Source organism: Pelmatolapia mariae, linkage group LG7, assembly GCF_036321145.2.
Source record: "Pelmatolapia mariae isolate MD_Pm_ZW linkage group LG7, Pm_UMD_F_2, whole genome shotgun sequence".
Taxonomy (NCBI): Eukaryota; Metazoa; Chordata; class Actinopteri; order Cichliformes; family Cichlidae; genus Pelmatolapia; species Pelmatolapia mariae.
The window spans coordinates 50,526,234-50,667,779 of record NC_086233.1 but is presented as its reverse complement, the minus strand read 5'-3'; the positions used below and the strand labels follow the sequence as shown (position 1 = coordinate 50,667,779).

At 39.5% G+C, this 141,546-nt stretch overlaps 7 protein-coding genes across 7 annotated transcripts in view; all 7 read right to left on the bottom strand.

Moving 5' to 3' along the window:
• LOC134631819 (mucin-2-like) overlaps window positions 1-8,618 on the bottom strand; it is a 30,289-nt gene extending 21,671 nt beyond the window's left edge. The window contains exons 1-24 of the mRNA XM_065471499.1: window positions 8,540-8,618; window positions 7,948-8,209; window positions 7,728-7,842; window positions 7,211-7,295; window positions 7,017-7,129; window positions 6,719-6,932; window positions 6,497-6,622; window positions 6,009-6,126; window positions 5,792-5,930; window positions 5,557-5,661; window positions 5,398-5,467; window positions 5,065-5,202; window positions 4,817-4,981; window positions 4,647-4,741; window positions 4,415-4,541; window positions 4,072-4,330; window positions 2,656-2,705; window positions 2,463-2,563; window positions 2,208-2,359; window positions 1,863-2,001; window positions 1,682-1,786; window positions 1,069-1,248; window positions 618-857; window positions 138-294 (exon numbers count right to left, since the gene is read on the bottom strand). Of these exons, the coding sequence (XP_065327571.1) occupies window positions 138-294; window positions 618-857; window positions 1,069-1,248; window positions 1,682-1,786; window positions 1,863-2,001; window positions 2,208-2,359; window positions 2,463-2,563; window positions 2,656-2,705; window positions 4,072-4,330; window positions 4,415-4,541; window positions 4,647-4,741; window positions 4,817-4,981; window positions 5,065-5,202; window positions 5,398-5,467; window positions 5,557-5,661; window positions 5,792-5,930; window positions 6,009-6,126; window positions 6,497-6,622; window positions 6,719-6,932; window positions 7,017-7,129; window positions 7,211-7,295; window positions 7,728-7,842; window positions 7,948-8,209; window positions 8,540-8,618 (3,334 nt within the window). The remainder of the gene's footprint in view (window positions 1-137; window positions 295-617; window positions 858-1,068; window positions 1,249-1,681; window positions 1,787-1,862; window positions 2,002-2,207; window positions 2,360-2,462; window positions 2,564-2,655; window positions 2,706-4,071; window positions 4,331-4,414; window positions 4,542-4,646; window positions 4,742-4,816; window positions 4,982-5,064; window positions 5,203-5,397; window positions 5,468-5,556; window positions 5,662-5,791; window positions 5,931-6,008; window positions 6,127-6,496; window positions 6,623-6,718; window positions 6,933-7,016; window positions 7,130-7,210; window positions 7,296-7,727; window positions 7,843-7,947; window positions 8,210-8,539) is intronic.
• A 2,341-nt stretch (window positions 8,619-10,959) lies between these two features.
• LOC135933339 (mucin-2-like) lies at window positions 10,960-28,058 on the bottom strand (the record flags this gene model as incomplete). The annotated part of the gene is made up of 18 exons (XM_065471498.1): window positions 10,960-11,170; window positions 11,268-11,391; window positions 11,471-11,510; window positions 11,635-11,763; window positions 11,851-11,949; window positions 12,050-12,160; window positions 12,254-12,294; window positions 12,387-12,491; window positions 12,590-12,767; window positions 12,889-12,920; window positions 13,122-13,222; window positions 23,334-23,403; window positions 23,568-23,752; window positions 23,844-24,042; window positions 24,131-24,314; window positions 24,522-24,769; window positions 24,857-25,016; window positions 26,640-28,058. Coding segments are annotated over 18 exons (3,636 nt in total), but the record flags the coding sequence as incomplete, so codon positions are not given.
• A 5,731-nt stretch (window positions 28,059-33,789) lies between these two features.
• Window positions 33,790-48,711, bottom strand: LOC134631818 (mucin-2-like). Its single transcript, XM_065471497.1, has 27 exons — window positions 48,636-48,711; window positions 48,103-48,355; window positions 47,872-47,986; window positions 47,153-47,244; window positions 46,948-47,083; window positions 46,618-46,831; window positions 45,510-45,635; window positions 45,298-45,415; window positions 45,061-45,211; window positions 44,846-44,959; window positions 44,698-44,770; window positions 44,480-44,617; window positions 44,041-44,205; window positions 43,816-43,910; window positions 43,611-43,737; window positions 43,248-43,503; window positions 43,061-43,113; window positions 42,878-42,978; window positions 42,557-42,708; window positions 42,315-42,453; window positions 41,982-42,033; window positions 41,239-41,384; window positions 40,903-41,136; window positions 40,648-40,804; window positions 35,061-35,189; window positions 34,788-34,846; window positions 33,790-34,281 (listed from the first exon to the last, which is right to left on the bottom strand). The coding sequence occupies exons 1-27, from the start codon at window positions 48,709-48,711 to the stop codon at window positions 33,790-33,792; spliced, it is 3,963 nt and encodes a 1,320-aa protein (XP_065327569.1).
• A 3,881-nt stretch (window positions 48,712-52,592) lies between these two features.
• On the bottom strand, window positions 52,593-59,321 carry LOC134631315 (intestinal mucin-like protein). Its single transcript, XM_063479525.1, has 16 exons — window positions 59,156-59,321; window positions 58,823-59,070; window positions 58,452-58,635; window positions 58,167-58,365; window positions 57,895-58,079; window positions 57,664-57,733; window positions 57,155-57,255; window positions 56,939-56,970; window positions 56,627-56,804; window positions 56,428-56,532; window positions 53,715-53,755; window positions 53,475-53,621; window positions 53,264-53,392; window positions 53,102-53,141; window positions 52,901-53,024; window positions 52,593-52,803 (listed from the first exon to the last, which is right to left on the bottom strand). Exons 1-16 carry the CDS (start codon window positions 59,295-59,297, stop codon window positions 52,593-52,595), a joined length of 2,136 nt encoding a protein of 711 aa, XP_063335595.1. The 5' UTR covers window positions 59,298-59,321.
• Window positions 59,322-59,667: 346 nt separating this feature from the next.
• LOC134631817 (mucin-2) lies at window positions 59,668-67,373 on the bottom strand. Its single transcript, XM_065471496.1, has 12 exons — window positions 67,343-67,373; window positions 67,064-67,164; window positions 66,736-66,887; window positions 66,476-66,614; window positions 66,080-66,190; window positions 65,769-65,951; window positions 65,025-65,261; window positions 64,779-64,935; window positions 63,531-63,662; window positions 61,710-63,364; window positions 59,994-61,448; window positions 59,668-59,763 (listed from the first exon to the last, which is right to left on the bottom strand). The coding sequence occupies exons 1-12, from the start codon at window positions 67,371-67,373 to the stop codon at window positions 59,668-59,670; spliced, it is 4,449 nt and encodes a 1,482-aa protein (XP_065327568.1).
• Window positions 67,374-67,419: 46 nt separating this feature from the next.
• On the bottom strand, window positions 67,420-72,986 carry LOC134631815 (mucin-2). Its single transcript, XM_065471495.1, has 16 exons — window positions 72,929-72,986; window positions 71,540-71,789; window positions 71,293-71,404; window positions 70,975-71,065; window positions 70,760-70,893; window positions 70,430-70,643; window positions 69,713-69,838; window positions 69,500-69,614; window positions 69,261-69,411; window positions 69,046-69,159; window positions 68,897-68,969; window positions 68,678-68,815; window positions 68,224-68,388; window positions 67,990-68,084; window positions 67,787-67,913; window positions 67,420-67,679 (listed from the first exon to the last, which is right to left on the bottom strand). Exons 1-16 carry the CDS (start codon window positions 72,984-72,986, stop codon window positions 67,420-67,422), a joined length of 2,223 nt encoding a protein of 740 aa, XP_065327567.1.
• A 10,764-nt stretch (window positions 72,987-83,750) lies between these two features.
• LOC134631814 (mucin-2-like) lies at window positions 83,751-119,697 on the bottom strand. The gene is made up of 44 exons (XM_063480369.1): window positions 119,622-119,697; window positions 119,225-119,480; window positions 117,224-117,338; window positions 116,857-116,947; window positions 116,637-116,770; window positions 116,324-116,540; window positions 115,981-116,106; window positions 115,775-115,889; window positions 115,539-115,689; window positions 115,305-115,418; window positions 115,155-115,224; window positions 114,913-115,050; window positions 113,910-114,074; window positions 110,751-110,845; window positions 110,541-110,667; window positions 110,178-110,433; window positions 109,991-110,043; window positions 109,787-109,890; window positions 109,455-109,606; window positions 109,194-109,332; window positions 108,608-108,718; window positions 108,320-108,499; window positions 107,811-108,050; window positions 107,568-107,724; window positions 104,493-104,621; window positions 97,131-104,394; window positions 93,542-96,947; window positions 93,246-93,420; window positions 92,919-93,166; window positions 92,620-92,803; window positions 92,315-92,525; window positions 92,036-92,211; window positions 91,851-91,920; window positions 91,596-91,696; window positions 91,097-91,128; window positions 90,155-90,332; window positions 89,963-90,067; window positions 85,454-85,494; window positions 85,238-85,360; window positions 85,011-85,109; window positions 84,752-84,880; window positions 84,617-84,656; window positions 84,062-84,185; window positions 83,751-83,958 (listed from the first exon to the last, which is right to left on the bottom strand). The coding sequence occupies exons 1-44, from the start codon at window positions 119,695-119,697 to the stop codon at window positions 83,751-83,753; spliced, it is 16,425 nt and encodes a 5,474-aa protein (XP_063336439.1).
• Between the last annotated feature and the right edge of the window lie 21,849 nt (window positions 119,698-141,546).

The following is a 141,546-nucleotide window of genomic DNA, read 5'->3' as shown; positions in this document are numbered from 1 at the left end:
AGTAATAAATCATAAATAATAATGAACTTGATTTTATATTAAACTTGATTTGTAAACTCAGCTTATGCTGACAGTTATTATTATACTCTACATTTTTTAAATGTATCTCGTCACAGAAAAAGAAAAAAAGTGCTCACGGCAGATGGTGGGAGTTCTCCATTTCACGCACACTTCTGCCTCATTACAGGCTGCAGCATAAGCTGCTACAGCTGAACAGAAACACTCACAATCTCCTCCCGAATTACAGGCACACGTGTCTCTCACACAGGCATCAAAATATTGTTGGGGATCCACCTTTTTGAAATAAGTAATAGTAAATGTTAGTAAAGACTGACTATAGTCCATGATAGTCTAAACCAGGGGTAGGCAACTCCAGGCCTCGAGTGTCGGTGTCCTGTAGGTTTTAGATCTCACCCTGGGTCAACAAACCTGAATCAAATGATTAGTTCATTACCAGGCCTCTGGAGAACTTCAAGACATGTTGAGGAGGTCATTTAGCCATTTAAATCAGCTGTGTTGGATCAAGGACACATGTAAAACCTGCAGGACACCGGCCCTCGAGGCCTGGAATTGCCTACCCCTGGCCTAAACGTTTACTTACGTTCATAAACACTTACCTTTGAATGGCAGGCAGCAAATACTGTACTTTTGATAATGCTGCAGTGTTTCACTGCCCATGCCTGCCTGTGTGAGTACAGTGTACATGCATCTTTTGGAGTTTGTGCACTTGGGCAACTAGGTGACACTTGCCAGCTGTTTCCGAAAATAAGGGGATCAACCACAACTTCTTTATTTTTGGTAGTGAAATCATTCTTGATATTCCCATCAAAATTTCCACACAGACCACAGACTTTTCCCTAAGAAAAGAATACGTTGATTTGTAATGGAAAATGGAAACTGCATTATATAGAAACAGACATATATATATATATATATATATATATGTATATGTATATATATGTATATGTATATGTACATATATATATATATATATATATATATATATATATATGTGTATGTGTGTGTGTGTGTGTGTGTGTGTGTGTGTGTGTGTGTGTGCTCTCAGACCTTGAATGTAGATCTGAGTTTGACCATGAGGGTTGTCCTCTTATTCCAAATGACAATAAGGCCATTCTTTGCTTCAATGACAAGATATAAACCCACAGTGTGGACTTGATAGGGTATTTCTTCCCCATTGGTTTGTTTGATAACTTTGATATGTTCATCTGAGAGACGAATTTCACTGTTCTATAAAAAATAAAACATGCTTATTAGGAATTGTTAAAAAACAACAATTTGAGCATTTAGGAACATTAATACATATGGAATTGCAACAAAAGCAGACCATATCTCATAATATATACTTTCTAGTTACACACTGTATCTCAATGTACACATGTACCAAAACTTCACTGAGAAATTATGCAACTACAGTACACAGCAAAAGATGAATATTTAATTATTTGGCATGCATAATTTTCCAAAAGCAAAGTAAAACAGGGCTCATATTGAAACACACAGTCCAACGCACTATATTCATGACAATACTGTGTACCCTGTTTCTTTAAAAAAGAAAAAGAAAAGCCATTTTAATTATAATAATTATGAGGCAATAGATAATTATTAATCAATTAATTCTTTTTACATTTTGTAAATGCAATTTGCTCTTATATTTACATACCCCTAAAAGAAGCTTGATGTCAAAGGAGCAGACGCTTTCAGCATTTTCGCAGGGGATGCTCTCAGTCAGTACCTGAAAGGTGCCATTCTCACCTCCACAGTGATCCTGCAAGTTTCTCATGTCAGTATCACAGGACTGATTTAAACAGGTCATAAAGATTAAACTTAACTGTGGACTATACCTGGGTGAAGATGTAGCTACAGCCCCCACTAAAGGCAAATCTTGATTCATCAAAAGTGATATAATTTCCTGCTCCATATATGGTACAGGTTCCACCACAGTCTTGATCTGTACATTCCCATATGCTGCTTTTGCATGTGCTAAGATTTGAAAAAGGAAGTTAAATCTTGTTAAATAACTATCACTAATTCCCAAAAGGTCACAACAAAATGTTTCAGTGATGTGAAAAAACATACTTGGGGACACCTGCAGTTTGAGTATTATGTGTTTTTAAAATGTACTCTTTATTTAAACAGAATGGATTGATAAATGGATAAATCATGAGAAATTGTAAAAAAAACCTCACCATTTATTGCAGTCCACATTAACAGATTCTCCATGTTTATAGTATTCTCCATTATATGGGCAGGGGCAGTCTTCCTGCTTTACACAGCCTCCATTATTATCTGACAGCAGTCCATCAGGACATACACATCCTGAGATACACTGTGTGCTGATCTGTGCAAGATAACAGAAATACATTTCATCAATATGTTTAATAACTGATTTTGCTGATGTAATGTCCATGTATGGCAGTTATGAATCAGCTTCTCAGTCTTACACATTGTTTGTTCACTGTCTGGCAGCTTTTTTGGCACTCAGATCCCTTTTCTCCCGGCTTTGCATTTGAGCAGTTGAGGAAAACCATTGGGCTTGTGCATGCTGAGAACAATGACAGTGTGTTTAAATGGACACCACTGTATACTTGTATTTACTAATACTTTGATTTGACGAACAGAGTAATTTATTCCTACTTTCAATCATTTGTTTTCCTGAACAACTTAATTGTCCACCATGGCAGGAGCTGAAACATAAATGAAGATAGGCAAGACAAAGAAAAGAGATGTATTGTATCAGTTCAATGAAATGACAAGCTATCAATTTCAGTTGCGTATATTCAGGGTAAACGTTCCTGCGACAACTTCATCTGGTGATACTTGGAAATGTCACAAGCTGAACCGCATCAGTGAAGCAAGAAAGTTCTTTGATATAATGAAACTTGAATTTGCCAGAATTTTAACTTCTTTGCACATTTGCAAAGGCCCAGACATTTACACTTGCTGAATGATGAGTGACTTGTTTTGTAACAGGGTTAAAAAACAAAAAAGCCACACACCCCTGCCCTACCCCCACCTAAAAATAGCTATCATTTAAAACTTCCAAAGTGAACACTGTTTCCTTTCATCTCAAACAGTGTTCTTTCCTAACCCTTCTGGTCTGTTTGTATTCATTTTTTGCATTACTGCCATCTTTTGGTCGCAGTTGGCTAGCATGCTTGTTTTGAATCACATTGGATTGTGTGGCTTGTCTCCATTTTCCGAGTGTCTTGGACATGCCATGTGGCATATGTTTGTCATCCTGAGTGGCCAGAAGCTTTTGTTTGGTTGTTTTGTTTTTATATACTATGATTCATTACTGTAGATTAAATAGAGTATGAAACGTCCAAAATGTGTTCAACCTTAAACATCTATAGGAGTAATGTTACTCCAGTCAACATGGATGGGACATATTTTGCAGAATAACTACTTGTATTTTGATACTTTATGTATAATAATTTGCCAATAATACAGTTTTATTTTGCATCTCACACTAATATTAATAACTGTCAGGAATATTTTAAATCATGCTCAAATGCTTGTTTGTTTTTAGGACCCCTAAGACTAGCTACTGTACAACAAAAACTTTGCTTCACCCCATCAAAACCAACATGTTTGCATTGCTATGCCTCAATGTCAACTTGAAATGATGTTAGATCCACTTGGATACATTGGTTACTAGTAGCTGGTTTCAGAGTATCAAATCTCTTGCCCCATGAAAAATGGACATGGTGAAAAAAATTGCCAGACTAAAGATAGAAATGTAACAAGCTGATAGTTTTTGTCACATATATTCTCCACAATTTCAATAAACTTTAAGCAGACTTTTGTAGGGCAAAGTACAATCAACAAATCACATACTCTTTTACAAGTATAAAGCCACCATAAAAAATTCCTGGTAAGCACAAGTGCAGTACTTTACAGCATACTACATTACTGGTGTTGTCTCTTCCCTTCTTCTTATCTACTTTATGTTAACCATCACCCATCCTCAAACTACAAAATAAATACAAATATAACTAGTAATATAACTTAAAAAATTTATTAAAATACAGAATATACTGAAAAACGTACCAAATCTGTCCATTACTGAGTGTAGTAACCTGCCCAGGATGTACCACTGTGTCTCCAGCGTAACAGGAACATTGTGAGGGCAACACACACTCACTCTTCTCATTTAGATAAGTTCCTTCAGCACAGCCACAACCATCAAGTGCAGTAAAATCAACCCCACATGTTAAATCTGACTGACTAAGAGAGCGACAGGTGCGACCACAGCTTGTCATTTGGTAGTCATACACAAAAGTAGGTGGACAGTCATTTGTGTATTTCTCTGTTGGAAGAAAAAAGGGACCACTTACAGTTTAAACGGAGACAAATTTAATTCATTGTAGTAGATGATTTGGTTTAAACTTACGACATGTATTGTTCCTCCATCCAGTCAATAATACGCCTTCAATAGCACATGCATGAACATAGGCAGATAAAGCAGCACACAAGCAATCCTCGCTTTTTTCACAGGCACAGGTGTCATAAATACAATTCTGCAAAGAGAAACAGCAAAAAGCTTAATCATCAGTTAAAGCTAATAAATAATTAAAATAAAAATATATACACATGATTACAAAAATGAAGAAATCCCCGCTTACAAGTTTATACGCTTCTGGGCGTATCACAGGATGGCACAGTGAAAAAACACCTTTTGAGTCTGACAGCTGGGAGCACCAGTATTTGGCATATTTCTCTACAGAAAGAAACAGGTTTATTTAAAAAGTGATAAGACATCAACAAAAAATAGAGCTTGATGTCTGTGACCTACCCTTTTCTGTACTCAAACTGCAGGGGTCCCCAAGTATATTTGTCACATCAGGGCAATTTGGCTTGGTTTTCCATGTGTTGGCAAATGTCCAAGCTGTTTTTTCAATTATACCGTTGGTTGTTTTGAAGTCCTGGGATCCATCGTTATCAAAATCTCCACAAAGACCTGGATAAAGATGATCATGGTCTAATATAACAACAATCTTTACACTAAACTTCATTCCAAAACCAGTCAAAATCCAAACCCACCGATGAGATTTCCTTTATTAGATACACTGGCTTTGATGTGGACCTGCATAACAGGTGTGAGCTGAATCTCAACATCAAGCCCGTAGGTGGTTTGGAGTACAAGAAAGAATGTAGATGGGTGGAAAATTGTGATATCATCTGTGAAGGAAATAGATATTATATATATATATATATATATATATATATAAATATACACACACACACACACACACACACACACACACACACACACACACACACACACACACACACAGAGATATATATTTCACATTAAACGATGAGACTCATTTAAATGTTGGGATTTCATTCCCTAAAAGACAAACAAATGCTCACCCAAAAAGAGAGGAAGCTGAGAGAGCAGTGTGTTGTAAAAGACCTGCCCACTGGCTTCAACTTTAACCATCTATAGGGGAAATTATATTACTATATCAGAAAAGCCATCTGAACCATTGGAAAACAAATAAACTGGATTAACATATACAAATATTTTACCACATGATTTGACAGTAGTAGTGTGATTGAAGCCAGGCAAGTTGATTTGTCAGATTTTTCACATTTAACCAAGTCGCCTTGAAGACTGAAAGTCCCATTGATTTCCTAAAATAAAAAAGTCAAAAATGCACTTAATTACACATGTAGTTTACATGTATTATATTACTTTGTTTGGGAATAATAACAAAAAGAAACAAAAAACCCCAAAACAAAAGTATTTGCTGTTTCACCTCACCTTCGTCAGAACATAAGAACATTCTCCGTGGAACATATATGTTTTATCGTCATAGGTGGTGATGTGAGAGCCACCCAGGATGGAACAAACACCAGGACAGTCTTTAAAATTACAGATCCACTCACCATTTATGCAGGTGCTGTTAAACAGAGGTCCGTCAGTTCATCTTCATAAACCAGTGTGAATATAGACATGAAGTTATAAATGATGCAGTTACCAGTTCTTGCATGGCCCGGAGTAGGATTGCCCTGGTTGGTATATTTCTCCATTATGCAGGCAGCTGCAGTTGTCAACAGTGACACACCCAGTATGTGTGACATCATCCAAGACCGTCCCTTTGGAAACAGATAGTTTTATGATAATACACAAAATCACCATTAGGTCTGATGGGTATGTCATCGGCACATTTTTAGCCCCCGAATGTTCCTATTTTTGAACATAGACGTCCTCACTTTCCCAATGGGCTAAAAAGACCTAAGAAGAATTTTTCTTAGATTTCACTGTGGTAAATGTTGCAACCCAGGATGGCAACATTTGATCAAATATTATCCAATTATCTTCACAAATACACTAAAGAGTGTCAAAGGGAAAAATAACACATTTAAAGAATAAAAGTGATAACCTAAGAATTATAATAGTGAATACATACTAGCCCCAATTTAAAAGAAAGAAAGAATATTATCCACTAGAAGCTACAAAACTTACCAAATGGACAGAAACATCCATCAACGCAGTGTTCACTACACACTTGGTTGGTGCCCTGGTTTTTGCAAGTGTCCATGCAGGGATTACCACATTCCTTATACTCCAGGTTGAAGGGGCATGATTTTCCTTTTAAGCACACAAAAGTTAGAATTAAAATTAATAAACAAGTAATTGTGATGTTAGTACAGTGAAAACAACAAATCCCCTTGTTTATGTTCTTACCACAGAAATTTGGGTTCTTCCACTGCCCTGGTGTCCCGCCTGCATGAGCACACTGACGGGAGTACTCTGACATGGTCGCACACACACAAGACGTATCATTGCTGTCACAGGAGCACAGATCTTCCTTACAGGCATTAATGAAGGACTCGGTGTCAATCAGGCCTTGACAACTGTCAAATGCACTTTCAGTCTGCAGTTTCTGGCAGAGGTCTTCCTGTTGGTCAAAGATTATTATGCATTTAATATTATGCATTTAAATATATGTAAGACACTTCAAAGCAAATATATTTTAACATACCGGAACTTCACATGACTCTTTGGCTTGAGAGGACGTGGTCTCACAATTGTCATACAGACCACTGATTTTCCACTTGTACCCATATTCGTCAATACTGTAAGAAGCCCCTGTATCTAATGGGAAATTATGTTTTAGCAAGTGTGAACACGGAATTGGATTGTAGTCTTTTTCAAGCTTTAGGATTTAGTTCTTACCTGAATTTGTGAACTCATTATTCAGTTCATTGAAGTCACCACACAGACCACACGTTTGATTTCTGAATTTTGCATCCAGTTCAACCTTAAAACCATTTCAAAAATTAGATATGAATTGCAGAAAATGCAGAAATGAAATCTACAATTACTATTTGAATAATACAGGGCAGTGAAGAATACGCTGGTAAAGCTGTTTTTTACCTGTGCTAAAGGTAATATTAATTAAAAAAAACTGACCATTTCTGTTGCAATACACGACACACACACACACACACACACACACACACACGTGCACACACACACACACAGTGTGTTTAAATCATGTAGCACACTTTGGTAGTTATTTGTTTACAGTAATATACAGTTTATTTACTAAAATCTGCAGTATATGAGATTTATTTGTATCAAGCACAAAATCCACATAGCTTTCTTTAGTAATTATAATCAGCATAATTTATTTATTATAGATTACTTCAGAAACATTAGTGACGTCAAACACAGTAGGTAAAAAGCATACCCAGAGGGAGTCTTCTTGATTCCACATTAAGACCAATCCCAGCTTTGCCTGAACTTTAACATAGGATGCAATGCTTTCTACTGAAATGCCACCGCGACTGAAGGGTATTTCAGCACTATATGGAATAAAAAAAATCATCATAGTTAGATTAAATATTAGCCGTCCATTAAAACAGTGCATCAGCTGTCAATGAAAAATCACATTTGTAAGACAGACTCACAGTTCATTGTTGATTTTGATGAATCCATTAGCTAATTCCACAACTTCACCATCCAGTTTCATTGTGACTTTCTTGATGGTGGTAACCTCATCTGACTCCTGTCGCTGGAGCTCAATGTTGAAACTGTTGTAATCTGCCTTACACTGGGATGCAAAGATGTAGCTGCAAGTGGATGGAAGCCTGAACAAATCCCCATCAAATGTCTTAAAGTGGTAGTTTCCCCATGTGCTGCAGAACTGGTTGTTGTGAGATGGGCTCACTACTATTTTGAAAGAAAATAAGTCATTACACTAGTGTAATGGTTAATCATTTATTTATTCATTGCGTTATTTTGTCTCTGAATTTTTTTTTACCTGTAATTACTGGCATTTTTCCAGTGTTTTGAACCGTGACTTAAAAAGAAGAAAAAGAAAATAACATTTATAACACCTACATATCGTCATTATGTCAGAAGACAAATATGACTTGTACTTGAGTTCTGTTCATCTTAATGTAACACAAAACAGAAGAAAAAAAAAAGCAGAAATAATTAAAGTTTCATCTTCACACAGTCATGTATCCCACTCTCATTGTGTTACAATAGTCTACATACCAATGGTGGCTGCTGATAGGCCAAGGCAAAGGCTGAGCCATGGTATCACCCATTCTAGCTGCATGCTGACTGACCTCATGGCTTTGAGCAATCCCTGTCCAGAGAGAGGGAAAGGTGCACCAACTGATACCTCGCTGAAAGGGCCGTGTAATATAGTTCATTTGATATTTGCAGTTTAGGAGGAGCAGAAGATGCATCCTGGGTGTTGACCTTTTTGTCTACATTAAAATCACACCCGTGAAGTGTCTTATAACAACATTTCATCTTCATCTGTTTGAGTCATGATATATTTTGTCACTACCTCTCTCATGCTCTATACCGCAGTTTTAATGGTTATCTTGGATAAACATCAACATTATGAAGAAAAATATTTTAAAATGAACTGCCATACAGTTTGTTTGTTTTTATTTATTTTAATTATGGAACACTTTCAGGTCAGATTTTCATGAGAACAACACATTGTCAAACAAGGATTGCATGCTTTTTTCACGTCATTGTCAGAAAGACCAGCCCAGAGAATTTGAACTGTGGGTTGGCCTCCGTATCTTTCACTGACATAAGTAAATTTGCTGATGTAAAATACATCTATGAATCACTGAATCATACTTTGAGTAAACATTTGTCAAAGACGTGTAGATATGAAAGGGTTTACACACTAAGACTGTCTGCTTTGTCTTACCAGGTAACTTTATTCACATTTAAGTTAAGATTTAACCACATGATAGGATGTATATGTAATCAGCATAAGTAGCTTTGGATTAACATACAGCAAAAGCTCAAAAAGTGAGATGATGAGACTGATGTAATTCTGAGGCTTTGCCAATATTTTTACATTGCCAAATATCATCAGTTATCATGATAACGGCACTATATTCTGTCTAGGTTGCTCAACAAGTGTAAGATTTGGTTTAATGTCTCGCAGCCCCAAGAGGATAGAGCCTACTAACTTTAGTTCCATTTTAACTTCCCCAGATGTAACTATAACAATTTAATGGTACTGTTTTAAAACAGTCTTATTAGGACTCAACTTTGTGCAAGTAATTAAATTTTAGCTTGCTGACACATTAAACTAAGATAGTGAACTTCAAATAATCTGGATTATACCTTTGAAACAAGATGGAGTTAACATAACCACTATGCACTAGCATGTAAGTTGTGCTCTTTGTGTATGCCCATGTCAGTTAGGCATTTACAGCGCTTCTGTGAAGCAGAAAAATAAACCTCACATAGAAACTTCAGAAATAGTTATAGTTTTAAATTAGTCAGTTAGTTTTTTACATGTTGTTTTGAGTGTAATAAAAATGTTGAGATAGAACCTTTGGTATAGAAAAAAGCAATTGCTTTTAATAGTTATAAATATAAAGATAAAACCTAATTAATACAGAAAATACAATTACCTAGCAGTGTGTGTATATAAAATAGAATCTTCTCGATAGATGCAATGTTTCTAGTAAAGATATCTAAACAATGATACTAGCACTTCTGTCTTAACAGGCAAACGAAGGAACCTCGATGATGAAAACATGGGGGACTGAAAAGTGCAGCCAAAGTGGAAGTGCCCTTAAGTCCACATTCTATTTAATGGCCACTAAGGGGGCAATAACTGTGGCTGAAAAATGATTGTAGGTTTTATAAACATTTATTGGAAAATGGCTCTCAGCCCTGACTCCTATAAAAACATTCCTAATGTGTTTATTGGTTTGGTCACGTATTTTGGGTCATATTGAATATTGTGGGTAAATTATAGTAATATTTAAGGTATCAAAAAGTATCATAAGTGGAAACATGACAAAAAATCTTTACAGGACAAAATGGCAACAATGGTAAATGAAATTCATTGATACCTCGGTGGCTGGATTACCATCACATCAAAAAGTTAAGGTTATTCAAATATTCTCTTAATTTTGTTACACAGTCGTTTGCATGTGTATTGTGTGTGTGTGTATATATATATAATATATATGTGTGTGTGTGTGTGTGTGTGTGTATATATAATTACCAAATTTTACAATACACATGGAGCCTTTCAAAAATGTATCATTTTTCTCTACCAAATTTACGTTTTTTTGTTTTTTCTTTCTTTTGTAATACAAAGCAATACACTTCTCCATGTTGAAAAAAATTACAGAGTAATTTGTTCTCTTTGCAGTAGCATATTTAAAGGAAAAACTGGGAGATAGATAAATAAAGGACTGTTTTATCATTAAACTTAGCAAGAAACAATTCCAATTTCTGTCATACATGGTTAAGTGGCATATACAAGACATTGAAAACAATGACACATGAACTGAGTTGCATCCTTTTTATTGAATCAATGTTCATAAATGCTCTCCTTATATTGGCATTTATTTTGTAGACATTTAATGATTGCTTTAATAATATGGGAGGAAACATGTGTTCCTCATACACAGACTGGCTTATCACAGCAGTGTGAAGCTTCGCTTCCTGCGAATATGTTGTCCAGCAGCTGCGGTGCACTCTGTGTTGGTACAACCACACTCCTCCACATACATGTACGTGTAGGGAACCGTGTCTCTATTTGGGCAGACCAGGTCTACAGTGCGATTGCTGAAGCGTGTCTCCTTACAGCAGGAGCAAGAATGCTGCATAGCTGCTGCTTCTTTAGAGTACCTGAATACAGAAGAGGATGGGTTTAATCAATACTGAAACTATATAACAGTATTTTTTAAAACGTTTCAGAGGAAATTCTTTTTAAGATTATCCTTACATGGTATAAGTGTTGCAGGATCCTTCACAATACGGCATATCTACCTCCTGGGCAGACGTACAGTTGTTGTGTGTAATATTGGTTTTCATGGACATGAACTTGCATGCCTTCTCCTTCTCCGCACCTTTTCAAAAAAGATGCACAGTTAGCCTATTTTAATTTAAGTATCTTAAACCCAAAACAAACTCAAATGTTATACTCACAAATTTTACAACAGCCGTTTGCTGCAGTTTGAATTGTGCCCTAAGAAGGAAAATATACAACAATGGCTAAATATACAAGAAAATATACAGCAACAAAAGTTGTTCAACTTCTGTTCACTCAGATGAATGCAAACAAGATGAATAATGAGAAAATTGATACTTACAGGTTGACAGCTGCTCTCATTGAATACTGGGCAGACTTTGTGTGAAGTGCTTGTTGTTAAGATCTCACCATTCTTAACACAGGTATACTCATCACACCTATTCTCAGTTGGTGACCAGGTTTCTCCTTGCTGAAGATAATTGAGACAGATATACACACACACATATTTTTTTTAAACATAAATAAACATTAGCATGTGGCTTTGCAGCCAACTTACAGACAAGAGTTGCTTGGCTCCGTTAATATTGACAACACAGTGTGTCTGCACACACTTCCCACAGCACTCATCTGAATCAGCTTTTACATATTCATATCCCTGAAAGACAAAGAGAGGGGGCACATTTTGGTTGCCAAGTGCAATATAACAAAGCTACATCTACACTACACTGATATTGTTTAAACTGGGTGTTTCTTACCATGTCACAAGTTTTGTTACATTTCTGATCCTTACAGCTTATTACAGTAGAATTTTGTTCAGCCTCACAGGTACACTCCTGACATACAGACCCAGGAACTGAAGAACCAGGCTAGCAGATAAACAGAAAATAGTCATACAGAATTATGTGCAATAGAAATCCTTAAAGGTAAAAAAGGTGACCAATCATTTGCTTCTTATTTACCTGGTATTCAGTCTCATTGCGAACACAAACCTTTTTAGGTTCTAGGAAAAAGTAAAAAATGACCAAAGATAAATGAAAGTGCTAATGTTGTCATTAGGTTATGCATCAATTTAAACTGCAGTCTTTAGTTTACCACATCTAAGTTCTGGACAGCATTTTCCCTTAGGAATACTGACAACTGGCTTTTTTCCAATTGAACAGGTCACATCTATGTCTGGGCAACCGCCAGGTTTACACTCTGTGGAGATGATTTATTCAGAGTCAAGAATTAACATCAGCCAACAGTAATCTAAACACATTAAACACACATGTTTGCCTTGATGCTACAAGTCTTACGGCAAACAGGGGTAGAACAGCAGGGATCTGATGGATCAGTTTGGTTGATGAGGACAAATCCATCATCAGAGCATTCTGCTATGTTTGGTTTTGGGCACTCCTTAGGCTTGCAAGTCACAGTCTTTGTGGATTCTTCACAGGTGCACTTCTGGCATTTGAGCTCAAATCTTTCATTGAACTGAAAGTCATATAGAAAGTAATATATAATACTGTGGTTTCATTTAATATTTCACATTTGTCTCTTGCAACTAAATAAACTTTAGGATTTTAACTGAACATGAAATTAAGACTTTGCTCACCTCACGCGAATTACCCTCAGGATCAAGACATCCTGTTGAAACAAAATTATTTAATCTTAATTGTAATTAATTCCAAACATAATCATTCATTCACTGCATGCAGTAAAGCGATTTCTTATATTACAAGTCACTTAGAATTTCCTCCACACGTATAGATCCACACATATAGATTACAAACATCACAATGTGTATTCACTGAAATGATACGACTTGGGCAACTATACCAAACTTACCACATGTTTTCACACATATGTGGGACTGTCTGCTGAAACGTTTCATTCCATCAGGACAAAAGCAGCCCTCAGTAGTGAAGTTCAGGTTGGGTTCATAAGAACTAAAATATTTAGACAGTTAGAAAAAGCATTAGTTCTTTTAACTATAATGGAATTTCAAGGCAAATATCATAAACTGTTTCCCATTGCTGGGAGGACCAAAAAAAGCACATGGCAGGGCTCCAGTTTGATCTATAGTTGCATCAGAAGAAATGTGATCAGCAATCACGCTGATAAATTTGGCAACTCTTAACACTGGAATTTCACCAGCAAAACAAAGAGGTTTTTAATCATTCGCGCCCAGGAGAAATATTTGCCATCAAATGGTAAATTTCAGATGAAACCAACAATGTGACACGCATGATTATTTTATTTTACAGGGAAAAGGGAAAACCTCTTAAAAATAGAATAAATGACTTATACTGTGACCAAGTTGTACTGGAAGTGAACATGTGCAAGTGACATCTGCATGTTTGATACTTATGTGTTTCAACATCCAGAGTTTATTTCTTACATTTGTTCTTGTTGGTCATTAGCTGATATTTTACATTTCTGTGTAATGCCTTTAAAGTTGTCGTGTCCTTAATGATAGTTAACTAGTCTGACAGCAGTTTAGGATACCCTATTGGGTGTTTTTCTCTCTGCATTTGTTTTTCATTGCAAGCGTAAAGTATTTACTAAAATAGTTATACACTAAATTGCTGTAGTTTAAGACAACATTGTTTGTGAAACCTCACTGTCACAGGAACTATGGATTTTGCACACCTTTGAAAATCTATACTGTAAATACAATATAGAGGCATGAGCAGTTTTACTGGTTGATTTGAGCCCCACATAATAAAGATCCGTCTTTTTGTTCATTATCCTCCAGTCATGTTGTAATACAAATATGTTTACATCTGCTTCTTACATTTAAGTAACTTCATTGTGTGTAACATCAGATTATTTAAAATGGCATCACAGTGTTATGTCACATTTTGAGCAACGCTGCTCTTAATCAGAGGTTATCTGATTAAGAGCCTGTGGTTTCTTAGTTAGTTTAGGTAACATAAATAGTCAAAAAGACCTGATGACTCAGTGAAAAAAAAATGTCATGGTGAAGAGCGTGCCACAAGACAAAAAGCAATCAGTGATAGCAGTAACCTAAAAGCGCTGCATCATTCAAACATGTAACTGTGTCAATCACACTATGAGACGACTAAATCCAACCTGGAAGGCTGTTACCAATCTAATGCAGCCTATATATTTAAACAACTGGGTCTTTAACAAATGTATAAAACACATAAATAAAAACTGAGATTTGACTGGTGCAAATTTACTAATCACGCCAGTCTTTGTAGTTGACTTATGAGGAAATAACTTGTTAGGTGGCTGCTAGGAAGTGCGATGATATATGATGATGACATATCATGAATAATGAATGCCTTAATTTAATATCTATAAATGAAATTTTACTTTTTGTCCCTTCCACAATTTCCTGCTTACTGTGTCAAATGCTTAACTGCTCCTCAACCTCCTTTAGTAATGACAATACTTGTAATAAATGTAGCTAGTGTGGAGGCAGATTTCTTTTCTTATAGATTAATCACATATTTAATCATATCACATTAGTTATAGTAATATCACTTTCTCACTTTACTATTGTAAGAGCACGCCTGTCACTAGTTTGCATGCATGTGGAATGTTAACACAGTGAGGCCATTGTAATGGGAGACGTTAAACAGATAGTGAGACTCCTTCTGCTTATCAGGGATGTAAATCCTTAGGTGACAGCCGAGCAGGAAAAAAAAGTCATAATTCTCTCGGTGAGGGAGAAGATATAGCCCCCCCCCCCCCCCCCCCCCCCCCCGTGAGAGGGGGCAACATGTAAGAGTTTGTGGAATGTTCTTTGTCTGTGTCTCTGTATATAAGATGTAAGGGCCACAATTCAGAGATGATCCTGGTGTTTCACTGGGATGCTCTCTCCACATTGCAATGTGTTTATTAAACCTACTTTAAATCAAACTCACTGGGTGTGTTGCAGGTTATTGTTAAATTTTCCACAACAGTAGACAGGCCCCTGAAAGTAGTTTAACCACTATTAGCTCTCCTGCAACAGATTGTCCAGAGCAGCCGAAAAAACAGGCCAACCCATTTACGTTTCAAATCGTTTTACCTCACTTGGAAACAAACCTTTTGACAAAGAGAAGATAGCGATACCTTGAAACCATAGTCTATTGTTATCCAGGGGCCAAACTGAAAAAAATGCCGAAACAGGTGACTAAGGATAAACATTGATTTTGTTTTTGTTTATGATAATTCACAGCAACATTCATGTTTACATTTACAATTATGGATCATTATGGATCATTGCAGATGTATTTCTGAAAGAGTTGTAAAGCATATAGCAGGTAATTCCTTCACTTCTTCAGTGCCATGTGCCAACCCAGTGCAAAGCAGCTACCTAAATTCTACTCTCACAGAGGCCAATTATCTTGTTAGCACTGTTACATCTTCACTGTATATGATAACTTCGGGAGAAAAAGCTCAATTTTTCAGTGCATTGATCAGAATCTGTTCTTTTGTGTATAATTTGTAGAGTAATGAAAAATGTAGCTTGGTTATGAATGCTTGCGTTTACTGATGGATATTAGTAAGAAATACAGAATACATTATCGGTCTGTGAACTTGGAAAGAAAGTGACACAACCTTTTTAAGTTTCTTGAAGATGTTGCAACTCTCATCCCAGAAGCTTCTTCAATTCTATAGTGTTGCTCACAGGCAACAAACATTATTTCACTGTCCATTACATTTTTTATTTATTTATTTTGTGACACAAAACACCTTATTGTTCAGTTACTTTAGGAGTAGACGTTTTTACCTTTGCATGTGATGCAGATTTGGCTTAGCAATAGCTAAGCCAAATCTGCCTTACCATCACAGCCTTAGCTATTGCTAAGGCTAATGTCATTTTTATATGTTTAAAATAAGTTGTTAATATGTTGAAAAAGTATGTTTGAAAAACTATGGCTATATGCAACAGTATCTCAAGAAGCGTTTTTAGCTGTTTAAAGGCAGATTCTGATTTAATGTATTTACTAAAACAGCTTTTTTGGTTCATCGCCTTAGGGCACCATTACACAGTATGCATTATTATGCGTTATGCGATGGCAAATTTTGTTTATAAATTTGTTTATAAATTCTGATTCTTGGGACTGCATGTTTTAGGTTTTTAGGTGTTTCCCACCTACAAAACACCTGATTTAAATGATCACCCTGTTATTAGACAGTTGCAGCACATAATACCCAGTTGGTCATTTGAATTAGGTGTGTTGGAGCAGGGATTGGGATCAATAAAATGAACATGCACAAACTTCCAGGAAATGAGCACAAGAAAAATTTATGGGAGGAAACAATTTGATTGGGGTCATAAGGTCACTCCTCCAGTAAACTGGATGAGACTGGCAGCGAGTACAAGAGGATCCCAGAATTGGATCTGAGGAACTGTTAGGAGAACAGGTGTCAGTTAAGGGCTATACATATGTGATGTGTATGAGTAAGCAATAGTGTGTGCATGTAAATGATAGAGTGTATACACGTGTGTGTGTGTGTGTGTGTGTGTGTGTGGGGGGGGGGTGCAAGGTATAAGGATGTACCATGCTCCACCATGCTCCTCATTTCCCTCGTCATTACAGTCATCCCTCAGTTCGATAGCCGCTCTTCACCGAGCCAAACTGCTCAGTGGGGCCACCTTGTGTTGTACCTCGTTCCTCTCCTTCAGGGAACAGAAGTTATAGACATAACTATTCGTTCCCTTTCAGTCGATTCACTCGGTACAACACATAAGTATGGGACATATATACACGCCCCGCAGAGCAGCCACTGAACCGGAATCGGACCACCACATCCTTAGTGAGTGGTAGACCCAGCAGAAAGGACAGCATGAGCCACCGAAGGGGCTGTAACGTCCAACTGATAAAACCGCACAAAAGTGTGCGGTGATGCCCAACTAGCTGCCGCACAAATATCAGCTACAGGCACCCCTTTAAAAAGAGCCCATGAGGTTGCCATCCCCCTGGTGGAATGAGCTCTCACCCCGTGGGGCAAAGCAAGACCTCTGGTGCCGTATGCCAGTGAGATAGCTTCTATAATCCAGTGGGACAGCCTCTGTTTGGACAGAGCTCTACCTCTATTTGGATTAGCGAAGCAGACAAACAGCTGGTCACATAAATGCACATTCTGAGTGCACTCAATGTAGGTGCGTAGCACACGCACTGGACAAAGAGAATGCATCCTCCTCTGCTCCTCAGATGCAAAAGGAGGGGAGCAAAAGCTCAGCAACTCAAACTCCATTGAGCTATAAGATGCAGGCATGATCTTGGGAAAATAGGCAGCATTTGGACGCAATACGACCTTGTGGCCATCAGGAGAGAACTGTGTGCAGGAGGGATGCACAGACAGCGCATGAAGGTCACCCACTCGCTTTGCCGAAGCCAAAGCAAGAAGTAATGCAGTCTTATATGAAAGAAATTTCATATCCACAGACTCAATGGGTTAAAATGGGGGGCTACAAGGGCCTCCAGCACCAAAGACAAGTCCCAAGCAGGGACACCGGACTTAAGCACGGGCCTCAGCTGGCGAACTCCTTTCAGAAAACGTATGGCGAGGGGATGTGCACCTAGTGTCACCCCGTCAAAGCCAATATGACAAGCAGATATAGCTGCTAAATAAACCTTAATTGTCGAAAATGAAAGGCCCTTATCCAGCAGCTCCTGCAGGAATGTCAAAACATCCACAATAGAGCACTGAAATGGGAGAGTGTGGCGGTCCTGGCACCATTGCTCGAAGGCTCGCCATTTGTAAGCGTACAAGCCTCTAGTAGATGAGGCCCTAGCGCTCTGAATTGTTGCTATCACACTAGGTGGCAAACCCTTAGCAATCAAGTTTAACCTCTCAGCAGGTAAGCATGAAGGCGCCACAGATCTGGGCGCGGATGAAACACTTCTCCTCCCGCCTGAGAGAGGAGATCCCTGCAGAGAGGAAGCTGCCAAGGACTCGCTGCTAGCAGGCTGATTATCTCTGCATACCACGACCTTGTGGGCCACCAAGGGGCCACTAGAATCAGAGAGAGGGAATGCCGACGCACTCTCTCTAGAACTGGAGATATCATTTCCACTGGGGGAAATGCATACAGGAGCACGTCTGGCCATTGGTGATCTAGCGCGTCCAAGCCCAAGGGTGCATCGTGGTCGATTATGGAGAAGAACAGGGGGCAGTGAGTATTTACCCTGGAAGCAAAAAGATCTATTTGCGCCTTGCCAAATAGATCCCAAATCTGAGCCACTATTAAAGGGACATGGGTGGCTCTTAGAGACAGAAAATGAACACTGCACCATAACAGCAGAGAGCCCTGATGCAGCAGCCTGGGCTCCCTCCAAGGACGGAGAGCTAGCATGCAAGACGTGGTTACCGGCAGCCTCCTCCGGAGGTGACGCGATGCACACAAACGGTGAGCGAGAGTCCAGCGTTGAAACGCTCTCATTTTTAACAGTCCAAGTGGCACTACGGCGATCATAGATGCCATCATGCCCAACAAGCTTAATATCGTCTGGAAACGCAGTCTGCGTCCCAGCTGAAACTGAGCGAGGCAGCGATGAAACGCGGCCACTCTGTGCTCTGACAAACGTGCGCGGCTGGAAAGCGAGCATATTTCCAAACCGAGAAAAGTAATCTGCTGACTCGGGATTAGCGAGCTCTTTTGAAAGTTCACAGAGAACCCCAGTGTCTGAATGTGTGACAGAACCAGCGACAGCTGTGTCTCCGCCTGCTCTCTGGAGCAAGCTACGAGAGCCCAGTCGTCTAGGTAGGCTAAGATGCGGATGCCTCTCTCTCTGAGGGGCGCTAGCACTGCCTCGGCACATTTCGTAAAGGTGCGAGGAGCGAGCGACAGCCCGAACGGCAGCACTAGGTATTCGTAGGCTACGCCCTCGAATGCAAAACTGAGAAACTGCCTGTGTTTCGGGTGTATAGCCACATGAAAATAAGCATCTGTTAGATCGACTGTTGCAAACCAATCTCCCGGGCCGACTGCATTCAAGAGCTGTCTGAGTGTTAGCATCTTGAACCTGTACGTTCGTAGATACATGTTCAAGACTCGCAGGTCGAGGATGGGACGAAGCCCTCCCCCTTTTTTCGGAACAACAAAATAACGGCTGTACCAACCTTTGTCTGTCTCCGAAGCGGGGACCACTCGTATTGCTCTTTTCTGCAATAGCGCCTTTATTTCCTCTCTGAGTATCATGGCCGCCTCGGTGTTGACAGTCGTGTTTACGACTCTTTGGAAACGAGGCGGCTTGACCCGGAACTGCAACCGGTAACCCATGGCAACGGTTCGCAGCACCCACGGAGAGGGGGCGCAAGCGCCACTGAAGGAAGTGAGCAGCCAGCCGGCTGACCTGCAGCACCGTCGGCGGGGCGTTGTCGCCCCCCAGTGTGTCTGCAGGGGACTGCATCACCTGTCTGACCTGGCTCATTCTGCCTGCAGGCTGAGCATTTGTGATTGTTTGAGAATAAACAACACTCTTTATTGATTGTAACATGGAAACATGTACATTCATACATTTTGTTGGAGGCACCTTTTCTGGGGCACAACAATGAAAAACAGCGGGAACACTTGATGTGGTCACCTGAACATTTAACACACCTGAACAGGGAGTTACCTGAGGCATTTTGTGTGCAGGGGTTTTGTGCTTGGGAGACAGTGTTAGGAAAGTGCAGCGCCTTCTGTCGCTGACAACCTGAACAGAACTGAAGCGGCACCTCTTGGGTGGCAACAGAGGGGTAAAAGCAGCGTCTCCCTGCTGCTGGACCCCTTCTCCACTCGAAACCACAGCTAGGAGGGCTGAGGCTTCTTCCTCCTGGGCGTCGGGTCCCGCCGGGGGCCCGAGGGTGGGCCTTTGCTCCAGGCCGACTGGCGTGGAGCTCGGGCCGGAGGATGTGCTCTCACTGGCGGCACACCCACTTCAGCAGTGGGCGCCAGTCTCTTGCCAGTCGGCAGAGGAGCGGCGGGCCTGTGAGAGCCAGCTGCGGGCTTGGGCTTGGGCTGACGTCTGGGGATGATGTCGCGCAGAGCTTCCGTCTGCTTCTTCCTCAGATCGAATCTAGCCTGAATGGCTTCAAGTGAATGTCCGAATAACCCAGCCGCAGACACTGGTGCGTCCAGATATACAGCTCTGTCCCTATCCGGGACGTCAGAGAGGGTCAGCCACAGGTGCCTCTGTGCCACTACTGTCGAAGCCATCCCTCTGCCCAGGGAGAGCGCTGCACAGCGAGACGCACGGAGGATGTAATCTGTGGCGACTCTGACCTCGTTAAGAAGAGGTGCCAGCGGGCTGTCATCAGGAACCAGCGATCCGAGCTCCGCCAGGCACATTGCCTGGTACGTCTGGAGCATGGTGACGGAGCTCATGGCGCGAGCAGTGCCGGCCTGAGCCCGATAAATCTTCTCTAGCTGCGAAGCAGAGAATCTGCAGTGCTTGGACGGCAGAGTTGCGAGGCCGCCGACACCATGGTTATGGGACGGGGCCAGATAAGCAGCCAGAGACAGCTCCATAGGGGGTGGGTTAGCTAAGCCAGCCCCCTCGGCGCCGTCCAATTCCATGTACTGTCCATAGCCGGGCACAGTGACGCGGGTAGACAGAGGTTTGTCCCATGATGCTGTTAGCTCGCAGACAAAGTCTGGGAACATGGGAAGGCAGTTTTTGGCCGTTGCGGGCTCCAGTGGGAGGAAAAAACCCGCGAACCGCGACGGCTTCTGAGCTGGCGGAGGAGAGGGCCAGTCCACCTGCAGCTTCTCAGCTGCACGGCGAAACAGGGAGAAAAGAGAGGTGTCATCGTGGCCGACCGGCGCAGCAGCGGCGGCACATTGGCCCGACAATGAGCTCTCCTGCTGTCCAGGCCGATGTCCAGCACGTCATCATCTTCCTGGGGAGCGCTGGCGGGCTTCAACCCAGGCTGAAGCCCGTCAGCGCTCCTGCATGGTTCCGGCTCATCGTCGGCTAACCCGTCAACATATTCCATGTGGTCAGCCCAGCTAATTGCGGGGACATCGACCGGAAAATCCTCGTCTTCGGACTCGGACGAAGCCGGGGCTCCAGACTCGGAAAGGAGAGGGTCATGCCGTGCGACAGCCGAGCGTCCCAGCACTTTTTCCACAAACGTCACCCGTCTGTCCAGGGTCGAGCGCCGGAGCTGGCGACAAAACGCACAGGCTTCGGGCTCCGTCAACGCTCTCCTAGCGTGGACGATCCCCAGGCAGACAGGGCAGGCATCGTGCTGGTCGCTGTCGTGCAAAGAGAAACCGCATCCCTGAGGACAGGGGCGAACAGAAGATTTCTGCTTTGCTCGCTTCGGTTTGGAGTCCATTCCAAAACGCGAAGCAAAACGCTGCACGGGAAAACTTGAAATTAGCGCTCCGCATGCAGCCTACACACCAACTGCGCGGTGGAGGCTAACACCAACAGGGGCAGTTAAGCTAAGTTCAAGTCGGCAGACAACGGAGCTAACTAGCAGCAGCTAGTTAGCCCAACTCAGCAGAGGTGTTCTCAGCGAGGTGAAGAGCGTAAGAACTGAGGGATGACTGTAATGACAGCGGCTATATGTGCAGGCGGGGCCGTGCGCATGTCATCACACGGCATCTGCCTTAAAGGCGTGAATAAAGGTTTCTTCAGCCAGGACACGCGAGGGCGTGATATCCCATACTTATGTGTTGTACCGAGTGAAAGGGAACTTTTACAGCAAAATAAAGCTGCCTCTTTTCGTTATCTGTGTTTGAGTCCTGCATTTGGGTCCTCACCCTGCCTGCCACAGCATTCACCTTGACAAATTCAGACATACAAAGACACATAAAATAGCACATGCATCCATCTGTGCATCATCTATGGTATTGCACATAACCCTGTGTTGCGGCTCACCTCTTGAGCCACAACCACCCTTAAGTACTTCATGTAATCCCTGGTTGCTCCAATCTCTATGCCTAATTATCCTTAATCAAAATATTTAACTGAAGTTACTCATGGTGTGTTTATCAGAGTGTGTGTGAATGTTAGAAAATAAAACAATTAGATGCAGAAAAGGAATGTGTGTTTGAATGAGTCATAATAATATAATTATTATCTGACAGTTGATAATAATTATTTTATCTGAGTTGAGCACTAAATCTGTTTAAAAAGTCAGAATTCTGACAGAAACTCTAAGTAAGGCCCAGGTTGATGATGGTTTGAATCAGTAAGGAAGGAAACTGTAAGGAAACTTGGAGACACTTTTGACCAGGACATGTTCTTCAGTGCGCATATTAAAACAAATGTGTAGAACTGCTTTATTGTCCTTGAACCCTTCTTTAGATATGCTGAAATATGAACAGTCTGCTGTTGGCTTCGCATTATATCACGAGTGTCTCTTGTTCACTGAACTCTTTTAACTCTCTATGTGTTTATATACCACTCTGAATTTAATCATAGTTTTTATTAATCTCTGACTCTCGTCCACAGCATGTCTTTTGTCCTTTCTCCCTCTCTTCACCCCCTAGCCCAAGGGTAGGGAACGTTAGTCCTCGAGAGCCGGTGTCCTGCAGGTTTTAGATCTCACTCTGGGTCACCACACCTGAATCAAATGATTAGGTCATTACCAGGTCTCTGAAGAACTTCAAGACATGTTGAGGAGCTAATTTGGCTATTTAAATCAGCTGTGTTGGATCAAGGACACATCTAAAACCTGCAGGACACTGGCTTTCAAGGCCTGGAGTTCCCTACCCCTGCCCTAGCCGAATGACACAAATGTTGTTTTGCCTTAATCCAGCAAAAGTACAAAGGTTTCCTCTGTATAATTTTAGGGTCGTTACCTTAAAATCTAAAGTGCCCTGAGGCAAATATTTTTTTTAGATTTGGTGCTATGTAAATTGAATTGACTATGACCCTACGACCCTATGGCAACAGTAATAATGTGCTTAATTAAACTTTATAAGAAATAATTTAGTAGTTTCCAAAGTCTCAAAAGTTTTATTTATTTTTAAAGCATTTCCTCTAATAAACACATTCATGAGTCACTCTGAAATTAGTTTAAATTTTCAAGATTAAAGATATTTTTCTAATTTATTACATGATACTTTACACACAAGCCTTTTCCATTACAACTTACTTGTCTTCACAGGTTGGCTGATCTGGAGGACCACAAGGCTGATAAACTTGGTTTGATGGGCAGTCAATGGCTGTTTGTGAAATACAAAAATAAATATATATTTTTTAAATATACATCCTGTTAAACCATTTTGTTTGATAACATGTACTGTAGCCTGTTTTATCTGCTAAATACTATAGGATAACAAAAAAACAACCCAATGAAATTACAATTAAATATTGCAAGCGTTCTTACCACACCACTTTTCCGTTTTAGTGTGGTTCCTCCAGTAAATGCAAACTCCAGCTCGAGCACAGGCTGCTGCATAAGTTTGCAAACTTGTGCACAGCACTTCTGTTTTGTTAGCATTGCTGCTATCAAAAATGCAACCCTTGTAGAAATTCTTTGGCGAGATAATAGGATGGCACTCTGCAAAGAGACTGTAAAAAAGAAAAGAAAAAAGCATAGTATTGTATTTTAAATGCAAACAGAATGGAGATAATCTGCCAGAATAGATTGGATAATTTCTACCTGCTATTAAGCAGCTCACAAATGTCTGTTTTGTATAGAGGTGGTGGTACTGGTGCACTTGTAGGTTTGGTAGGCGGTACAGTGCAATTGCCTTGGCCAATATCTTTTGGAGTCCAGTAGTCAGCCATTGCTTCACAACTTTCAGCAAGCTGACCTCCAGGCAACATACAGTCATCAGCCTGGTTATTGTTACATGTTCCTGACAGTAATCATAATACAATTAATACAGAGGTTTACCTAAAACCAAGGGTTAAGCAATGTGGCTACTCGAGAGAGAGAGATCTTACCACAATGACCTATGGTATTATTGCCAAAGTTTTTATATGGAAGATTAACACTGAAGCCAGTTCCTCCAAATGTAATGACCACTTCTAGTGAAGGGATCTCCAAAATCAAGTCAAATCCTAAATCCATGATTGTAACACCATATTGTGAATAGGGTAGTTTCAGACGTACTCCATTTTTCAGTGCCTATATCAAAAAAAGTGCCATGATAAAAAAAACAAAAAACGTGTATATTCAAAATTAGAAATTAGGGTTTCTATTTGTTGTTCTCTTATCTTTGAATGACTTTAGGCAAATAAAAAATACTGTATAAATACTCTATACAAACACTGTATAACTGCAAGTGCAAGAAAAAACAAAACAACAATAGAGAATCAGTGGTCCTTGGTTTACCTCCAAATTTGCTTTTCCAGCAAGATTGTGATTTCTCAAATTGAATACTTGCGATCCATTTAAAATAATTATAGATCGAAGACGGGAAACATCTTCAGTGAAATCAAAAAAAACATTATCGATGTAAATACTTAAGTTATGCCTTGGTTTAATTTCTTGCATTAAAACATAACTACAGTTTCCTTGATAGTTGTAATAGAAGCCATCAAATGTAATGTAATGATGATCGCCCCATCCTTCACATTCACCTGGGAAAAAAAGGGCAAAATTTTAAAATGTAAAATTCATTATAAAAACTTATGTCATTAAAAAAACAAACAGAAAAAACAACTCACAATCACAAGCGTAATTTTGACAGCACTGGGACTCAAGAACTGGTTTCTTTCCATTGCTGCAAGTTATGTTTTGAATGGGTGGACAAGTATAAGGAACAATTTCATATGTGTTGTTGCCAAGGGACGTGACCATAGAACAGTTGCAAAAAGGAATAATAATCTGGAACAAATTGGGGGGAAAAAGTATATTAAGTATTTTGAAAAAAACGTGTTTGTAAAACAAAACAAAAAGTATAAGGCTTTAAAAATCATAACTGGGGTTCAGTGATACCTGTGGTGATGTTGGAATCGTTGGTCCAGTTTTAATTGAAGATTGAGGTGTAGTTGTTTTAGTAAAACCTGTTGTTGTAGTCGGTGTTCCAGTTGTAGTTGTAGAATGAGGTGTTGTTGTAGTCGGTGTTCCAGTGGTAGTTGTAGAATGAGGTGTCGTTGTTTTAGTAAAACCTGTTGTTGTAGTCGGTGTTCCAGTGGTAGTTGTAGAATGAGGTGTTGTTGTAGTTGGTGTTCCAGTTGTAGTTGTAGAATGAGTTGGTGTTGTAGTCGGTGTTCCAGTTGTAGTTGTAGAATGAGGTGTTGTTGTAGTCGGTGTTCCAGTTGTAGTTGTAGAATGAGTTGTTGTTGTAGTTGGTGTTCCAGTTGTAGTTGTAGAATGAGGTGTTGTTGTAGTCGGTGTTCCAGTTGTAGTTGTAGAATGAGGTGTTGTTGTAGTTGGTGTTCCAGTTGTAGTTGTAGAATGAGTTGTTGTTGTTGTTGGTGTTCCAGTTGTGGTTGTAGAATGAGGTGTCGTTGTTTTAGTAAAACCTGTTGTTGTAGTTGGTGTTCCAGTTGTAGTTGTAGAATGAGGTGTTGTTGTAGTTGGTGTTCCAGTTGTAGTTGTAGAATGAGGTGTTGTTGTAGTCGGTGTTCCAGTGGTAGTTGTAGAATGAGGTGTTGTTGTTTTAGTAAAACCTGTTGTTGTAGTCGGTGTTCCAGTGGTAGTTGTAGAATGAGGTGTTGTTGTAGTTGGTGTTCCAGTTGTAGTTGTAGAATGAGGTGTTGTTGTAGTCGGTGTTCCAGTTGTAGTTGTAGAATGAGGTGTTGTTGTAGTCGGTGTTCCAGTTGTAGTTGTAGAATGAGGTGTTGTTGTAGTCGGTGTTCCAGTTGTAGTTGTAGAATGAGTTGTTGTTGTTGTTGGTGTTCCAGTTGTGGTTGTAGAATGAGGTGTCGTTGTTTTAGTAAAACCTGTTGTTGTAGTTGGTGTTCCAGTTGTAGTTGTAGAATGAGGTGTTGTTGTAGTTGGTGTTCCAGTTGTAGTTGTAGAATGAGGTGTTGTTGTAGTCGGTGTTCCAGTTGTAGTTGTAGAATGAGGTGTTGTTGTAGTTGGTGTTCCAGTTGTAGTTGTAGAATGAGGTGTTGTTGTAGTTGGTGTTCCAGTTGTAGTTGTAGAATGAGTTGGTGATGTTGTTGGTGTTCCAGTTGTAGTTGTAGAATGAGGTGTTGTTGTAGTCGGTGTTCCAGTGGTAGTTGTAGAATGAGTTGGTGTTGTAGTTGGTGTTCCAGTTGTAGTTGTAGAATGAGGTGTTGTTGTAGTCGGTGTTCCAGTTGTAGTTGTAGAATGAGGTGTTGTTGTAGTAGGTGTTCCAGTGGTAGTTGTAGAATGAGGTGTTGTTGTAGTCGGTGTTCCAGTGGTAGTTGTAGAATGAGGTGTTGTTGTTTTAGTAAAACCTGTTGTTGTAGTCGGTGTTCCAGTGGTAGTTGTAGAATGAGGTGTTGTTGTAGTTGGTGTTCCAGTTGTAGTTGTAGAATGAGGTGTTGTTGTAGTAGGTGTTACAGTGGTAGTTGTAGAATGAGGTGTTGTTGTAGTCGGTGTTCCAGTTGTAGTTGTAGAATGAGGTGTCGTTGTTTTAGTAAAACCTGTTGTTGTAGTCGGTGTTCCAGTGGTAGTTGTAGAATGAGGTGTTGTTGTAGTTGGTGTTCCAGTTGTAGTTGTAGAATGAGGTGTCGTTGTTTTAGTAAAACCTGTTGTTGTAGTTGGTGTTCCAGTTGTAGTTGTAGAATGAGGTGTTGTTGTAGTTGGTGTTCCAGTTGTAGTTGTAGAATGAGGTGTTGTTGTAGTCGGTGTTCCAGTTGTAGTTGTAGAATGAGGTGTTGTTGTAGTTGGTGTTCCAGTTGTAGTTGTAGAATGAGGTGTTGTTGTAGTTGGTGTTCCAGTTGTAGTTGTAGAATGAGTTGGTGATGTTGTTGGTGTTCCAGTTGTAGTTGTAGAATGAGGTGTTGTTGTAGTCGGTGTTCCAGTGGTAGTTGTAGAATGAGTTGGTGTTGTAGTTGGTGTTCCAGTTGTAGTTGTAGAATGAGGTGTTGTTGTAGTCGGTGTTCCAGTTGTAGTTGTAGAATGAGGTGTTGTTGTAGTAGGTGTTCCAGTGGTAGTTGTAGAATGAGGTGTTGTTGTAGTCGGTGTTCCAGTGGTAGTTGTAGAATGAGGTGTTGTTGTTTTAGTAAAACCTGTTGTTGTAGTCGGTGTTCCAGTGGTAGTTGTAGAATGAGGTGTTGTTGTAGTTGGTGTTCCAGTTGTAGTTGTAGAATGAGGTGTTGTTGTAGTAGGTGTTACAGTGGTAGTTGTAGAATGAGGTGTTGTTGTAGTCGGTGTTCCAGTTGTAGTTGTAGAATGAGGTGTCGTTGTTTTAGTAAAACCTGTTGTTGTAGTCGGTGTTCCAGTGGTAGTTGTAGAATGAGGTGTTGTTGTAGTTGGTGTTCCAGTTGTAGTTGTAGAATGAGGTGTTGTTGTAGTCGGTGTTCCAGTTGTGGTTGTAGAATGAGTTGTTGTTGTAGTTGGTGTTCCAGTTGTAGTTGTAGAATGAGGTGTCGTTGTTTTAGTAAAACCTGTTGTTGTAGTCGGTGTTCCAGTTGTAGTTGTAGAATGAGGTGTTGTTGTAGTCGGTGTTCCAGTTGTAGTTGTAGAATGAGTTGTTGTTGTAGTTGGTGTTCCAGTTGTAGTTGTAGAATGAGGTGTTGTTGTAGTCGGTGTTCCAGTTGTAGTTGTAGAATGAGTTGTTGTTGTAGTTGGTGTTCCAGTTGTAGTTGTAGAATGAGGTGTTGTTGTAGTCGGTGTTCCAGTTGTAGTTGTAGAATGAGTTGTTGTTGTAGTTGGTGTTCCAGTTGTAGTTGTAGAATGACGTGTTGTTGTAGTCGATGTTCCAGTTGTAGTTGTAGAATGAGGTGTTGTTGTAGTCTGTGTTCCAGTTGTAGTTGTAGAATGAGTTGTTGTTGTAGTTGGTGGTCCAGTTGTAGTTGTAGAATGAGGTGTTGTTGTAGTCGGTGTTCCAGTTGTAGTTGTAGAATGAGTTGGTGATGTTGTTGGTGTTCCAGTTGTAGTTGTAGAATGTGGTGTTGTTGTAGTCGGTGTTCCAGTGGTAGTTGTAGAATGAGTTGGTGTTGTAGTTTGTGTTCCAGTTGTAGTTGTAGAATGAGGTGTTGTTGTAGTCGGTGTTCCAGTTGTAGTTGTAGAATGAGGTGTTGTTGTAGTAGGTGTTCCAGTTGTAGTTGTAGAATGAGGTGTTGTTGTAGTTGGTGTTCCAGTTGTAGTTGTAGAATGAGGTGTTGTTGTAGTCGGTGTTCCAGTTGTGGTTGTAGAATGAGTTGTTGTTGTAGTTGGCGTTCCAGTTGTAGTTGTAGAATGAGGTGTTGTTGTAGTCGGTGTTCCAGTGGTAGTTGTAGAATGAGGTGTCGTTGTTTTAGTAAAACCTGTTGTTGTAGTCGGTGTTCCAGTTGTAGTTGTAGAATGAGGTGTTGTTGTAGTCGGTGTTCCAGTGGTAGTTGTAGAATGAGTTGTTGTTGTAGTTGGTGTTCCAGTTGTAGTTGTAGAATGAGGTGTTGTTGTAGTCGGTGTTCCAGTTGTAGTTGTAGAATGAGGTGTTGTTGTTTTAGTAAAACCTGTTGTTGTAGTCGGTGTTCCAGTGGTAGTTGTAGAATGAGGTGTTGTTGTAGTTGGTGTTCCAGTTGTAGTTGTAGAATGAGTTGGTGTTGTTGTTGGTGTTCCAGTGGTAGTTGTAGAATGAGGTGTTGTTGTAGTCGGTGTTCCAGTTGTAGTTGTAGAATGAGTTGGTGTTGTTGTTGGTGTTCCAGTGGTAGTTGTAGAATGAGGTGTTGTTGTAGTCGGTGTTCCAGTTGTGGTTGTAGAATGAGTTGTTGTTGTAGTTGGCGTTCCAGTTGTAGTTGTAGAATGAGGTGTTGTTGTAGTCGGTGTTCCAGTGGTAGTTGTAGAATGAGGTGTCGTTGTTTTAGTAAAACCTGTTGTTGTAGTCGGTGTTCCAGTTGTAGTTGTAGAATGAGGTGTTGTTGTAGTCGGTGTTCCAGTGGTAGTTGTAGAATGAGTTGTTGTTGTAGTTGGTGTTCCAGTTGTAGTTGTAGAATGAGGTGTTGTTGTAGTCGGTGTTGCAGTTGTAGTTGTAGAATGAGGTGTTGTTGTTTTAGTAAAACCTGTTGTTGTAGTCGGTGTTCCAGTGGTAGTTGTAGAATGAGGTGTTGTTGTAGTTGGTGTTCCAGTTGTAGTTGTAGAATGAGTTGGTGTTGTTGTTGGTGTTCCAGTTGTAGTTGTAGAATGAGGTGTTGTTGTAGTCGGTGTTCCAGTTGTAGTTGTAGAATGAGGTGTCGTTGTTTTAGTAAAACCTGTTGTTGTAGTCGGTGTTCCAGTGGTAGTTGTAGAATGAGGTGTTGTTGTAGTTGGTGTTCCAGTTGTAGTTGTAGAATGAGTTGTTGTTGTAGTCGGTGTTCCAGTTGTAGTTGTAGAATGAGTTGTTGTTGTAGTCGGTGTTCCAGTTGTAGTTGTAGAACGAGGTGTTGTTGTAGTCGGTGTTCCAGTGGTAGTTGTAGAATGACGTGTTGTTGTAGTCGATGTTCCAGTTGTAGTTGTAGAATGAGGTGTTGTTGTAGTCGGTGTTCCAGTGGTAGTTGTAGAATGAGTTGGTGTTGTAGTTGGTGTTCCAGTTGTAGTTGTAGAATGAGGTGTTGTTGTAGTCGGTGTTCCAGTTGTAGTTGTAGAATGAGGTGTTGTTGTAGTTGGCGTTCCAGTTGTAGTTGTAGAATGAGGTGTTGTTGTAGTCGGTGTTACAGTGGTAGTTGTAGAATGAGGTGTTGTTGTAGTTGGTGTTCCAGTTGTAGTTGTAGAATGAGGTGTTGTTGTAGTCGGTGTTCCAGTTGTGGTTGTAGAATGAGTTGTTGTTGTAGTTGGCGTTCCAGTTGTAGTTGTAGAATGAGGTGTTGTTGTAGTTGGTGTTCCAGTGGTAGTTGTAGAATGAGGTGTCGTTGTTTTAGTAAAACCTGTTGTTGTAGTCGGTGTTCCAGTTGTAGTTGTAGAATGAGGTGTTGTTGTAGTCGGTGTTCCAGTGGTAGTTGTAGAATGAGTTGTTGTTGTAGTTGGTGTTCCAGTTGTAGTTGTAGAATGAGGTGTTGTTGTAGTCGGTGTTCCAGTTGTAGTTGTAGAATGAGGTGTTGTTGTTTTAGTAAAACCTGTTGTTGTAGTCGGTGTTCCAGTGGTAGTTGTAGAATGAGGTGTTGTTGTAGTTGGTGTTCCAGTTGTAGTTGTAGAATGAGTTGGTGTTGTTGTTGGTGTTCCAGTTGTAGTTGTAGAATGAGGTGTTGTTGTAGTCGGTGTTCCAGTTGTAGTTGTAGAATGAGGTGTTGTTGTAGTCGGTGTTCCAGTGGTAGTTGTAGAATGAGGTGTCGTTGTTTTAGTAAAACCTGTTGTTGTAGTCGGTGTTCCAGTGGTAGTTGTAGAATGAGGTGTTGTTGTAGTTGGTGTTCCAGTTGTAGTTGTAGAATGAGGTGTTGTTGTAGTCGGTGTTCCAGTTGTAGTTGTAGAATGAGGTGTTGTTGTAGTTGGTGTTCCAGTTGTAGTTGTAGAATGAGTTATTGTTGTAGTCGGTGTTCCAGTTGTAGTTGTAGAACGAGGTGTTGTTGTAGTCGGTGTTCCAGTGGTAGTTGTAGAATGAGTTGGTGTTGTAGTCGGTGTTCCAGTTGTAGTTGTAGAATAAGGTGTTGTTGTAGTCGGTGTTCCAGTTGTAGTTGTAGAATGAGGTGTTGTTGTTTTAGTAAAACCTGTTGTTGTAGTCGGTGTTCCAGTGGTAGTTGTAGAATGAGGTGTTGGTGTAGTTGGTGTTCCAGTTGTAGTTGTAGAATGAGGTGTTGTTGTAGTCGGTGTTCCAGTTGTAGTAGTAGAATGAGTCTGTGTTGTAGTTGGTGTTCCAGTTGAAGTTGTAAAATGAGTTGGTGTTGTAGTTGGTGTTCCAGTTGTAGAATGAGGTGTTGTTGTAGTAGTTGTTCCAGTTGTAGTTGTAGAATGAGGTGTTGTTGTAGTTGGTGTTGCAGTTGTAGTTGTAAAATGAGGTGTTGTTGTAGTCGGTGTTCCAGTTGTAGTAATAGAATGAGTCTGTGTTGTAGTTGGTGTTCCAGTTGAAGTTGTAGAATGAGTTGGTGTTGTAGTTGGTGTTCCAGTTGTAGAATGAGGTGTTGTTGTAGTCGTTGTTCCCGTTGTAGTTGTAGAATGAGTTGGTGTTGTAGTAGTCGGTGTTCCAGTTGTACTTGTAGAATGAGGTGTTGTTGTAGTCGGTGTTCCAGGTGTAGTTGTAGAATGAGGTGGTGTTGTTGTTGGTGTTCCAGTTGTAGTTGTAGAATGAGGTGTCGTTGTTTTAGTAAAACCTGTTGTTGTAGTTGGTGTTCCAGTTGTAGTTGTAGAATGAGGTGTTGTTGTAGTCGGTGTTCCAGTTGTAGTTGTAGAATGAGGTGTTGTTGTAGTCGGTGTTCCAGTGGTAGTTGTAGAATGAGTTGTTGTTGTAGTTGGTGTTCCAGTTGTAGTTGTAGAATGAGGTGTTGTTGTAGTCGGTGTTCCAGTTGTAGTTGTAGAATGAGGTGTTGTTGTTTTAGTAAAACCTGTTGTTGTAGTCGGTGTTCCAGTGGTAGTTGTAGAATGAGGTGTTGTTGTAGTTGGTGTTCCAGTTGTAGTTGTAGAATGAGTTGGTGTTGTTGTTGGTGTTCCAGTGGTAGTTGTAGAATGAGGTGTTGTTGTAGTCGGTGTTCCAGTTGTGGTTGTAGAATGAGTTGTTGTTGTAGTTGGCGTTCCAGTTGTAGTTGTAGAATGAGGTGTTGTTGTAGTCGGTGTTCCAGTGGTAGTTGTAGAATGAGGTGTCGTTGTTTTAGTAAAACCTGTTGTTGTAGTCGGTGTTCCAGTTGTAGTTGTAGAATGAGGTGTTGTTGTAGTCGGTGTTCCAGTGGTAGTTGTAGAATGAGTTGTTGTTGTAGTTGGTGTTCCAGTTGTAGTTGTAGAATGAGGTGTTGTTGTAGTCGGTGTTGCAGTTGTAGTTGTAGAATGAGGTGTTGTTGTTTTAGTAAAACCTGTTGTTGTAGTCGGTGTTCCAGTGGTAGTTGTAGAATGAGGTGTTGTTGTAGTTGGTGTTCCAGTTGTAGTTGTAGAATGAGTTGGTGTTGTTGTTGGTGTTCCAGTTGTAGTTGTAGAATGAGGTGTTGTTGTAGTCGGTGTTCCAGTTGTAGTTGTAGAATGAGTTGTCGTTGTTTTAGTAAAACCTGTTGTTGTAGTCGGTGTTCCAGTGGTAGTTGTAGAATGAGGTGTTGTTGTAGTTGGTGTTCCAGTTGTAGTTGTAGAATGAGTTGTTGTTGTAGTCGGTGTTCCAGTTGTAGTTGTAGAATGAGTTGTTGTTGTAGTCGGTGTTCCAGTTGTAGTTGTAGAACGAGGTGTTGTTGTAGTCGGTGTTCCAGTGGTAGTTGTAGAATGACGTGTTGTTGTAGTCGATGTTCCAGTTGTAGTTGTAGAATGAGGTGTTGTTGTAGTCGGTGTTCCAGTGGTAGTTGTAGAATGAGGTGTTGTTGTAGTTGGTGTTCCAGTTGTAGTTGTAGAATGAGGTGTTGTTGTAGTCGGTGTTCCAGTTGTAGTTGTAGAATGAGGTGTTGTTGTAGTTGGCGTTCCAGTGGTAGTTGTAGAATGAGGTGTTGTTGTAGTTGGTGTTCCAGTTGTAGTTGTAGAATGAGGTGTTGTTGTAGTCGGTGTTCCAGTTGTGGTTGTAGAATGAGTTGTTGTTGTAGTTGGCGTTCCAGTTGTAGTTGTAGAATGAGGTGTTGTTGTAGTTGGTGTTCCAGTGGTAGTTGTAGAATGAGGTGTCGTTGTTTTAGTAAAACCTGTTGTTGTAGTCGGTGTTCCAGTTGTAGTTGTAGAATGAGGTGTTGTTGTAGTCGGTGTTCCAGTGGTAGTTGTAGAATGAGTTGTTGTTGTAGTTGGTGTTCCAGTTGTAGTTGTAGAATGAGGTGTTGTTGTAGTCGGTGTTCCAGTTGTAGTTGTAGAATGAGGTGTTGTTGTTTTAGTAAAACCTGTTGTTGTAGTCGGTGTTCCAGTGGTAGTTGTAGAATGAGGTGTTGTTGTAGTTGGTGTTCCAGTTGTAGTTGTAGAATGAGTTGGTGTTGTTGTTGGTGTTCCAGTTGTAGTTGTAGAATGAGGTGTTGTTGTAGTCGGTGTTCCAGTTGTAGTTGTAGAATGAGGTGTTGTTGTAGTCGGTGTTCCAGTGGTAGTTGTAGAATGAGGTGTCGTTGTTTTAGTAAAACCTGTTGTTGTAGTCGGTGTTCCAGTGGTAGTTGTAGAATGAGGTGTTGTTGTAGGTGGTGTTCCAGTTGTAGTTGTAGAATGAGTTGTTGTTGTTGTAGTCGGTGTTCCAGTTGTAGTTGTAGAATGAGGTGTTGTTGTAGTTGGTGTTCCAGTTGTAGTTGTAGAATGAGTTATTGTTGTAGTCGGTGTTCCAGTTGTAGTTGTAGAACGAGGTGTTGTTGTAGTCGGTGTTCCAGTGGTAGTTGTAGAATGAGTTGGTGTTGTAGTCGGTGTTCCAGTTGTAGTTGTAGAATAAGGTGTTGTTGTAGTCGGTGTTCCAGTTGTAGTTGTAGAATGAGGTGTTGTTGTGTTAGTAAAACCTGTTGTTGTAGTCGGTGTTCCAGTGGTAGTTGTAGAATGAGGTGTTGGTGTAGTTGGTGTTCCAGTTGTAGTTGTAGAATGAGGTGTTGTTGTAGTCGGTGTTCCAGTTGTAGTAGTAGAATGAGTCTGTGTTGTAGTTGGTGTTCCAGTTGAAGTTGTAGAATGAGTTGGTGTTGTAGTTGGTGTTCCAGTTGTAGAATGAGGTGTTGTTGTAGTAGTTGTTCCAGTTGTAGTTGTAGAATGAGGTGTTGTTGTAGTTGGTGTTGCAGTTGTAGTTGTAAAATGAGGTGTTGTTGTAGTCGGTGTTCCAGTTGTAGTAATAGAATGAGTCTGTGTTGTAGTTGGTGTTCCAGTTGAAGTTGTAGAATGAGTTGGTGTTGTAGTTGGTGTTCCAGTTGTAGAATGAGGTGTTGTTGTAGTCGTTGTTCCCGTTGTAGTTGTAGAATGAGTTGGTGTTGTAGTAGTCGGTGTTCCAGTTGTACTTGTAGAATGAGGTGTTGTTGTAGTCGGTGTTCCAGGTGTAGTTGTAGAATGAGGTGGTGTTGTTGTTGGTGTTCCAGTTGTAGTTGTAGAATGAGGTGTCGTTGTTTTAGTAAAACCTGTTGTTGTAGTTGGTGTTCCAGTTGTAGTTGTAGAATGAGGTGTTGTTGTAGTCGGTGTTCCAGTTGTAGTAGTAGAATGAGTCTGTGTTGTAGTTGGTGTTCCAGTTGAAGTTGTAGAATGAGTTGGTGTTGTAGTTGGTGTTCCAGTTGTAGAATGAGGTGTTGTTGTAGTAGTTGTTCCAGTTGTAGTTGTAGAATGAGGTGTTGTTGTAGTTGGTGTTGCAGTTGTAGTTGTAGAATGAGGTGTAGTTGTTTTAGTAAAACCTGTTGTTGTTGTCGGTGTTTCAGTCGTAGTTGTAGAATGAATCGTTGTTGAATATGTTGTAGTTGTAGGTGGTGTTGTAGTTGTAGTGTAGTTTGGACATGGATCGCCACAACAGTCCACACATATTTGTTTTTCTTCATCAAATATGGGTTTATCTTTTGGGCATTCAGGATAGCAGCCTGCACAAGTCATACCAAAAACATTGTTATAGCACTTTAATATTTTTTTTCGTACTGATTGTTGTTATTTAAATTCGGTTTTTAAGAAAAAAAAAAGACTTTAAATCTTGCACAGTGGTCCAATTAGCATTACAGTTTCTCAAAGAAATTTGCCAAATTTTCATTTCTTTAATGCTCGCATTTATCACATAAGAATGTATAAATCTACACTTACCTTCAAAGGAGTGCATATATTTACTACAATGTCCTTCGGGATTGTCACAGGTCTTTGGGCAGTTTTCGCGGCACATTTTATAGTGCCATGTGCATTCACCATGTTTATTGTAGAAATCACAAAATACAGCTGGAAAGAAAGAAACAAAGAAATGCATCTAAAGGAAAGGCAAAATTCTAGGTGCTGGTTGTCATTAAATCAAATTAAGATAGAAGACCTGATGTAAATTCTATTAAAAAGTTGATTTGTAAGAATGAAACTTATTACCTTATGACCTCTTAAAAATAGGTAGGCTTATATTTTACAACACAGAAACACACACACACACACACACACACACACACACACACACACACACACACACACACACACACACAATGGATGGGTGGATGGGTGGATTTCACAGCAGCCTTGTAACTATATCTATGAATATAATTCATCACTCTTATCTTTTTCAGTGCCTTGTGTTAACATAGTGCCAAGAAGCTACTCGAATTCCACTTGCACAGAGGTTGATTAACTTGTTAATATTTTTATTTTTTTAACTGCGTACAACTCTAGATACTGCAGCTCCTCCACCTCCTGGTATAAATCTCAAACACGCACCTCAAAGCAGATAACCTGTAAACTGGAGAGGAAATGGCATCTCACCAATTTAGAGATCATCATTTAGCCCAGAAATCCACTGCTGCTCTATAAAAAAAGCCCTTTGTAAAGCTAAAACAGATTGCAGGGTATAAGAACAACCTCACGTTTCTTTTCAGCACTGTGGCCAGGCTGATATAAAATCAGAGCTTTCATGGTCCTGGGTCTTGGGCCCAGGTTTTTTGAGGGTGTTTTTGGGACTTTTGACAGTTTGCTTTATTAAGATGACTTAAGTTTGAGCTTTCGTTTTGCTAAGGTCTTTGAGCTTACTCATTTATTCTTCAGTCATGTCCTTTGGTTTCATTTCATGTCTCCCCTGTCTGTCATGCGCGTTCATGCATGTTTTCCTGAGCTCTTCAGATCCCTCTCTCCTTCCATGTCCTTTGCTCCCCCCTCTCTCTCTCCCTCCTGGTCTCTTGCTCCCTCATTCCCCAGGGTCCTAGTCTTTGTGTTTTATCTCCTGTTTCTGTTTCAATCTTCACATATCTGTTTCACGCCCATCCCAGTGTCGAGCCGTGCATCTAGTATGTCTTGTTTTGGTTGTTCTTGTGTTGGTTCCTGTTTTATTTTGACAGTCTCATGTCCTGTGTTCAGTGTGTTCAGTTTTTCTTCCTTCTCTGACATTATGTCTATTCGTCCTAACTGTGTTTCCCCATGTTCGTTTTATGATTGTAATCAGCTGCAACAAAGGTTTGCTTTTGTTAAGTTCAGTCCAGCCTCTACATTGTCTGCTTTTTGTCATGCTGTGAATGCAGCAGGCAGGATTGGAGGACCCAATGTACAGACTCATGAAGGCGGAAAGTAAACTCAAACTTAGCTTTCTCTTTTTCTACCATGCAGTAATAAATCTAACTAAAACCGGAAGTATTAACAATGTCTAAACAAGCAAAACACACAGCGTGGAATGAGGGAGATAGCGACACAGACCAAGGAAAACACAGGGCTTAAATACACAGAGTGATAACGAGGGAATGAGACACAGGAGGAGAGCACAGCTGGGAGCAATCAAACCAGACAAGACCAAGGGACGCAAAACTAGAAACATTAATATAGGACACAGACTGTCAAAGTATAACAGGAAGTGACGGGAAAACACGCACACATGGAGACCAGACCCAGACAGACAGGACACAGACGAGACTGGGAGAGAACGGACCTTAAAACATAACTGAGGCCACGAGAAAAAAGATTACAGGAAGGGACCATAACAAAACTAAGAACTAAACATGATAAATTAGCAGTATAAGCAAACTAGACTTCAAAACTAAGATACACAGAGAACATAATGAAACAAACAAAATCAATAAACCAACAAACATAAAGATTCTGGGATGATGACCCAGGTCCCCTAACACTTTTGGGTCAACACCACAACCTCCACAGTCTGCAGCCCACACTGTGACTCTGTCGAACCAAACATTCCTTTAACATTAGCTAGTAATGACTTCATGAATTTCTTCACAAATAAAATTTGAACCATTAGAAAAAAATATTACTCGTAACCATCTCACAGACATAATATTATGTACAACTACTTTTAAGTAAACTTTTACTTTAAAATTATTTAGACACCTTCTCTCCAATTGATCTTGGGCTTGTCCTGCTAGATTTCATTGCAGCATTGGATATTATACTGTTGACCATAAAATTTTATTACAGCAATTAGAACATGCTGCAGTTATCATTCTACAACTGTATGCTGAAGGTACTGTGCTGGAGTGGTCTGAATCATGTCTATCTAATTGAATCGAATTTTTAAATGTAAATGGAGAGTCTTCTTCACACACTGGGGTTAATTATGGAGTTCCACAAGGTTATGTGATAGGAATAATTCTGTTTACATTATGCATGCTTCCCTTAGGCATAATCATTAGAAGGCATAGCATACATTTTCACTTCTATGCCCAAAGTTTTCACTTTTATTCATAAAGTCAGATGACACACACCAGTTATTCAAACTGCAGGTAGAACTCTAATTTTGTGCTTCTAAGTTCAGAGAAAACTGAGGTTATCTCAGCCCTAAAATGTGGTCTCGTCATTATCAGGATGTCCTAAAAACTCTCTAAAAAGCCTTGGGTTGTTCTAAAATGCTGCAGTAACTGTACTGAAAGGGTCTAGAAAGAGAGAACATATTTCTTCATTTTCACAGTACTGGATCTGTGACAGTGTTTCATGTTTATTGGTTAATTTACATTCCTTGATTATTGTCATTCATGGTTTCTGACTCTCATTGTTTTCTGCTTATGTTATATTCTTAGTTTCTAGAATTTAGGTTTTGGTTAATTCCTCTTCCTTGTGTTCCACGTCCTTTGTATATTTAAGCCTAGTGTTTTCCTTTGCCCTTTGTCGCGTTGTACCCTCACTGTGCTGTGTTTCTCCCTGCGTGTTCCTGGTTTGTTCTCCTAGTTCATGTTTCTTAGTTTCTATTTTCTTGAGTCTAGTTCAATTCCTAGTGTCCATGTTCAGGTTTTTGTTTGCTTTTTGTGAAATTTATTTCTTATGTAACGTTGTCCAGCATTAAAGCTGTGCCTTGAGTTTATTCCCCCATCTGAGTGTCTTGCATTTGGGTCATACATTGCCTGCCACACAGCACTAACCATGACAATTATGTTGGCTTTTCTTCATTGGCTCCCTGTTAAATCCACAATCAAATTTAAAATCCTTCTCATCACATACAAGGTCTTGAAAAATCAGGCGCCATCTTAATGACCTTATAGTACCTTATCAGCATAAATGATCATTTCGGTCTTAGACTGTGTGCTTACTTGTGGTTCCCAGAGTATTTAAAAGTTGAATGGGAGGCGGAGCCTTCAGGCCCCTCTGCTGTGGAACCAGGTTCCAGTTTGGAGATGGAGACAGACACCCTCTTTACTTTTAAGATTAGGCTTAAAACATTTTTTTGATAAAGCATATAGTTAGGGCTGGATCAGGTGACCTTGAATGCTCCTTAGTTATGATATAATAGGGTCTAGACTGCTGAGGGATCCAGTGACCTTTTTCACTTGTGTGTGTTTATACATCCCTCTGCATTTAATTATTAGTTGTTATTAATCTCTGGCTCTCTTCCACGGCATGTCTTTGTTCTGTCGTCATCCGCACCCCAATGCGGCAGAAATAAAAAAAATTTAAGCCACAATCCAAAAATACTAAAATCATAAACTGTGCAACAAAAATAAGAAACCCAAAGCAGGAACCTAAGATTTTAAGTTTAAGATAAAAAAAAAGAAGAAGACATAAATCAGTAATATTAAACAAGAAGCCAAACCTGAAGAACATAACCTCAGCATGACTATGAAAGTGCCTTTGTTCTATTTTTTTTTGTTACTTATGTCTAACATATAACCAATGACTCAACATTTTTTTTAAAAATTTAAGTTTACACATGTATACAGCTCAACTTCCGAGTTCTACAGTATATTAGAACCTGTTTGGCTCAGAGTAATAAAACAAGTACAAGTATTTATTGTAGTGCTGTCAATAGATTAAAAAAAATTAACTAATTAATCTCACAATTTTATGTAATTAATCACGATTAATCACAATTACTTGATCAATTGCCTGGTTGCATTTACTTTATTTTTCAACTTTATATTTAAGCTTGTAACTGACATTTATGCAATATAACAAAGTAAATGCAGAATAAACACACAGAATGTATGCTTAAATTCAAAGAGAATTTGAATAGTTTTCTTCAATCCTTTAGCACAGGTTCTCTCCTGTGAAATACAACTTAAAAAAAACAAAAAACAAAACGAAACAAAACTATATACTAATAGGTAAGTATACACTATATATAAAATATATATTAGTGCTGTAAACAAATAAAATGTTTAATCTGAATCATCACAGGGTTACTGTGATGTTGAAAACTGAGCTTCCTCGACTTCCGTACCATTGATTCATTAATGTTAATTTCTCTCACAGCTGCTCTATTCCCATGTTGTTGCAGTATATTAATGACTAACCTTGTATTGTGGATGTATTATCTCAGTTGTTCTTCTGACTCAAGTTTGGTTCGTTTACAGCATCCTGCCATGTGACTGCATTTGTCCCTAACCATCAGGAACCCTCCCGTTAACTTTTATCAATTGGAAAAAAGTTAGCATTCATCCTCCAACTTCACTGTTTACGTTATGCTAACATAGCTGTGTCGCTAGCGATCACGTAGCTCATCATTATATACCAGCTAGCCAAACTTCAGTAACCCCAAAATGTCACTGCTGTTTAGTTTTCTGTCTTCCTTTATGTTAGAAGTGATACCCGAGCTGTACATTTTAAATTTTTTCATAAATCTCTCAGTCAGAACATGGCATATCATGTGGATACTAGCGAACTAACTTCCTGCTGACTTCTAACTCCGTTAAATGTAATAAAGTTTTCATAGATGCCTGATGTTAAACTTAATTGTTACACCTGGTAAAGCAGCAATGCTTACCATTTTATTAAAGATGAAAGAGTTTAGACAGTTTTTAACTCTCAGTGAAGCCGCAGTGTTCGTTTGACTTTGGGACCTTAAGTGGACAGTGTTTTGGACCCAGATTACTCTGCGAGGCTCCTTACTACGGTAGCCGTAATGCTCCGACAATCCATCAATAAGTGCGGCATCGTAGCTTACCAAAGTAGTACTAAAACATTTTTAGACGGATTTTTGAGCGCCATGTACCACATACACGACGCTAGGTCAGTAAGCACAACCAGAATTCATATATAAGGCACGACGGATTGTAAGGCACGCTGTCGATTTTTGAGAAAATTAAAGGATTTTAAGTGTGCCTTATAGTGCGGAAAATACGGTATACAGAAGAAAAAATATATATCTATATCTCTATCTATCTATATATATATAAAGGTATATATCGTTACCTCACATGCTTCAAATTGTACCGCGATATGGATTTTAGGCCATATCGCCCAGCACCTAAGTGAAGAATTAACTACTTACGACAGATCTCTGGAGTTCTCCATTCAACACAAACACCAGCCTCAGCACAAGCCTGAGCATAAGCCGCAACTGCTGTGCAGAAACATTCACAGTCTCCTCCTTTGTCACAGGTACACGAGTCTTTCACACAGTTTTCATAAAATGGAAGGTGGTCTACCTATTCAATCATGAAAAATGTATTAAAAAGGTTTGACAATATGTATGCTAATATTAGCATAATATGGAACTAAATTGGGCAAATTACAAACGCATTACCTTATAGTGGCATTCTTTAAATGTATCTTTTATAATATGACACATTGTTTTTGCCCAGTTTTCTCTGGGTGCTGACGTACAAGTTTCAAGATTAGTTGTCTCATCTGGAAAATTGCCAGACAGTTTCCAGCTGTTTGCAAACTCTAGTGGCTTGCTCACTACTAGCTGACCCTGGGTAGTGAAGTCATTCTTTGCATTACCATCAAAATTTCCACACAAGCCACACACCTTCCTCTGAAAAGGAAAATAGATTTCATTCTTGTGAATCTGCATCTGAAATGTTTTCAAATATTACATTACAAACATACAATAATTCATTTTTAAATGGTCACTTACAAAGTGATGTGGTTCCAGTCGAATTATAACTGTTGTTTTATGATCCGATATAATTGTTAGACCAATGTCAAATTCAATGACCAGATAGAAACCAAGCTTCCTTTTGGTGTACTGAATCTCAGTACCATTTGGAGAAATGACCATCCCTTCATATTCAGAATCAAATTCAGAATCAGAATACGTTATTAATCTCTAAATAAAATATGTGGTCACAACTTTTCCAAGACAATAAGCATGGTAACAGTCTAAACTAAATTAAATAATTTAATATATTACAAAGTAACAAAATATAAGAAATAGCTCAACAAATAAAAAAGCTCAATTATAAACATCCAGAATATTAAACAGATTAAATACCTATTACTGACTGTACACTGTTTAATTTTATTTGTTACTTTCACTGTAAAAATGTGCAAAAGGGTGTAGTTGTTGCATTGTGTACTGTGCAATTTGAGTTGTACAGATAGATAGTCACAGGTAGGAATGATTTACCCTTTGAAAGTGTGATTTCCTTTTCCTATAATGGAAAGTAAAGGGAGATTTCTTTCAATTTAATGTAAAAATGCAGTTAAAAAAATGCATTAAAAATATTTTCCTCTACTTGCCAGTAGCCACAAATGCATTTACTTTATTTTGTGCATTTTCATTTAACATTTTATTTGAATTCTTGACTTCTGGCCTTACCCCCAGCTGAATCCTGATCTTTCTGAAGCATATGGGGTTTGGAAGTTCACAAATCTCACTTTCTATGATAACAGTGAAGTTGTTCTCCAGTGTTTTATTGTCACATGTGTTCTTAAACGAGACAAGCATTAACATGTTTATTTTATACACACAGAGACAGCTGATCAAATCAAAATTCAGCATATCCTGTACTGTGTTGAATCCCCTTCATTTTTCTAAAACACAACTCCAGCTGTTTTCTGACAGCTGGAGTTGTGAAAAATATATTACATATGCAAATGCATCTTGTGATGTAAGAACAAATATGATAAGACTCTATTACTATTAAAGAACTCTGAGTAATCACGATAAAATGAACATAAAAATATTTCTGATAAAAAGGCATGTATTACCTTGACAACAGTGTAAGACATCTGTCCGTGAAAGCCATATGAATTCTCATCGAATGTAATGTAGTGACCACTTCCATAAATAATACAGGTTCCTGGACATTTATTGTCTGTGCACTGCCATCTTCCACTTTTGCAGGTGCTAAATGTTTCAGGATTGAAATTAAATACATTTTATAATAAGACTAAAACGAATATGATGTATTATCAGTTTCAGTGATGCTATGCCAATCAATCAATCATACCAGGTGTTGCATTTCTCATAGATTTTTTCTCCACTGGAATAAAGTTTCTCGCCATGCTGACATGGACATTCATTTTGTTTTACACAGGAACCTTTACCATCATCGACCAGGCCTCTGGGACAGAGACAGCCAGATTTACACTCAGTGGCATCCTGGGAGGATAAAAAGGTCACAGTGACAGAAACAACATAAAAAATAGAAAACAGATGACTGATAAAACCAACATAACATTGATAACACATGAATGCACACTTTTTATGTAAATTTTGAAAATAGTTAGTAGACCTAAAATGTAGGTCTTGGTCTGCAAAAACAGCTTACGCATTCATTGTCCGGATTTAAACAAGTTGGAGCACACTGTAGTCCAACATCTCCTACGTCTGCAGTGGAGCAGTTGAAGTATGTTTTTGGAGAAAGGCATGCTGTAACAGAAGCAGGAACTAATTTAATATTCTGTAATTACTACAAATCAATTTTATAGTGGAAAAGGAATTAAAAACTGACTTAAAGAGTCAGCTGCCCAAGGATTGCAATGAAGAACTCCATCAGTGCACATGCTAGAAAAAGACACCAAAAAAAGGCAATGAAACACAAAAGGACTTTAAAATATAGTTTGTACCAATTTGACATATTGCTTGCGTTATGATCATGTATAATCCTTACTTTAATTTGGAGTCCTTAAATAACTCACCAGTTGTCGTCTTTGATGCTGATGGTCTTCCCTGGTTCAATGGTTTCTTCATTATGGTAACAGGGACACTTTGCTTTGGGGACACAGATGTCATTGTCATCTAGGTAGTGATCTTCAGCGCAGGAACAGCCGCCCACAGGCAAGAAGTCAGAGGTGCAGCTCTGCTCCTTTGAGCTCAGTGATCTGCAAGTCAGCTGACATCTCTGATGGTTGTAAGAGAAGATCTGAGATGCTGGGCAGTTCTTGGTGTATTTGTCTGTTTTACAGAAAATATGATAGTGATTGCCTCATAGTTTTGAATTAACTGATAAAAGAGAACATGCTCATCAAACCTCATTACTGAGCTGTTTCAGATACCCTTACCGCACACATCCTTTCTCCAGTCTGTCAAGAACACTCCCTTTGATCCACAAGCTCTTGCAAAGGAGGAGAAAACAGCACACAGGCAGTCCTCGCTCTTCTCACAGTTACAGCTAGCATAAATACATCGCTGCAGAAGACAGCAAACACTTTTATGGTATTACAGTCCCATCGAATTCAGTTAAAGACAAACAGAGGTTTTTTGTACCTTGTAGTAAACCTCAGGATCCATCACAGAATGGCACCGTGCAAAGGTACTATTTGACTGTTGTAGTAAGGCACACCAGTGTTTGGCATATTTTTCTACAAGTAGATTAACAGTTCTGAATATTTTTATATTTCTTGTGTGATCAGATATATATATCACAGAAAATCTGTCTTGAGCAGTTACAAATCAAAACAATATGCTTGATATTAATAGTTAACAGTTTACCATTTTCCGTTCTAAGAGAACAAGGGTCAGCAAGTTGTCCTTTTCCATCTTTGCATGTATAGTCAGTTTTCCAAGAATTACTAAAAGTTGCTTCTTCTCCCTCCACCATCCCCTGACGAGTCTTCATGTCATCATATTGTATCATGTTGTAATTCCCACATAAACCTAAGATTTACAGGAAGTCCAATAAGTACAAAGGCTCTAAAAACTATTGACTCTATTAAAGTTTTGAGCATTTTGAAAATGTTTTTTTCTTCTTTTTTATTTTTAATTACGGTTTTTAATTACACTCTGATTGTTTTGTGAGAAAAACAAACAAGACAGAAATAATAATAATTACTTTTACCTTCAAGACCCATGGTATATTGATATTTTAATATATACAAATAAACTGATAGTTGTACTTCTGATTATGGTTAGTGGCTAATATAAAACCTACCACGTGTCCTTTCTTTGTATCTCTGCTCCAGACTGACATAGACTTGCATCAGAGGCACATGCTGAATCTGAATTTGTAAACCAAAACTTGTCTGGAGCATGATGTGAAAGGATGAAGCATGGAATATACTGATGTCTCCTGTGAGTCAAGAGAAAAATAAAAACCAGAAAATCATATTTACCATAAAACACTGAACTACATCTTAGTTTCTGACATACCTGAGTCATAAGGCAAAGTGACCTCCTGTCCATTCTTCATCTTCACTCTGCCTTCAGAGGTGAAAATTATGGCCTGAATGAAAAAATAAATTTCTATCAGAGTGTGGCTCATTGTAAATTATTATAATTAGTATAGTTTTACACTCACATTGTTTTTGTCACTGTTCAGCTGAATTTTCAAGGTCTTGAGACAAGTGTCGTATTCCTGATTTGCACATTGTGTCAAATGGACCAGAATGGTAAAATTTGGACTCACATAATCCTGAAATATAGATAGAACACTATAAGCATGCCTATATAAAATGCTACCTTAATATCAGAAGATTGTATATCTTTAACAGTTGGAGGTGTTGACTCATTCACCTTGCTTTCCACTTTAGCCAGAGTGTAGAAACAGTCTCCATGGAAGGTGAAGTCTTTCCCATCAAAGGTGGTTATGTATGAACCCTCTTCAACTGAACATGTAGCATGCATTTGAAGACTCTCACAAGACCATTTACCTGCAATGCATGTACTGAAAACACATAGACTTTAAGGTAAAAGCGCACACTAATGAATTACAAATAATACTTTTGGAAAAACATGAAATGTGAAACATACCAGTTTTCTCCCCCCTCTTGGTAAATCTCATTGGACTTATAGATTTTGTCACGTTTGCATGGACATTCAGAACGAGGAATACACCTCCCCATCACGGAGACATCATCAAACACAGTTCCTGATGAAGACATGATATAAAAATGTTTTTAGATGGTATATATTACTGGTAGTTAAACATTCAGGCATGATGAGTACAAAGAAACAGCACTAACCAGGAGGACAGAAGCAGCCATCTATATTGTGATCTTCACAAAGTAAACTTGTGTCTGGGAATCTGCAGGTATCGATGCAAGGAGACCCATACTCATCATATACCATGGTAGGCGGACAGTGTTTAGCTGTGAATATATATGCTACAATTAGAATATGTAGAATAGGGGATGTGAATTACAAGAGGGACCTGTGTGTATCACAATGGAAGAAATGGGTGGACTATATAATAACACGCAGGCCCGATTTTGATTTTGCTAACCTTAGATAATATATCATGTATATTACTGGTAGCTAAATCTCACTCCCTAAGTGTTCATTTTTTTTCTTTTTTCTTCACCTTTCTTTCTTTTGTATATATGTACTTTCTGTTAAAAAAGGGAAAAAAAGACATGTAGGCAGATATCTGTAACACATTATTGAAGTTGATGAACATGATACTGTACAGTGATTGCTGAATATCAATAAAAACTAAATTAAAAAAAAGAATATGTAGACTGCATGAATGGGATTTATTATTATTTATTGTACCACAGAATCAATAACCTTTTTTCTTATTTTATTCAGGTTACATGTAAGGAATTGTTTTAAGAAAAAGTGTGTTTTTAGTCAGGACATCAAAGCATATAAACAACACTGGTGAACATTACCAACAATCTTCTCATAACCTCAGACTATGAACTCATCTTGTCCTGCTAGATATTTGTAGTGCATCTGAGAGTAATAAAAATAGAGAATGTCAATTTTACTAAAGGAATGCCAGATGTTTTTTTGAGATTATTATCAGCTAGATTCCTGTTTCTTAAGGTTTTCAATCACTCTTCTGTGCTTCTGTTCTGGTAAAATACTCAGTATTGTTACAGACACATTTCAACCTACACATGTGTCCTACATTTTCATTGTTAAATTCAGTAGTAAGAAAACTGATTCTCTCAAAATGCAAGTTTGTGGCTCCTAGAATTTCAAAAGTTGAATAAAGGTTAGCGTCTTTAGTTATCAAGGTGTTAAGAGTTTATCTCCCAGGAAGATTTTGCAGGAGAAAATGTAATTTTTTAAATGCATGTGTCAACGTCTTGAGAAAGGAGTAGAAATGACAACATAAAACCTTACCACACAACTCAGGAGTCCTCCAGTTGGGAGGTATTCCCCCAGCATGGGAGCACTGTCGAGAGAACTCAGAGTATGTGCTGCAGACACAGGAGTCATTTAAATTGCTACAGTGACACAAATCCTTCACACAAGCCTGAATGTAAGGGTTATGATCAATAAGACTAGTGCAGGAGCTCCAGGATTTATTTTCAAAGAAGTCTTTGCAGATGTTTTCCTTAAAGGGACAAAAGAGACAGTTAATAGAGGCATAGTTAATCTGTGCAGAAGGTTTTATGCAAATACATATTTCTACACATCTATTGTTAAAGCTAGCTGGATAATAAAACTCACAAACTCCTTGCATGACTCTGTCACATTCTCAGTTTCCAGTGACGTATCTGCCACTTCAGTCGGGTCCTCACAGTTATCATTTGGACGAGGGGTTCTCCATTTCTTGCCAAACTTAATGGGGCTGATTTGTTGACCTGTATATGATGACATTAATGGTTACATTCTACCTCCTTCATATTACAGATGTAACAGATTAATATGAAATGAATATACACCTTCATCACGGAGGTCTGAATTGCCATCGAAATTTCCACAAAGTCCACAAGTGCGATTAACATATTCATCATCAATTTCCACCTGAAAAACACAGAAATTGGTTTATTTATTGTTGTTCATTAGACAACGAGTTGACTGAACCACTGATTAATCAAAGGAAAAACGTATTGCCACTTCTTGTTACAAAAAAACAAGAACCCCACCCCCCAACCACATACACACACACAAAGTTAACTTTGATACAGTCATAATATCACCTACAGCTGGGATCTGATACGTCAGATACAACAGTATGGTGTACACCAGAGAGCATCTTATTTTACAGTCTACACAATATTTGTGGTGTTTACTCTACCTTCACCCACATCTATCTCTCTCTTAGGACTTACAGTTGTGTTTGTGAATGTTTCTTCATTCAAATATTCTCATTCAGTCTTTCAATATACGTTCTTTTCCTTTACAGTTATTTCCAATCTACTTCCACCACAATAGAATGTAGGCTTTGTGTTTCTCAAAGATTTTTAAAAAGTTACTCTGTAACCAATGCCTGGCATTTCTCGAGTGTAAAGCAATTCCAATCCACTTAAGAATTTTTGCAACATGCATCACATATATGTTTGCAACCTGGAAAAATTTGTTTTAAAATCAGGTCTTGAGTCAGTGTAAATTTCAGCTGTGTTGAAAAACACATTATGTCTCAGTTATTACCGTGACTGCGCCATCATTGTACCACATGACAGTGATGCCAACTTGGGAGTGAAGCTTTTTGTAAAAATCTGTTTTTTCCAATTGTACCCCGGCCTGGTAGTATGGCAGTTGAACACTGGGGGGAAAACAGAAAAGATATGAAAGAAAGTATACTATAGTTGTTTTCATTTTAAATTTTGAGGACCAAAAGAATTGCTGTTTCACTTGGCATTGTTTTGTTTTGTTTTTTACCTCCGGTCATCCAGAGTGACCAAATCCTTGCTGATGTTGTAAACATAACTATTAATTTTCACAACCACAAAATTTATTGTAGAGTTTCCATGATTCTCCTTCCTTTTTATGTCCATTGAGAACGTCTGGGAATTCTGGGAATCCTTGCAGGTTTTCACCAGCTTGTACTCACACTTACTGGGAAACTGGTACACATCACCATCCAACGTCTTGAAGTGTTCCCTGCCCCATGTGCTACAAGTACTCTTGTAAACTGGGGGGCAAAAAAAAAAGAGAAGAAGTTTACCAAAATGTCTTCCCATGCACATAAATAATTTTGAAGCATTTTGAAATACTACAGAAAATCACAGTTACCAGTCTATCTTATTACAGACACTTTTCCAGTGTCCTGACCTTTGCATAAAGCTTTAACGATTAACCGTTAATGAATATTAAAAGATTCCTGTACATTATACATATTACATGCATATGTGTTAAGCAGTTGCACCTTATGAAAAGTGTTTATCCAACAATCTAAAACATTCAGATCTTACCCGACGCGGCTTGGATATCGATAACATTTGACACAGAAAAAGCAAGGAAACACAACCACACAACTCTCCACTTCATTGTTGCCACTGTGGGCTCGCTGTTACCAAGGAAGTTGACAGTGAGACAGTGGCCAGTGGCCCTTTATATAGAGATTGCTCATTTGTTTTGCTCCCACCCTCTTTGAGCACTTTTTTGTGATGGGGAAAACATGGTTTGACTGATTTGTTATATCGTCCGTATCTCTTGAGCAAACAAGCAGTGGTATGAGGCCTTTCCAGAGAATTTGGCTCCTTTCATGTATGATGATATATTTGTTTACACTGTGTCCATCATCTTTAAGCTTTTTTTTCAACAGTAATTGCTTTCCAAATGTAATAACATTTCAAATGAGGTCTACAGACTATACACATAATTATGCAAACTCACAGTAATGCATGTAATCCAAAACTCTTGATGTTACAATCTTGGGACTATTTTAAAATAATACTACATTAGTATTACTTTAAAATAGTCACAGATTATAATAATAGCAAATCACTATCAACAATACATGGTCACAATTTGAAATACTTGAAAAAAATAACATTTGCAAAGGCAAAACTGACAACTAACATTAAGTGCTTCACACAATGTGTTCTTTTTAGACAATTTGGCATGTGGTGGTAATTATGTGAAGTTTTTTTTAAACAAAATATGTCATTGCAGTCTTTGTTTGTAGTCTTTTCCAACCCTGTCCCCCATGAAGCAATACTCTCTGCTGTTTCGAAGTATTTAACATTGAGGGTTGCTTAGCGCTATAATGATAAATTCAGGATTCATTTTCCTAGTAACATTATTTGTCATAATATAAATCAAAGTCATCAAATGTCTTGAGCCAACTGTTTTTTTTCTTATTCCTTTTTCTTGTTTCTTATTGTGTTAAGTTTTTTTTTCTCAAAGATATTTTTATTGAATTGAAGCAACAAAGAAAAACAGATACACGCAGAATTGTTAAACAACAAACGAGTAAGTTTCACAGTGACTGTTTGAACTGAAATACTAGAATACAGAATAATAACACACTCACATGTCTTATAATTGTTTTTATCAGTTAACCCCCATTGTGTTAAGTTTTAAAGTAATGCACTAGTGTATATTTATAAGGTGATGAAGGTGAATTATACTACCTTTACACTATCTAGGGGTTAGAAAACATTAGCTTTTCCCTTTTTTAATTCGGCTGGCTAAATCAAGAAAGAGCAGCAACACAGCTCAACTTGTACACAAAGTAAAGTCTACTGGAGCTCACAATGTGAATTATTATGTGACATCTAAGCAGTTGTTTCCTTCAAGCTGCACCTCCACATCCCATCTTAGGCTTTCCCTACTTCCTACTTTAACATTTATATATTTATATTAAGAGGACTGATTCATGACCACCAACCAGAGCAGACTTTCTAATGTGATTTGGGTCATTATAGAATATCCATGGAAAGCATAAACCAAGACAAATGTCATCTTGATGCATTCTTAATCTGGATGCTACGTCCAGATGAACAGAGTCAACTTTTGGAGACAAGACAAATGTCTAGCCCAAATCTGCATCCAAACACCCTTTCTGGTATTTTATACTAATACTGCCTAAATTTCTGGAAGTGCTGTAAAGAAAGGTACTATTTCTATTGGATTGACTCTAAATTTATCTAGATGTGGCACACCAATTTAAAGAATTAATATATTACAGCCAGATCATAGGCTTACATGGCTAAACCTATTTGTATTAAAAAGAAGTTGTACTTCATCACCTGACACCTTTTGCATTAAACAATAATAATAACAAAAACACTCTGATACAAGCTTCACACAGAAGTGCCAGTAACAGTTACTGGAAAGGTCACAGTTACTTTTTGACATTGGTGATTAAAGAATTACATTTCTTTCATAAATACAATTATAATTTGAAATGTGAATTTTGTGTTTTTCCCGGTTGCATTTGCTTTAGTTTAGGTTTTTGTAGGGTATTTCAGTGTGTCAAACCAGTCTGAGCACTGTAACATTATATACAGTGAAAAGTATTACTACTGCTTATTTACATTTGATAACAGCTGATAATCCTATAACCATTAGTTAATCGGTGTGTTTACTGGACTATCAGCTATATCAAAGTAAACACTGGCCATTCAAAGTCATTACTATACAATACATTGCTATTACAATAAACACTAATAAATACTGCAGTATTATAAAGGCTTAGCACTATCGGACAATTTATTTTAGTTTTCATAGTGTTTCTCCTATTTAGAAGCAATGTATTCATCTTACAACATGCAGTGTATTCAGATCATAAGTGACTCAAATGTTGTGCTCAGGTATCTGCATTAGAGAGGTAATCTGTGTGTGCACTATGCTTGGTCACTACATGTGGAATACTTTGAGGACAACTAGCACTTGGACCCATTGGATAGAAGTCATTAGAGCTCATTGGTATATCAACATGAATAGGGTTCTTCAAAGAGGAATGTTTTGACAAGTGAGATGCTGAAGTCTTGCGGTTCAGAGTGACCTAGCTAAAATCAGAAAACAGAAAACTGGAGAGTAATGTTTTTTGGAGATGAAGACCTACCAGAATGAAGACAAGAGTGGAAATCGAGGCATAGTATGTCTCCCTCTGTAAATTAAGAACCCCCCAACAGCCCAGGTAGTGATCATCTAAAGCATCACAACCTATTATCTATTCAACATACGTGATAATGCTTGCTTGAAATGAAGTATATTTAATAATGATTTACATCATTTTTTAACCATGGAGTTTAAAACTGGGGAATATTAAGGGATTTGTTTTACAATATCTTTTATACAATTTTGTCACATTGCTGCAGTGCCTGTGCTGCAGTCTGACAGGCTACTGTTTGAACAGCCTCAGTTCCAGGCAGTAGGTTTTAAGCCTCCAAGCTTCAAGTGGCCTTCAGATTATCGAACAATGCGCAAAGAGCTTCATGGAACGGATTTCCATGGCCGAGCAGCTTAATCAAAGCCTTTCATCACCAAGCTCAATGCAAAGCGTCAGATGCAGTGGTGTAAACTACGTTGGCACTGTTGGTTTTGCGGTTGCCATGGGAATTATACTAACTGTATTGTGGCAAATGTAAAGTGTGGTGAAGGGGGGAATAAGGTTTGGGGCTGTTTTCAGGAGTTTTGCTCGGCCCCCAAGAGTGAAAGGAACTCTTGAAGTTCAGCATACTATGACATTTTGGAGTTTGGGGACGAACCCTTCCTGTTCCAACATGACCGCAGATCAATACACAAAGCAAGGTTTATAAAGACTATGTTTGTTTGGTGTGGAAGAACTGGACTGGCCTGTACAGAGTCCTGAACTCAACCTTACAGAACACCTTTGGGATGAATTAGATCAGAGACTGTGAGCCAGGCCTTCTCGTTCAACATCAGTGTCTGATCTCACAAATGCACTTCTGGAAGTATGATCAAAAATTTCCATAAACACATTCCTGAACCTTAAAGAAAGCCTTTCCAGAAAAGTTGAACCTGTTATAGGTACAAAAGATGGGCCAACATCATATTAAAATTAATAGATTAAGAATGGGATGTTACTTAAGTTCACGTGTGTGAACGATGAGCAAATACTTTTGGCAATATAGTGTGGCTCTTCCTTGTTCTTGCTGCCAGTTCATATTTGTCCTTGGAGGAGCTCTCACCTACCTGTTTGACAACATTTAAATTAACTTTTTAATTCCTTTTGTGTGTGTATTATGTTTAAATAATAGTGTTTAATCACTGTCATACATGTTTAAGTAGCTCAAAGAAGACATTGAAAACAATGAGACTTGAACTGAGTTGCATCCTTTTTATTGAATCAATGTTCATAAATGCTCTCCTTATATTGGCATTTATTTTGTAGACATTTAATGATTGCTTTAATAATATGGGAGGAAACATGTGTTCCTCATACACAGACTGGCTTATCACAGCAGTGTGAAGTTTCGCTTCCTGCGAATATGTTGTCCAGCAGCTGCGGTGCACTCTGTGTTGGTACAACCACACTCCTCCACATACATGTACGTGTAGGGGACCGTGTCTCCATTTGGGCAGACCAGGTCTACAGTGTGATTGCTGAAGCGTGTCTCCTTACAGCAGGAGCAAGAATGCTGCATAGCTGCTGCTGCTTTAGAGTACCTAAACAAAGAACAGCATGGGTTAAATTAATACAGAAACTATATAACAGTATTTTAAAAATTTTTCCAGGGGAAATTATTTTTAAGATTATCCTTACATGGTGTAAGTGTTGCAGGATCCTTCACAATACGGCATATCTACCTCCTGGGCAGACGTACAGTTGTTGTGTGTAATATTGGTTTTCATGGACATGAACTTGCATGCCTTCTCCTTCTCCACACCTTTTAAAAAGATGCACAGTTAGCCTATTTTAATTTAAATATCTTAAACCCAAAACAAACTCAAATGTTATACTCACAAATTTTACAACAGCCGTTTGCTGCAGTTTGAATTGTGCCCTAAGAAGGAAAATATACAACAACGACTAAATACAAGAAAATATACAGCAACAAAAGTTGTTCAACTTCTGTTCACTCAGATGAATGCAAACAAGATGAATAATGAGAAAATGGATACTTACAGGTTGACAGCTGCTCTCATTGAATACTGGGCAGACTGTGTGTGAAGTGCTTGTTGTTAAAATCTCACCATTCTTAACACAGGTATACTCATCACACCTATTCTCAGTTGGTGACCAGGTTTCTCCTTGCTGAAGATAATTGAGACAGATATACACACACATTTTTTTAAACATAAATAAACATTAGCATGTGGCCTTGCAGCCAACTTACAGACAAGAGTTGCTTGGCTCCGTTAATATTGACAACACGAGATTTGTTACATTTCTGATCCTTACAGCTTATTTTGAATACAGTAGAATTTTGTTCAGCCACACAGGTACACTCCTGACATACAGACCCAGGAACTGAAGAACCAGGCTAGCAGATAAACAGAAAATAGCCATACAGAATTACGTGCAGCAGAAGTCCTTAAAGGTAAAAAATGTGGCAAATAATTTTCTTCCCATTTACCTGGTACTCAATCCCATTGCGAACACAAACATTTTTAGGCTCTAGGAAAAAGTACAAAATGACCAAAAATAAGTGAAAGTGTTATTGTTATTATTAGGTTTTACATCAATTTAAGCTTTAGCTTTCCACGAAGGCTAATTTCTTAGCCAACTATATGCGAAAAATTAGTCTAAAACTAAGAAACACTGAGATATCAAACTAAATTTGAGAACCATATTGTGGCAAGCACAGGAATCTTAACAAGAAAGCACTGCACAGAGGTTGAGCCTACTGTCTTACCACAAACTGGTATGGGGAGCTCTTTTTTAAACACTTGCTTGTGCTACACTGTGCTTTCAATAAAACAAGAACATCTAAACAGCAGCACATGTCCCAAGGCATGATGGGAGAGAACTAGCTGCTCCCCCAACACGCCACAATATAATGTAGAAAACTCATTAAACAAAGCTATTTGAAATCACTAGTCCCATTCTTCAATAATGAATCATGCCACTTAACTGTGCAGCACCTCACATTATGCATTTTCAACATCGCAGGTTATACTTGGGTTGAAGTTGGGTCATGGAGGCAGTAGCCTAAGCAGGGAAATCCAGAGCCTCCTCTCGCTAGCCACATCCTCCAGCTTGTCTGGGATCAGCTTATCAGGCCAGGAGAGAGACAACATTTCTCCAGCATGTTCTGGGTCTATGGGCCTCCTCCCAGTAAGACATGCCTGGTTCCAACACTTTACTCAGAAGGCGACCGCCTCAACTGGCTACTTTTAATTCTTTGTGGAGAAGTGAGGGCTTTACCCTGAATCCCTCTGAACCCCAAATAACTGATCTCCTCACCCTGTCACTAACACTGTTGGGCAAGTTACTTTGAAAAAGTAATTAATTATAGTTACTAGCTACTTCTTCAAAAAAGTAACTGAGTTACAAGATTCTAAAAGTAATTAATTACTTGAAAAGTAACTATTACGTTACTTTAAAAAATGTTTTTTAACCCTCTGTGGTCCAGGGTATAATTGGCCATTTTTGACTACGTTTGACTTTCCCTCTACATTTCACCTTTAAAACTATTTACTTTGCCTTCTTTGGTATCATTCTTTTTGGCACAACCTCACGTGTCTGAATTTACAGTTATGTTTTCATTTTGACATACTGTATCAACACAATTGATCTAAAATCAGACAAAAAACATAAAATCCGAGTAGAAAGTTATATTTTTTACTGTAACAACCAAAAACATGTTTATTGAATCATATTTCATAACTTTAAATGCAAATATAAATTGTCAATTTTAAAATCCTATGCAGTTATTTGCAGCTATTTACCTTTTACCCCTTTTTAAAATAACCACTTAAAACTATTTACATAACAATCAGGTGTTCTGCATTCAATAAGATGCAACACAAATTATTTGTGCCACAAATAATTTCTGTCCACTATAAAGGAGAACATCACAGCCTGATACCTGCAGGTCTGACAGTAGCAGGTGTATCATTCCTGTTTTCTACCTGGAGACAGCAGTCGCTTCATCGTTCTGACACGCAACACGAAACTATCCACAACACTACACACTAACTATACAAGACAACACATTAATTACACACTCCAAACAAAAACTCAAAACTCGCTCGCTCTCTCTTTTTCTGCTGTCTTTCTCTCTCTCCCTCTCTCGCCGTGACTCCTAAAACTTCCCCCTCTTCCTAAACAACCAAATGTCATGTTGCCAATCATTTTTGTTTGGTCGACAGGCTGTTTTTTGTTTTGTTTTTTTATTTTTTGGTCATAAGCAGAGAGTGCTTGCTAGCGCTGTCCTTAGACAGTAAACATGACGAAACTATTCAGGAAAAAACACTCGTATATATTGTTTATCATGACTCTGGTTTTACGTGGCCTATCAACACAATTTAAAAACTGGTATATATCACCTTGTTGCTTTGTCATCTTGAAGTGGTCGTGTGATTGGCTTACCACGACTACTTTATTCTTCCTCAGCCAAACAGCAGCACTCATGCGATTGTTTTGCCCCCTTAGCTCCAGGTGTTGTGCCAAAAAGTGATTGTTTACCTGAAAGTGCTTGCCGTCCGCGGGAGCGCGTGCAGCTGCTTAAAGCTGTAGCGCCCAGATTACTTACAGCTACTTCCGTGCAACTGATATGAGGTGTGGGGAGCTGAAGACAGCTTCAACCGTCTGTTTGTTGAAAAACGGTAATGCGACCGCGCCGCATTTTCTTGTTAGTAATGGTAACAGCGTTGTAACGATAGGAATAGTAATTAGTTAGATTACTCGTTACTGGAAAAAGTAACGCCGTTAGTAACGCTGTTACTTGTAACGCTGTTACTTGTAACGCCGTTATTCCCATCACTGGTCACTAAGGGAATGCCCATCCATTGGGGAAAGCTAATTTTTTCTGGTTGTATCTGCAATTTCATTTTTCGCCTTTAAAAGAACTAATAATAATAATAATAATAATAATAATAATAATAATAATAATAATAATAATAGTGTTAACAGAAAGATTAACCGCCAAGATCAATGGGTTTCTGGTGCTTCTCACCAACAATGGTCTATGTTGTGGCAGACGGCATAACATTAATACATAACAATTAACAGGCATTGGTTTCAATTAAAATGTAAAACAATTAGATTCTACGACTAGTAAGTCTGGTACCCACTAGTGACGACAGTAACGATTAGTCAACTGGTCTGATACATTTCCTACCTACCGCATTTAAGTTCTGAACAGCATTTTCCCTTGGGAACACTGACAACTGGCTTTTCTCCAATCGAACATGTCACATGTATGTCTGGGCAACTGCCAGGTTTACACTCTGTGGGGATGATAAAACAATTATTCAGAGCCACGTTCAAGAATTAATATCAACCAACATTAATTTAAACATATTAAACACAAATGTGTCTTACGGCAAACAGGGGTAGAGCAGCAGGGATCTGATGGATCAGTTTGGTTGATGAGGACAAATCCATCATCAGAGCATTCTGTTACGTTTGGTTTAGGGCACTCCTTAGGCTTGCAAGTCACAGTCTTTGTGGATTCTTCACAGGTGCAGTTCTGGCATTTGAGCTCAAATCTTTCATTGAACTGAAAAAGGAATGGTATATAATACTTGGATTTACTTTCTTAAGACATTGTATTTACTATTTGATTATTTTCTCTTGCAGCTAAACAATAAAGGTTAGAGTTTTAACTGAACATGAAAAGAAGACTTTGCTCACCTCACGAGAATTACCCTCAGGGTCAAGACAACCTGTTGAAAACAAATAAAATTTTGATTGTAATTAATTGCAAACATAATCATTCATTCACTGCATTCAGTAATGTGATTTCTTATGTTCCAAGTGTCCTAAATGTTCCTCCACAGGTATAGATCACAAGTATCACAATGTGTATTCACTAAAATGATACAACTTGGGCAAGTAGGCCACACTTACCACATGTTTTCACACATATGTTGGACTCTTTGCTGAAAAGTTTCATTCCTTCAGGACAAAAGCAGCCCTCAGTAGTGAAGTTCAGGTTGGGTTCGTAAGGACTAAAATAGTCAACATCAAAACAGAGCATTATTCCTTTTAACTTGCTAAAAGACTAATCATATACTATATACTATCATATTGTGTTATTAATACTATTTGTGATGCTCTTGTTTTAACATATTTTTATTGTGGTCCAGTTAAAAAAAAGGGTCAGTAAAGGTTGTTTTGGAGGCCAGGCTGAGTGGAGACCTGGAGACCTGGAGACCTGGCTCTGCCACCTTGAAAATGCTGTACCTACGATCCTACCAGTACTATGACAGCAGTAATATAGACTCATTCATTTATTGAGATAAATTATTTGAATTTCAGCAGCGAGACCAAACCCGCGCCTTCCTGTTCTTATCCATATATGACTCCCCCAGTTCTACAAGCTGTTTGTTCTCTTTTTCATTTCCATTCTAACTTACGTGTCTTCACAGGTTGGCCTATCCGCAGGACCACAAGGCTTGTAAACTTGGCTTGATGGGCAGTCTATGGCTGTTGATGAAATATAAAAACAAATCATTAAAAAAATACTGCTATTCTATTTAAGAATGTGTACAGTAGTTTGTTTTGTGTGTTAAATACCATAAGATAAAAACAATTTATTACCTCCAGCAATACCAATATTTACAATGAAATAATGCAAGCTTGCTTACCACACCACTTTTCTGTTTGGGTGTGGTTCCTCCAGTAAATGCAAACTCCAGCCTGAGCACAGGCTGATGCATAAGTCTGCAAACTTGCGCATAGCACTTCATTTTTTTCAATATAGCAGCTATCAAAAATGCAACCTCTGTAGAAATTCTCTGGAGAGATAATAGGATGGCACTCTGCAAAGAGACTGTAAAAAATACAAAAATGAAGCTATTGTGTTTTAAATGCAAAAAGTAAGGTAATAAACTGCTGGAACACATTGAATAACGTCTACCTGCTCTTAAGCAGCTCACACATGGAGTGTTTCTTGCATTGAGTTATGGCAGTCACACTTGGAGGTATGGCAGGCGGTATAGTACATTTACGTTGGCCAATATCTTTTGCAGGCCAGTGGTCAGCCATCACTGCACAACTTTCTACCAGCCGACCTCCAGGTAACATGCAGTCATCAGTCTGGTTATTGTTGCATGTTCCTGACAGTAATAGTAATACAATTAATACTGCAGTTTGCCTTAAACCAAGGATTAAACAATGGGGTTACTTGAGAAAGCGCTCTTACCACAATGACCCTGGGTGTTTTTGCCAAAATATTTATATGGAAGATTAACACTGAAGCCAGTTCTTCCGAATGTAATGACCACTTCTAGTAATGGAATCTCCAAAACCAAGTCAAAGCCTGAATTCGTGATCTTAACACCATACTGTGAATAAGGTAGTTTCAGACGTATTCCATTTTTCAGTGCCTACAAAACAAAAAAGTGACATTATAATAAATTACATTATATATTCTAAAACAACATCTAGCTTTTCTATTTGCTACTCTTATATCTTTGAATCCTTGAAGGAGAAATAAAAATAATATATAAATTCTTTGTAAGAAAAAATAATATAAATGCAATAACAGTGAATCACTGGTGCGTCTTGTTTTACCTCCAAATCTGCTCTTCCAATTAGGTTATGATTCGTCAAATTGAAAACATGTGATCCATAAGAAATAATAATAGATCGAGGACAGGAAGCATCTTCATTGGGATCACAAATCACATTATCAATGTAAACCCTTAAGTGATACTTTAATTCAATTTCTTCCATTAAAACATAAGTACAGTTTCCTTGATAACTGTAGTAAAAACCATCAAAGGTAATGTAATGAGGATCTCCCCATCCTTCACATTCACCTAAAAAGATGAAAAACAGTTTATAATCTAAAATGCATTTTTTAAAAAGTAAATTAAAAAGTATTTTAACCACAGAAAAACTTACAGTCACAAGCATATTGTTGACAGCACTGGTACTCATCATACACGAGAACTGGTTTCTTTCCATTGCTGCAAGTTATGTTCCTAATAGGCTTACATTCATATGGAACTATTTCAACTTGGTTATTGCCTATGCATTTGGCCATAGTGCAGTTGCAAAGATGAAAAAACTCATTAACCTGGCATACAGGGAGAAAGAATTTAGTATTTTAGCTAGGTATGTTGCAAAAAATGCTTGGTACATATTACAAAGAATACAATAAAAGTCCCAAAATGAAAGAGTACATGTTGTATTTTAAACTGGGGTATAGTCATACCGGTACACCGTCGCAAAAGGAAGGTGTGGTGAGTGTTTCACTTGTTGTTGATAGAGTTGTTATTAGTGATGATATTTTAGTTGTAGTTGAAGATTGCAGTGGTGTAGTTTTAGATGTTTGGGTTACTGTAGTTGGTGTTTCAGTTGTAGTTGTAGACTGAGTTGTATTTGTAAATGTTGGTGTAGTAGTAGTTGGTGTCTCAGTTGTAGTTGTAGATTGAGTTGTTGTTGTAGTTGTTGGGGTTCTTGTTACAGTTGTAGTTGTAGACTGAGTTGGTGTTGTTGTAGATATCGTACTTGCAGTAGTTGGTGTTTCAGTTGTAGTTGTAGACTGAGTTGTCGTTGTAGTTGTTGGGATTGTTGTTACAATTGTAGTTGTAGACTGAGTTGGTGTAGTTGTCGTGGTTGTTGTTTCAGTTGTAGGTGTAGACTGAGTTGGTGTTGTTGTAGATATCGTGTTTGTAGTAGTTGGTGTTTCAGTTGTAGATGAAGTTGTTGTAGATGTTGTCGTTGTAGTTGGTGTTGCAGTTGTAGTTGTAGATGGAGTTGGTGTTGATGTAGATGTTATGGTTGTTGTAGTTGTAGACTGAGTTGGTGTTGTAGATATTGTTGTTGAAGTAGTTGGTGTTTCAGTTGTAGTGGTTGAAGTTGGTGTTGTTGTAGATTTTGTAGTTGGTGTTTCAGGTGTAGATGTAGATTGAGTTGTTGTTGGAGATACAGTGCTTTCAGTAATTGGTGTTTCAGTCATAGTTGTAGATTGAGTTGTTGTTGTAGTTGTTGGGGTTGTTGTTACAGTTGCAGTTGTAGACTGAGTTGTTGTTGTTGCAGATATTGTACTTGCAGTAGTTGATGTCTCAGTTGTAGTTGTAGATTGAGTTGGTGTTGTTGGGGTTGTTGTTACAGTTGTGGTTATAGATTGAGTTGTTGTAGTTGTTGGGGTTGTTGTTTCAGTTGTACTTGCAGTAGTTGATGTTTCAGTTGTAGTTGTAGATTGAGTTGTTGTTGTAGTTGTTGGGGTTGTTGTTACAGTTGTAGTTGTAGACTGAGTTGGGGTTGTTGTTACAGTTGTACTTGCAGTAGTTGATGTTTCAGTTGTAGTTGTAGATTGAGTTGTTGTTGTAGTTGTTGGGGTTGTTGTTACAGTTGTAGTTGTAGACTGAGTTGGTGTTGTTGTAGATATTGTACTTGCAGTAGTTGCTGTTTCAGTTGTAGTTGCAGATTGAGTTGTTGTAGTTGTCGTGGCTGTTGTTTCAGTTGTAGTTGTAGACTGAGTTGGTGTTGTTGTAGATATTGTAGTTGTAGTAATAGGTGTTTCAGTGGTAGTTGTAGACTGAATTGTTGTAGTTGTTGGGGTTGTTGTTACAGTTGTAGTTGTAGACTGAGTTGGTGTTGATGTAGATATCATGTTTGTAGTAGTTGGTGTTTCAGTTGTAGATGAAGTTGTTGTAGATGTTATCGTTGTAGTTGGTGTTGCAGTTGTAGTTGTAGATGGAGTTGGTGTAGTTGTAGATGTTATGGTTGTTGTAGTTGTAGACTGAGTTGGTGTTGTAGATATTGTTGTTGCAGTAGTTGGTGTTTTAGTTGTAGTGGTTGAAGTTGGTGTTGTTGTAGATTTTGTAGTTGGTGTTTCAGGTGTAGTTGTAGATTGAGTTGGTGTTGTTGGAGATACAGTGCTTTCAGTAGTTGGTGTTTCAGCCATAGTTGTAGATTGGGTTGTTGTTGTTGGGGTTGTTGTAACAGTTGCAGTCGTAGACTGAGTTGGTATTGTTATAGATATTGTAGTTGTAGTTGTTGGGGTTGTTGTTAAAGTTGTAGTTGTAGACTGAGTTGTTGTTGTTGCAGATATTGTACTTGCAGTAGTTGATGTTTCAGTTGTAGTTGTAGATTGAGTTGTTGTTGTAGTTGTTGGGGTTGTTGATACAGTTGTAGTTGTAGATGGAGTTGGTGTTGTTGTAGATGTTACAATTGTTGTAGTTGTAGACTGAATTGGTGTTGTTGGAGATATTGTAGTTGTAGTAGTTGGTGTTTCAGTTGTAGTTGTAGATTGAGTTGTTGTTGTAGTTGATGGGGTTGCTGTTACAGTTGTAGTTATATATTGAGTTGTTGTAGTTGTCGTGGTTGTTGTTTCAGTTGTAGGTGTAGACTGAGTTGGTGTTGTTGTAGATGTCGTACTTGCAGTAGTTGATGTTTCAGTTGTAATTGTAGATTGAGTTGTTGTTGTAGTTGTTGGGGTTGTTGTTACAGTTGTAGTTGTAGACTGAGTTGGTGTTGTTGTAGATATTGTACTTGCAGTAGTTGCTGTTTCAGTTGTAGTTGTAGATTGAGTTGTAGTTGTAGTTGTTGGGGTTGTTGTTACAGTTGTAGTTGTAGACTGAGTTGGGGTTGTTGTTACAGTTGTACTTGCAGTAGTTGATGTTTCAGTTGTAGTTGTAGATTGAGTTGTTGTTGTAGTTGTTGGGGTTGCTGTTACAGTTGTAGTTATATATTGAGTTGTTGTAGTTGTCGTGGTTGTTGTTTCAGTTGTAGGTGTAGACTGAGTTGGTGTTGTTGTAGATGTCGTACTTGCAGTAGTTGATGTTTCAGTTGTAATTGTAGATTGAGTTGTTGTTGTAGTTGTTGGGGTTGTTGTTACAGTTGTAGTTGTAGACTGAGTTGGTGTTGTTGTAGATATTGTACTTGCAGTAGTTGCTGTTTCAGTTGTAGTTGTAGATTGAGTTGTTGTTGTAGTTGTTGGGGTTGTTGTTAAAGTTGTAGTTGTAGATTGAGTTGTTGTAGTTGTCGTGGCTGTTGTTTCAGTTGTAGGTGTAGACTGAGTTGGTGTTGTTGTAGATATTGTAGTTGTAGTAGTAGGTGTTTCAGTGGTAGTTGTAGACTGAGTTGTTGTGGTTGTTGGGGTTGTTGTTACAGTTGTAGTTGTAGACTGAGTTGTTGTAGTTATTGGGGTTGTTGTTACAGTTGTAGTTGTAGACTGAGTTGTTGTAGTTGTCGTGGTTGTTGTTTCAGTTGTAGGTGTATTACATTCTGAGACAATATGTTCAGTATTTTTTTTACAACAATATACCCTGATCATGTAGTCATAGCATTTACCTGGATTGATAGGCTGATCCTCTTTTTTACATATTAAACCAACCTTAAGATCACACTTAACAACTTGTTTCACTCTGAGTGTGTTTAGATACTCTTTTAAGCTCATGTCAGGTTCTTCAGCTGACCTGCACTCAATATCTCTGATATCTTCACAAAATTCTTCATCCTGTCTTCTTATTTTGTCATATGTTTCAATGTCACTTTTACTGAGTTCCTTGTAAGGGTTATCCACATTATACCACTTTGTCCAACTACAGTATTCTTGACTATTCTTGATTATAACCGAAGTGCATAAATGAGTTGTTGTTGTTGTTTCAGTTGTAGTTGTAGATTGAGTTGGTATTGTTGTAGATATCGTACTTATAGTAGTTGGTGTTTCAGTTGTAGTTGTAGATTGAGTTGTTGTTGTAGTTGTTGGGGTTGTTGTTACAGTTGTAGTTGTAGACTGAGTTGGTGTAGTTGTAGATATTGTACTTGCAGTAGTTGGTATTTCAGTTGTAGTTGTAGATTGAGTTGTCGTTGTAGTTATTGGGGTTGTTGTTAAAGCTGTAGTTGTAGATGGAGTTGGTGTTGTTGTAGATGTTACAATTGTTGTAGGTGTAGACTGAGTTGGTGTTGTTGTAGATATTGTAGTTATAGTAGTAGGTGTTTCAGTGGTAGTTGTAGATTGAGTTGTTGTAGTTATTGGGGTTGTTGTTACAGTTGTATTAGTAGATTGAGTTGTTGTTGAACTTGGTATACAATCAGGCACACACATGTTTGTATCCTCATCAAATATGGGCTTGTCTTCTGGGCATTTAGGGTAACAACCTGCACAAGTAACATCAAAATCTCTGTTACAACATTTTATAAAGTTTTAGCACTAGCTTCAATTTGTTGTTTATAAAAAAATGTTTAAATCTTTGAGAGTGGCCCAATTATTTTTTGGTTCTAGGTTCTAGGTTTATAGCAGTGCAAATGGATGAGTTCTGCTTACCTTCTAGCGAGGATATGAATTTGGTACAATTTCTTTCTGTATATTTACAGGTCCTGCAAAATGTGTGGTGGGGGCAATATTCATAGTGCCATGTACATTCACCTGGTTTATTGTAGTAATCACAAAACACAGCTAAAAGAAAACAAACAAAAAATGTTTAAATGATAGTTTTTAAATGGTAGTTGTTTTTTTTTTATATAAAAATGTGACACTAAATAAAAATCTTTTTGCATCTCTTTAGGAAATGTTAATATACTTTTTTTTTACATTTAAATTTGGTCTTTTACTTTACTTTGTTTTATTAAACTACCATCTAATAAATGGGGTTACACATGTCTGTGTGGAAGGGCGAAGAGGACACAAATATATGGGTCAGTAACAGAAAGCATGCCTTTTAATTTAGTTTAAAATACAATCGAAAGAGAGCACATCAGAGGAGAGAAGTAGACAGACTACATTAAAAGCAATTTCTGCTATTTCTAGGCTGATTCTCCTTTTTTTTTACATATACAGTACAAAGACAGGTAAAAAGAAAATAACTTTCCCCCCCTTTCAAGTAAGTTCAGATACACAATTATGTTATTTTCAGGATATTCAGTTGACCTAAATGCAATGCAAAGGAGAGGAGTATATACTGTGGACTGATAGATATTATGGCACAGGAAGTAAAGAAGACATCAGACTAAAGTAATTAACAACAGGTGAAAACAATAGTCAAAATAGAAGCAAGATACCAGGAAAAAATAGCAGAATGATAATAAAACCGGAAGTAATTAAAAAAACAAACAAAAAACACCTAGCACAGGGACAACAATAGTACTAAACACACAAAGGAATACTGGGGAGGCACAAATAAAAAACTGAAGACAAAAATCTAAATTTAGTAAAATTCCAGAACTGAACTGATGTGTAGTAAAAATAATAAACCCAATGCAGGAACCTAACATTTAACGAACACAAACCATCTGAAACTTTGCACACTTTGTCTTTTGTTTTTTTTCCCTTCACTTTTTCCTCTTATGTCTAACGCAAACCCAAAACCACTACCCTGACATTTTACACATGGATGCAGCTCAGTTTCTGAGGTCTACAGTATAATGGAACCTGCTTGCTATAAGTCAAATGAGTAGCATGAAATGATAACATAATGTTGAAATATTGCAAATGTACTTATTAAAATGTAATCATGTCCAAACCAGGATAAAAGATTATACTAATCTAAGAGTAAAGATAACACACTTTACTTACGACAGATCTCTGGAGTTCTCCATGCAACACAAGCACCCGCCTCAGCACACGCCTGAGCATAATTTTTAACCGCTGTGCAGAAACACTCACAGTCTCCGCCAGTGTCGCAGCCACATGTCTCTCTGACACAGTTTTCATAATATTGATGAGGATCTATCTGTTCAATTATTACAATTTGATTAAGATATTATTAAAAATATGTACATTAGCCATTGAACTAGCTTAGACAAATTACGAACAAATTACCTTATTATGGCACTCTTTGAATCCTGGCTCTTTTATAATATTACACTTTCTTCTTGCCCAGGTTAGTCTGGATGTTGATGTACAAGTGTCAAGATTAGTTTTCACATCTGGGCAATTGCTGGATGCTTTCCAGCTGTTTGCAAATTCTAGAGGATTGTTCACTATCAGCTGACCCTGGGTGGTGAAGTCATTCTGTGCATTACCATCAAAATCTCCACATTGGCCACACACCTTCCCCTGTACAAACAAAATAAGTTATTTTTTTTTCTTTTACAATGGATACTATGCTTTAATAATTGCATTTATCATTTCAAACAACATGCATTGCCTAATGTGTTATGTCTTATGCTGCTTTTCATTTAAAAGCCAAGCATTAAGACAGCAAGATATATCTGACTTTCAGGGAAGCATGAGGATATTTGTAAGTTTCTGCTCAAAGAGTAGTAATGTCTTCATTTGAATGGAAGGCATTCCTTTCAATTTGAAAAGAATAAAAAGAAAACTTCATTTGACTTCACATTTGCCAAATTTCTGGACTACTTTGAATGTTTTAAGGCAATTTAATGTATCCAAAAAAAAAAAAAAAAATACAAATCTATAACTTGCAATGTTGAAACATTACACAAATCAGACACAAATCTGCATTTGTAATACTTTCATATAATACATTTAATTAGGCATATATAACATATATGCTGCATGGATATTTTCCATAGAAAAAATTTAGTCTTCAGTTAAACTTTGACTGTGCTGTGGTTCCAGGTGGATGTGAAGATTTGTTTTGTGGTCCCATACAAATGTCAGACCAATGTTAAATTCAATGAACAGATAGAAACCAAACTTTCTTTTGGTGTACCAGATCTCATTATCATTTTGAAAACTTTCATCCTCTTCATATTTATCCTTTGATAGTGTGATTTCTTTTCTCTATAATGGACATGAATAGGGGATTTCTTTTAATGAAATTCAAAAATCCTTTACAAAGGACTTACAGCCTTTAAAGAAACCTTTACAAATTACTACTACTTTTTTAAATTGAATTCTTCTGGCCTTACCCCCAGCTGGATCTTGATCTTTCGGGAACATATGGTGTTTGAAGATTCACACATCACATTTTCTAAGATAATTCTAAAGTTCTCTTCAGCTGTTTTATTGTCGCAGTTATTCTTCAAAGAGACAAAGAAAGATTTTATTAATCAAATTCAGCTTGGCCTTTACTATTCTGAATTAAGAGTCTTGAGACTCCCTGAATTTTATAATTAAATATTGCTAAATAGATTGCTTATTTACAATTGTGAGAAAATATATTTAAAAATATAGTGACAGGTTTTGAATTTTAATGTTAATTGTGATTCTTATGATAAGAATGTTTAATGTTTTATCCCAGAAAACTTAGGTGAGCAAAACAAAATAAGCATACAAATATTTGGGATAAAGTAGGCATGCATTACCATGACAGCAACATAGGGACACAGTCCTTGAAACTCATATGCTTTCTGATCAAATGTAATGTAGTGTCTACTTCCAGTAATAATGCATGTTCCTGGACATTTATTGCTTGTGCACTCCCATTTGCCACTTCTGCAGGTACTATATGATTCAAAAAGGGTTGAAATTAAATATATTTTATAATCAGAGTAAAACTCCAAAATAATCTATTATCAATTTCAATGATGCTATGTCGATCAATCAGTCAATCAACCAATCATACCAGGTGTTGCATTTCACATCAATTTTGTCTCCACTGGAATAAAGTTTCTCGCCATGCTGACATGGACATTCATTTTGTTTTACACAGGAACCTTTACCATCATCGACGAGGCCTCTGGGACAGAGACAGCCAGATTTACACTCAGTGGCATCCTGGGAGGATAGAAAGATCATAGTGAAAGAAACAACACAAAAATAGAAAACAGACGACTGGTAAAACCAACTTAAAACTGATAAGGGTAAAGAACTAAACACACAATATGTATTTACATCTTGAAAGTAGCTAGTAGACCTAACATAATGGGACTTGATCTGCAAAAACAGCTTACACATTCATTGTCAAGATTTAAACAAGTTCGCCCACACTGCAGTCCAACATCTCCTACGTCTGCAATGGAGCAGTTGAAGTATTTTTTTGGAGAAGGGCATGCTGTAACAGAAGCAGGAACTACTTTAGTATTCTGTAAATTAACTACAATTAATTTTATAGCAGAAAAAGGATAAAAAACTGACTTAAAGAGCCAGCTGCCCGAGGATCGCAATGAAGAACTCCATCAGTGCACACGCTAGAAAGACACCAAAAAAGGACTTTAAAATATAGTTTGTACCAATCTGACATATTGCTTGCATTACAGTCATGCTTAATCCTTAGTTTAGGATATTTCATTTGGAGTCCTGAAGTGACTCACCAATGGTCATCTCTGATGCTGATGGTCTTCTCTGGTTCAATGGTTTCTTCATTGTGGTAACAGGGACACTTTGCTTTGGGAACACACATGCTGTTGTCATGTAGGTAGTGATCCTCAGCACAGGAACAGCCGTCCACGGGCAAGAAGTCAGAGGTGCAGCTCTGCTCCTTTAAGCTCAGTGATCTGCAAGTCAGCTGGCATCTCTGATGTATGTAAGAGAAGGTCTGAGATGCTGGGCAGTTCTTGGTGTATTTGTCTGTTTTATGGAAAATATGATAGTCATTACATCATAGTTTTGGACTAACTAATAAAAGAGAACATGCTCATAAAACTTCATTACTGAACTATTTCAGATACACTTACTGCACACATCCTTTCTCCAGCCTGGCAATAACACTCTCTTTGATGCACAAGCTCTTGCAAAGGAGGAGAAGACAGCACACAGGCAGTCCTCGCTCTTCTCACAGTTACAGCTAGCATAAATACATCGCTGCAGAAGACAGCAAACACTTCTATTGTATTACAGTCCCACCGAATTAAAGACAAACAGAGAGGTTTAGTTGTACCTTGTAGTAAATCTCAGGATCCACCATGGAATGGCACCGTGCAAAGGTACTATTTGACTGTCGTAGCAGGGCGCACCAGTGCTTGGCATACTTTTCTATAAGAAGATGAACAATTTTGAAGATTTTTGCACTTATTATATTTCTCTTGTGATCAAATACATATATCACAGAAAATCTGTTTTAAGCGAAGAAAAAATGAAAAGACAGTGATTGATGATAATAGTTACAGTTTACCATTTTCCATGCTAAGAGAGCAAGGGTCATCAAGTCGTCCTTGTCCATCTTTGCATGTATAGTCAGTTTTCCAAGAATTACTAAAAGTTGCTTCTTTTCCCTCCACCATCCCCTGAGGAGTCTTCATGTCATCAGATAGCATCATGTTGTAATTCCCACATAAACCTAAGAATTGAAAGAAGTCCAATAAGTACAAAGGTTCTAAAAACTATTGACTTTATAACAGTTTTGAGCATGTTTTTTTCTTTTTCTTCTGTTTTTGATTAGATTTTTTTATTACAGTGTGATGACTTTGTGGGGCAAACAAACAACACAGAAATAATAATAATTACTGTTACCTTCCTGCTGAGATAAACTCCATCCTTCAAGACCCATAGTATATTGATATTCAATATATATAAATAAACTGATAGTTGTACTTCTGATCATGGTTAATGGCTAATATAAAACATACCACGTGTCTTTTCTCTGTAGCTCTGCTCCAGACTGACATAGACTTGCATCAGAGGCACATGTTGGATCTGAATTTGTAAACCAAAACTTGTCTGGAGCATGATGTGAAAGGATGAAGCATGGAATATACTGATGTCTCCTGTGAGTCAAGAGAAAAATAACAATCAGAAGATCATATTTACGATAAAACACTGAACTACAATCTTAGTTTCTGACATACCTGAGTCATAAGGCAAAGTGACCTCCTGTCCATTCTTCATCTTCACTCTGCCTTCAGAGGTGAAAATTATGGCCTGAATGAAAAAAATAAATTGCTATCAGAGTGTGGCTCATTGTAAATTATTATAATTAGTATAGTTTTACACTCACATTGTTTTTGTCACTGTTCAGCTGAATTTTCAAGGTCTTGAGACAAGTGTCGTACTGGTGATCTGAACATTGTGTCAAATGGACCAGAATGGTAAAATTTGGACTCACGTAATCCTGAAATATAGATAGAACACTATAAGCATGCCTATATAAAATGCTAACTTAATATCAGAAGATTGTATATCTTTAACAGTTGGAGGTGTTGACTCATTCACCTTGCTTTCCACTTTAGCCAGAGTGTAGAAACAGTCTCCATGGAAGGTGAAGTCTTTCCCATCAAAGGTGGTTATGTATGAACCCTGTTCAACTGAACATGTAGCATGCATTTGAAGACTCTCACAAGACCATTTACCTGCAAAGCATGTACTGAACAAACAAAGATTGAAGGTAAAAAGCACACACTAATAAATCACAAATAATACTTTCTGAGTAACATGAGTAATGTGAAACATACCAGTTTTTTCCCTCCTCTTGGTAAACCTCATTGGACTCATAGATTTTGTCATGTTTGCACGGACAGTCAGAACGAGGAATACACCCCCTCATGGAAACATCATCAAACACAGTTCCTGATGAAGACATGACATGAAAATGTTGCATATATGACTGCATATATCACTGATACTTAAACATTCAGGCATGATGAGTACAAAGAAACAGCACCAACCAGGAGGACAGAAGCAGCCGTCTATGTTGTGATCTTCACAAAGTAAACTTGTGTCTGGGAATCTGCAGGTATCGATGCAAGGAGACCCATACTCATCATATACCATGGTGGGCGGACAGTGTTTAGCTGTGAATATATATGCTACAATTAGAATATGGTGAGTATGTGGATGGGATTCATTATTATCTATTGTACCACTGAATCAATAATATTTTATTAAGGAATAAAAGGAAGGAAAAGTGTGTTTTTAAGTTAGGACATCAAAGCACATAAACAACACTGGTGAACATTACCAACAATCTTCTCATAAGCTCTATGAACTCATCTTGTCCTGCTAGATATTTGTAGTGCACCTGACACTAATAAAGAGTGGAGTATGTCTGCATTACTAAAGGAATGCCCAATGTTTTATTATCAGCTAGATTCCTGTTTCTTAAGGTTTCAATCACTCTTCTGTGCATAAAATACTCCGTATCGTCACAGAAACTTTCAATCTATATTTTCATTGTTAAATTAAGTAGTAAGAAAACAAATTGCTCTCAAAATGCAAGTTTGTGGCTCCTAGAATTTCAAAATCTGAATAATAGTTAGCGTCTTTAGTTATCAGGATGTTAACAGTTCATCTCCCAGGAAGATTTTGCAGGAGAAAATGTAATTCTTTATGTTCATGAGTCAACCTCTTGAGAAAGGAGTAGAAATGACAACATAAAACCTTACCACACAACTCAGGAGTCCTCCAGTTGGGAGGTTTTCCCCCAGCATGGGAGCACTGTCGAGAGAACTCAGAGTATGTGCTGCAGACACAGGAGTCATTTGTATTGCTACAGCGGCACATATCCTGCATACAGGCTTGTATGTAAGGCTCAGGGTCAATCTGATCGGTGCAGGAGCTCCAGGATTCGTCTTCAAAGAAGTCTTTGCAGATGTTTTCCTTAAAGGGATAAAAGAGACAGGTAATAGAGGCATAGTTAATCTGTGCAGAAGGTTTTATGCAAATACATATCACAACATAGCTATTGTTAAAGCTGGCTGGATAATAAAACTCACAAACTCCTCGCACTCCTCTGTCACATTCTCAGTCTCCAGTGATGTATCTGCCTCTTCATTGGGGTCCTCACAGTTATCATTTGGACGAGGGGTTCTCCATTTCTTGCCAAACTTTATGGGGCTGATTTGTTGACCTGTATATGATGAAAGCAATGGTTACATTCTACCTCCTTCATATTACAGATGTAACAGATTAATATGAAATGAATATACACCTTCATCATTGAAGTCATTGTAGTCTGAATTGCCATTGAAATTTCCACAAAGTCCACAAGTGCGGTTAATGTATTCATCACCAATTTCCACCTGAAAAACAAAGGAAACATGGGAAAAGGTTCATATTATTTATTGTTGTTTATTAAGCAATGAGATGACTGAACCACTGATTAATCAAGGGCAAAAAAAGTATTGCCACTTCTTCTTGTTCTTTTTTATTCTTCTTCAGAAAATGTTAATGTTTAACTGTTTTAATCTCATGTCTTGATTCACTGTAAATGTCAACAGTGTAGAAAAAAGGAAGTCTGAAGTATTACCATGACTGCATTGTTGTACCACATGACAGTGATGCCAACTTTTGTGTGGAGCTTGATGTAAAAGTCATTTTTTTCCAGTTGTATTCCGGCCTGGTAGTATGGCATTTTGACACTGTGAAAAAGAAAAAGAAATAAACAACAAAAAAAGAGAGAAAGTACAAGAAATTTGGCTTCATCTGTTAATTTTGGGGACATAAAGAATTGTTGCTTGACTTGGTGTTGGGTTCTTTTTGTTTGTTTTTTTTACCTCTGGTCATTCAGAGTGACCAAATCCTTGCTTAGGTTAAAGGAATAAATATTTTTAATGTCCACGACCACAAAACTTATTGTAGAGTTTCCTTCATTCTCTTTCCTTTTTATGTCCACTGAGAACTCCTTTGGGGAATTGTTGCAGTCTGAGACCAGCGAGTATTCACAAATACCAGGAAACTGGTATACATCACCATCAAATGTCTTGAAGTGCTTCCTGCCCCATGTGCTACATGTACTCTTGTAAACTGGGGAGCAAATAAAGTTACAGGTCTATCTTATTACAGACATTTTGCCAGCAATCACCTTCTCACCATTGCATAAGGCTATAGGAAATCACTGCTAATGAGCATTAAAAGAGTCCCATGCATTATACATATTACATGCATATGTGCCAAGCAGTTGCACCCTTTTGAAAAGTGTTTAACCAACAATGTAAAACATTCAGATCATACCTGGTTTGCCTTCGATTACAATGATATTGGCAACCGAAAAAGCAAGGAAACACAGCCACACAACTCTCCACGTCATTGTTGCCACTGTGGGCTTGCTGTCACCGAACAACGATAGTAAGACAGTGGGCAATGGCCCTTTATATTGAGTTTGTTCGTTTTTTTTCTCCCACCCTCTTTGAACAGTATCATTGTTTTGCCGTGATGTGGAAAACACGCTTTGAGTAGACATTTGATCACTTCCACAAGTATGATACTGTATTTGCTTCGTCGTCCGTATCTCTTGATTAAACAAGCAGTAGTATGAGGCCTTCGGAGACAATGTGTCCAATCTGTCCAGCAGTTGTAGCAAGCAGAATATGTCTGAATGCTTTGTTGCGCCAGACATATTTGCTTTCCCAAGAGGAGCTTTCCCAAGACTGTAGGTTCCTCTTGCTAATATTTCTGTTTTATTTATTTACTTGATTTTATTATTCATATCACTGTCTAGTGGATACTATGCTAGAGCAGACAACGGGTAAAGGCCAGATTGGTGAAAGATAAGAAGAAAGCAGCAGAGAAATAGGAAAAAGACAAAGAAAAAAATGGGGTGGGGGTGTTGAGGAGCAGCGGTGACCAGCGGTGACCAGCAGGGAGCGGATCCCCTATCCTTAATAACAATGTCCCAAGGGGATCAAGGCCTGGTGAGCTACATGTTTCCCCATGTGCTCTTCCCTGTGTTCCACATCTCAGTGTTTAGTCTGCATCCGTATGGGTGTTATGCTTCCTGTTTATTTTGATAGCCCTGTCCTGTCTGCAGTGTGTCTAGTTTTGCTTTTCCCTCATCTTATTTTGTCTTATTAGTCCCAGCTGTGTTTCCACCTGTTCCCCATCTCCTTGTGTTCTTTCCTGTGTATTTTAGTTCTCAGTCTTCCCCTGTTGTTGTCACATCATACCCTCTCCATGCTGTGTCTTCTCCACTGTGTTACGATAGTTTTCTAGTTCTCCGTTCATGGTGTAGCTTTCTAGTTTCCCCAGTTTTTTAGGTAGTGCTTAGTGCTTTGAGTTTCTTGTTTTGTTTCCCTATATTCAAGGTTCAAGGTTCTTTATTTGTCACATCCATAGTTAACACACAGTGAAATGTAACCTGACACGCTCCTCGACTTGTGCAAAAAAAAAAAAAGGGGGGGGGGGGGGGGGGGATAGAGGAAGAACATTATATATATAATATATACATTAGGTGAATGTGCAGTAGTAGCATGTATGCATGTATTCTTCTGGGGAAAAAAAAGCTGCGCTTTAGTTTAACCTTCCGTTTCCGAGCCCTGCATTTGGGTCCTTCATTCTGCCTGCCATACAGCACACATCATGACAGCGTGTGTTTTCTCCAAGTACTCCAGCTTCCTCCTGGATTCCACAGACTTGGTGGGGTTAGGTTAGCTGATGTTTCTAAATTGCCCATAGGTGCAAATGATTGTCTGTCCTCTGTATTAGCCCTCTCTGGATACCTGTCCAGAGTGTACCCCACCTCTCACCCTATGGTAGCTAGGATCGGCTAAAGTACCCCCACAACCCTGAATTGAAGAAGTGGAAGAGGATGAATGGATAATTAGCAAAAGTGTGGCCACCCCTGATTCAGACCCTGTACATGTTTTATGCTATGGTATATACATGCATATTCACACGTTTTTTATTAAGTGATATTCATTGTGAATCGTCAACACCGGTGTGGTCTGTGATGATGCATTAAATGTCTATGGGGGAAAAAACTGCAACAATTTAGCAAGAATTTAAACTGTGATTTCAAAGTGTTTGCATTTCCTCTCATCACCATCAAGTTTAACTACACACTGGCAGCTTCACACTAAATGCACATTCTAACTTGTGTACGTTAACCTGGATCATTTATGCTTATGCACACACCATCACTGGAAAGTACAGGACTGGGACTAAATAAATAAACAAGTCTTCATCTATACACTACTGGTTAAAAGTTTTAGAACACCCCATTTTTTTCAGTTATTTATTGCAATTAAATTATTTGAAGTAGTTCACTGCAAAATCAGTTTGAATCAAATGAATAGCTTGAAATGGTACAAAGGTAATTGGTAAACTGCCAGAGGTTAAAAAAAAAAGGTAGGGTTATCCAAAACTGAAAAATAATGAACATTGCAGAATTATACAAAAGGCCTTTTTCAGGGAACAGAAAATGGGTTCCCTGAAAAAAAAAAAAAACAATTTAGAGCTGTTCTGCAGCAAGAGAGGTTGATCAAGCCTTGAACGCTGGTGCTACTAATTTCTACAAGTGTTCCAACTTTTCTGGATTACTTACAACCCCTGTGTCTTTATGAAAGCAGTGTTGGAACACACTGTGGTACCATCCCCTCGTCAGCATCAGTTGAACAGTATTGTACTGCAGAAAGTAATGTGTTGGTCCAAAAAATGGTGAGAAAAAGGCAATAAACAATGGAAGAGAGACAGACCATCATAACACTTAAAAATGTAGGTCTTTCCTATGGAGAAAATACAAAGAAAGTCAAGTTGTCCATGAGTACAATTTCCTTCACCATCAAAATGCACTCAGAAACTGGGGCAAACTCTGACAGAAAGAGGTCTGGCAGACCCAAAGCCACAACTGAGTCAAAGGACAAGTTTCCGAGTGTTAACAGCTTCCGTGATAGGCAGCTCACAGGACAACAGCTTCAAGCACAGCTTAATAGTGGTCGTAGTAAGCAAGTCTCAGATTTGACAGGACAAGTTGCAGTAAGATAGCCATTGCTAAGATGTCAGAATAAGACAAAGCAAAAGGATGGTTCCACAGTGTGAGGCATCAACTGTCAAACCTGGAGGAGGAAGTATGATGGTCTGGGGCTGTTTTGCTGGATCCAGGGCCGGTGACTGGTACAGAGTGAGAGGCACCCTGAACCAAAACAGCTACCAAAGCATTCTGCAGTGTCATGCAATACCCTCTGCGATGCATCTAGTTGGTCAGGGGTTCAACCTACAGCAAGATAATGACCCAAAAACATAAGTCCGAGCTATGCCAGAACTACCTCAGGAAAAAAAGAACATAATGGTATGCTTGAAAACATGGAGTGGCCAGCACTGTCTCCAGATTTAAACCCCATCGAGCTGGTTTGGAATGAACTGGACAAAAGAGTGAAAGCAAAGCAACCGAAAAGTGCAACACATTTACGGGAAAACTTTCTGAAGAATTTTTGACTTCTATAGTAGAAAGAATGCCACGGGTGTGTTCAGCTGGTATACAGGTCCTTCTCAAAAAATTAGCATATTGTGATAAAGTTCATTATTTTCTGTAATGTACTGATAAACATTAGACTTTCATATATTTTAGATTCATTACACACAACTGAAGTAGTTCAAGCCTTTCATTGTTTTAATATTGATGATTTTGGCATACATAACTCATGAAAACCCAAAATTCCTGTCTCAAAAAATTAGCATATCATGAAAAGGTTCTCTAAACGAGCTATTAACCTAACCATCTGAATCAACGAATTAACTCTAAACACCTGCAAAAGATTCCTGAGGCTTTTAAAAACTCCCAGCCTGGTTCATTACTCAAAACCGCAATCATGGGTAAGACTGCCGACCTGACTGCTGTCCAGAAGGCCATCATTGACACCCTCAAGCAAGAGGGTAAGACACAGAAAGAAATTTCTGAACGAATAGGCTGTTCCCAGAGTGCTGAATCAAGGCACCTCAGTGGGAAGTCTGTGGGAAGGAAAAAGTGTGGCAGAAAACGCTGCACAAAGAGAAGAGGTGACCGGACCCTGAGGAAGATTGTGGAGAGGAACCGATTCCAGACCTTGGGGGACCTGCGGAAGAAGTGGACTGAGTCTGGAGTAGAAACATCCAGAGCCACCGTGTACAGGCGTGTGCAGGAAATGGGCTACAGGTGCTGCATGCCCCAGGTCAAGCCACTCTTGAACCAGAAACAGCGGCAGAAGCGCCTGACCTGGGCTACAGAGAAGCAGCACTGGACTGTTGCTCAGTGGTCCAAAGTACTTTTTTCGGATGAAAGCAATTTTGCATGTCATTCGGAAATCAAGGTGCCAGAGTCTGGAGGAAGACTGGGGAGAGGGAAATGCCAAAATGCCTGAAGTCCAGTGTCAAGTACCCACAGTCAGTGATGGTCTGGGGTGCCATGTCAGCTGCCGGTGTTGGTCCACTGTGTTTTATCAAGGGCAGGGTCAATGCAGCTAGCTATCAGGAGATTTTGGAACACTTCATGCTTCCATCTGCTGAAAAGCTTTATGGAGATGAAGATTTCATTTTTCAGCACGACCTGGCACCTGCTCACAGTGCCAAAACCACTGGTAAATGGTTTACTGACCATGGTATTACTGTGCTCAATTGGCCTGCCAACTCTCCTGACCTGAACCCCATAGAGAATCTGTGGGATATTGTGAAGAGAAAGTTGAGAGACGCAAGACCCAACACTCTGGATGAGCTTAAGGCCGCTATCGAAGCATCCTGGGCCTCCATAACACCTCAGCAGTGCCACAGGCCGATTGCCTCCATGCCACGCCGCATTGAAGCAGTCATTTCTGCAAAAGGATTCCCGACCAAGTATTGAGTGCATAACTGAACATAATTATTTGAAGGTTGACTTTTTTTGTATTAAAAACACTTTTCTTTTATTGGTCGGATGAAATATGCTAATTTTTTGAGACAGGAATTTTGGGTTTTCATGAGTTATGTATGCCAAAATCATCAATATTAAAACAATGAAAGGCTTGAACTACTTCAGTTGTGTGTAATGAATCTAAAATATATGAAAGTCTAATGTTTATCAGTACATTACAGGAAATAATGAACTTTATCACAATATGCTAATTTTTTGAGAAGGACCTGTATATGCCAAAGGTGGCTACTTTGACAAGTCAAAAGTTTAGAATACATTTTGGTCTAAAAAATTGATTTCATGATTCAATTGCTTTCTTTTTTTTTCTACTATGCTTTCATTTCAGAGTGAGAGATATTAAACTTCATAATTTTCAACAAAAATATGAAAATTGAGGTGTTCTAAAACTTTTGGCTGGTGGTGTATATTTATCATGCATACACATATTATGTTATAAATTCCTTTTTTAAAAAAAAACTTCATCGGGTTGGTACAGTTGTTGCACTTCAAGTGTATGACAGTCAAAAGCTACACTTTAGGTATTAAGAGTGGCTCATGGTATAATTAGCCATTGATTTTACCTGAATCCTTGAATCTCTTGCTTCCTAATTATCTCGGTTCTAACCACATTATTTCCACCTTCCTCTCTTTTCCTCACTCTGTTGTTAAGACTTCTGTCCCTCCTCTTGCACTTTTCCACGGCTGGTGCTAGCAACAGCAACCTCCTGTGATTACAAGTGAGTGACTACAAGACTCTTGCATTCATCATTGGTTGAATTACGAGTGAGAATGAAACCTGATAGGCAGGTTATACACAGTAAGGTTGACAGCACGGAGATATTTACTCAGAAATAGGAAAACAATGGCATGCCAAAGCCCGCTTACACCTCCAACACATCGTTTTTTACTTGTAATCCCTGTTGCGCTGTTATGTTGCAGATGCCCAAAGTTGTATTTATAATAGACAATTCTACCTAGCTCTACAAAATAGGGCAAACATAATCAGACTAACATTTTAATCTTTTCAATCTCAGCAGCTCAGCAGATTTCACCAAACATAAACTTTTAACATTTAGATAAGTAAATGTAGCTACTGTGTCTCTATTGTGTAGAGAGTGAAAAATAACAATAAGGCCTGACACTGTCAGAGTAAGATGTAAGAAAGACAGGAAAAGACAGGAAGATGAGTATGGGGTTTTTTTTGTTTGCTTTTTTTCAAAGGTAACTGCACTGTACGTGACATTTGATAAACTGGACAGAAATTTTCCGTACTTAAAGTCCTAATTATTTTTTTAGTCAAATATTGGAACTGTATATGATATAGTGCAGAGTTTTGTTTTTGTGAAACTTCCTGCAAAACAAACTGTAGTGTAATAATAATAATTGTGTAATACAAAGGACGGGGTGTACATGGTTAGTATTAGGCTGCATTAAGGGTAGCAGACATGTATTTAAGACGATGATGCTGATAAGATTTACTCGCCAAATTTGACATTTTATACTAGCTTCATACCGTGTAGGCATGAGACATCTGCTTATGTTATGTTGAATTCAGTTGGCTAAATCCACAAAGAGCAGCGTCACAGGTCAGCTAACCACAATTTGTACACATTTTAATATAAAGTGGAGTTCACAATACATATTAGTATGCGACTTATTTCTAAGGGATATTTTTCCCTCACACTACACTCACCTTAGAGTTCCCCCACCTGCTAAATCCCACTTTATCCCCTACATGTAACCTTTTCATTTTCGGATTAAAAGTATTTATTTATGACCCTAAACTTCTCATGTGACTTGGAAAGCAGAAACCAAGACAAATGTCCAGCCCAAGCCTGTATCAAAGCACCCTTTTCAGTATTTTATATTAATTTAATTTGCCTACATTTTCTGCAGCTGCACTCATACGAGGTGTAATTTCTTTTTAACTGACACTAAGTTTGTCTGGATTTTGGTAGAACAGTTTAAATAATAAATATTATATCAAGATCATAGACTCACATTCAAAATAAGTCCTACATGATCACCTGATATCGTTTACATTAAACAATAATCATTATAAATAATGACTATCTCTTGTCCATGTACCTATTTTTTTTAAGGTCAGATACAATGAACTGCTTGTTTTACCAGAGCAAATGTTAATTGTGTCAACAAAACCTTTCCCAAAAACATGTCAAAGTAGACAATGTTTGGTTTCTGTGTGTTATAGCAGCACATGCACTGTTGTCTTTGCATGCTTTAATGAAAACAGAAACTCTTGGTCTGACTCAAAGCAAACAGATCAGCTGGCTTTAACTCAGAAAATGTAGTCAAGCAGAAATGTCTACACGGAAGTGCCAGAAACGCAGGTCCTGGAAAAGCTGTTTGACGTTGACTCCAAAGTGGAGAAACTAAATCCCACAGACTCCTATGGTGAAATGCCCACATTAACAATTAAAATGCATTTCTACAGCTTTTGAACAGTAACAACTAAACGATGGGTGAATTCATTGATTTGGATACTGTTCAAGCTTAAAGTTAGAGGCAAGGCTGCTTTGATTGCCAGGTGCAGCTGTAGCCAATCTTGCGCACCAGGCCCCGTCTCTACTAATTTCTTTTGCTGAACTGGACCAGAGATGTTACGATGCGAAGACGTGGTACTGTTAGAAATCTGGGTTTAAATACTTGGGAGATTTGTGTAACAGAAAAGACGGTGGAAGGCCAAATGAATAAAAAAGATAATATAATAATAATAATAATTAAAAAAGTTTCTTTTAGTGGTTTTCATTAGATTTGACTGGTGACTCTATACACTTAGTTTTCATGATCCAGTGACAGTTTAAATTAAAGCCAAATAAAAAGCAATAAAAACCAATAAAAAGAGGCGGTTACGTTTTCACATTGGTGATTTAAGAATTACATTTCTTTAAATCACAAAATCATTTAAAACTTGCATTATGCATTTAGCCAGGTTGCCTGTTGCTTTAGAGGTTAGGTTTTCTTTAAAGTACTGTAGTCATAAACAGATGCAGTAAAACATTTAACATTTAAGTGCTAACACATCACAACAGATTATCTGTTATTGATTTATTATTATTTAACATGGAGTATGAAACTCTACTGGGGGAACATTTAGGAGTACATTTTACAGTATCTCGCATAGAGTTTTATCACATTACTGCTATGTCTCTAATTTAAAGCCTGTGTTGCAATCTGACACACTGTCTTAGTGACAGTTGAAAGTGCCAGACAGTAGGTTTTAGAGGATGATAAAAGGTGTTGGAACTTAAATAGTAATATATCTTTGTGGATTAAGTGTGCAGCTGTCCTAGTGACCAAAACTACTTCAGTGTAATCATTTGTCCTCCCTGAATAAACACAGTGCGTGCTGCTTCTGAGAACTTCCTTCCTTGTTCTTACTGCCAGCTCATATTTGCCCTTGGAGGAGCTCTCACCTGAGTATTTGTTTGACAACATTCAAATGACCTTGGTATTTTCAGTTTGTACTCCAGAACCCCAGATGAAGTACTGAGTAAACAGACTTTAGCAAATACAATTCATGGTTAGTGTGCTTGGATGAGAAACAGGTTACATGAGTATCCAAAGCAGCTAGAGCCTCCAAAAATCCCCCAAACATTTACTTAACTGAGTGCTCCATTTAAACACAGGTTTGTGTGTGTGTGTGTGTGTGTGTGTGTGTGTGTGTGTGTGTGTGTGTGTGTGTGTGAACACTATTTATTAGCATATTTCAGCACTTAGTTGTGTGTTTATTCTAGTTTTTCATTTAGTTATTTATACTGCCTTGTGTTTAGTAGCATACTGCATATACTGAGACCCACGTAACTGGTTATCATTTCAAATAGCTGAATGACAATAAAGCTGAGTCTGAAAATTGGCTAACATCACTCTAGTTTCCACCCAGAGTACAAAGATGTGTATGAGATTAACTGGTGATGCTAAACTGACTGTAGTTGTGAGAGTGTGAGTGTGTAGTTGTCTATTTCTGTGTTTTAGACTGGTTATGGACTGGTGTACCCCCGGCTTTTACCCAGTTTTGGCTGGGAATGGTTTCCAGCCTGGTTGGACAAGCAGCAAAGAAAACGGACTGATGGAAGGAAAACGAAATCTTATAGCATCTGACAGTTGCTTCAGCTTATTCTAAAAAAACAAAACAAAAAAAAGCCCCAAACAACCCTGAAGCTCCCAAACAGACACTAAACATAGGTTGAACTAGTCCGGACTTCAGTTTTTCTTAAGTATTCATCATTATTATTTACACAATTTCCTCATGGATTATTAAGGTATTTTGGTTGTTTTAGTAACCTACTCAAAAGTTATACTAATTTGCATTGCAGAGGTGTGTTGCTATATTTGATTGATTTACAAATTAAAGCACAAATCTTAAAATGATTCTTCACTTATTTTTTTAATGTTTACTACCTATTAAATCATTTTAACTAGTCTACAGTTTATTCACTCATCTGCATGCAGTGAGGCCGTTAAATATAAGAAGCTGAAAATATTGTATCTGGATTCAGATAAAAATTGTATATAAATTTAGGATACTTTCATAATAATAATTTCAAATCGATCTGATTTGATCAATAAAGGACTGAAGAGATAGAATGTTTGTATCCAAGATTTTTAAAAAATATTTAATTAAATTCTAAAAAAAAGAATTCATGTTTCCAACTACATAAGTGGACTGGCTGTGGTAATTTAGCAAGGTAAAGCATGTCTTTGGTATGTTGTCAAAGCAGAATTCAAAGTAATTGAAACTCTGGTTCTCTCATAATTCTAGCGTCTTTTTTCATGCTGTATAACTGCTTTACAATAAACACCAACTGTATCACTCAAGCTTAACAATCTGTAAATCAATCACATCTATGTGGCCAGCAATCTTCACTCACATCCAAGCAGATAAGAAGCATTATTACTGAATTCTTTTTTGTTTCATTCTTATACTTACTAATACTGTAACAGCTTATTGTTTCACCCCTACCACTTTTCAAATACTCCATGCGTTTAGCGATTTTAATGAAAGCTTATTCATATAATGAATCTACAGGGTGGGCCATTTATATGGATACACCGTAATAACATGGGAATGGTTGGTGATATTAAAGTCCTGTTTGTGGCACATTAGTATATGTGAGGGGGCAAACTCCTCAAGATGGGTGGTGACCATGGTGGCCATTTAGAAGTCGGCCATCTTGAAATCAACTTTTGTTTTTTCAATAGGAAGAGGGCCATGTGACACATCAAACTTATTGGTAATGTCACAAGAAAAACAATGGTGTGCTTGGTTTCAATGTAACTTTATTCTTTAATGAGTTATTTACAAGTTTCTGACCACTTATAAAATGTGTTCAATGTGCTGCCCATTGTGTTGGATTGTCAATGCAACCCTCTTCTCCCACTCTTCACACACTGATAGCAACGCCGCAGGAGAAATGCCAGCACAGGCATCCAGTATCCGTAGTTTCAGGTGCTGCACATCTCGTATCTTCACACCATAGACAATTTCCTTCAGATGACCCCAAAGATAAAAGTCTAAGGGGTCAGAGCAGGAGACCTTGGGGGCTATTCAACTGGCCCACGACGACCAATCCACTTTCCAGGAAACTGTTCATCTAGGAATGCTCGGACCTGGCACCCATAATGTGGTGGTGCACCATCTTGCTGGAAAAACTCAGGGAACGTGCCAGCTTCAGTGCATAAAGAGGGAAACACATCATCATGTAGCAATTTCAAATATCCAGTGGCCTTGAGGTTTCCATTGATGAAGAATGGACCCACTATCATTGTACCCCATATACCACACCAAACCATCACTTTTGTTGTTCCAACAGTCTTGGAGGGATCCATCCAATGTGGGTTAGTGTCAGACCAATAGCGGTGGTTTTGTTTGTTAACTTCACCATTCACATAAAAGTTTGCCTCATCACTGACCAAAATCTTCTGCGTGAACTGAGGGTCCTGTTCCAATTTTTGTTTTGCCCATTCTGCAAATTCTGTGCGCCGATCTGGGTCATCCTCGTTGAGATGCTGCAGTAGCTGGAGTTTGTAAGGGTGCCATTTGTGAGTAGCTAATATCCGCCGAAGGGATGTTCGACTAATGCCACTCTCCAGTGACATGTGGCGAGTGCTACGCTGTGGGCTCTTGCTGAATGAAGCTAGGACAGCCACTGATGTTTCTTCATTAGTGACAGTTTTCTTGCGTCCACATTTTGGCAAATCCAACACTGAACCAGTTTCACGAAACTTAGCAAGCAGTTTGCTAACTGTAGCATGGGAGACGGGTGGTCTCTTAGGGTGTCTTGCATTGAAATCTGCTGCAATGACCCGGTTACTGCGTTCACCAGATATCAACACAATTTCGATCCGCTCCTCACGTGTTAACCTCTTCGACATCTCAATCGCTGTGAACAAAGACAAACTTGTAAATAACTCATGAAAGAATAAAGTTACGTTGAAACCAAGCACACCATTGTTTTTCTTGTGACATTACCAATATGTTTGATGTGTCACATGGCCCTCTTCCTATTGAAAAAACAAAAGTTGTATCCAAGATGGCCGACTTCTAAATGGCCACCATGGTCACCACCCATCTTGAGGAGTTTGCCCCCTCACATATACTAATGTGCCACAAACAGGACTTTAATATCACCAACCATTCCCATGTTATTACGGTGTATCCATATCAATGGCCCACCCTGTATATCTACAGTCCAGAAGCACATCTCCACTCTTTCCTATATGTACTTATTACTGCTTCACCAAGAACAGTCAAAATGCAGATTCTCCTGGTCTTTTTACTTCGAAATTTCACATTGCCAACTTTATTGTGTATTTAAAAAAAAAAAACAACCCAGCTGGCTATACTTTAATGTTATTGTGGAGAACAAGAAAGTACATTTAGGGTTTTTGTGATGTAAACACAAAATAAAAGTTTAGATTTTGTTTTAGTAGAAAAAAAGAAGATGGAAGAGATGAGACATGAACTGAGTTGCTTTTTTTTTTATTTTGATCAGCAGATAAGTACTCAAACTACAATAGCAATTACTTTGTAAGATATATAATGATTTTTAAGAAAATATGGGGAGAAACAATTGTATGTCACATCTGTGAAGAGACAGACTGTTTCATCACAGCAGTGTGAAGCTTCTCTTCCTGCGAACATGATGTCCAGCTCTGGTGCAGTCGGTCTTGGTACAACCACACTGCTCCACATACATGTATGTGTAGGGGACCGTGTCTCCATTCAGGCAGACAAGGTCAGCAGTGCGATTGCTGAAGTTTATCTCCTTACAGCATGAGCAGGAATGCTCCATCGCTGCTGCTGCTTCAGAGTACCTAAAGAAAGCAGGGGGCAGGATTATCAATATACTCAAAGTGTAAAGTATCACTTTTTGTAACTTTCCAGGGAAATATGAGATAATAGTAAAGGTATCCTTACATGGTGTAAGTGTTGCAGGATCCTTCACAATATGGCATCTCTACCTCCTGGGCAGACTGACAACCGTTGAATGTAATATGGGTTTTCATGGACATTAACTTGCATCCCTTCTCCTTCTCCACGCCTTTTACAAAAAAAGATGTTGAGTTAGTTTCTTTTATTTCTATTTAATGTAAATCCATCCATCCATACTGTTCCGCTTATCCAGATGTCATAGGCTGAAAATGCAGGTACATCCTGGACAGGTCGACACTCTGTCATAGGGCTAACACTGACAGACAGCCATTCACACTTAAATTCACACCTATGGGGAATTTAGAATCAACAGTTAGCCTAACTCCACTAACTCCATGGCTTTGGACTATTGGAGGAAGATGGAGTACCCGGAGAGAACCCATGCAGACATGAGGAGAACATGCAAACTCCACACAGAAAGACCCCGGCTAGCTGCTGGATTCAAAACAAGTCCCTTCCCGCTGTGAGGCAACAATGTTATCCACCACGCCACTGTGCCGCCCCTGATTAAAATATTATATATCAAAATGTTATACTCACAAATTTTGCAACAGCCGTTTGCTGCAGTTTGAATTGTTTCCTAACAAGGAAAATATACAACAACAAAATTTGTTTCATTTCATTTCAGATAGATACAGTCAATCAGTAAAGATTAATTTTTAAAAGCATACTTACAGGTTGGCAGTTGCTCTCTTGGAAGGGTGGGCAGACAGTCTGTGAATGACTTGCTGTTAAAGTCTCACCATTCTTGACACAGGTGTAATGTTCACACTTATTCTCCGGTTGTGACCAGGTTTCTCCTTGCTAGAAAGCAGTGAGATAGATGTATACACAAATCCACACAAACTTAGTAGTATTTATTTAAACACACAAATATGCACTTATTGCTTGTTTGGCTTAGATGAATTAACACATGAAGTTCTAAACAGCTTACAGTCAAAAGTTGTTTGGTTCCATTAATGCTGACAACACAGTGTGTCTGTACACACTTCCCACAGCATTCATCTGAATCAGTTTCCACATATTCATATCCCTGTGAGACACCGAGAGAGATGGCACGTTTAGTTTGTGAAGCCCATTCTAGCAAGTGTCACACTAAAGCCACAGAGTAAAAAAAAAACTGGGATGTTCGGTGGAATTCACTGCTTTATTGTTTCATACCAGTTCGCAGCTTTCTTTACATTGTTGAAACACACAAATTATTTTTAATAGACCAGATTTTGGGTCAATCTCATTGGCACAGGTACAATCCTGACATGCAATCACAGGAACTGAAGAACCAGGCTGGTAAATAAAGACAAAAAGCCATACATAATTATGTGCATCCTTAAAAATAAAAAAGGTGAGAAAATAGCAAATCATCTGTTTCTTATTTACCTGGTATTCAGTTTCTCTGTGAACACAAACTCTTTTAGGTTCTGGGAAAGAGACAGACGAAGACGAGGTGAATTGCATGAAAGTGTTACATCTATCTATCTATCTATCTATCTATCTATCTATCTATATATATATATATATATCAATCAATCAATCAATCAATCAATCTTTATTTATAAAGCACTTTTCATACAAAACAAACTGTAGCACAAAGTGCTTTACATGGTTAAAAGCAGCCCACCCCACCCCACCCTCCCACTCATCCCCCGCACTCTCATTAACAGAAACGGTCATGGATACACCCCCCCCCCCCCCCCCCCCCCCCACACACACACACACACACACATATACACACACACACACACTTAAAGAGTAAAATTGGGCTGGGTACGCATTAGCCAAGTGAGGAAACACTATCACAGGGAGCCGTCTGCACCGGGAGCCGGTCACAGACCGCAGCCTCCAGGCTGGGCACACAGCAGGAGGGCGGCAAAGAAGCCCCCCAGCCAGGCTGAGAGGATCCACAGAGCCCCAGCAGCCACGGTCGATCACAGCCCCGGTGCAGAGAGCCCCCTCCGAGGAAACACTGGAGATATAACCTAATAAGAATATAAACAGGATAAAAAGATAAAATAAATAAGAGTGGGATACAATATAAATATAAGTATAAACAGAGTAAGAAGATAAAAAATGAATAAGAATACAATCAATAGATATTAGGTAAAACTAAATTAATAATATAAATAGAATAACAGGATAGAATAAATAAGCATAAAATAAATAAGCGTTAGTTATAAGCTAAATTAAAAAGGTGGGTCTTGAGCCTGTTTTTAAAAACATGAACGTTCTCTGCGGCCCTGAGCTCCTCCGGCAGGCTGTTCCACAGTCGAGGACCATACCACTGAAAAGCTGCCTCTCCGTGAGTATGTGTCCCGACTTTAGGGACAATCAAAAGGCCAGTACCAGAGGACCTCAGGGTCCGTGAGGGTTCATATGGTAAAAGCAGATCTGAAAGATAAGAAGGCCCAAGACCATTAAGACATTTAAAAACCAATAAAAGAACTTTAAAATCGATCCTGAAACACACGGGGAGCCAATGCAGTGATTGTAAAACCGGTGTAATGTGGGCCCGCCCTCTGGTCTTCGTCAGCACACGAGCTGCAGAGTTTTGCAAAAGTTGCAAAGGTGAAATATTCTTTTTGGGGAGACCAGAGAGCAGGGCATTACAATAATCAATGCGACTGGTAATAAAAGCATGCATCAGCATCTCCGTGTTGGCCCGAGAGAGAACAGGGCGGACTCTGGCTATATTTTTTAGATGATAAAATCCAATTTTGGTTACATGTTTAATATGTGGGATAAAACCAAGCTCAGAGTCAAGAATAACACCCAGGTTTTTCACTTGTAGTGAAGGGCATAGTGAAAATGCCTGTAATTTAGACAGGAGTTTCTCTCTCTGAGCCTCAGGACCGAAGATTAAAACTTCAGTCTTGTCCTGGTTAAGCTGTAAAATGTTTTCTGCCATCCAAGATTTTATATCTAGAATACAGTTAAAAAGGGCATCCATTGGTCTGGTGTCATCAGGAGACACGGAGATGTACAGCTGAGTGTCATCAGCGTAACTGTGGAAGTTCACTCCATGCCTCCTGATGACACCGCCAAGAGGGAGCATATACAAATTAAAAAGTACAGGGCCTAAAACCGACCCTTGAGGCACACCACATGTCATTTTATGGATCTTAGAGGAGCATGTATCCATACACACCATAAAAGTTCTGTCTGAGAGATAGGAAGTGAACCAGTTGTGTACAGCACCAGAGAGGCCCACCATGTGTTTCAATCTGTTTAAAAGTATAGCGTGGTCTACTGTATCAAAAGCTGCGCTTAGATCCAGTAGCACCAGGACTGTGAGCTTTTGGGAGTCCCAGTTACATCTAAGATCATTTAAAACCTTTAGGAGAGCGGTCTCTGTGCTGTGGTTCACCCTAAATCCAGACTGAAATATTTCTAGGATCTGTTTATCATTCAGAAAATCATTAATCTGAGTTAAAACAAGTTTTTCTAAAATTTTACTTAAAAATGGTAAGTTGGATACAGGTCTGTAGTTATTAAAATCATTGCAATCCAAATTGCTCTTCTTCAGAAGGGGCCTCACCACCGCCGTTTTAAAGTCAGCAGGGAAGACACCCAACTGAAGAGAGCAATTCATCATGTATAAAAGCTCAGCTTCAAAAAATCCATAAAGTGTTTTAAAAAGTGGAGAGGGGATTGGATCTAAAAGACATGTGGTGGGTCTCACTGTGGAGAAAACTTTCTTAAGGTTCTCAGCATTAACCAGGACAAAGCTGTCCAGTGTCTCCTCAGGTACAATCGAGCCTTCAGATGTGTTTAAAATCATAACACGAGAAGATAAAATATCACATCTGATGGAGCTGATTTTTCCCCTGAAGTGGTCTGCAAACTGCTCGCAGAGTGAGTCTGTGGGGGGTCTTTGGGAGCTGTTAAAATCAGGGTTAAATAAGTGATCTATGGTGGAGAAGAGGACCTTGGGATTATTTTTGTTATTACTGATTATTTTGGCGAAGTATGAATTTCTTGAATTCCTTAGTGTATTATTGTAAATTTTAAGTTGCTTGCAAAGTATTTGATGGTTGATTTCATTTTTATTTTTCCTCCATCTCCTTTCTGCTGCCCTGCAATTTCTTTTGAGTTTTTTGACTTCTTCGTTTCTCCAGGGTGATACATGTTTTACGTTAATCTTTTTGGTGGTGAGTGGAGCAACGGAGTCAAGGCTTTTCTTCAGTTTGAGGTTAAAATGATTAAAAATAAAATCACAGGGTGCAGGTAGAATCACAGGGGGGCATTCGTCTAAAACCCTGGTAAAATTTGCAGCCACTTCAGAGGTTAGATAGCGCCTCCTCACAGTTCGTACCGAGGTCTCCCGCTGAATAAAACCGGTGATGTTAAAAAACACACAGTAGTGGTCAGAGACAGCCAAGTCAACAACAGAGGACACACTGGTGGACAGCCCATGGGTGATGACCAGGTCCAGAGTGTGTCCTCTGTTGTGAGTCGGCTGCATGACGTGCTGGGTAAAATCCATACAATGAAGAATGTTTAAGAATTCTTTTGATGTAGGGTCAGAAGGATTATCTATGTGCAGGTTAAAATCACCGGTTAGAATTATCATATTATATTTTGAATGTATGTTTGTTAAAAATTCTGAGAATTCCTTGATAAAAGCAGCACTGTCTTTAGGTGGTCTATAAACTGTGACAGATAAAACTGGAGGGCTGCTAAAAACAATAGCGTGGAATTCGAAAGTGGTAAAATGATCAAATAAAATTTGTTTGGTGGTGAGTGTGTTATTGGTTAAAGATGCAGTCCCACCACCTCTCTTACCACTTCTAAAGGAAAAAGAGAAATTAAAATTTGGTGGGGAGGCCTCAGTGAGAACAACTGGTGCATCCGAACCCAGCCATGTTTCAGTTAAAAATAAACAATCAAGTTTATTATCTAAAATTAAATCATTAATAATAAAAGACTTATTCAACAGAGAGCGGACATTTAAAAGTGCCATACTAATTGAGACTGGTGGATTTTTGACAGTAGAGTTCAATGAAGTCTGAGATTTTTGAAGAGGCCGGAGGTTATTAATGTTTTTGGAGTTACTGGATTTATGATAATTGTGTTGCTCTCTGTTTGTGATTATGACGGGTATTGTGTTGACTGTGGGAGAGAGAGGTCCGAGTCCAGAGTTTTGTGTATTACTGTTAAAAGTGGAACAAATATAGGAGCTGGGACCAGGGGGACATCAGTCAGTGGCGGACAGATCAGCGGGTAGTGTCGGTTTGGGGTAATGACAGGGCCGTGTGCGGGAGTGCTGTACGCCAAATACCAAATTGGCGGACAGCAAACGGCGTCCCCAGGCGTTGAGGTGGAGTCCGTCTGCCCCAAAAAGATGTCTCCTCTCCCAGAAGGCATCAAAATTGTTAATAAAACCCACGCCGTGGGAGACACAGGCGGAGGAAAGCCAGGTGTTAAGGCTGAGCAGCCGGCTGAAACGGCCTATCCCTCTGCCGCAGGTGGGGGTGGGCCCGGAGATAAAAGCACTCACCTGCAACTGACCAAGGAGGCTGAAGAGTTGGAGGAAGTCCAGCTTCAGCAGCTCAGATTGCTATATATATATATTGCTATATATATATATATATAAATTCCCCGCTCGCCCCTGCGGGCAGTCAATCCTTCAAGCTCGGGTCCTCTACCAGAGGCCTGGGAGCTAGAGGGTCCTGTGCAGTATCTTAGCTGTTTCTAGGACTGCGCTCATCTGAACAGAGATCTCCGATGCTGTTCCTGGGATCTGCTGGAGCCACTTGCCTAGCTTGGGAGTCACTACACCTAGTGCTCCAATACTATTCGGACCACCATTACCTTCACCCTCCACATCTTCTCGAGCTCTTCTTGGAGCCCTTGCTATTTCTTGAGATGTATATATATTCATGTGCTTACCACATCTATGTTCTGGACAGCATTTTCCCACAGGGACACTGACAACTGGCTTATATCCAATTGGACAGTTCATATTGGTGACTGGGCAGGTGTTAGCTTGACATTCTGCAGAGATTATGTCACAGTGAGAAACTACCACAATCATATAACAATCTGGAAAAATGAAATGTACTTTGAAACTACATTTCTTACGGCAAACATAGACAGAACAGCAGGGGTCTGACAGACTGGTCTGGTTGACAAGGACAAACCCAGGAGCAGAGCAGTCTGTAGTGGCTGATGGTGGGCACACCTTAGGCTTGCAAGTCACAGTCCTGGTGGATTCTTCACAGATGCAGTCCTGGCATTTGTACTCAAATCTTTCATTGAACTGAAAGAATAAACCACAACAATGAATTATTTGTCTCCTGTAAGTAAACAATAGAGATTTAAAGTTTACCACCCTATTAGAGCACTTCACTCTCGCACTGCAGGCTTACTTGTGGTTCCTAGCGTATTTAATAGTACAATGGGATGGAGACCATTTAGCTTTCAGGCCCCTCTTCTGTGGAACCAGCTTCCAGTTTGGATTCAGAAGACAGACACTATCTGATGCACTGAGTATTTCTTCTTCAGTCACCTTTCTCACTCACTATGTACTAATAGACCTTTCTGCATTGAATCATACTTATTATTAATCTCTTACTCTCTTCTACAGCATGTCTTGTCCTATCTTCCTTCTCTCACCCCCAACCAGTTGCGACAGTTGGCTGCCCCTCCCTGAGACTTGTTCTGCTGGGGGTTTCTTCTTGTTATTATTCTTCTTCTAATTCTTTAATTCTTATTTTTATGTCTAAGCGTTATATGACAGTATATTTGCACTAAGTACCGCAGCAATTTTCTAATGTTGTAAACCTGCTCAACATTTGGCAATAAAACCCTTTCTGATTCTGATTCTGATTAAAAGGGAGTTTTTCCTTCCCACTGTTGCCAAAGTGCTTGCTCATAGTTCATATGATTGTTGGGTTTTTCTCTGTATGCATTATGGTAGGGTCTATATATATAGCACCTTGAGGTGACTGTTGTTATGATTTGCCACTTTATAAATAAATTTGAGTTGAATTGAATTAAAGTTTAAAAAAAAAACATGCTCACCTCACGAGGAATGCCCTCAGGATCAAGACATCCTGTTAGAAAATTAAAAAATACTCAACAAAACTATATCATGTAGTTAAGTCAGTAGTAGTATTTCTTGATGCATGGTCAATCATCAAATTTGATTCTGTTCATCTGGATGTAGCATTTTCAATGGGAGAAACGTTTCGTCACTTTGATCAATAGTCTTTGATCAATGGGCTTTCATCAGTGGTTGTTGATCAATGGTCATGACATATTGCATAATAATAATCAAGGAACTGACCACACAGCCCATTGTTCATTTAGTGGGCAGTGAGGCCAGTCATTGTGCAAATGTACTGTTTATAAGGATTGGGAAACCTGCAGTCAGGCGAGACTGAAGAAGTCACTTCGATGATTGACAAAATGTTTCTCCCACTGAAAATGCTACATCCAGATGAACAGAATCAACTTTTGGGGGTCAGTAGTAGTAAAATAAATATTAAATATATTAAAAATATAAAAAAAAAATACTTACCACATTTTTCAACACATATTCCAGACTCCTGGTTAAAAAGTTTCATTCCATCAGGACAGAAGCAGCCCTCAGTAGTATAGTTCATAGTTGGTTCACTGGGACTATACAAAAAGTTACATTGAAACAACAGCTAAATTAAATTCAGGTAAGTTAATACACAGTCTCCCTTTCACTTGTTGCCACTATAAACATATTTATTGCCACATTTTGTTATGGTCATAGCGCCTGCTTTTGCATAGTTTTGAGAAAACTTACTTGTCTTCACAGGTTGGCTGTTCTACAGGACCACAAGGCTTGTAAACTTTGCCTGATGGGCATTCACCAGCTGATGATGAAGAAAAGAACGTCATTGCTTTGTGTTTTGGCTTTAACATACATGCTGACAAATTGTCACTTCCAAACAATCCAAAACATTTACAAAATGATGAGGGGTTGCTTACCACACAGTTTGGTGTGGTTCCTCCAGTAAATGCAAACTCCAGCCTGAGCACAGGCTGCAGCATAAGTCTGTAAACTTGTGCATTCCACTGTTGGGTTGGAAACATGACAGCTATCAAATACACAACCTCTGTAGAAATTTTCTGGAGAGACAAATGGATGGCACTCTGCAAAGACACTGTTTAAAAAAAGAAACAAAAAAAAAATACATATTCAGTTTTAAATTATGAACTGTTAATGGTACAGGAATACAGTGTTGGGATAGATCAGATAATGTTTACCTGCTTTTAAGCAGGTCACACATGGAGTCTGGTTTGCATGGAGCTAAGGTAGGTGGTGGTTCAGGTGCACTGGTAGGTAGTGCTGGTGGTATTGAGCAGTTGGGTTTGTAAGGGTCTTCAACAGGCCAATAGTCAGCCATCACTGCACAGCTTTCCACCAGCTTACCTCCAGGCAACATGCAGTCATCAGCCTGGTTATTGTTGCATGTTCCTGCCAGTAGTAATACAAAAAAATATATATATTATTGCAGTGTAACCTCAAACTAAGGGTTGAAAAATATGACCACTTTAGTGAACATTCTTACCACAATGGCCCTGTGTGTTTTTGCCAAAGTACTGGAATGGAAGGGTTACGCTGAAGCCAGTTATTCCAAATGTAATAACCACTTTTAGTCGAGGAATCTCTAAAATCAGGTTCAGACCTGAATTCACAATCTTAACACCTTGTTGCGAATAAGGTAGGTTTAAACTTTCTCCATTTTTCAGTGCCTACAAAAGTATAAAAGCATCATATGTAAAAAAAATATATATATACTATAAAAATAATCCATCCTGTATTGTATTTTGCAGAAAAAATACAATAAAATAATATATCCAACTTCACCTCCAATTGTGCAGCTCCAATAAGATTATGATTAATGAGTGTAATGACTTGTGATACATATGCCACTGTTATTGATCGGGGACAAGAAACATCTTCAGTTGGATCACAAAAGATATTGTCAATATAAATCTCCAAGTTATGTGTTGGTAAAATCTCTTTCATCAAAACATAAGTGCAGTTTCCTTGATAACTGTAGAACAGTCCATCAAATGTGATGTAATGTGGATCTCCCCACCCTTCACATACACCTACAAGAGAGAAAAAATATTTAAGGTAGGAAAAAATAACATGAATGGAATAAATATTTTTAACGACAGAATAACTTACAGTCACAAGTATAATATTGACAGCAGTAGTACTCATCATACACAAGGACTGGTTCCTTTCCATTGGTGCAAGTTATGTTTTGAAGAGGGGGACATTCATATGGAATAATTTCTATTGTGTTGTTCTCTATGCATCTGGCCATGGTGCAGTTGCAAAAATAGAAGGTCTCATTTTGCTTCAAGAAAATAGCACAAAAAGCAAGAATGAAGTTAGTTACTAAATAAGTCAAAATAGATATATCTCTTTAAATACGAAGTTATTGAAAACATTTTTATGTGATAAATAAAGGGTCTTACTGAAACACCCCAGTCAGGGCAGTCCACTTTCTTTGTTGTTTTTGGTGTTGCTACTGTCGAAGAGGTCAGGGTTGGGGTTGTAGTTGGCACTGTAGTTGTAGTTGGAGATGTGGTGGTAGATGGCTCTGTAGTTGTATTTGGGGATGTGGTAGGAGTTGTTGGATATGTGGTGGTAGTTGGAGTCGTAGTGGTAGTTGTAGTTGGGGATGTAGTGGTAGTTGGAGTCGTGGTAGAAGGTGGGGATGTGGTGGTAGTTGGCTCTGTAGTAGTGATTGGATATGTGGAGGTAGTTGGAGATATGGTGGTAGTTGGCTCTGTAGTAGTAGTTGGGGATATGGTGGTAGTTGTGGTTGCATATGTGGTGATAGTTGGATATGTGGTGGTAGTTGGCTCTGTTGTAGTAGTTGGAGATGTGGTGGTAGTTGTAGTTGTAGATGTGCTGGTAGAAGTAGTTGTAGTCGTGGTGGTAGTTGTAGTTGAAGATGTAGTGGAAGTTGGCAAAGTAGTTGTAGTTGGGGATATGGTGGTAGTAGTGGTTGGATATGTGGTGGTAGTTGGAGTTGTAGTGGTAGTTGGAGTTGGGGATGTCGTGGCAGTAGTTGGGGATATGGTGGTAGTTGACTCTGTAGTAGTAGTTGGAGATGTGGTGGTAGTTGTAATTGGAGATGTGGTGCTAGTGGTAGTTGGAGTCGTGGCAGTAGTTGGGGATGTGGTGGTCGTTGACTCTGTAGTAGTAGTTGGAGATGTGGTGGTAGTTGTAGTTGGAGATGTGGTGGTAGAAGTAGTTGGAGTCGTAGTGGTAGTTGTTGTTGGATATGTGGTGGTAGTTGTAGTCGTGGTGGTAGTTGTAGTTGGGGATGTAGTGGTAGTTGGAGTCGTGGTAGAAGTTGGAGATATGGTGGTAGTTGGCTCTGTAGTTGTAGTTGGAGATGTGGTGGTAGTTGTGGTTGGATATGTGGTGGTAGAAGTAGATGTAGTCGTGGTGGTAGTTGTAGTTGAAGATGTGGTGGAAGTTGGCAAAGTAGATGTAGTTGGGGATGTGGTGGTAGTTGTGGTTGGATATGTGGTGGTAGTTGGAATTGTAGTGGTAGTTGGAGTCGTGGCAGTAGTTGGATATGTGGTGGTAGTTGACTCTGTAGTAGTAGTTGGAGATGTGGTGGCAGTTGTAGTTGGAGATGTGGTGGTAGTGGTAATTGGAGTCGTGGTAGAAGTTGGGGATGTGGTGGTAGTTGGCTCTGTAGTAGTAGTTGGAGATGTGGTGGTAGTTGTGGTTGTAGATGTGCTGGTAGAAGTAGTTGTAGTGGTAGTTGTAGTTGGGGATATGGTGGTAGTTTGAGTCGTGGTAGTAGTTAGGGATGTGGTGGTAGTTGGAGTCGTGATAGTAGTTGGAGATATGGTGGTAGTTGGCTCTGTAGTTGTAGGTGGAGATGTGGTGGTAGTTGTGGTTGGATATGTGGTGGTAGTTGGAGTCATAGTGGTAGTTGTAGTTGGAGATGTGGTGGTCGTTGGCTCTGTAGTAGTAGTTGGAGATGTGGTGGTAGTTGTGGTTGGATATGTGGTGGTAGTTGGAGATGTAGTAGTAGTTGTAGATGTGGTGGTAGAAGTAGTTGGAGTCGTAGTGGTAGTTGTAGTTGGTGATGTGGTGGTAGTTGGAGTCATAGTGGTGGTTGCTGTTGGATATGTGGTGATAGCTGGAGTCATAGTGGTAGTTGTAGTTGTTGTCGTAGTGGTAGTTGGAGTCGTGGTGGTAGTTGTAGTTGTTGTGGTACTTGTAGTAGGGGATGTGGTGGTAGTTGTAGATGGAGTCGTTGTGGTAGTTGTAGTTGGAGATGTGGTGGAAGTTGGAGTCGTGATAGTAGTTGGGGATGTGGTGGTCGTTGGCTCTGTAGTAGTAGTTGGAGATGTGGTGGTAGTTGTGGCTGTAGATGTGCTGGTAGAAGTAGTTGTAGTCATGGTGGTAGTTGTAGTTGAAGATGTGGTGGAAGTTGGCAAAGTAGTTGTAGTTGGGGATGTGGTGGTAGTTGTGGTTGGATATGTGGTGGTAGTTGGAGTTGTAGTGGTAGTTGGAGTTGGGGATGTCGTGGCAGTAGTTGGGGATGTGGTGGCAGTTGGCTCTGTAGTAGTAGTTGGAGATGTGGTGGTAGTTGTAGTTGGAGATGTGGTGCTAGTGGTAGTTGGAGTCGTGGCAGTAGTTGGGGATGTGGTGGTAGTTGTAGTTGGAGATATGGTGGTAGTTGGCTCTGTAGTTGTAGGTGGAGATGTGGTGGTAGTTGTGGTTGGATATGTGGTGGTAGTTGGAGTCATAGTGGTAGTTGTAGTTGGAGATGTGGTGGTCGTTGGCTCTGTAGTAGTAGTTGGAGATGTGGTGGTAGTTGTGGTTGGATATGTGGTGGTAGTTGGAGATGTAGTAGTAGTTGTAGATGTGGTGGTAGAAGTAGTTGGAGTCGTAGTGGTAGTTGTAGTTGGTGATGTGGTGGTAGTTGGAGTCATAGTGGTGGTTGCTGTTGGATATGTGGTGATAGCTGGAGTCATAGTGGTAGTTGTAGTTGTTGTCGTAGTGGTAGTTGGAGTCGTGGTGGTAGTTGTAGTTGTTGTGGTACTTGTAGTAGGGGATGTGGTGGTAGTTGTAGATGGAGTCGTTGTGGTAGTTGTAGTTGGAGATGTGGTGGAAGTTGGAGTCGTGATAGTAGTTGGGGATGTGGTGGTCGTTGGCTCTGTAGTAGTAGTTGGAGATGTGGTGGTAGTTGTGGCTGTAGATGTGCTGGTAGAAGTAGTTGTAGTCATGGTGGTAGTTGTAGTTGAAGATGTGGTGGAAGTTGGCAAAGTAGTTGTAGTTGGGGATGTGGTGGTAGTTGTGGTTGGATATGTGGTGGTAGTTGGAGTTGTAGTGGTAGTTGGAGTTGGGGATGTCGTGGCAGTAGTTGGGGATATGGTGGTAGTTGGCTCTGTAGTTGTAGTTGGAGATGTGGTGGTAGTTGTGGTTGGATATGTGGTGGTAGAAGTAGATGTAGTCGTGGTGGTAGTTGTAGTTGAAGATGTGGTGGAAGTTGGCAAAATAGATGTAGTTGGGGATGTGGTGGTAGTTGTGGTTGGATATGTGGTGGTAGTTGGAATTGTAGTGGTAGTTGGAGTCGTGGCAGTAGTTGGGGATGTGGTGGTAGTTGACTCTGTAGTAGTAGTTGGAGATGTGGTGGTAGTTGTAGTTGGAGATGTGGTGCTAGTGGTAGTTGGAGTCGTGGTAGCAGTTGGGGATGTGGTGGTAGTTGTCTCTGTAGTAGAAGTTGGAGATGTGGTGGTAGTTGTGGTTGTAGATGTGCTGGTAGAAGTAGTTGTAGTGGTAGTTGTAGTTGGGGATATGGTGGTAGTTTGAGTCGTGGTAGTAGTTAGGGATGCGGTGGTACTTGGAGTCGTGATAGTAGTTGGAGATATGGTGGTAGTTGGCTCTGTAGTTGTAGGTGGAGATGTGGTCGTAGTTGTGGTTGGATATGTGGTGGTAGTTGGAGTAATAGTGGTAGTTGTAGTTGGAGATGTGGTGGTCGTTGGCTCTGTAGTAGTAGTTGGAGATGTGGTGGTAGTTGTGGTTGGATATGTGGTGGTAGTTGGAGATGTAGTAGTAGTTGTAGATGTGGTGGTAGAAGTAGTTGGAGTCGTAGTGGTAGTTGTAGTTGGATATGTGGTGGTAGCTGGAGTCGTGGTGGTAGTTGTAGTTGTTGTCGTAGTGGTAGTTGGAGTCGTGGTGGTAGTTGTAGTTGTTGTGGTACTTGTAGTAGGGGATGTGGTGGTAGTTGTAGATGGAGTCGTTGTGGTAGTTGTAGTTGGAGATGTGGTGGAAGTTGGAGTCGTGATAGTAGTTGGAGATGTGGTGGTAGTTGGCTCTGTAGTAGTAGTTGGAGATGTGGAGGTAGTTGTAGTTGGATATGTGGTGGCAGTTGGAATCGTAGTGGTAGTTGTAGTTGGGGATGTGGTGGTCGTTGGCTCTGTAGTAGTAGTTGGAGATGTGGTGGTAGTTGTGGCTGTAGATGTGCTGGTAGAAGTAGTTGTAGTCATGGTGGTAGTTGTAGTTGAAGATGTGGTGGAAGTTGGCAAAGTAGTTGTAGTTGGGGATGTGGTGGTAGTTGTGGTTGGATATGTGGTGGTAGTTGGAGTTGTAGTGGTAGTTGGAGTTGGGGATGTCGTGGCAGTAGTTGGGGATGTGGTGGTCGTTGACTCTGTAGTAGTAGTTGGAGATGTGGTGGTAGTTGTAGTTGGAGATGTGGTGGTAGAAGTAGTTGGAGTCGTAGTGGTAGTTGTAGTTGTAGTTGTAGTTGGGGATGTAGTGGTAGTTGGAGTCGTGGTAGAAGTTGGAGATATGGTGGTAGTTGGCTCTGTAGTTGTAGTTGGAGATGTGGTGGTAGTTGTGGTTGGATATGTGGTGGTAGAAGTAGATGTAGTCGTGGTGGTAGTTGTAGTTGAAGATGTGGTGGAAGTTGGCAAAGTAGATGTAGTTGGGGATGTGGTGGTAGTTGTGGTTGGATATGTGGTGGTAGTTGGAATTGTAGTGATAGTTGGAGTCGTGGCAGTAGTTGGGGATGTGGTGGTAGTTGACTCTGTAGTAGTAGTTGGAGATGTGGTGGTAGTTGTAGTTGGAGATGTGGTGCTAGTGGTAGTTGGAGTCGTGGTAGAAGTTGGGGATGTGGTGGTAGTTGTCTCTGTAGTAGTAGTTGGAGATGTGGTGGTAGTTGTGGTTGTAGATGTGCTGGTAGAAGTAGTTGTAGTGGTAGTTGTTGTTGGGGATATGGTGGTAGTTTGAGTCGTGGTAGTAGTTAGGGATGTGGTGGTAGTTGGAGTCGTGATAGTAGTTGGAGATATGGTGGTAGTTGGCTCTGTAGTTGTAGGTGGAGATGTGGTGGTAGTTGTGGTTGGATATGTGGTGGTAGTTGGAGTCATAGTGGTAGTTGTAGTTGGAGATGTGGTGGTCGTTGGCTCTGTAGTAGTAGTTGGAGATGTGGTGGTAGTAGTGGTTGGATATGTGGTGGTAGTTGGAGATGTAGTAGTAGTTGTAGATGTGGTGGTAGAAGTAGTTGGAGTCGTAGTGGTAGTTGTAGTTGGGGATGTGGTGGTAGAAGTAGTTGTAGTTGTAGTGGTAGTTGTTGTTGGATATGTGGTGGTAGTTGGAGTCATAGTGGTAGTTGCAGTTGTTGTCGTAGTGGTAGTTGGAGTCGTGGTGGTAGTTGTAGTTGTTGTGGTAATTGTAGTAGGGGATGTGGTGGTAGTTGTAGATGGAGTCGTTGTGGTAGTTGTAGTTGGAGATGTGGTGGTCGTTGGCTCTGTAGTACTAGTTGGAGATGTGGTGGTAGTTGTGGTTGGATATATGGTGGTAGTTGGAGATGTAGTAGTAGTTGTAGATGTGGTGGTAGAAGTAGTTGGAGTCGTAGTGGTAGTTGTAGTTGGGGATGTGGTGGTAGAAGTAGTTGTAGTTCTAGTGGTAGTTGTTGTTGGATATGTGGTGGTAGTTGGAGTCATAGTGGTAGTTGCAGTTGTTGTCGTAGTGGTAGTTGGAGTCGTGGTGGTAGTTGTAGTTGTTGTGGTAATTGTAGTAGGGGATGTGGTGGTAGTTGTAGATGGAGTCGTTGCGGTAGTTGTAGTTGGAGATGTGGTGGTAGTTGTAGTTGGAGATGTGGTGCTAGTGGTAGTTGGAGTCGTGGCAGTAGTTGGGGATGTGGTGGTAGTTGACTCTGTAGTAGTAGTTGGAGATGTGGTAGTAGTTGTAGTTGGAGATGTGGTGGTAGAAGTAGTTGGAGTCGTAGTGGTAGTTGTAGTTGGGGATATGGTGGTAGTTTGAGTCGTGGTAGTAGTTCGAGATATGGTGGTAGTTGGCTCTGTAGTTGTAGTTGGAGATGTGGTGGTAGTTGTGGTTGGATATGTGGTGGTAGTTGGAGTCGTAGTGGTAGTTGTAGTTGGATATGTGGTGGTAGTTGTAGTCGTGGTGGTAGTTGTAGTTGTAGTCATTGTGGTAGTTGTAGTTGGGGATGTGGTGGTAGTTGGAGTCGTGGTAGTAGTTGGAGATGTTGTCGTAGTGGTAGTTGGAGTCATTGTGGTAGTTGTAGTTGTTGTGGTAGTTGTAGCAGGGGATGTGGTGGTAGTAGTAGATGGAGTCGTTGTGGTAGTTGTAGTTGGAGATCTGGTGGTAGTTGGAGTTGGAGTCATGGTGGTAGTGGAGGTTGGAGTCACGGTGGTGGTTGGAGATGTAGTGGTAGTTTTAGTAGGAGACGTGGTTGTGGCTGAACATATCACATCACAACATTTTAATTTGATCTTGTAGTCAAAACACTTTTTTGGTGGTCTGATCTGGTGCTCTACTTTACATATTAAGCCAATGTCCTTTCGACAAGTAACAACTTGGCCAGTTTCAGCCACAAAGTCATTAAATGTTTTGTCAGGGTAATTTACTGCTCTACAGTCAATATCTTCAATATTGTTACATATTTGAAGACCAGTATCTGTGATGTTTTTGTATGTTTCCCAGTCACTTTTGTCCGTAGGATCATCCACATCATACCAGTCTGACCACTCACATTTGAATTCTGGAATGAAAGTAGTTGATGACATTGGAGTTGTACTTGTGATAGTTGGAGTCGTTGTGGTACTTGTAGTTGGAGTCACGGTAGTAGTTGTAGTTGGAGATGTGGTGCTAGTGGTAGTTGGAGTCGTGGCAGTATTTGGGGATGTGGTGGAAGTTGACTCTGTAGTAGTAGTTGGAGATGTGGTGGTAGTTGTAGTTGGAGATGTGGTGGTAGAAGTAGTTGGAGTCGTAGTGGTAGTTGTAGTTGGGGATATGGTGGTAGTTTGAGTCGTGGTAGTAGTTGGAGATATGGTGGTAGTTGGCTCTGTAGTTGGAGTTGGAGATGTGGTGGTAGTTGTAGTTGGAGATATGGTGGTAGTTTGAGTCGTGGTAGTAGTTGGAGATATGGTGGTAGTTGGCTCTGTAGTTGGAGTTGGAGATGTGGTGGTAGTTGTGGTTGGATATGTGGTGGTAGTTGGAGTCGTAGTAGTAGTTGTAGTTGGGGACATGGTGGTAGTTGGCTCTGTAGTAGTAGTTGGAGTCGTAGTGGTAGTTGTCGTTGGATATGTGGTAGTAGTTGGGGATGTGGTGGTCGTTGGCTCTGTAGTAGTAGTTGGAGATGTGGTGGTAGAAGTAGTTGGAGTCGTAGTGGTAGTTGTTGTTGGATATGTGGTGGTAGTTGGAGTCATAGTGGTAGTTGTAGTTTGGGATGTAGTGGTAGTTGGAGTCGTGGTAGCAGTTGGGGATGTGGTGGTAGTTGGCTCTGTAGTAGTAGTTGGAGATGTGGTAGTAGTTGTAGTTGGAGATGTGGTGGTAGAAGTAGTTGGAGTCGTAGTGGTAGTTGTAGTTGGGGATATGGTGGTAGTTTGAGTCGTGGTAGTAGTTGGAGATATGGTGGTAGTTGGCTCTGTAGTTGTAGTTGGAGATGTGGTGGTAGTTGTGGTTGGATATGTGGTGGTAGTTGGAATTGTAGTGGTAGTTGGAGTCGTGGCAGTAGTTGGATATGTGGTGGTAGTTGACTCTGTAGTAGTAGTTGGAGATGTGGTGGCAGTTGTAGTTGGAGATGTGGTGGTAGTGGTAATTGGAGTCGTGGTAGAAGTTGGGGATGTGGTGGTAGTTGGCTCTGTAGTAGTAGTTGGAGATGTGGTGGTAGTTGTGGTTGGATATGTGGTGGTAGTTGGAGTCGTAGTAGTAGTTGTAGTTGGGGACATGGTGGTAGTTGGCTCTGTAGTAGTAGTTGGAGTCGTAGTGGTAGTTGTCGTTGGATATGTGGTAGTAGTTGGGGATGTGGTGGTCGTTGGCTCTGTAGTAGTAGTTGGAGATGTGGTGGTAGAAGTAGTTGGAGTCGTAGTGGTAGTTGTTGTTGGATATGTGGTGGTAGTTGGAGTCATAGTGGTAGTTGTAGTTTGGGATGTAGTGGTAGTTGGAGTCGTGGTAGCAGTTGGGGATGTGGTGGTAGTTGGCTCTGTAGTAGTAGTTGGAGATGTGGTAGTAGTTGTAGTTGGAGATGTGGTGGTAGAAGTAGTTGGAGTCGTAGTGGTAGTTGTAGTTGGGGATATGGTGGTAGTTTGAGTCGTGGTAGTAGTTGGAGATATGGTGGTAGTTGGCTCTGTAGTTGTAGTTGGAGATGTGGTGGTAGTTGTGGTTGGATATGTGGTGGTAGTTGGAATTGTAGTGGTAGTTGGAGTCGTGGCAGTAGTTGGATATGTGGTGGTAGTTGACTCTGTAGTAGTAGTTGGAGATGTGGTGGCAGTTGTAGTTGGAGATGTGGTGGTAGTGGTAATTGGAGTCGTGGTAGAAGTTGGGGATGTGGTGGTAGTTGGCTCTGTAGTTGTAGTTGGAGATGTGGTGGTAGTTGTGGTTGGATATGTGGTGGTAGTTGGAGTCGTAGTTGTAGTTGTAGTTGGGGACATGGTGGTAGTTGGCTCTGTAGTAGTAGTTGGAGTCGTAGTGGTAGTTGTCGTTGGATATGTGGTAGTAGTTGGGGATGTGGTGGTCGTTGGCTCTGTAGTAGTAGTTGGAGATGTGGTGGTAGAAGTAGTTGGAGTCGTAGTGGTAGTTGTTGTTGGATATGTGGTGGTAGTTGGAGTCATAGTGGTAGTTGTAGTTTGGGATGTAGTGGTAGTTGGAGTCGTGGTAGCAGTTGGGGATGTGGTGGTAGTTGGCTCTGTAGTAGTAGTTGGAGATGTGGTAGTAGTTGTAGTTGGAGATGTGGTGGTAGAAGTAGTTGGAGTCGTAGTGGTAGGTGTAGTTGGGGATATGGTGGTAGTTTGAGTCGTGGTAGTAGTTGGAGATATGGTGGTAGTTGGCTCTGTAGTTGTAGTTGGAGATGTGGTGGTAGTTGTGGTTGGATATGTGGTGGTAGTTGGAGTCGTAGTGGTAGTTGTAGTTGGAGATGTGGTGGTAGTTGTAGTTGGGGATGTGGTGGTAGTTGGAGTCGTGGTAGTAGTTGGAGATGTTGTCGTAGTGGTAGTTGTAGTCATTGTGGTAGTTGTAGTTGGGGATGTGGTGGTAGTTGGATATGTAGTAGTAGTTGTAGATGTGGTGGTAGAAGTAGTTGGAGTTGTAGTGGTAGTTGTTGTTGGATATGTGGTGGTAGTTGGAGTCATAGTGGTAGTTGTAGTTTGGGATGTCGTGGTAGTTGGAGTCGTGGTAGCAGTTGGGGATGTGGTGGTAGTTGGCTCTGTAGTAGTAGTTGGAGATGTGGTAGTAGTTGTAGTTGGAGATGTGGTGGTAGAAGTAGTTGGAGTCGTAGTGGTAGTTGTAGTTGGGGATATGGTGGTAGTTTGAGTCGTGGTAGTAGTTGGAGATATGGTGGTAGTTGGCTCTGTAGTTGTAGTTGGAGATGTGGTGGTAGTTGTGGTTGGATATGTGGTGGTAGTTGGAGTCGTAGTGGTAGTTGTAGTTGGAGATGTGGTGGTAGTTGTAGTTGGGGATGTGGTGGTAGTTGGAGTCGTGGTAGTAGTTGGAGATGTTGTCGTAGTGGTAGTTGTAGTCATTGTGGTAGTTGTAGTTGGGGATGTGGTGGTAGTTGGATATGTAGTAGTAGTTGTAGATGTGGTGGTAGAAGTAGTTGGAGTCGTAGTGGTAGTTGTTGGATATGTGGTGGTAGTTGGAGTCATAGTGGTAGTTGTAGATTGGGATGTAGTGGTAGTTGGAGTCATGGTAGCAGTTGGGGACATGGTGGTAGTTGGCTCTGTAGTAGTAGTTGGAGTCGTAGTGGGAGTTGTGGTTGGATATGTGGTAGTAGTTGGGGATGTGGTGGTAGTTGGAGTCGTGATTGTAGTTGGAGATGTGGTGGAATTTGGCTCTGTAGTTGTAGTTGGGGATGTGGTGGTAGTTGGAGTCATGGTAGTAGTTGGGGATATGGTTGTAGTTGGCTCTGTAGTAGTAGTTGGAGATGTGGTGTTAGTTGTGGTTGGACATGTAGTGGTAGTTGGATATGTGGTGGTAGTTGGATATGTGGTGGCAGTTGTAGATTTGGTGGTAGTTTTAGTTGTAGATGTGGTGGTAGAAGTAGTTGGAGTCGTAGTGGTCGTTGTAGTTGGGGATGTGGTGGTAGTTGGAGTCTTGGTAGTAGTTGGAGATGTTGTGGTAGTGGTAGTTGGAGTCGTGGTGGTAGTTGTAGTTGGATATGTGGTGGTAGATATAGTTTGAGTTGTAGTGGTAGTTGTAGTTGAAGATCTGGTGGTAGTTGGAGTATAGGTCATGGTGGTAGTGGTAGTTGTAGTCGTGGTGGTGGTTGGAGATGTAGTGGTAGTTTTAGTAGGAGACGTTGTTGTGGTTGAACATATCACATCGCAACATTTTAATTTGATCTTGTAGTCAAAACACTTTTTTGGTGGTCTGATCTGGTCCTCTACTTTACATATTAAACCAATGTCCTTTCGACAAGTAACAACTTGGCCAGTTTCAGCCACAAAGTCATTAAATGTTTTGTCAGGGTAATTTACTGCTCTACAGTCAATATCTTCAATATTGTTACATATTTGAAGACCAGTATCTGTGATGTTTTTGTATGTTTCCCAGTCACTCTTGTCCGTAGGATCATCCACATCATACCAGTCTGACCACTCACATTTGAATTCTGGAATGCAAGTAGTCAGTGACATTGTGGTTGTACTTTTCGTAGTCGTTGTGGTACTTGTAGTTGTAGTTGTTGTAGTAGGAGGTGTAGTTGTGGAAGTTGGCTGTGTCATTGTAGTTGTGGTCGTGGGAGGAGTAGGTGTATTTGGCTCTGGACATACATCCACACATGTTTGGTTTTCCTCATCAAATATGGGCTTATCTTCTGGACATACAGGATAACAGCCTGTAAAAAAATCACATAATAAAACCTTATTCAACATTTCTGAATGGCACATTTATCTGATGTAATGTCATACAAACTAACATGACTTAACCTCCTACCTTCCAGGGTGGGTATCGGATTGAAACATACGCCTTCTGGATTCAGGCAGGTGTTGTAGCATGGACGGTGGCAAGGGTTATAGTGCCATATGCATTCCGTTGGGCCGTTATAGTAATCACAATAGACAGCTAGGAAGAGAGGATAAAAATTATGTTATTTATTTAGACAATTAAAATGTTAATTGAAATATGTGAAATTTCTATGTGTAATGTGAATGTAAACTCCACTTTATACCATCTCCAGTGATGGGAATAACGGCGTTACAAGTAACGGTGTTACTAACGGCGTTACTTTTTCAGTAACGAGTAATCTAACTAATTACTATTCTTATCGTTACAACGCCGTTACAGTTTCTAACAAGAAAATGCGGTCCGTTACTATTTTTCAACAAACAGACGGTTGAAGCTGTGTTCAGCTCACCGCATCTTATATTAGTTGCACGGAAGTAGCTGACTACGTAAGTAATCTGGACGCTACAGCTTTAAGCAGCTTCGCGCGCTCCCGCGGATGGTAATCACGATCACTGTCTAGCACAACACCTGGAGCTAAGGGGGCAAAACAATCACATGAGTGCTGCTGTTTGACTGAGGAAGAATAAAGTAGTCGTGGTAAGCCAATCACATGACCACTTAAAGACAAAGCAACAAGGTGATATATACCAGTTTTTAAACTGTGTTGATAGGCCACGTAAAACCACAGTCATGATAAACAATATATAGGCGTGTTTTTCCTGAATAGTTTCTCCACGTTTACTGTCTAAGGACAGCGCTAGCAAGCACTCTCTGCTTATGCAGACATAAGCATAAGCAGAGAGTAACAAAAACAACAAAAAAACAGGGGAAGTTTTAGGAGTGACGGCGAGAGAGAGCGAGAGAGAGAGAGAGAGAGAGAGAGAGAGAGAGCAGAAAAAGAGAGAGAGCGAGTTTTGAGAGATTTGTGACGTTTAGCGTGTTTAGAGTGTGTAGTTACTGTGTTGTTTTGTGTAGTTAGTGTGTAGTGTTGTGGATAGTTTTGTGTTGTGTGTCAGAACAATGAGGCAACTAATGTCTCCAGGTAGAAAAAGGAGTGATACACCTGCTGCTGTCAGACCTGCAGGTATCAGGCTGTGATGTTCTCCTTTATAGTGGACAGAAATATTTGGAGGGGCACAAATAATTTGTGTGGCATCTTATTGAATGTAGAACAGCTGATTGTTCTGTAAATAGTTTGAAATGGTTATTTAAAAAATCAAGGTAAAAGGTAAATGGATGCAAATAATGTTGTTGTTTGCAAAACTTGTGCATATGATTTTAAAATTGACAATTTATATTTGTATTTAAAGTTATGAAATATGATTCATTAAACATGTTTGGTTGTTACAGTATAAAATATCACTTTTTCTACTCTGATTTTATGTTTTTTGTCTGATTTTAGATCAATTGTGTTAATACAGTATGTCAAAACATAACTGTAAATTCAGACACGTGAGGTTGTGCTGAAAAGAATGATACCAAACAAGGCAAAATAAATCATTTTTAAGGTGAACTGTGGAGGGAAAATCAAAAGTAGTTAAAAATGGCCATGTTTTTTTTAAAGTAATGTAATAGTTACTTTTCAAGTAATTAATTACTTTTAGAATATTGTAACTCAGTTACTAACTCAGTTACTTTTTTGAAGAAGTAACTAGTAACTATAATTAATTACTTTTTCAAAGTAACTTGCCCAACACTGACCATCTCACATTACAATGTTATAAGCTGATTGAAAGAAATACTTAGTTTAAGTATATTATGGAAATTCTTCAGACTTTTCATGATGGAGCACATTAAGTGATAAAAAAAAGATGGGATTGAGATTAATTATAACTGACCCTCATTATATTATAGATGGAGTTTATATTGAACTAATGGTGTTCCATATGCAAATCTAACACATTGATTAAAATATTGTCTGCAATATATTGGATCTGTGTTTACATCTATAGTGTATTTACTTATTCTGAATTCAAATATGTGGGATGTATTTTACTTTTTCCACATATTATTTTGTTGCAATTATTATTAACCAGAAAATGATAATACCTACACCCAATATTCTAGTATGAAAACGTGTTTTTAGAAAGAAATGTTGCTTTTAACAATCAAAAACTAAAATATCATGATTAGAAAAAAATATAGTGAGGTGAATCCTGTTGTTTTCATAATCCTTTTTTTTTAAAAAACAAGCTCTTCCTCTATTGCTTGCCAAGTGCTTGTTCATTGTGAATGTATCAAGATTGACTCATTTAGACAGGAGCAAATGGAAAATGAAAGGCCATTTTGGACATGAGAGTGGCCCCCTCACACTTTTCTCCTACAAAAATAATTGCTAATAATGGGTTATTCTTCTGTTGCATGAGACAGAAGAGAAAATCTGCTTTAATGTCAAACAGTACAACAAATGAAAGCATGGGTTATATACAGTATGCTCTGTAAGACTATAAGCCATGCTATGATATAATCTTTAACTTTTATTTTTACATACAAAAACCTTTTTGTTATCTAAGAACGATCCCTCTATAACTGTATATCCTTTTCCATAGAGTAGAACTCTGGAACAATCACTTTGCTACATCCATTGTCTTTTGCAATTAAACACATAATCAGCTTTTTTAATGATCCAAAAAACCATATATTACATGCATTTATTTATAAAGATCAACACAGTATAATTCCAAATTAGTGATTCAGCTGCATATCTGCAATCTCACTGATAGATGTCACTAAATCCCATACACTAATTAATTAATGGTCTGCATATGTTTTTAAAATGAGAGATTTCAGTTTCAGATGTTTTATAAACTTACAAAAACGGGTGTCCAGTTTGGATGTTATTGGTTATTGAGCATAGCTTGACACAGAAAAAGTTAAGCTTATTAATTAATAACAATATAAAAAATATAAAAAATGAAGGGGGTTTATTTCCTGAGCAGACTGATGCATAACACAGACATTTCTGTAGTTGTTAACACTATGCTCACAAGAATTTAAGGCCTCAAAGAGAAAGTCAGGTGTCAGAAAAAGTTGGAAAATTGAATAAAAAAATATGTTACTTACGACAGATCTCTGGAGTTCTCCATGCAACGCAAACATCATGCTCATTGCAAGCCTGAGCATAAACTGCAACTGCTGTGCAGAAACATTCACAGTCTCCCCCAGTGTCGCAGGCACATGAGTCTTTCACACAGTTTTCATAAAAAGGAATGGGGCTAACCTGTCCAGTGGTGCAAATTTGATGATGATTTTTTTAGCAAAGTGTTTCATAATTACATGAAATGGAATCCTACAAATTGGCATTACCTTTCTGTGGCATTCTTTAAATGTTTCTCCAATTATGATGCTACACATCATTTTTGCCCACTTATGTCGACTGGGGGTTACTGCACAAGGATCAATGTTCTCCTCCGCATCTGGACAGGAGCTAGAAACTTTCCAGCTGTTTGCAAATTCGAGTAGATTGCTCACCACCAGCTGACCCTGGGTGGTGTAGTCATTCTGTCCATCACCATCAAAATTTCCACACAGGCCACACACCTCTCCCTGTATAGTCATACAAAAGAGTCAATCGAACAATGTGTGATGTTGATAAATATAATATAGATATTTACATTTACCATACATTTCATTAATATATTAGGCTCCTTTAAGAAGTTTTTTTTCTATTTTAAAAGTGATTCTTTGTATTTTTTCAGTATGTGGTATTGCAAACAAGAAGTTTGTGGTGAGACAAAAGGGGTATACTGCATTTAATATATCAAATATCAAACACTTTAGAGTAAGAATTTAATGTAACAGTCACTGTGACTCACAAAGTGTGTTGGTTCCAGCAGAATCCGAACAGCTGTTTTGCGATCCCACATCACTGCCACACCGATGACAGATTCTATAACCACATACAAGCCAACCTTCCTTATTCTGTACTTGATCAGAGGCCCATGTCCCAGATCATCCTCTTCAAATCTTCCCCTTGATAGTTTGATTTCCATTCTCTGTAATGAAGGAAATTAAATTTATCTTGGTTCAATTAAAATGCTAAAAATATATTTATTTAGATTTACTGTTGTTGGCATGAGAAAAGTGTTTGTATCTGATCTTACCCCCAGTTGAATTCTGACTTTTTTAGAGCAGGTGGTGCCCGTAGATCCACAAGGTACATTTTCAATGATAACTCCAAAGTTGTCGTGCACTGTTTCATTGCCACAGTTGTTCTGTAAAAAAACAAAAACAAAACAACAACAACAAATTGTTAAACTTAATGTTTTTTATAGCTAAGGTAGATGATAACCGGATCAATATTATGCACTTACGCATTATATATTGACTAACTGCCTTTGAATCTTTATGTAATGAATTTTGGAGTCACAGTGTAGGTAATTCTTAATCACATCTGGAATCTTTACAAAAGACTTTCCTGATTCCTGATCCTGATATTATTTAAAAATATATGGCATATTCTTGCAATTTCACCCAAGAGTTGTAAGCAAGAAATTGTATTTGGTGAACAAAAGATACAGTGTGAATGGCATGTGTCTGTTTTTTGTAACTATGGAAATTAGAGTTACATGACAGACTTTACTCTTAATTGTTCAATGTTCATTTTTATGAGAAACATTGGACAAGGGTATGACTAGGTGAATTCAGGTGACAGTTGTTCTCCAGATGATTTTGGCATACATTATTTACCTTTACAGCAATATAGCCACACTGTCCTTGAAATGCATATTTTTTCTGATCAAATGTAGTGTAGTGACCACTTCCATAAATAATGCAAGTTCCTGGACATTTTTTCTCTGTGCATGTCCATTTTCCACTTTGGCAGGTACTAAATGTATCAAGAAAAGTAAATACAATACAATTTTAATACTGTGAAAAAAACATGCCATATATGTCAAATACTGTTTATTAATCTACAGTAATTCATTAGAAAATAAAACAAGGTCCTACCAGGTGTTGCACTGGTTAGGTATTCGTGTTCCAGAGACATAGAGATGGCCTTCATGTTTGCATGGACAGTCACTTTCTTTCACACAGAAACCTTTACCATCATCAAGGAGGCCACTGGGACACCGACAACCAGATTCACACTCTGTGGCATCCTGGGAGGATAGAAAGACCACATTGATAAAAAATAAAATAAAAAATTTCAGACACTGTTAAAAATTGTCATACAAAACTGTCTACTACTGAGTGTATGCGTATAAGATTAAATAATATATAATAGATTCTGTTTTGGCGACTGAGAGGTCAGCTAAAGCACAGCATCAAAAACAACTCACACAATCATCATTGTCCAGATTTAAACAAGTTTGAACACACTGCACTCCAACAACTCCTGCGCTTGCAGTGGAGCAGTTGAAGTATTCTTTAGGAGAAGCGCAAGCTGTAGAAACTGTAGGGGAAAAAGAAAAATTGCTTTAATATACTGTATATTGTTTTAACAAAATGCTTGCATTGAAGAAAAAAGAAGAAAAAAAACTGACTTGACATGCGGGTTCTCCCAGAATGGCAATGAAGAACTCCATTAGTGCATACACTAGAAAAAGGGACCAAAATATAAAAGTGCAACACAAAAATCCAAGTTTGTGTTAATCCATCATACTACATGTATTACAGTCATGCTTAATCCTTAATTTAGGTTTTTTCATTTGAAATCCTGAAGTGACTCACCAGCGCTCGTTGTTGATGGTGATGGACTTGCCTGACTTAACATAGACTTCATTATGGTAACAGGGACAATTTGCCACTGGGACACAGATGCCATTGTCATCTAGGTAGTGACCCTCAGTGCAGGAACAGCCATCCACAGGCAAGAAATCAGAGGTGCAGCTCTGCTGCTTTAAGCTCAAAGATCTGCAAGTCAGCTGGCATCTCTGATGTTTGTAAGAGAAGGTCTGAGATTCTGGGCAGTTCTTGGTGTATTTGTCTGTTTTACAAAAAATATGACAGTGATTACTTCATAGTTTTGGACTAACTAATAAAAGAGAACATGCTCATCAAACTTCATTACTGAGCTGTTTCAGATACCCTTACCGCACACATTCTCTCTCCAGTCTGTCAAGAACACTCCCTTTGATGCACAAGCTCTGGCATAGGAGGAGAAAACAGCACACAGGCAGTCCTCGCTCTTCTCACAGTTACAGCTAGCATAAATACATCGCTGTAGAAAACATTGAACACATTTTTAATGTATTACAGTCCCACCGTATTTAGTTAAAGACACACAGAGAGGTTTTGTTGTACCTTGTAGTAAATCTCAGGATCCACCACAGAATGGCACTCTGCAAAGGTACTATTTGGCTGCCGTAGTAAGCTGCACCAGTGATTGGCATACTTTTCTACAAGTAGATGAGTAAAAATTTAATTTCTTGTTTATATTTCTTGCTTGTTCAAATATCTCCAAAAAGTTGATTCTGTTCATCTGGACGTAGCGTTTTGTGGGAGAAACGTTTCGTCACTCATCCAGTGACTTCTTCAGTCTCAGCTGACTGCAGATTTCCCCAATCTTATAAACAGTACATTTGCATAATGGCTGAAACCAGCCCACTGAAGGAACAATGGGCTGGGAGGTCAGTTCCTTAATCTTAATTATGCAAATTCTCATGACCATTGATCAACAACCACTGACCAAAACCCACTGATCAAAGACCACTGATCAATGGCCATGAGTACCATTCACAGAGAGTTGGGGAATGGCTGCAATCACAGCATTGTAAGATGGCGAAAGATGTACCCTTAGGCCCCCTCCTCGATTCAGAGATGGTCTTTCCCTTTTCACGTAAATGGCCTCCTTGACTCAACGCTCAAACCAGCGTTCCTCCCTGTCCAAGATGTGTACATCCTCATCCTTGAAAGAGTGTCCACTGGCCTGTAGGTGTGAATAGACTGCAGAGTCCTGGCCTGACGAGGTAGCTCTTCTGTGTTGTGCCAAATGCTTCGCCAGAGGTTGTTTGGTTTCCCCGATGTATAAATCCTGGCAATCCTCCTGGCACTTAACAGCGTACACTATGTTACTCTGTTTGTGTGGGGCGACCCGATCCTTGGGGTGGACCAGTTTTTGGCGCAGCGTGTTTTGGGGTTTAAAAGCCACAGAGACCCGGTGTTTAGAAAAAATGCGTCTCAACTGCTCCGATACTCCTGACACATACGGGATCACTATAGGTTTTCGCTTGGGCAGCGGTTGTCCTTCTCTCCTGGATCGGCTGGAGCTTTCTTTAGGTGTCTTTCCAGCTTTGACAAAAGTCCAGCTGGGATAACCACATTTACTCAGGGCCTTCTTGATGTGCCGTTCTTCTGCCTCCCTGGCCGCTGTGTCAGTGGGGATGGTGTTCGCTCTGTGTTGTAGCGTCCTAATGACACCCAGTTTGTGCTCCAGTGGATGATGAGAGACAAACCTTAAATACTGATCCGTATGCACAGGTTTACGGTACACGTCAGCTTTTAGATGTCCCCCATTACTGATGGAAATCTCACAGTCTAAGAAGGCTAACCTGCCACTTTTCATATCCTCCCTGGTGAATTTGATGTGTCGGTCCACCGAGTTAATGTGATCCGTGAATTGTGGTACGTCCTGAGATTTGATTTTTACCCAGGTGTCATCCACATATCTGAACCAATGGCTTGGTGGTGTTCCAGGGTAGGATAGCAAAGCCCTCTTTTCCACTTCTTCCATGTACAAATTGGCCACGATGGGTGAAACTGGAGAGCCCATGGCACACCCATGTTTCTGCCTGTAGAACTGACCCTTGTATGTGAAGTAGGTGGAATGAAGACACAGTTACAAAAGCAAACACACTTGGTCGATGCTGAGAGTGGTCCTGTTGCTGAGGTTGGTGTCATCCTGTAATCTCTTACGGACTACCTCCAACGCTTCCGTGACTGGGATGCAAGTGAAGAGAGATGTAACGTCGTACGAGGCCATGGTTTCATCTGCCTCCATAATGACATCTCTCACCTTCTCAACAAAATCCAGAGTGTTCTGGATGTAGTGTTCAGACCTGCCTACCAATGGGTTGAGGATCGAAGCCAGAGACTTGGAGATGTTATAGGTGACAGAGTTGATCATGCAGACAATCGGTCTTAAAGGTGCACCCTGTTTATGTATTTTTGGTAAACCATACAGACTTGGTGTAGACTCCCCTGGGTATAGCCTGTGGTATGAGGTCCAGTCAATAGCCTTGTCTTGTTCTAACTGCTTCAGACAGTCTATCACCCTCTTCCTGTAGCCACTTCCTGGGTCTCGTTTCAGGGGCTCATAAGTATTTTCATCACTGAGTAGTGACAAAATTTTCTCATGATAGTCTTTCTGGTTTAGCAATACTGTGCACCTACCCTTGTCTGCCGGAAGGATGATAATGTTGTTGTCATCACTAAGTGATGTGAGTGCCTTCCTCTCCTCCATGGTGATGTTGGATGCTGGGGGCTTTGCATTGCTGAGACAGGCCGAAACTTTCGTCCATAGTTGCTCTGCTTCCACTTCTGCAATATTGTTGTTACAAATTGCTGTTTCTGTGGCTGTGATCAGCTCCACTAGCGGGATTTGTCTCTGTGTGACAGCAAAATTCAGCCCTTTAGCAAGGATGTTTTTCTCTGTTTGGGTGAGCTGTCTGTCAGACAAATTCTTCTTTACATCTTTCGCCATCTTACAATGCTGTGATTGCAGCCATTCCCCAACTCTCTGTGAATGGTACTCATGGCCATTGATCAGTGGTCTTTGATCAGTGGGTTTTGGTCAGTGGTTGTTGATCAATGGTCATGAGAATTTGCATAATTAAGATTAAGGAACTGACCTCCCAGCCCATTGTTCCTTCAGTGGGCTGGTTTCAGCCATTATGCAAATGTACTGTTTATAAGATTGGGGAAATCTGCAGTCAGCTGAGACTGAAGAAGTCACTTGGATGAGTGACGAAACGTTTCTCCCACAAAACGCTACGTCCAGATGAACAGAATCAACTTTTTGGAGATTTACTTTTCTGGATGATTGAGAATGCATCAAGACCTTGTTCAAATATGTTGCATTTAGAACCTGGAAAATCAGTTTCAAGCAAATGATAGCAATTAAAGAAATAAACTTCCATCCATCCATCCATCCATCCATCCATCCATCCATCCATTCTCTTCCATTTATACTTGTCAGGGTCGCGGGGGGGCTGTAGCCTATCCCAGCCGTCTTATGGCAAGAAGCAGGGTATACCCTGGACACGTTGCCAGTCTGTCACAAGGCTAACACATAGAGACAGACAACCATTCGCTCTCACATTGGCACCTATGGGCAATTTAGAATTACTAATTATCCTAACTCCACTAAAAAAATAAGTGGAGTTAAGAAGAAAATAAACTTTGACAATAAAATAAGAAATAAGAAATAAAACTTGATGGACCAACGAAAACTTTCCAGTTTACCATTTTCCACGCTGAAAGAACAAGGGTCATCGAGTCTTTCTTCTCTGTCTTGGCATATATGGCTAGCCTTCCAGGAGTTACTAAAAGCTGCTGCGTTTCCCTCCACAATTCCCTGACGAGTGTTCATGTCATCAGACAGGACCATGTTGTAGTTCCCACATAACCCTAAAAATACAGATTTTTAATGAAGAAATGATCATGAAATACAAATTAAATAAATGTATGAAACCAAATAATTTTTAATGGCTTGCTTGTTGGGTGGTATTCAGAGTGGGACAATCCTGAGATCATCCTAGGTCACATAAAACAAAATTTCTCTGTTATGTTCTGTGGCTACTTCAGTGTCTGCTTTCAAGGTTCAAGGTTCAAGGTTCTTTATCCGTCACATGCATAGTTATACAAGTATAACACACAGTGAAATGTAACCGTAGACTATAAAACTAGAGGATTTAGAGGAATGTAAACCAGAGCAAAAATAAGTAAAAAACTAAAAAGGTGCATAGTCGGAGCAGAGCAGTCAGGAAGGCGTCTGGACGTGGCCGCGCTGAACCTTCCAGATAACCTTCTCATTTTGGCATACCAGTTAGCTGCCCACACCATCTTAGCTGGTTCCTTTTCATCTGAAGAAGCTAACACTCTACTACGAGTGCCCTCATTATTTCTAAATTTCTCGCCGTAACTCTAAGAGTGAGGCCATTTATTTCACCCTTTTAGCCAAAACTAGTTTTAAAGCACATCCCTAATCATCCAGCATCGAAAAAAAGTATTTAAAGTGTTTAACTTTTTAAGAAAAACATATTATCACTGAAGTCAATATAATCTGCTGGTGTTTAATTTGTTTAAGCTGCAAATGGCAAAGGTTGTTTCGAAATACACAGATACATCAAAATTACTATAATCATCTTCAACAGACAACATTCTTTAAGTCTTGCAGTAAATAGTTATTTAATAAATGCATATTAGTCCTCATGATATAATGATTTAAGACTAATGTAAAACTTACCACGTGTCTTTTCCTTGTAGCTCTGCTCCAGGCTGACATAAACTTGCATGAGGGGCACATGTTGGATCTGAATTTGCAAACCAAAACTGGTCTGGAGGATGATGTGAAAGGACGAAGCATGGAATATACTGATATCCGCTGTGAATAAAGAGAAACACAAAAATCAGTTTGGCTAACCTCTTACGTCTCAGCATAAATGAAAGTAACATCTTAAATCGAAAGTTCCTTATTTTCTGACCAACCTGAGAAGTACGGCAAATTGATACTCTGCATATTCTGCTTTACTGTGCCATCAGCAGTGAATGTTAACACCTGAATAAAAACAGAATTGATCATTAGGGTGTTGCAGCTGTCAGTATCTATTTAAAGCATGAGCCCAGTATTGAACTCACATTGTTTCTGTCATTGTTCAGCAGGATTTTGATGGTCTTCAGACAAGTGTCATACTCTTCGTGTGTACATGGTACCAGTTGGACCAGGATGGTAAACTTAGGGCTTGCATCATCCTGGAATATACATAATGTGAGAACAAGTACACAAATTAGCCTAATCCATTATTTTTACCTTACATGTGCCCAACACAGTATTGTCTAAAATTTGACTGTACAAAGCTAAGGCTCATTTACCTTTCTTTTCACCTTGGCCAGGGTGTAGTAACAGTCTCCGTGGAAGGTGAAGTCTTTCCCATCAAAGGTGGTTACATGTGAACCTTCTTCAACCGCACATGTAGAAGGTGTTGAAAGACTTTCACAAGCCCATCTACCCTCAAAACACGTGCTGAAAAACAAACAAATTCATTAAGATATCAAAATATATGAACACATTGTAAAAAATTACATCCTGGTAGCATTATGAACATTACCATTCCTCTCGCTCCTGTCTGTAAACTTCACCAGATTCATAGATTTTTCCATGCTTGCACTGGCATTCAGACTGAGCAATACACCCCCTCATGGAAATGTCATCGAACACGGTTCCTGAAACATAAAGTTGGCATTTGATGACAAAGTCCCATGAAAAGGGAAGTTTTAACAGGTGTGTAGAAAGAAATTTGACATGAGCGCTAACCAGGAGGACAGAAGCAGCCGTCCATTTTGTGGTCTTCACAGAATGAGCTTGTGTTTTGATGCGTGCAGGTATCCACACAAGGGGATCCACTCTCTTCATAAACCATGTTGAATGGGCAATGTTTGGCTGCGAAGGAAGTAGGAATTTACTCAAAGTGTTTAAACATCAACTTGTTGAAGTTTTTCATTTGCGTGTTAGAACAGCAGATTTTTTTGTTTACTTATTTTACTTCTGACATTTCCCAAATTTTGATATATATTTCAGTGTTTCGATACTCTCTCTACCCCTTAATATATAAAATACAAAAATAAAAGCCAAACAGAAAGAGAAAACAAAATTTTACCACAGAACTCAGAAGTCCTCCAGTTGGGAGGCTCCCCTCCTGCATGGGAACACTGTCGAGAGAACTCAGAGAGTGTGCTGCAGACACAAAAGTCATCTGAATGGTTGGTACAGCCACACATGTCCTGCACACAGGCCTGAATGTAAGGCTCAGGGTCAATCAGTTTGGTGCAGGAGCTCCAGGTTTCTGCATGCAGCATCTCTTCACACGTGTTTTGCTAAAAGACAGTAAACACGTGCACAATTATTTAATACAAATAAAAACCATCAGATCTCTTTCGTTAAACCTGGCTAAAGTAGGTAACAAAACTCACAAACTCTTTGCATGACTCTGGCACATTCATAGCTTTCTGTGACACATCTTCCTCTTCATATGGGTCCTCACAATCATCATTTGGACGATGGACTTTATGTATGTTGCCAAACTCAATGGGGCTGATTTTCCGACCTTTTGCATACAATTATATTAGTAGGGACACGCAATAGCCAGCATATTGAAGATTTTAAAAATAATAAATGATGAACAGCTTTTACCATCAAGGAGGAACTCATTGTAAACTGGAACACCGTTAAAATCTCCACAAAGTCCACAAGTGTAGTTAGTGTAATCATTATCAATTTCCACCTTAAACACGGAGTAAAGGTTAGAAAAAGTTTTAGAAACCAGACATGACATGTTTTAGATATAAAAATATATAATATGACAAAATAAAATTAAATGAATGCATCAAAGTTGCCACATATAAGGACTTTACATGTACACAAGGACAATAGTAACTAATGTAACTATTGTTGTAGTGAACCAGGTAGTCGGCAATTCTGGAGGTTGGGCTGTTAATCATTAATAAATGAAATGTGTTACAAAAAAACCCTATTGGATCTGTCTGTTTTAAGGATTTACCATGACTGCATCATCAAGGTTCCACATGACAATGATGCCAACTTTGGACTGGAGCTTGATGTAGACTGCATTTCTTTCCACTTGTACTCCGGCCTGGTAATGTGGAAGTTTGACGCTGAAGAAAGAAGAAAGATAATATCTTTTTAACAATTATAATTCATTTATATCTATAATTAACATTATATAAGAAGCATCTCTGTACTGAATTAAGTCTTTTGCGTTATAAATCACTCTGTGTACTTCAAATGTTCACTTAAATTGCCATACTTAAAAGTACTGTCTGGAAGTCTGGGTTAATGTAAAAAAAACTTAAATTCAGTCATTATCTAAACTTCAGGAAAAAGCAACCAGGATCATTATTCAAGCTGGATTCAGCGACCACACTAACATTTTATTTTTGGAGTCAACAAATCTTTAAATTCACGGACCTCATAAAATATAAATCTGCACAGAAAATATAAATAAAGCCAGATATGTTATCAAGAAAATGACAGACAATGTTTTTGGAGAGAGAAGGGTATTATAACTTTTTTTTTTTTTTTTTTTGCCTGTCCCGTTTGGTTCTTTTGCCATCAGAATTATTGTCTAAAGGCGAAGAAAGATGCCCAATGGATTTACTTTACCAAATGGACCATCCCAGCCTTGCTGTAATGGTCTATTTGATTCAACTTTTATTGTTTATTTTCACTTGTTAAATACGGGACAGACTTGACTGGGGAAAAGAAAGGGGAGAAAGAAAGGGAAAGAAAAACAGCGGGGAAGAGGGACGGGGATAAAGGGCAAAAATCAAAAACCAACAAAATAAGCAGACAAAAAATACATATATCAATCACCTGGATCACCTGTTGAGAAAGAAAAAAGAGAAAACAAGCAGAAGAAAAAAAAGAGCAACATAATAAACAACATCACGATCATCTATGGGAATATAACAGTAAATACTAAATATTAAACATTATTGTGCAGCACGTAAGATTGACAGCGCACAGTGTGCTTTGAGGTAGGAGCCAAAAAGGGTGTAGTTTGTGTGTGTGAGCACCCGTGTGTACACCTGTGAGCATGAACGCGCTTGTTTTTAAAAGGTTCCTTCATGTAATGATCTGCTAGAGGGTGTGGGGAGCCACAGCCCAGTCCTCCAGGGCATGAAGCAGGTATGGAGGAGATCAAAACTCCAGACATCCAGAGGCCCCCAGAAAACAAGAGACCAAGGAAGACCAACAGAGGGGCAGCCACACCACTATCCCAGAAAGAGCTGAGGAGAGCCCCAGATGAGGGGTCACTCAGCAGCTGCGGAGCAGAAGCCAGGGGGGGTTGCAGTGACGTGCCCGTGAGCTCCGCCGGCAGCCAGCTGTGCCAGAGTGACCGAGCCCCAGGCCGAGAGGCCGAGGGTACACCACCCCCGAAGTGGCCCGAGCGAGCCCCAGACCCCGACAAGCAGCCACCAAGGAGTGAGCCGGTGGGTACCCGGACGCCCACCCCCGGACACAAAGAACCACCAACGCACCGATATCTGAGGGTGTCTGCCACTGGCAGGGGAAGTGGTGGGGGGATTATAACTTGAGGGGAAAGTTAAATTTGAAGACTCAAACGAACAACAGTGTGGGAACAGTTTTACAGTGGAACTACAGCAATGTTCAAGCATTATTCAGTTCAAACAAATTTTTTGAAACCTGCTTTGGAAGAATGTGAAATTCATGAAATTGATGACTGATAATATATATAATGATGTTATTTTAATGTGGTTGTTTTTGAGTGTATACAAGTGCTGAGGGGATGTGTGGGTAATGATGAACATGGTGAATCAATCAATCAATCAATGAATCAATGAATCAGAGATTATTAAGCATGTGGATATTTCTTCCTACTACATTTCAGACTTGATGATTTAGTGGTTAATTCATGTCATTAGGAATGTGTGTATATATTGGTTTTATATATCTGAGATAAAAGATTATCATAGTCATCATAATTATATCAGAGTTGCTTTTTTTTTTTTTTACTTACGGCAGGTCGTTCACAGTGACCACATCCTTGCTGAGGTGAAATGCAAAATCGCTGATGGTGACCACCACATAACTGACTGTCGGGTTTCCATCGATTTCCTTTCTCTTCATGTGCACAGAGAACTCCGGGAAGGTGTCATGGCAGTCGGAGACCAGGTTGTATTCACACATGCCAGGAAACTGGTACACATCACCATCGAACGTCTTGAAGTGCTCCCTGCCCCATGTGCTACAGATGCTGCTCACATGGTTGCGGACTGGAAAAACATTCACATAAATAAAAGCTGAATACTGGTAGAAGTATTATAAATGTTGTGTTCATATATGCATTATTGAAGCAGAAAAATCTATTTAAATAATCGAGGTTTAAAAGCAGACCATAATTATTTGAGCCTTACCCAGTCCAGCTTGGATCTCAGTGACATGGGCTATAGTCAAAGCAAGGAAACACAACCCCACCGAACTCCCCCTCATTGTTGCCACTGTGGACTTGCTGTTCCCTGAGTGGGTAATGTAGAGAGTGGTTCTTGACAACCTTTTATACTGAGATTGGACTCTTTTTTCCCCCTCACACCTTCTTTCTGAGTAAGACATGAAGATTTATTGCCATTCGTGGAAAACATGTGCTGGATGGCTGTCCAACGCCCTTCACAATTCCCTTATAACTTATTATTACATCCTTCCTCTTGATTGAACAAGTATGTTTGCACTTCAGTTAAATATCTTCATTTCAAGACAGCAGAGGCAGCAATGAAACAGTTTTATTGACAGCATGCTCCTCTGTTCTAAATCTATTGTTTCATAAGAACCCAATAATTATAATTTATTAAAAATAGAAATGAAAAGGGGAAAATGAGACACTGGGATGTAAGATTTCTTACAAACCTGCCAAGAAAGTAATGCTATCATGAGTGACTATGACCATGCAGGTATCACCTAACATAATCTGAAACCTACGTGAGCTGCTTTAATCAAAGCTTATGCCAACTTGTCTACCATCTGCTTTACATTTGATAAGATCATTGACAAACATCCTGCAATACTCGGGAGCGTATTCATATCAAGGCTTTCATATTCTACTCAAAAGCCATTAAGCAGCAGGATTTGATTCCTTTAGCTTTATCTCTAGCATCTCATTCTTGGGAATGTTGCAAATTCACAAGCAGAAAGGAGCTTCAAACTGAGGAAAGAAAAGTCTCAATTTGATCGGGTGTGTTTTACACATTACATACACAATTGGCCAATGCACATCTTTAACTAATTTTCACCAGTGTACTCATATATCCCTGCAGGGCTGCATTCTCAGCCCCCTACTGTATGCCCTATACATCTATGACTGAACACCAACTCAACCAATGTCACTGCTGAGTATACCTATGTCACCACCATCGTTGCGCTCATCTCTGATGAAGATGAGACAGCGTACAGGGTGGAGGTAGAGAATTGATCCCATTGGTGCTCAGAAAATAAACTGAAACTGAAGCTCCTTAAAACTAAATAACTTATTAAATATTAGTACTTTACGTTTGGGACCCGAAATACCAACGCCCCGGTAAAGAAAGCCCAGCAGTGGCCACACTTTCTGACCTGAAGCTGCTGTTGGCCTTCTACTGCTCCTCAGTGGAGAGCGTTCAAACACTATCCCCCCCAACTTTATTTTATTTTATTTTATTTTGTTCTATATGTCAAAATATTACAATGTTTTAAATGTTTCTTTCCTAACAAAGCCACTCTGTCAGACCTGGAAGATTATTATTATTTGTCTATCAATAGTGATATGAGGCAATGTGTTTGGCAGCCTTGAAAATGTTTAGAATATCTGCTCTGAAAATGCCCAGGGGTGCAGCGATCACACCTCTACAGCAAAAAAAAAAAAAAAAAAGGTTCCAAACTCCTAATCCTAATTTCATCGTCATGTTTGCTTGTTGTCTCTGTTCCATGAGTAGTTTTATTCCAGGAGCTCCACCTCCCTCCCAGAACTCCAAGAGCATCCATGGTAAATAAATGGTGACTGTAAACTGGCCTTGGAAACTTTCCAAATGTACATTAGCACAGAGTCCAGCCCTGTATAACCATGAATTCAACACTTGGTTAAAAAAAATAGCTGGATGGCCTTCACACTCAACTCCATCTCTGAGAGTTTAATCTTTAACTTCCCCTGTTTATAAGGTATTTTTCTAATAATATGAATGCTGATAAAAAAAAAACACATTTGAGATTAATTTAATAAATTATGCTGTAGTTAAGTGAAATAAGCTGTTACCAATGCAGTATAACATACAGGCTGGAGCTTAGCACCGAACGAGCTGCAGCCAGAGTTATTGCTTCCTTGGTCTTACATGTTATATTTGAATTATCACATTTTTAAATGTGTTTCAAGTCTTCTTTTGTACTTTAGTTAATTCAACATAGAAAATAAAAAAATAAAGTGACTATAACAAAAATAAAATAGCATCTCTGCAAAGCAAATTGTGGGACAGTGATCGTATCTTGATATGAATGAAATTATAATATGAATAAACACACACAGCTCCGGTGAAGATTTTTTGTTTCCGCAATATTGGAAGTATTAAATCCTACTAAAATCCTACAAAACAATAAATGCTACCGTAAAATCAAGACATTCCCATTTAACAATAAAATATATTTTAAAACATATCATAAAATTATATTACTTACGTAAAGTTAATATTTGGTAGTGCAGTAAGAGTGTGTAACGCACTATCTAAATTGCTTCTGACTCATGAATTACACAGGATGTGCAAATAAACTGACTGGTCTACATCCTTAGTGACCATCATGGCTAACCTGCAGCGTCATGTTTACATGCACAGGTCTGGTGGCATGTTAAGCTTCAAATTTTTCAACTCTCACACATAGTCTGGACAGTAGGTTTCTTTTTTACTTTTAGAACACATTAAGCTACTTTCATCACCTTCTACCAAATTCTGCCAAACACCTGTATTTTGGTCACAGCTTACTAAATATTTGTATGGGATTAATCTTCAACAGCTTAGTGAGAGGAAAACTAAACATCAAATGCAACTTTAAAGATATTTCTTCAAAACAAAATTTAAGAAATGTACATTTTTCAAACTGCTTTAAATGTAAAAATTTGGCTCCATGTTCAGTGAATGTGAAAGTCAAAGAGTTTCGATTTTGTGCATTTGTGCGTCACAAGTACAAGCATAAGCAGTTATATAATACAGTATATTATGGGTTTTCTAAAAGCAGTTACACAACCTCTAGTCATGAATTACCTTTTTTTTCCTTTTTGCCTGTCCTGTCCGGTACTGTAGCATTCAGAATTATTGCCTGAAGGCCAAGAAAAATGCCCAACAGATTTACTTTCCCAAGTGGATCATTACAGCTTTTGCCATACTGGTCCACTTGATTGTCATGATTTGTTCGATCTTTATTACTTTTAAATTATTACAATCAAAACAAACAGGACCGTGCAGAAGCCACAAGGGGCTGTGGCGACGGGACCACAGGCTCTGCGAGCACCTGGCTGTGCCAGAGCGGACTAACCGCCGGGCCTAGATACCCGAGTGCCCGACTGAGCCATGGGGGCCAGGCCCCGCCAAGCAGAGAGAGAGCCAGTACATGCCTGAGCACCGAGAACCACCAATGCACCGACGGGTGGTGTGGTGGCCTATCTCCCCCCCCAGTCCTGCAGCAGCAGGGAGGCCCAACTGTGGCAAGCCATCTAGGCCAAAATTTGCCACTATTCTAACAAATGACATAAAAATCACAGTTTAATAAGTCAGAACTAGGGCTGCCACGATTAGTCAACTAGTCACCATTACGTCGACTATCAAAATCGTCGACGACTAATTTAATAGTCGAAGCGTTGTTAGAAAATTTGTAAGATCCCGAAAGACGCAGGAATAAGTAGTAGGATTTAAAAGTGTAATAACGGACTGAAACAGAAGATGGCAGCACTGCATGTACAAGGATGCCAGCTGCCATTAAACCCAGAAGAAGAAGAAGCAGTCTCCGGTATCATAGCTGTGTCCAAATTCAGGGGCCGCATCCTTTGGATGCCGCATTTGTAGGCCGATTACGTTACACCAACGGGAAAAAGGCTATCCAAATTCGTAGACTCCTCCAAATGCGGACGACAAATGCGTCCTTCTTTTCCCCAGATTTGAAGTATGGGTCGGGTGTATCCTTTGTTGCCCAACCTATCCCAGAATTCATAGCATGGCCCAGTCAATTCCAGTTTCCAGCAATGGCGGCAGCTACTTAGTTTTAATATTACTCTTATTACTATATTTGGGTCACAAAATAAACTTTTAACATATTTTAAGGCTGTGTAAACTTAAAATATCTGCCCGGTTTATCAAGATATCACATCTTTGCAAAAGTGCTCCAAAGTTTTTGGAGATGTCTGTTACCCACCAGCTCGATAGCTAGCCGGGGGTTCAAGGCTCACTAGAGCCGGCAAGAACAGCGAACTCCCAGCACATCTTTTTCAGATCCCAGCGGTCTTTCACTACTCAGGTTAAACATGATATATAAGTCACTTAGATAACTTAACAATGTTATTGTATCGCTTTTTTCAGTGTTTTATTTGTTCCTGAGTAAATCGGTTTGGCTGAGATTAAAGTTATAGCTTTCACACAGCTGAATAAACATCAAACAGAAAACTGATTAAACAGAAGTGTGAGATGGTAGAATTTACTCCAATGTCCTGTTAAATTTTAGATAGCAAGGAGCAGATGGCTGAGTTTATTAAACTCCACTGAGACAATCTGCAAATTTAATTAAAAGTTTAATAAATTATCGTCTTGTCTTTATTTTTAGTTAGCTCATACCTTAAACACTTTAAGCGGTAAGCTAATGATAGTTATATAAGAGCAGATGCATGCTGGTGCAATAAGCTGTACATTTTACGTCCAGTGGATGCATGATCTGATTAGTCAACTAATCACAAAAATAATCGGTGACTAGTCGACTATCAAAATAATTGTTTCTGGCAGCCCTAGTCAGAACGTCGTAAACACAGGCATCGACTCAGACAGAATGCTGTATTTTATGCCAGAGAGTGGTGCTTTGACCAACCCTTCTGAGTGGCATGCCACTTTTTATGTCACGCAGCTGGCTATAAACACCGTTTTTGTGGGTGCTGGGAAGAAGCTCTGCTCAGTGCCAGCTGTGACGGCATGTAAAACGCTGTTTTCTTAAAAATAGGCAGGGCCATGGTTCCCTCATCCAATTGCCTTCAACTCCTGTCACCCAATCAAAGAAGAAGTGTGGACCACACTAATTCATCACAAATTCGCCTTGCTGCCAAGCAGTGTTGGGTAAGTTACTTTGAAAAAGTAATTAATCATAGTTACTAGTTACTTCTTTAAAAAAGTAACTGAGTTAGTAACAGAGTTACAAGATTCTAAAATTAATTAATTGCTTGAAAAGCTTGAAAAACTATTTACTTTGCCTTGTTTGGTATCATCCTTTTCAGCACAACATCACATCTGAATTTACAGTTATGTTTTCATTTTGACATACTGTATTGACGCAATTGATCTAAAGTCAGACAAAAAACATAAAATCTGAGTAGAAAAAGTTATATTTTTTTAATGTAACAACCACAAACATGTTTAATGAATCATATTTCATAACTTTAAATGCAAATATAAATGGTCAATTTTAAAATCCTATGCAAAAGTTTTGCAAACAATTTGCAACAATATTTGCAGCCATTTACCTTTTACCCTTTTTTAAAATAATCATTTACAGAACAATCAGCTGTTCTGCATTCAATAAGATGCCACACAAATTATTTGTGCCACTCCAAAAATTTCTGTCCACCATAAAGGAGAACATCACAAGCATGATACCTGCAGGTCTGACAGTAGGAGGTGTATCACTCCTGTTCTCTACCTGGAGACAGCAGTCGCCTCATTGTTCTGACACACAACACAAAACTATCCATAACACTACACATCAACTACACTATCCAAATATGCTAAACGTCACAAATCTCTCACATCTCAAAACTCGTTCTCTCTCTTTTTCTGCTGTCTTTCTTTCTCTCTCTCTCTCTCTCTCTCTCTCTCTCCGTCATTTTTCCACCAACATGAACAGGCTGTTTTTTGTTTTGTTTTTTTATTTTTTGGTCATAAGCAGAGAGTGCTTGCTAGCGCTGTCCTTAGACAGTAAATGTGATGAAACTACTCAGGAAAAAACACCGTGTATATATTATTTATCGCCGTTAGTAACGCCGTTACTTGTAACGCTGTAATTCCCATCACTGCTGCCAAGTGATTGCTTATGTTCATCTATTCTGTACCAATCCTTGTCACAGTTTTTACTTGTATACTAATCCCACTATGCATTTTGATGTCTTTAAAGCATAATCAAACATAATGCTTATAAAGCAAACAAATGACAGAATGCTTTTTCTGAAACAAGCGGAGACCTTAACTTTAGTCAAAATACAGTTTTGCTCTATTTAAAGTAATGCTACTGTATAATAGCCTTCAATTTTAATAATATTATTCACAGCATGTCAAGAATATTTTTGCACTTTCAACACGAATGTGTAAAAACCAGATATGCAATCAGACCTGTATGAGTAATATATGTATTGGCCTCTGGAGGGCACCCACATGTCAACTAAAGCAGCGGTCCCCAACCTTTTTTGCGCCACGGACCGGTTTATGCCCGACAATATTTTCACGGACCGGCCTTTAAGGTGTCGCGGATAAATACAACAAAATAAAACTAGTACCGGTAACGAAAAAAAGAAGATTTATTCATAACACACGTGAAAAGACCCAGGAAAACCGAGTTAACGATAAAAACGATAACAAAATAACGCTGAAAACCGATAAAAACCCTGAAAACCATACATTTCAGACCTGAGCCTCAACTCTCGCGGCCCGGTACCAAACGACTCACGGACCGGTACCGGTCCGAGGCCCGGGGGTTGGGGACCGCTGAACTAAAGTACTCAATTGAAATGTAAGACTCAATGAACGTATCTTGAAGTTAGTCACTTAAAAGTTAACATTTTTCCCTTCTTTTTGCAGCGATTACGAGTCCATGTGTGACTTTTGTTCAGTTAAACTACCCTTCATCCAGTAGTAAAAACACACACTGCAGAAGCACTGGTGGCTGTGTCCTTTGTGCACACACATTAATGAAAATGAAACATGTAGCTCATTTGTAGAGTGATGTTTTTATAAACATATGCCATCTATGTAATCCTGTCATAATATTTGCAAAAACTGAGGCTTAAAAATGTAGGCCAGACATTGATCTATTATTTCAGCATTTTTGTGATTTCTGTTCCTCATTGGCAGAGTCAGACGGAATGAATGTGAGGAGGTTTGGTGATGAGAGTAGGCAGGCAGACGAGTTTCCTGAAGTCAGGCTGAATGAACCTAGAACATAGGGAGAAACAAAAGCAAGCAGAAGGTACACAAAGCAAAGAACATGAGTGTGACAGGGTGGATGAAGCAAAGGCAAGTATTATTAGATATTAAACAGGCAGTGTTGGGAAGTAACGGAATACATGTACCGGCATTACGTATTTAAAATATAAAATCTGAGTAACTATATTCCGTTACAGTTACCATTTCATAGGTGATAATCAGAATATAGTTACTTTGTTGCAATAAATAGAATACACGGCGGTCCCAAACATAACACACAATAAGAGGCTGTAATGTAAGCATCCTCTTAATGTTGTTGGCGTCAATTACACAATGGACCCAGAGCCAGCACAACAGAGCCTGCAGTCCACAGGCAGGAATGCATGTCTTACTTGGAAATTTCGACACCACCATAAGAAGAATGAGATGGGTGAAACTTCAATATCTTCAATGTACTATTGCTGTGTGAGTTTTATTACTAATAATGACTAACTATTACGTTACTCTCATTGAGTAACTTAACAGAATACATTACAAAATAAATTTTGAGGCATGTATTCTGTAATCTATAGTGGAATACATTTTAAAAGTAACCTTCCCAACACTGCAAACAGGTGTGGCAGCCTATGATCCACAGGGAACAGGCTAAATGTCAGACCTTGTTACAGACATGTCTAACACAGACTTTAGCTACAAATTGACACAAAAACAAAAAAAAAGAACAGAAAAAGGAAAAATGGGTGAATAATACAGAAGGTAAGCAGGGGCCATAAAAAAAAACAAAGCAATCACTGGATTAAGATTGAGCCAGTTGCTACCCAGAATTGTTTTAGCGGGGTTCACCTAACAAACTTAGTGTAAGATGCCATTTTCTTCACTTTGGTAATTAAGAAATTTGTGCCTTATCTATATAAAATGCCATTTAAATGGCATTTAAATGGCATTTATATAAAATTTATTTTGCTTAAATTGGTTTTTGTTTTTTGCTTTTGCAAAATTCTGCTAATTTTAAAAATGTTTTGCAGGTCCAAAAAACTAAAAATATTTCAATATATTCAATATATTTCAGTAATCACTAAACGAAAAGTTTTCATGTCAACTCTATGAATGTAAAATTAGGTAGGATTACAGCTTGGTTGGATAACTGGATAACACTGATTAAAATGACTGAGCTCATTTAAAAAAAATAATATCAGCACTGACACGTGTTCACATTCCTTAGTCCACTGGATTCAAATTATTTATACTTAAAGTTCCAGAACAGATGATAGTCAAAGGTCAGCTGCCAACCTTAGAGTTAACCAACTTGGACTTGAAAGTTAGGCTCAGAGTTAAACCTGCAATCTGTTCCTGAAAGCAGGTTCAACACATTCAGAGCTTAGCTTTTGTTAAAATACCCCGATTCTTTGATCTTTGGGCTGAAGGAAGAACAACACTGTTGTGTTTAATGCTCATTCAACAATCACTTTAATCCATACAATTCTCTTTATTCCATACAACACTTTGAGCATTACAAACGTCCGGATGGGAGATTTGCACAGAAGGGTGTCCGGCAAAATCTCGAAGTGTCTGACCGTCTCTCACATTCTTATAGCTTCGGCCCCCCTCCCAACAAGCATTCACATTCTTTCTCTCTCTCAGTGAGCTTAAGTTACGACCTTGGCTTCCTGTGCAGTATGTTTTGTTCACCCTAATCAGAGAAATAAGGCCACAATTCTACACAAACAGCGTTTCTTATAAATCAGCAGTATAATGCATCATAAAACAGTGTAATATTCCGTTCCTGTTTTTTCTCAGAATAAACCATCTATTAATTTTATTACATGTACTTGGGGATTTTCATAGCTCAGCATCCAACATCAAAATCCACTGGGGCAGTTCCAGCAGCACACATTGACACACAGAAATCAACAAACTTTGTCTCTCCAGTCTAGGTGCCTGCTGGTCCCTCTCTAGTCTAGACAAGTGTTTCAGTAACTTTCCAATAGGAGATGGTCCCCTGTTATCCACTTTCTCCCAGGCAAGCGTGAGCGAGAGTCTACAGCATTCTACCCCCCAAGGACACGTTGTCTAATGCCTTTATTTTCAGGGTCGTGTCCACTTAATACTACAATATATGGTTATATGGCATTTTAATTAATATAAAGCATAGAATTGAGGCACTTCAAATAATTCCATCCCAACACTTTCAGCTGTGAGATGAACTTTGAGATGGAATCTGAGTTCTCAGGTCCAGAACAGATAAGAGTACGTTCAGTCACTCTGTAGGTTTACCTGGAGTTAAGCACATACATGTGTACTGAACAGCTCTCGTCAATGGATCCCCAATGCCAGCATTTGGCAGTAACAGGAGAGTCTCAAAATTGACAGACAAGACACCATGAATACGTGGCATTATAATACTTGTGATAAGCTGACTTTTGTGAGAAAATGTGTCTTTAGGTTCAAACTTTCATTTGTAGGCAGCGATTGTACATTTATTATCAAAAGAAAGAAAGAAAGAAAGAAAAGGAGTCAGAAAAACTCAGTTTATTGAAAACATTGAGTTTCTCTCATCCCAGGGTTAAACTCCCAGGGTTTCAGTGCTTTTCTGCTAGACTTGAGCACTCAAATTGCTGAATGATGTACGGTGTACATAGCTATTTATCCCAGGCTGCATAGTAAGGACTAAGTACAGGAGTGCCCTCTAACATAGGCTAGAGGCTGGTAACTGGCTTTAACCCTGAATGAGAAGACTCAATCACAAGGTCACTTATAAATTGCATTACATACTAAGATGAGAATAGCACATGAAGAAGACAGGGAGCTGGGGCTTGCCTATGTCAAATTATGTGTCCCAACAGAAAGCAGAGCGCGCAGGCGTCTGACCTTACAAAGCTAAACTATAGTCTTTTGCTGCCATCTACTGACACGTGTGTGAAGCAACATGTACAATGTCTGGTCTGCCTTGGTTGATTTCTGTTAGAAGTGATTTCTAGGGCTTAATATTGGGGGGGGGTAGCAATCAATACATAAATGAAAGTGCCACATTTATTACAGATAGTTACCAAGCATTGCATCTGCATAACTGTTAGACATCTGAGGAAAATTGACATTTGTTGACTACACCATTTACTGAACTTCTGTTACACTAAACATAATGACCATCAATCAGCAAAAATCTAGGCAGTGTTTTATATTTGAATACTTAAACATGAATGCGCAACAGTCTTTTAAAAAAGAACATTTTAAGATGAATAAAATGTAATTTAGCTTCCAATACTTGAGAAATATTATCTGAACACAATATTTTGTGCATGGCTTGTCTCCTACTTACCCAGCTCTTGTCTTAATTGAACCATAAATATAACTAGATACAGAAACACAGTCACATTGTTTGTAGAATCAAAACAAACTGTTCTTCATTCCAAATACTAAACACTTTCAAGCTATATATTTTAAAAATGTACAATTCTGGAGAAGGCAGGTCCTATTGAGGAACATTGAGAACAACCCAGCTTCATGAACGAAGGCCACAGGTTTGAACCACAGGTTTCCAGAGTCAACTGTGCAAAGTATCCAATCCAATCCAACTTTATTTATAAAGCACTTTAAAATAGCAAGCACAGGACCAAAGTGTAATAAATAAGTCAAGAACAATAAATAAAACGAAATAGTAAAAAAATAAAACACATAATACATCAAAATTAATGCAGAGGCTGCAGGTTCCGCAGATTCATCCCACGCCAGCGGACACAAGGAGAACTGGGTTTTCGGTGTTGGAATGTCCCATCCCGGTTGACAACAGGTACCCGGGATCTCTAATAACAGGGGCAAAGTTTTATGTCCAGCTTTGTTCCACTTTGCCAGATCTTTGGCAGAAAGTCGGGGATCCAGTAGAGTTTGGCGATCCTACACCAACAGAGAGTTGACATTTATGATAACAGGCAATAAAATCAGCACAAAAAAACAACACTGGCAGTGATAGATGGCAAGCCACAAACACCAGCGCCATCTCTCTCCTTGGCAGCATCAGTTCATATAAGTACACATCCATTCCTTTCCAAAACCCAGGAATCCTTTTAATGCAGTGTACACAAGTTATTTCGTTACTCATCTACAACACCTCTTGAGAGATAAAGGCATAAGCTGCACGTGGAAGCATATGGTATGCAGCGCATCCCTGACTCCTGCTCATAAAATTTAATTTTGCAGGACTGTGGGAACCCCAGCGGTGGAAGGAAGTCAGTAGACCAGCAGATTTTCAAATGTGTGGTCCACCTCCTGCTCTGTTAAAATACATACAAGTAGTAAATAAACCTCAAAATGTTCATGAACCAAAGATTTATAATCTGTTACACTAAGTGAATGGCTAGGTAAAACAGTTGTAGAGTAGATAGGTTTCCTTAATGACCTCATGCTCAATTCACTTCTGTTACAAACATAGGTCAGAAGAATGAATCTGATAGCTTTGCTCTTTCACATAAACCCCGCCCCTGTCTCCTCCTAGTGGGTGTGTTTTAAGGTGTTAGCTATATATTGGAGCAAGAGGGGAAGGTTTTCATTTCATATTCAGGGATACCATCAGCAGTTGCAGCAAGGATTTCTATATCCAACCATGACAGCCAGGCGAGACTTCAAAATAACTGCTGATGTCCTGGGTGTGTATGCAGATACTTGACCATCAGGAGGCCATGAAGAGGCTACAGAGACCGAATTTAATTGTGTGTGTCGTGGTATGTGAAATTGAAAAATATTGGATAGAAAAAAAGTGGATCGGAAAAAGTTAGCACTAGTGTAGTGGCTCGGATGGCCTCCTCATTTTAATGAGTGGATCCCTGAAAAAAATATTGTTAATGTACAATAAACACAGTGCACACTGACACATGGTAATCACTTCAGAACTGGAAGCCTGAGTAAATGGACAGGAAGAACATCAGCACATGTTTATCCAAATAATAAGATATGAAATTCCAAAATCTGATGCGACAGTGGCTGTTTATGACACGAAAAGGAAAAAGAAAGTACATTTAGAGCTTTCCTTGGGTTATTATAATTCCATAGCTTAGAAAATAAAAGAAATTTATTCCAATATGAATTCCATGAAGCAACCTCTAGCTTTAATATTTAACACAATCTTATTACTAATAGAATTCAGGGTGTAGTGACAGAAGGAATTTTTAAGAGACGATAAGCTGAAATAATGGGCCTTAATTCTTTGAAATAGGGAAAAATTCTAGAGAGGTGCCCCATCCTGCAGATATTCCTGGGGGAAGATAACACATTTATTTATAGGGACATTGTGGATTATCAATCGGTGGGCGACACCCATGTCCCACTCCTGTGCTGTATAAACATAGCCAACATCCCCATTCTCACTTTTTATAAGGTTCATTATACATCAGTGTCCAATTCTATCATCTAGGATATTGAAATTTCCTTTAAAGACTAATAAAACCACTACATCCCATTCCTTTACGGTAAAATAATCGTAAAACTACATTTCAGACCACCGTGGAGACATTTCTTTAAAAAAAAAAAAAATTGATGCGCACATATGCCAGGAATGACGCCAGATGACTCGACTATAATCGCAATCAAGCAATCAAGCAGGTGGCGATCTCCTTGGTTTTATGGGAATGAGTATGAAATGCTGTAATGGTTTAGAAGGAATGTTTCACAGTCTGTTTAGTTTTGCAGCACCATTGACAAAAAGAGGATTTAAAATTGCTAAGTCTCATCTGAAATCGGCTGTCACAGGTGTTGTGAGTGATGTAGTTTCAAACATTGTGAGAAATGTTAATACTGAAAAACAAGAAGGGAGCAGTCTGATGGTGTACACTGCCAGACTTGCAAAAAGACCGCCTCCAGGGAATGCGCATCACATGAACGTTGCTAAGAAACATAAAACCTCTGTCAAAAAAGCAGGCAAAGAGATAAGAGCTGTCAGACGAAGACAGTCAGCTAAAGAGCGTGGAACAGAGAGACAATGCAGGGTTTCATCAAAAGACATTTTAAACCTAAACAATTATGGCTCTCATCCATAGTCAGTCAGGAGAATGTCTGCAAACAGAACTCAGATGTCGACATAACTGATGCCAGAGTCATTTCAATAAATGTGCATCACTCTGACAGCAGTCTTTCGGAGGATTTTTTTTTTTTTTATCTCTTCAAGTGGCGAAGATTATTTGGGTCTGAATGACTCTTACATTTATACGGGTCTCAGAATTTCAAATGGAGACAGCATGCACTTGGCTAATCATGCAAATTTTGGCTATAAATTATCCCGGATGCACGCTTTTTTCCTTAGGTTGATAACACTCTGGGAGACAAACTTATAACTCAATCATCGAACACATCTTGTACTGAGGAATAATCGAATGCTTAACTACAGCAGGAACACCCTGGACACACAGTTCAGCAGAGTCCTGTTTTATAAAGATACATCCAGTCAAATGGATAACACCAACACAGAAGGAAATAATCAGGGACTTGTAGAAAGAGCAAAATACACAGTAGGCAGCTGAATTGTTGAGTTAATACCACCAATACATAGTGATTTGTTATTTCAAGAAAAACTTTTGCTTACTGGTGTTGACTTGGGTCTAAAATTTGTGCCATCGAAAGATGAACTTTCTCTCATGGCTGATCAGAATGCGCAATACTGCATTTAGTGTCAGCAAGCTTGTTCATAAAAAAGGTGAGCGTATCAGCTACTGTCAGGTTGGCACATAGCAAAGCTCTACAACATGCTAACGCTAAGCACTTTTTTTTCTCTCCCACGTGTGGGACTAATAAAGGTTATCTTATCTTATCTTATCTTATCTTTTTTCCCGCCTGTCTCGTTTGGTTCTTTTGCCATCAGAATTATTGTCTAAAGGCAAAGAAAGATGCACAACGGATTTACTTTACCAAATGGACCATCCCGGCCTTGTCGTATTGGTCTATTTGATTCACCTTTGCTTTTATTGTTTATTTTATTTTATTTTCACTTGCTACACATGGGACAGACATGACTGGGGGAAAGAAAAGGGAGAAAGAAAGAGGGAAAGAAAAACAACGGGGAAGAGGGACGGGGATAAAGGGCAAAAAACAAAAGCCAACAAAACAAACAGACAAAAATACATATATCAATCACCTGGAACACCTGTTGAGAGAGAAAAAAGAGAAAACAAGCAAAAAAAAGAGAGCAATATAATAAACAACATCATCGCGATGATCTATGTGAATATAACAGTAAATACTAAATATTGAATATTATTGTGCAGCACGTAGGATCGACAGCACACAGTGTGCTTTGAGGTAGGAGCCAAAAAGGGTGTAGTTTGTGTCTGTGAGCACCCGTGTGCACACCTGTGAGCATGAGCGCGCTTGTATTCAAAAGGTTCCTTCATGTAATGATCTGCTAGAGGGTGTGGGGGGCCATAGCCCCGTCCTCCAGGGCATGAAGCAGGTATGGAGGAGATCCAGGCTCCAGACATCCAGAGGCCCTCAAAGCACAAGAGACCAAGGAAGACCAACAGAGGGGCAACCATGCCACTCTCCTGGAAAGAGCTGAGGAGAGCCCCAGATGAGGGGTCACTCAGCAGCCGCGGAGCAGAAGCCAGGGTGGGTTGCAGTGACGTGCCCGTGAGCTCTGCCGGCAGCCAGCTGTGCCAGAGTGACCGAGCCCCAGGCCGAGAGGCCGAGGGCACCCCACCCCCAAAGGGGCCCGAGCGAGCCCCAGGCTCCAGGCCCCGGCAAGCAGCCACCAGGAGTAAGCCGGTGTGTACCTGGACGCCCATCCCCGGACACAAAAAACCACCAACGCACCGATATCTGAGGGCGTCTGCCACTGGCAGGGGGAGTGGTGGGGGGAGATAGGGCTCCATACCTTGGAGGGCCTGAGATGTCCCTAGAGACGTGGCGTCTGATACCCGACCTGACATATGGACACAGACAAACAGGCACACACAGATACAAACATCCATTCCCACCCTCATGCTCTCATATGCAATTACTCAGCACTCACCCAACATGGAGACAGACATAAATAGACACTGTACACACAATCACACTCCCCAAGCGTACTCTACACCCAGACCCAGGTAGTGTTACCCTGTTCCCTGGGGTGGAGAGAAGCAGACCGCCTCACTCCGCAGCAGCAGGGACGCCCCACATTCCAGACCCCAATCGGACGGCCAACTCCTCCTCCCAGCCCTCCCGCCCCAACAGGCAACAGAGAACGGGGGGGTGTGAAGACTCCAAACCTCCCTTCCGCTCATATGTAGTGTTGATGCATGTGTGTTCTAAGGTGCATTTACATGTGGCCCCTCCCTGGGGCCAGCTCCCCCGCTGACCCCAGTAGGCACCCCCATACTCTGCAACCCTCAGGGCAAGGGGGCCCAGGCCCATCCGGACCGGGGCCCAGTTCAGCAGCGCCGCCCGGCCCCACAGAGCCCGGGACAGCCCACCCGACCCCACCACAGAGAAAACTGCACCCACCCCGTCATCCACTCATCTTCCAGACTACACAAGACAATAGACACCCAGGATGAGTTCTTCCTCCACCTCTCCTATATCTCCCCCACCTGCAGAGTGAGTTCCTGGAGAGAGGAGACCTCCTGCAAGATGTAACAGCCTCCCCCACCAGTTGAAGAGCCCCTCAGGTGGCTCGATGCACTGGCGGCACTAGGGCTGAGCCCCCATACACCCACCCGCCCAAAACCCCGGCGACACAACAACCAGGACCCAAGCCTCCAAGGCCCAGCCAGGGCCCCAGCCCAGAGACGGAGCACCCCCAGAACCCCACGCCCGCCCCGGACCCACCCAGGGGCAGCAAGGCTACCAGATCAGTAACCCACATCCGTCAGCACAGACCCTCCCCTAGCCCCGCTGCATACAGCCACGAGGAAACCATCACCTAAGAGCCAACAGAGCCCTTAACAGGCCATGACCACAACCCCGGGTTGAGCCCTCCAAGGAAGACGCTCCTGTGGAATCCCCCGACGCCCCAAGCCTGTCCCTACCCCCACACCAATCACAACAGCGAAGGTGGGACCAAACTATGACCCCCCACCCCCACTAGGTGATGGAGCTGATCAAAGGAGCCCAGAGCAATTGATCTGATGTGATGTGATCTGATGGGAAGTTGGAATGTTACATTTCAGACACTTCGATAAGTCTTCACATGAACTGGTGGACAGAACCAAAGAGCGTGGATATAATTGTCCGGTGTATTGGTTTGACAGTGTGAGCAGTTGTTGGAAGACGTAAAGCCCATCTTGAACATCCGATGACCTGTATAGTGTACTCTATGTAGTATTTTGTATTGAATTAATTAAAGACTGGAATTTCTAATTAAATGAAAGGTTTTTATGCATATCTGAGACCAGAAGTTTTGGTCTAAGTTAACTGATAAATCCGCTTCCCATTTTGCAATAGGAAGTGATATTGATTCATCTGTTTTAGGAAGCATTCTGTATATTTTGGAAAGCAATTTGGGGGTTTTAAGAGTAAGAATTTGTACTACACTTGATGGTGTTTGTAGTTCAACTTGACCGGGTTTAAATTTCTTTTTTACTATGGATTTAATTTGTTGATATTCTAAAAAATCTTTTCTTGTTGATGGCATATTGTGTAACTAGTCTATCAAATGGAATAAATTCTGTTCCTTCTAATATATGTTCTAAGTATTTGATTCCTTTACAACTCCAATCTGGAAAGTTTATCATATTATTGTTTTGTAATATGTCAGGGTTGTTCCAGATAGGTGTACTTTTGCATGGGATTAATGAAGACTCTGTCAACTTCAGAAACTCCCACCATGCTGTCAGAGAAGAGCTAATGTTGACGCTTTTAAAGCATTCATGTCGTTGGATGTTTGAGCTGATAAATAGTAGGTCTGAAATCTCCAGATTATTGCAAAGTGCTTGTTCTACATCTAGCCAAGGTTCGTCTAAGAAGGTATGTTTTAGCCATCCTGAGATAAATTGAAGCCTGTTGGCTAAGAAGTAGTGCCGAAAGTTATAATTCTAATCCTCCTTTATCTTTGGTCTTTTGTAGTGTTTTTAAGCTTATACGTGGGGGTTTATCTTTCCAAAGGAATTTGGACATATATGAATCTAGAGATCTGAACCAATCTTGCGGTGGTTTAGTTGGGATCATTGAGAATAAATAATTTATTTTTGGTAAGACCATCATTTTTATAGCGGCAACCCTTCCCATTAGTGATATGGGTAGACATTTTCATCTAGCCAGATCGCCTTCTACTGTTATGATAATGTGTTTAAAAAACATTCTCCATGCCTGGAGGGACATGCATTTCTTGTATCATGTATCAATAAGAACTTTACCTAAGTTTGTCGTTCTTGGTTTTGTCAAAAATGAGGAATTTATAGGTAGTAATAGATGCAACCCGTTTAATTTTGAAAACTGCGCATTGAGTTCATGTGTCTGCATGTCGACAGCCACTCTTACCCCGCTAAACTGTTCCAACCACATTTTAAAGGGGGTAATATATCAGAGTATTACCAGTTGATACAGACTATGGGGCATCACCAAAATAACAGACCACTTGCTATAGCAGGATTTTGGTGCTGGTTACACATTGTTCTACTTTCACCTGGAAGGTGATGAAGGCCATGCAGGGAATGTGTCTTTAAATAAAAACGGGCGACATAAGGTTAGAAACCCATTTCAGAAAACCTCTGGATCATAAAGTGACACTCATTTGTTATTCTGTTTTTGATTCAGTCATTAAGATATCAAAATTCAGACAAGTACTTCTGGACTACAACTAAAATTTCAAAAATGAGTACTATAGAACTGGCCAGCGCTGTGATGCCTTTTGGTCAAAAGACAGTAATTAGTGCATGATGTGATTAAGTTACGTAAGCAAGGTGATAAATAAGTTCGTAGTTATGAGTAAATTCATGCTAAAACGGTTAAAATGTTTTGGGTTTGAAATCTGATCAGAGCGAGACATCTTTATTGCAAGCGATCTTTGTATTGTATGCGCGGCAACGGGAGCGAGAGAGTGCTCGCATCATCAACCTATCTTTGATGTATTTTCTTAAGTAATGCTGTGAACTGTGCTTCGGCAGAATTAAAGAGTAAACAAGTTCATGTACACGCCAAATGTGCCCTACCTTGGGAAACGTTTTTTTTTTTTGAGTATTAGTGTGTTCAGAAACAACTTTGATATGTGTTACACAGACTGAAATGTGATACTAATGTAACGCACGCATCAAGCTAGGCTAATCATTAAGTCTGTTATTAAGATGTGTGTATTAGCTAGCAATTTATTTTTCATTTTCTGTACATTTCAGTTACAAAACAAAAGAAAAAACAAGGAGAAGCATTGAGAGAGGAAAAGGCTTAAAAGGTCTTCAGTAAAATCAAGAAAAGCAAGCCTTGTGTAGAGATCTCTTCTATTTCGTTCGCTGGCTGTCTAACTTCACATTGTTACGTGTTGTGAGGGCAGCACAAGCGTTGTTAAAAGAATTAGTAATGGGGCTCATTTTCTGGGCATGTTAGTATGTGATCATCTACCAAGAAAGACCATCAGCAGATTATTCATGCATGGGCATTGTGAACACAGACCCATCAGGCTTTCCATGGGGAGCACTGGCAGGCATTTATATATCATGAAAAACATAGGTACAGTTTTTGCAACTCACCTAAGAAGACGGGTTAAGAGTAACTTCTTGGCAACCTGCAGACAACATTGTGTGTTTTTTCTATATCATATACAAAAAGGGATATCTCATTCAAGACCAATATGCATGGCTTTAATCTTGTTTGTGATGATGCCATGTTTATTTGTTAACAAAATAAAGCTATTTCTGTATGTTTTTGAAAACAATTTTTATTGTGTACAGCGTGGATACTGATTTTATGCAACAAATGATAACAATGATAATAAAAAATATAATAAAAGAAAATAAATTTTATATTTATTTCCATCCCTTAGTAAAAACATTATTTAGCAATAATAGAAAATGGTTATCTCAAACATCTGCAGTAACAAACTTTCTTTAAAATTGTTTTGTTTGTCAATAATCCGATCTACAGAGGATGCTATCTCCACCATACTCCACTTTATGCTGTCACACCTGCAGAGGAAGAACACCTATGCCAGAGTTCTTTTCATCGACTTCAGCTCAGCTTTTAACACGATCATTCCACAGCAGTTGGTAGAAAAGCTGATGCTATTAGGCGTGGACCCGGCAACCTGCAACTGGGCTGAGTTTCAGCAGTGTTTAAGTTCCTGGGTGTACACCTTGCTGATGACCTGTCCTTCTCCATTAACACCACAGCAGTTATCAAAAAAGCACATAAGCATCTCCACTCCCTCAGGAGACTCAGGAAAGCAGGACTTTCCACACTTCACCTCACAACTTTCTACAGAGGCAGCTTGGTTTGGCAGCTGCAAGTCCTACGAGAAGCGTCAACTTAATAGGATTGTTAAGACCGCCAGGAGAATTGTTGGTACCCCACTCTCATCACTGGAGGAGATTTACAAACAGCACTGCATATGCAGAGCTATCTTCATCATCAGAGACTCCCACCACCCCTCTCATGGCCTGTTCTCACTACTGTAGTCTGGCAAGAGGTACAGGAGCATCAGCTGCAGAACCACCAGGATGCTGGAAGGGTTCTTTGCACAAGCTGTGAGAGTGATAAATGAACTGTGCCCCCTCCCCACCACACAGCCATTCACACAGCTACACTGTAAGATCAACAAGCAGACTGTGTTGCCCCTATCCACACACGCACGCTCACACACACACACACACACATACACACATACAATACACTCCCCAGATAAACATACTACCTAATTTATCCATCCAGTTCTGTGAAAGGACTGCTGCTATCTACCCGAACAAACTTCAGAGGATTTGAGATTTGAAAATGTTGCATGTTCCATTCTCTAGGGCAGAAATACCGTGGTAACTCGCACATCTCATGGAGGAATAAACCACATACACGTTGTTAGAGTTTTACATCAGAGGCACACACCTTCCTTTGCGCCATCATTTATTGAACACACACTTCTGTATTTATGCCTTTCAGATTAAGAGCACATACATATATGATAGGGCAACACCCCCACTTGCTCTTAACACTGTACATTACACATTTACATGATATACATATTTACATAATATTCACATATTAACATTTATGTTCCAAACAAAATATGCGTAAATTTATCTATTTTCACTTTACTTACAGACTTAGTCATGATGTCTGCTACCATGTCTTCTGTTGCACAATATTTAACTTGTACTTCCTTCTCAGTTATAGCAGACCTAATAAAATGATACTTGACATCGATGTGTTTACATCTTTGACGGTTTATAGGATTTTTGGACAATGCAATTGCACCTTGATTGTCTGCAAGAATGGTAACTGGTGAATATTGCCTTTTAATGTCCATGCCATTAAGTAGCTGTGAGAGGTATAAGCTTTCTTGTACTGTGGCGGCCATCGCCATGTACTCTGCCTCGCACGTTGACAAAGCTACTGTAGCTTGCTTCCTGGTTTTCCAGCAGATGACTGGCCCATTTTTGGATAGTACAAAACAATAACCCGTTGTACTTCTCCTGTCACCCAAATCTGTGGCCCAATCTGCATCGCTGTATGCTATAAGATTTAGGTTTCCTTCTGTCCTTTTATAGCACAGCTCTTTGTTTAGTGTCCCCTTAAGGTAACGTAATACATGTTTTGCTGCTGTCCAGTGATGCTCTTTTGGCTCAGACAGAGATTGTGACAGTTTGCTCACTATCCAACTCAAATCTGGTCTTGTACATGTCATTAAGTAAATCAAACTGCCCACTAATTCTCTATATTTTCCTGAATCAACTGATTCACCATGTGCATCAAAGTCATTTTTGAGTTCACAAGGAGTAGAACGTGGCTTACAATCAGACATTTTGAACTTTTCCAGGATTTTTGTGACGTACCGTGTCTGGTTTAGTCTTATCTCATGGTTCTCTTGTATACAGTCAATACCCAAGAAATGTTTGAGCTCACCAAGATCCTTCATTTTAAATTTCTCATTCAACATTTGTTTCACTTTTCTGATAGCGTCTTCACTGTTGGCAGCTATGATTATATCATCAACCCAGATGATAAGAATCACTATCTCACTCGCTGTCTGTCTGGAATATACACAATGGTCTACAGGATTGTGTTTGTAACCTTTTTCACATAAATGGTCATGTAACATCTTATTCCAGTTCCTGCCAGATTGTTTCAAACCATATAGTGATTTGTTTAGTTTGCAGACCAGTTTTTCACCTGTGTCTGATTTTACTTCAAAACCTTCTGGTTGCTGCATATACACCTCACAATCGATTGGGGCGTGCAAATAAGCAGTTTTTACGTCCATCTGATGGAGTTTAAAGTTGTACTGTACTGCTAATTGCATCAGAGTACGCACTGATGTCATATCTGCAGTCGGCGAAAAGGTTTCTTTGTAATCAATGCCTTGAACTTGGCTATAGCCTTTAGCAACATATCTTGCTTTAAATGTTTTAGTCCGATCCGGGTTTTCTTTTATCACATACACCCATCTCCCTCCCACTGCATTTTTACCTTCTGGCAGCGTGGTTAGAGTGAACGTATTATTGTCTTTCAAGGATCTCATTTCATCTTCCATAGCATCTGACCAACACTTAGAGTTCGATGACTGCATAGCTTCTTCAAATGTCTTTGGTATGTTATACATCACCCTGTAACAATAATCTACAGTTAGCGATGTTTGGTCGTCTTCTGCAGTTTGAACATAGTCTTTCAGGTAATCTGGCCTTCTCCTGTTTCGTTTAGGATATCGTTCAGACTCTGTTCTGTCACTCTGTTTGTCTGAGTTTTGTATGTCATTTATGCCATTGTCCTGAATGTCACTTTCAGGTTCAAGGATCATACTTTCATTTGATCTCTGGTCATTCCCTGTTTTGTCCATTCTAGC

Excerpts from the sequence above, each read along its gene's own strand:
- LOC134631818 (XM_065471497.1), bottom strand. The coding sequence starts at position 48,711 with ATGAAGTGGAGAGTTGTGTGGTTGTGTTTCCTTGCTTTTTCTGTGTCA. Across the intron at positions 44,206-44,479 it reads ATACAAAGAAAGGACACGTG|GTTTATGTGGGAATTACAAC; the intron begins GTAGGTTTTATA and ends TGTAAATCTTAG. Across the intron at positions 41,137-41,238 it reads GACTGGAACCACATCACTTT|AGGAAGGTGTGTGGCTTGTG; the intron begins GTAAGTGACCAT and ends TTTCCTTTTCAG.
- LOC134631315 (XM_063479525.1), bottom strand. The coding sequence starts at position 59,297 with ATGGCCAAATGCATAGGCAATAACCAAGTTGAAATAGTTCCATATGAA. Across the intron at positions 58,636-58,822 it reads TTGGAAGAGCAGATTTGGAG|GCACTGAAAAATGGAATACG; the intron begins GTAAAACAAGAC and ends TTTGTTTTGTAG. Across the intron at positions 52,804-52,900 it reads TCCTGCAACACTTACACCAT|GTACTCTAAAGCAGCAGCAG; the intron begins GTAAGGATAATC and ends TTCTTTGTTTAG.
- LOC134631817 (XM_065471496.1), bottom strand. The coding sequence starts at position 67,373 with ATGACTGTAATGCAAGCAATATGTCAGATTG. Across the intron at positions 65,262-65,768 it reads ACCTGGAACCACAGCACAGT|GGGAAGGTGTGTGGCCAATG; the intron begins CAAAGTTTAACT and ends TTGTTTGTACAG. Across the intron at positions 64,936-65,024 it reads TCAAAGAGTGCCATAATAAG|ATAGATCCTCATCAATATTA; the intron begins GTAATTTGTTCG and ends ATAATTGAACAG.
- LOC134631815 (XM_065471495.1), bottom strand. The coding sequence starts at position 72,986 with ATGAACGGAGAACTAGAAAACTATCGTAACACAGTGGAGAAGACACAG. Across the intron at positions 70,894-70,974 it reads CAATGACTTCAATGATGAAG|GTCAACAAATCAGCCCCATA; the intron begins GTGTATATTCAT and ends CATCATATACAG. Across the intron at positions 68,816-68,896 it reads CACTTTGCCTTATGACTCAG|GAGACATCAGTATATTCCAT; the intron begins GTATGTCAGAAA and ends CTTGACTCACAG.
- LOC134631814 (XM_063480369.1), bottom strand. The coding sequence starts at position 119,697 with ATGAGGGGGAGTTCGGTGGGGTTGTGTTTCCTTGCTTTGACTATAGCC. Across the intron at positions 110,668-110,750 it reads ATCCTGAGATTTACTACAAG|CGATGTATTTATGCTAGCTG; the intron begins GTACAACAAAAC and ends TGTTTTCTACAG. Across the intron at positions 108,719-109,193 it reads GTGGCTATATTGCTGTAAAG|AACAACTGTGGCAATGAAAC; the intron begins GTAAATAATGTA and ends GTTTTTTTACAG.